We start from the raw sequence: 119361 nt of genomic DNA, 5'->3' as shown, positions 1-119361 counted from the left end.
ATAGACCGTTATAATGTGTACCGATGGTAGGGTGCTCATCTCCGGTGCGAGGATCACCAATTATCACATCAAATCCCTTTTAGGTACAAATTCATTGATACACAAAGGGAACAAGTGCACGACTGATGTAGGATTCGAATACGGGTCTCAGGCTTAATGTACTAGTGTGTTAACCACTACGCTCTTGAAGTAGGTGGTCAGACCACAAAGATTGCACTATATGTGGTCTGAGTGGCGTGGACAAATTCTGTTGTGTAGGCTATGCATTATCTATATTACAGAATATCTTTAATGGTTGAATTACACATATACAGAGTGAGCCTCAAAGATACGTACAAACTCCGGGAAGTGATTCGTAACATGAAAAGAAGACAAAAAGTCGTCTTGCTTGTTCTAGAATTCCGCGTCGTGTACAAGTGACAGGGCCGCGCAACTGCCTAATGTACCATTTTGCTGATGTTCATAGCCACATTTAACTAGTTTTGATGTCACAAATCACTTCCCGCAATTTCTACGTAACTTTCTGTTCCGTTCCAATTGTCAGGACTTTTTCTTTTGATGTCAAGAGTCACCTCCAGGAGTTTGTGCACATCTTTCAGGTTCATCCTGTATATAGTATATTGAGAAATGAAGGAAAACAGATCTTATATCACTCCAATTGCTCTTTAAGGCGCGGATTTAATGATAGTCTCTTGTAATGTAGACATTGAGTTATGAAGAACATCCATGTAGTTTGAATACTTCAAGATTGATAAAATGTATAACTGTTAAGAAAATGGACTGGATAGCGTGGTAGTTAATGTATCGGCACGGTAGAACGGAGACCCGGGTCTGAAATTCGAGCCAGTTCGTGCATTTTTCTTAATACTCTTTGTGTATCGTGTTGTGGGTTTTCTCGGGATTGTCTTTTTTTTTCGTTCTTTTTTTTCCTACATTCCTGCTAAGTACATCACTTTCGTTAATCATTTGTCTCATTTAGTCTAAAGGACATAAGCGCATGGCATTAAAGATAAATAAAACTAAACAATTACATTACAAAGTCTAAATTTTGACATTGTTCTTTCTCTGTTAATTTGAAAAGTGTGTAATCCACAAAGACCTCCTAATAGTTCTTTAGAAATTGAATTTTTAGTTATACTTTTTGATTAGCTCTTGCAGATTTAGATTCGCCACATTTCTTGGGGTTCTGTAGGGGGATCCAATCGGTAAACAACCTCAGCCACTGCGAAGTATCCAAGGTAATCGGCTATTTCCGGTTCTGTATCAATATGATAATGTCCTCCTTCGCCATGATGACTGAAACAGTGGAAGTGTCGTAGTCGAAGATCAAGACCCTAAAAATACATATAAGTTCCATTACAAATTAACTAATGAATAGTACAGTAGCTAGTACGAATGGCCTGCATAGGAAATCGAAAAAGTGGTGTTGAACAATCACAGCGATTGATGAAATATTCGCAGAGTAGCCATACCAATTTCTTATACTTGTTCTGAAGAAGTTACTCAGAGGAGTAAATTGTAATTTCTTGAAAATTTCAATTTCCCCGAAAAATTTAATTTAGGTGTTCGGTTGCGATTCTCAATTCTGAATACATATGGAAGCAGTCTAATATTAGAGACTATATGGAAAACAGAAACAATAATAAACTCTCAATATGAAATTTGAAAGAGAGAAAATGCGATTGACCAGAGTTGTCCATGCCGCTAATAGGCTAACCACTACACTACCAAACACTTGAAACATGTGCTTTGCGTCTTAGACGACGTGGATTGAACCACAATTAACATTAGTTACACAGACAACTAATAGAGAAGCCAGATTTATTTCAATACAAACTGCAAGTGTAGTTCAATTAAAAACAATTACCCAGAAAGCTTTTAACATCATTCTATATTTCGTAACTTGCAGTTTCAGTTGTATATTGTGTGTTTTAGAACAAACCGAATAAATATTATTATTATTGTTATGTACACACATGTCTTTCAATTATATACTGCTAGACTTAATCCATTAATTAATTAAATAGACTAACCTTTATGTGCGTTATTTCTTTTCCTTATACTCAATATTTCGCGTAACCTATAATGCACGAATTTTCCTAAGAAAACTTGAATGTCTTTTTACGTTTACATTGCAGTGTAAGATAATTTTGTAATTATTTTAGTGTTATTTTATAAGATTTTTCTAATCATTTATCTTCATACTCACAAGTTTAGGATTACGAATTGAATTCTTACGTACTGACAGAAAGAATAAAACTGCAAAGCAAACGCAAGATGACGTTAAAGATTTTTTTAAAACTAAATTCTTCCGTGGATAAAGCTTCCAGAAAAGCAAAAAAGAAAGCGAAATGTCAGTTTTTTTTTATCCCTTTCTATTCTTATCATCCTTGACCAAGACTCCAGGAGAGAGTCAAAAGCGTGGAAGATTGAAGAAAATTCAGGAATTACAGGAATTATTACTATAATTAGAATGAGTATGAAAGAATTGGTGGAATGAGGATGTAAGAAGAAACGTAAGACCCATAGGCACGATGCTATCCACTACACTCTCATGAATCAAAGCAGAGACTTCTAACACCAGAGGTGAGCGGTCTACCACTGAGCTAACAAAAAGAAAATTGTGACTATTTAGACGATAATTCAATCCCTCATATTTTGTTTTTTCTTTAAGAAAATACTTAGAAAAGAAAGTGCCATAGTTAACAAAATACTCTATAATATATTTACCGGATCTACTGATACCAAAGTTCCCATCGCAATCAATGGAGCTGACATATTGTAAAATTTAAGCCATTTATTCAAGTCATCTACCGAGTTAATAGGTTCTTCAGAAAAATCAGGCATTATATGAAGTTTTGCTTTGCCTTGCTGAATTAGGAATGTTCCTCCAAGTCCTGTGGAAACAGTTAAAAATAAATAATTAAAATACAAGATAATATTTTATTTTGTTCATTGTATTTGTTTTTATCTTAGTTCGTATTTAGTATTTGCATTCAGCTGGTATGTATTTACATTTATTCACCTTATACTCTAAGTAACGTGAATATACTTGGACTGAACCATTTTTCCAGTGTTTACACATAAATGTTTAAGTTGAAACGGAAGTCTGCAAATAAAGAAAAGTGAAAAAATCATGAATACTAATTATGTATAAGAGAAATATTTCAACTATATATAAATAGCAAAAAGTGAGTTTCATTTTTGGATAACAGGATCTAATATATTTCAATGAAATATTTTCTTGTAGGCCTTACATCTGGAAAACTACATATAGTGTAGCCAAACCCAAACTATCACTTATCTCAGTAAGATATGCTTATTCCGTAGAAAATACGAAAACTCGATTGAGGGACCGTTCAAAAATTTTGTGGCCTCTGATCCAAAAACTAATTGGCCAAGATCGCAGTCTTTTGATCCATTTTTAGTTTTCCTAAAATTCTTGTATCTAACTCCAATAATATGAACCTCCATGCATTAACTTTACTGTTAAGAATGTTATAGGTATACGGGTACTGTTGGAATTTCTTAAATTTAGCAATTTTTGGACAATGTAATGCATTTTGAAGAAGTTTCATGGAGAAAGGGTAAGGTAAGGAATCAATATATTCACAAAACATCATAGCATCAAAATGTACCTAAAGGCTGAAATTAACTTCACTATCCAGATGGAGGGCAAAAATGGATATGAGAAATTTCCCTTGAAAAAACCATCTTAATTATAAAATAGGAATTATGGTTGTTATTCTCCAATTTCCGATTATTCCCTATAGGTTTTGAATTACAATATGTGTTCACTGCATTCTACTTCTAATAACAAACCATAAAAATGAACACACAGTTTTAACATTCATTAAGTCTCTTTCCATTGTAGTGAATTATTTCACTGACTAGGAAATACCTACTGGATTATATGAAGCAATATGTGTGTGTGTCAAAATTGATGAACAGGTACTAAAAAAAGAATTATCAAATTGAAATTCAAGAACACAAAGATGTTTCGGCCTTAAACATAGAATTATTAATAAATAGTTTCCACAGATCCAAATCACAATAATAATAATAATAAAATACAGAAATTAAGACAATTGAATCATAGCTCAATAATTGGACAATTTCAAAATTAATAAATATAACAGTAAGTCCTTAAGAAAATGAATTGGTTCCAGAAATATTCTAGCTCTTGACAACATTTTAATATTTCCGCTCGTTTTTATGTAGCTCAGTTTTGCACATATGAGTTTGTTGTTTCGTCGAATATATATATATCGATTATAATAATAAACTGATTCTTTGATTGGCATAGATTATTACATTTCTTCACGAAGGGACACGAGAACCGATAATTAAAACATTCTCCGAATAACGCTGTATGGCACATTTTCGAATTTAGTGAGTTACCTGTCGAATCTCAGAATATGATCTATGTATACTGAAAGGCTAGTGTCTCCATTGTCTAAGATATGGCACTCGTATAATGACAAACTGCGCGGAGCATTGTTCTGTATGCAAGCAAATTACAGTTGTTTCTTTCCTTCGGTTTCCTCAATTTCACTATGATGTGCCATACAGCATTATTCGAGGGAATACTTCAGTTACTCAGAACTTTTTTACAAAAATATGGTGCTTCTAGCGGAGAAAAGATGAAACTAGGTTCCTTATACATGGATTAAGAGAAACAACGTCAGGGTGGGTCCAAATTTTTAGTGCGTTAGAGGATTTTGTGGGATTTTCGTAAACATTTGACCGATGTTGAATTGTTTTAGTATTTATATTTTCTTTTTGTGAAACACATCATTGTCATCTACGACAATCCTGGACATCTCGTAATTTCATGGTGAAGCCAGTTAACACCTAATGTAGTGAGAACTAGAAAAATTAATCGATATTGTAATATTACATCCTCTGTAGGTATAAATAGAAGAAAACTGTGACAGGGCCGGAGCCAGAACTTTTTCTCTCCGATGCGCTAATGACCGCACCACCCAGTCCCTTTCTCAATACCGACCTCAATAGTAAATATTCGTCTGGTCTGGGAAAGAACTGAGTGATGTAATAGTTTCCACATTGACATGATAAGTTTGAGGACTGTGTTTGATCTCCAGCCTAGGCGCATGTTTTAACTCTTCGAATTTCACTATAATTTATGTTAGTAAAGAATTTAGTAACTAAAAACTTATCACCTGATTACTGCATTTCTCAATAGGTGTATATGATGTAATCGGCATAATGGGTCACTAATATGTGAGCACTGAGTATCTAAAATTTCCTTAGCCATAAGTTCTCCGTAGAAGGTTGCAGCATAAGTAGGCGAAATTATAAGCTGGAACTGCAAAGTGAACACAATCAGATTTGCAGTTTCAATGAAAACATACCTTACAACTTTAAAATTATGTAATTGCGAGAACTTGTAATTACAAATACCAAAAGCTGTTGGTGTAGTGTTATAAAAGGAAAGGAAAGCAACAATCGTTATAAACATTTTCCACAAATAGCCATTTCAAGCAGTGTTGCAAACTTTATCAACGTTTATCACTTGGAATGGTTTGAGATTTCAAATTGATGTAAATATAAATAGCCACTATCACTAATGTACTTTGGATATGCATTGCCCCGTCCGCCTCCTATTGTGCCGGTAGTATAGTAGAGACTTCCAAAATTTGGATATTTTTGATACTGTAGCATTCTTACTTTGCAACATTGATTAATAAATGTACTATTATAAGTTTTCGTTTAACATGTTAATTTGAAATTTGTCATTGACGTAGTGCCATTTGAAAAAAAATATATATATAACTTTGGATTGGATTGGCAATACTGTTCATGTGTTGGAACTACGACGTCCCTATTGGTGTTTCCTTCTTACAAAATTTAAGCATTGTTTTATCTATTGGCTCAGAAGTTACACAATTGTAACAAGTTTAAAAAGTCATCCTGTATATAGATCGAGTCAAATAACTCCAAATCTGTGTTTCATAAACTAAAAATATGAATTAAATGTCGAAAAGAACGGTTCAAAACTGTTTCGACAAAAGGAATGGAAAATAAGAAAACTATAGGGAGATACCTCAGCAGCCCAATTCTTATACCGAGAAGTCGACCGTCCAACGACGTTGGTGTATCTGCATTTTATTGAGGATGGAAAATATCGGGTTAGCTCATGCATGGATACAGAAATAATCCCAGACTATTTACTGACAAGTCTGAGAGCTCAAAATTACAGTGGAAGATCGCTTCTTGAATGTTGATAAAACATTAGTATCATTTTGGCTTCTTATGTGTGATCCATTCCTCAGTTTAGTGACCTGTGACTCAGGCGAGCACTGGATCTAATTTCGACGTTTAAAACATTTGATATCCTTTTTACATACCGATAGGTTTATCCTTGTAGTGTTCCTGAAGAGCTTTTCGTATTCTACTTATAAAATCATCAGCTCCAATTCGTTTCTTGCATTTAATCTGAAGAACCTGGAAGAAAATTTCACATATAAATCATCAAGTGAAGTGGACTTTAAAATGTCATTACGAAATTCTAAAATGTGATTTGTAAGTAGCAATTCTATATATGGTAATAAGAAATGTATTTCTTTTCCATAAATCAAAGAATAATTTTCCCTGTAAGTATGAGAGGGTCGAAATATGCCAGATAAATTTAGGTTACGAAATAATTAATTTTTAATCAAATTCTCGTGGACTTACAAAACATATAAATAATTTAAACTTGAATTATGAAAAGAGAGTTTGAGTATTGTGTAGAATAAGCTGTCAAATCCAAGTCATATAAGAAACCAATACAATTCAAGGCACTATTGTATTGCTAATACAATACAAAGTTCTTCATTTGATTTTGATTTTACGTTTAACTTAGGAACTTAAGAATTCAGCCCTGCAACTTGAGGGAGGGAGAGGGGAAGCTACATAAAAATTATTTTTAAAAAATTACCAATATTAGTGTTGAGTCCATAGTTTTCGGGATCGCTGAGATGAACAGTGACACTTGCAATGCCGTGCCCTGCAACATGGGGGAGGGGGATGTATAAAATCGAAAATGACCGATATAAGAGAGCGCTTCAGTTAATAGTAAAAAGTGACTGACTAACGGAACATACTACTATTTTCTTTTTTAATTTAACCCAGCGAAGCGGGTAATTGATGCTAGTAATTAGTTAACAATCAATTTTGAAACAAACTTTATTAGGAAATTTCCCAAGCGGCAGCAACAATGCCCAGTACTGAAGTGTATCGCATAAAGATAACTAAAGATAGATAACTAAAGCGAACTTTTGGCATGTTCGGCATTTCTGTTGTCGTAAGTTGACAGTACTAAACATGATTTTTTAATCTGTTGTCTTAGTGGTTAGTAATCACAAAGCACCAAATAGCATATGATCGTTATCTGTTTTCTGTACAGGTAAGGAATGGAACGCGTCACGACGGAACAACGTATTGTTATAGCGAAAACTTATTACAAATGTGGTAAATGATATGTGAATTCCAACCCGTACAGAAAACAAATGACGATCATGTACTATTCGGTGCTCCGTAACTACTAACAGTTGGAAATTGTGAAACGTTCAGTGTTGCCAACTTACTCGAACAGAAATGGCGGGCATTTCAAAAGTTGCGCTCTTTAGGGGACACCCTTTACATAGTCATCACTTTATTATAACTTACAGTCTTATACTATTATAATTTATAATGTTATTAATTAAAAAAAAATCAAACAAGTGTGTTGTGATGTCTTAAACATTCAGTAAAATGTATTGTTAGTCAAAAAAGATTGGGGACCACTAGGTTGATGTAGAATAGTCAGGCACGTAGCCAGGATTTCGTGAAGAGAGGATCCGTGACATGAAATACTCTGGTCATCGCACCAGGGGCTCGATCATTCTAAACTATTTTACTGGCAACATATATTGGTTCGTTTAGCCAGGATTCCGCAACGGGGGGGGGGGGGGGCGTGACATGAAATTCTGAATGCCCAAGAGCTCGATCAATCTAAACTACTTTACAATCAACATATATTGGCTTGTTAGGACAATAAAATGAGGATATGTTGTTAAGAATTGTAAAGACAAACTACGAAGAAATTCCGAGTAAAATAATAAAATTAAAAAAAAAAAATATTGAAAAAGATTATACAATATTTACGTCCTTCCTCTGTTTTTTCAAATATAACAATTTTCTTTTCATTATGACCTCAATTATTATAAAAAGTATCTATCCACTATTATAAAAAGTGCATGCTCAATAATGTCTTGTAAAATATTTTACAATATCTGCGTTCCTTTCTCTGTTGAATCAAATGTTAACAGAACTTTCTTTCCACATAAACTATTGTTTTTATTATTCCGTCAACTACTATCTGTTCCAAATGACAGGTTAAAGGAGCAGTACATAACTGTTTTTGAAATAACATGTTTGATACTGCAAGGATGCGATGACGAAAAACTATGATAAAAAATGTCCACGCTGTTACGCAACGGTACTATGCTTTCGGAAGCTTGAAATCTCCCTGACTAGTAGTAGAAATTCTGAGTATTAAGTAACTTTTCTAGAAATTTAAAATTCCCTGACTCTTCCAGGATATCTCGCTCACCTTGCCACCATGTATTGCAAGTAATACAAATCTCCTCATAAGAAAGAAAATGAAATCTTTGAGTTTTACGTCCCACGGCTATGCCGGTTAGGCTAAAGGAGACTGTGATTATGAGAAATGAATGAAATGGTGGAATGAAGAAAGTTAGAGGAAACGGGAGAACCCCGAGAAAACCCACGCACACGGTGTTTGTCCACCACAAAGTTCACTTGGCGGGGGCTGGGATCGAACCCGGGACCCCAAGCACCAGAGGTGAACGCTCCTCATAAGAAAGAGTAATCAAAAGCTTCCTGTAGTTTTGTTTTTTCAATTTTTAACTCTGATCCTTTTTTTTTTTCCTCTCATTTCATTTTGTTTCATCCTTACTTAATTTTTTTCATTTCTGGTCTCGAAGGGGGGGTCCGGACCCCCCTTGGCTACGTGCTTGGGATAGTTCTAGCTATCTTAGGACGTACATACTGGAAGAATTACACTAGTTTTAATTTGTTTATAAAGCGAAACCTCCCTTAACGGACACCTCTATAATACGGACAGATTTTTTTGTACCGGCAAAAATATATGTTCTCTTATGGAACAAAACCCTCCCTTTAATGGACACTCTCAAATACGGACGCGGACAGTCCTTTCTTCCCCCAAACGTTTCAATAACCTCTTCAGAACGGACATGAATTATTCTTGGTTCTGAGATATATTACAGTATACAGAAAAAATCTTTTCCCCACAAGTGTATCTATCATGAGTCTAGACCTGGTGAACCATCAAACAGAACAGCTTCAAGCTGAACTTGAAATTATTCTTTCTTTCTGCCCGCAATAAACTGCTTTCTGGTAGAAATCCTAGAAAACCTTCAATAAGCAGTAACACTCATGCAAGATCAGTTGTATGGTCAAGAATTCTGTGTGAAAGATCTTCCCTTCCCTAAAAAATTTAGTCCTTTTTCCTCTGGGCCTTGCATCTTTCCCAGCAATTTCATAGATAATAAAACAAATGTTTGTTTTACAGTAACATTTTCAACGAGCAATGTTTATTCCTTTTTTAAAAAAATAAAAAAAGCAAAATTTTTCTTGTACTTATGATACTGGAACAAGTCCTGGGTTTGAGTTTTTCCGGCTTCCTTTTTCACTTTCTCTAAGAGGATATTCTTTGTGATTCGGGATGAGTCAATAAACATATGCGCTCTCAATAATTTGCCTTTTCATCCATTCCGCCAACGAAGATACGGCGGCAGTACACAAACATACATGTTTCTTCCGCAACCATACTAAGAATTCTCAGAGGACACTTGCTAATGAGTTTTATTACCCTTGTAGAGGAAAAAGCATGCCTTTTTCGGTAAACGAAAGAATTTAGCTTGTTGCAGTATACGAATATATTAACAGATACCCCAGCAATAATATTACTTAAGAAATGAATTTCCCCTTCATCCCTCCCAGTAATTCAAATACGTACTAAATGGAGTATTTTCATATTGAATTTTACGTACTTACTCTCATATATAATGTATTTACTGTATATTACTGCATGCAATTACCGTTGTGAGAAATTAATTTTTTTTAACTTCTCTGTAACGGACACCTCTCAGTAACAGACAAAAATTCATGTCCCATTGGTGTCCGGTATTTAGAGGTTTTACTGTACATGGAAGAAAATTCACCGACAATGTAATTCTTCAAGCAACTTTGTGCTCTCGAAGAATTTGTACTGATGAAGATGGTAAAGCGTCATCGAAACATCTACGATCAGGGGTGTCATTGTTACCTATGGGTGTTTGTGTGAGTGAAAGGTTTTCTTAATATTAAATATGCATCCTATCAATACAATAAATAATATCCAAAAACACTTTGACAACTCCATGGCCACAATTCCTAAGATGAAAAAATAAATAGAATAACAATAGCACGTTATAACTCAAAATCTCAAAAATTCAAATATGTATACCATACCTTGCCAGGTTTTCCTTCGCAGCAATATAAATTGGACTGTGCTGATTGGCTTGTTTCGTTGTTTGGAAGTGTTTCCAAAATACAACCTCCATTTTTCGTATTAAACTTTGCTATTCGTGATTGGTTATTAACTTTGTTTCCTTGTACGAAAAGATTGGGCATTAGCTGAAAATCAAGTGAGATTTTAAAAAAATACATATATTTAACATGCATATGTTAATATATGTTAAAGATTTTTTTATCATTTAGAATTCGAGAAATGAGGGTTAAAAATTTACAAGTTGTTATAATGTATAACATATAAGTGTCGTGATTGGTTATTTACTTTGTTTCCTTGTACAAAAAGATTAGGCATTAGCTGAAAATAAAGTGAGATTTAAAAAAAATAAATTAAAAAATACATATATTTAACATGCATATGCTAATGTATGTTAAAGACTTTTTATCATTTAGAATTCGAGATATGAGGACTAAAAATTTACAAGTTGTTATAAGAACTGATTGGTTTGTGTGTGTATACAAGTATCAGGGTATTTCAAGAAATTTAGAAATCAGGATAAAACGTATTAAATAGGTGTTAGAGTGAATGTACCCAATTATTAATAATATCTTAGGCTGCGCCAAAACCACGAATTTGCATTCTTGCGGAAGGAGAAGGGATTGGGGAGGATTTGGATCTGTCTGGAGTTTCTAGATAAATATCTACCTTTTTACTGTGGTGTAAATCACAGTCGAGAAAAAAAAAAGTTATATATTTTTAATTATTTTCTCATACAGGTTAAAGAACTAGAGATTTATTCCTTGATGTCCTTTGAGTTAGAAAAAAACAGAAGTTTTCAACTAACAGAATAATTCCAAACAACTACTCTATGCTACCTGACTTCTGTAGATGAGTGGGTCATAACAGAAATAGGTTAAGAGGAATTTAACCACAGTTACACGATACATATAAAAGACTGCCATAAATTTGCTTCGGGGCCAGTCAGTTCGGTGAAGAAGAAAGGCAGTTGTCTTTGGTGGAATCTGTACTGTACATCTTCCGAAGTTTCCGCCATTTGGAGGTTTGACATGCATCTCTCTTCTGCCAAGTATTAACATAAGTGAAAATCCTTCTCTTATCCTAGAATATGGATAAATGCCTACTTGTAACTTTTCAATGGGAAACTTTAGGATTCTTACCATGTAGTTAGAAATATCTCCCATTTAGATCTCACTTTTGTCATTTCAATTAATTAATATTTTATATTGAGTTATTTTTATAGTCAATAAATTATTATAATTATCTAGTATCCTTTCGTACATCATTTACATTTTTTTATTTAAATTTTCTATAATTAAAACTAAAGGTGTAAATTATGAAGTAGTGTCAGGTAAATTATGAAGTAGTGTCAGGCATTTTGGAATTCTTTCCGATAAAATTTGTTTACATTTATTTATTTATTAACAGCATTATGGCTAATAGAATTTTTAAATTACACGATTTTTAAAATAACATCACATTACATTGACCAGAAGGAATACAAAGCTAAAATTGTCCTATGTGATTCCTAACAACATTGTTGACACAAAAGATTAATTCTTTAAAGGCGATGTTTTCAAAACTAGTATTTTGAAGATCAGAGGTTCTGACCTAGTGTCGACGATATATAACGTGCAGCATTTCTATTTAAATTTATTGCATCCTTAGATCATTTAATAACATCGAATTTGTTAAGTTATAAACATAATTATATGTTACCACAGCCAAAGCTACAAAACTCAGCAATAGTTGAAAACAATTTTTCGAAAGATAACTTTTGAGTAATTCTTTTAAATTTAGGAATACTTTTTATTTTTAATACAAAAGATAACATGGCATTTCTTACAAGCTTTTGATACATGTTACTTCTACGTTGAACAATGAAACTATTCTCTTCTATACGCATTATAATGTCTATATTATAATACGTATATTATATTTATTCACAATTTTGTGTATACATAACATGATACAAATGTAAACTTTATAATTGTAAAATATTAAGATATTTAAATAATGTTGACCAGAAGTACTTCTGCTTTTCTGCTGTATAATCTTTATAACTGATTTTGTAGTTTAAATACAATGCTAATCTTGCAACTATTACTCGAATATGCCATAAGAACACCAACAATATTTATTTTATTTCTAAACTCCTATTGACATTTTAACGATGATTTGCAAGGTCACTAACACGACATCTTCACCATAACGGGCAGTGCTACAAATTTCAGATATGAATTATTCATTAAAATCAAGTAAGTAATTAAATTCTAGGGTTTTAAGCGTAGCTCACCTGAAATCTGTAACACAACTAAGTTAACACTTAAGTTATCATGCGCCTTTGGCGTGGGAGACCCGGGTTCCATTCCCAGTGGAAGCTCACGTGGTTCGGATTCCATGTTAAGCTGTAGATCCATATCTTATATAGCCTCGGTGCTGAACGGGATGCTAAATTCAAACCTAATCCAATCGTAAGTTATCATTGAAATCTTGATAGGAGTTTACAAATAAAATAGTTATTCTTGGTATTCTATAGAAACGTATACTCGTCACTCCTTATCTTTCTTGGAATCTGGTTAATTACAATTACTTTGGTTTATGTGAATGCAATAATACACGTACTTAACTATGGCTTTTTATCTACCAAAGCAAAGATAATGCAAAGTACTCACTTAATAGGAATATTTTCTATATTTGTGGGGTGATACCTAGGTTTCTGTTTTATTTTCTTAAAAAAAAGATACTATATAGAGCTTGAATTATAATATATTTGTTAAATAAATTTAGAAATAGTTATTCGTTTGTGCTATTGTTTTATTTTTAATAGAAAAAAAAACAAAATAAAATTTCAATGGTTGACATGGGCCGGTTAGAATATCTCATTACACTAATATTATCTGATACAAAATATTGTATGAAAATTTGTAAAGAAATGGCTTATAATTGCATTGAAAATATCTAGTTTTGTAAACAAAGCAAAACAAAAAAGAAAGAAAAAATGAGGAAGAAAGAAAGAAAGAAAGAAAGCTAACCAAAAATTGTTTATAAAACAGCATGGCAAGTCACAATTAAACCAACTAAGTTTAGTGAGCAATATTGACACAATATATGATAAATATTAACTCTGATGGTTTTACACATGATTTTACCGTAATATTTCCCATTATACACCTTAGCCTATTATATACTATAATTAAATAATAAACTTATCGCTAAGCAGAGCAAACCGACTTTTATTATAAAACTAATATTATGTAACACTTTCGCCAAATGAATAATTGGCTTCATCAGACATTATTGATAGCATCTGATCAAGCCACAATGTTTACTTGGCGAAACTGTTACACTATATTAGTTTTATAATAAAAGTCGGTTTGATTTGCTTGCCATATGAAAATGTAGAAAAATCACCTTATAATATGTTTTACTACGAGAAAGTACGTAGATGGAAAAGAGTGATTTTTTGTTGTATTTTTGTTCCGAATATTGTTCTTCATATTCACCAACAGAATTACTTGAGACTTCAAAATTGACGATGGTAATTATTATTATTATTATTATTATTATTATTATTATTATTATTATTATTATTATTATTATTATTATTATTATTATTATTATTATTATTATTATTATTATTGAAGACTATCAAATTATAAGAGCCTCAATTTTCTCTCACTGCTGCGGGCCCAAAAAGAAGCTGATTCGGTCCTGAGCACATTAGATAAAAAAAATTACCCACTCTCCATAGAACTTGCCTGATACAAAGTAACACCGTCTCTAGCCTGAATAACCGTCTGAGTATGTTTGGAAGTGACCTAACTAAATGTTACAGATGTACCACATCGTTCGCTAATATATTGACACCGTGGTTCAGTGAAGTAGGAGAATGCCTATTTCTGTTTCTCTGTTGGACGGAGCAGGTGCGGCAAAGTGTCCGAATGTTGTTCAAAGGTTGTAAAATCCCTTTGAACCCTATACAACCACTATAGCTATCTTGCAAGATGGAGTATCCATTTCATATTAATCATGAAGATGTTTAAGTGACACAATCTGATGACTGAGAATGTCCAAATAAACATGCTGGTTCGTATTCAAATTCGCACGGAAAATATTCTTACATCATCACAGAATTTCCTCTAGCTTGAACCACGCTCTCCACAGACTTCGGGCGAAATAACTTATTAGGCTTTCGCTGCACCAACACTGTATTGGAATACTATTTTTTAAAAAAAGCAACTTTTCAGACGACCCTACACGTTTCTAGTTCGCTACATTCCAGAATTTGTGTACAACTTTATGCGCCACAATGGGAAGTAGTCTCGACTCCAAATGCCCATTCGATGACGTTCTCTTCTCAGTATTCTTCCGAAATTGCTTGAGATAGACCTGAATTCACGGACTGTAAGATATCCTGTCGGGTTTGAAAAATGATTTTCCTTGACCAATCGTGAAAATCGCCGGGAGTCCTTTTGGATTGGGACCTTTTCTTTAATCAATTTTTGACATCGTGTGTTCACACTCGTGTTAGATCATTCCGTGTAGATTTTTGTTTGGTTTGATTCGAGTTTAGCGTCCTTTTCGGCAGCGAGGCTATGTGATACGTGAACCTACAGCTTAGCGTGGGATCCGAGCCACATGAAGTCCCACTGGGAATCCTTGTAGATATATTCGACTATGTACTTTGAGCACATTTAATACAACCACAACACGGACAACTTCAGTTACTGTGTGACCCTGGGAACATACAAATACAATGGCCCTTACTGTTATACTTTTACTCTCACCCAGCTGTTTCGATATAACTGACTGGCACACTAGCTCCAGTTCACTCTGTCAGCGGTGATGTGTCTTTTACCCAGACAGCACATAACATGTGCAATATATATGTGCACAACATGTTCAAATACACATCTACATAAGTGACGCACGTGTACTTTTCCTTACTTTCAAATGTGCACCACACTTGCACTTGTACATGTGCAAAGCGATGGATACCTGTAATATTGTACGAGTACTACACTTAAAACTGTACTCTACGTTTGCGGCGTCCATGTCGTACACGTATATCCTGTCAAGATAGTCAAGTGTTACCAACGAAACTCCATTTATCATGATAAAAACACCCTAATCGTAGTTGTAGAAAGGCATGACTAATTTTTATTATTATTATTATTATTATTATTATTATTATTATTATTATTATTATTATTATTATTATTATTATTATTATTATTATTATTATTATTATTATTATTATTCAGTTTCTTCAGAACATATGTAAACTGTAACTGTAGAAATTGTGTCAATTCTGTTGTAGTATCTCATCTTGTTATATCAAAATGCACCGTAAAAATAGTATTGAACGTATAACAAGTTCCTTATGAGACTAAGATGACGAATCATAAACAACACTCTCCTATCATTAACTTTATTAATCACATTATTATTGTAGTGCCTCTAAAGATTTACATTTTCGCGATAGCACAAGAAAAGTAAATCCAAGAAGGCTTTCATCACATCATAAGGAAGTAATTTAATCCTCTTAACTCACCTTAGGAAGGGGTATAAATTGAAGTTTATTTTTCTTTATTTATTTATTATTGTCATTATTTTGCCTTTGTATTGTGCTAATAATTCTGCTTTCTTAAACTTGTGTGGGAGACCCGGGTTCGATTCCCGGCGGAAGTTCAATGTGGTTTAGATTCCAGCTTAAGCTCTCATATAACCTCTGCTGAAAAGGACGCTAAGCGAAAAAAGAGTACCCTCAACTAGAATGTAGACATAGTACCTAAATGGAAATTCATGATCGTTTTCGTGAGAGCTTAGAGCAGATTCCATACGGAAACTTTTTTTTTTTTTTAATAATGATATTAAAGAATGTAGTTATGAACAAATATGGAAACTATTGATTTATAATGTGTTTGCCGACATTTTAAGTGGGATGAGGTCATTCTTATTCTGACATCTTCAAATCCTAAAGAAAAGGAGCATACGTATATGGTATACAGTGATAGGCAAGTAAAATTAAGACTAAAATGCAGTGATATCTCTATTCTTGTCTCGAGTAAGGTGAGTTCTATCGTAGAAAGAGGGGAAAACAAAGAAGTTTGTGTATAAAAATAGCTCGAAAACCGGTAAAGTGGTCCTGATCAGTTTCGAGGGAGACCATGTCTTCTTGATCTTATAATTGCAGTTAAGAATGTTTTACGCTATAGGGACTTTAGAGAAATTGTAGAAAACCATATGAGATTAGCATGTATTTTGGTCTTTTAAATGCTCAGCTATCAGACCTAGGGTTGTCAGATCGAACTGAAGGCAAGTTCAGAAACCACTAGCATTTATATAAGTGGGGGGGGGGGGGGAATTGAAACTGAATTTTTTTGCTTATTTACTGCATTGACACCATTACTTCTAACACTTATAACTACCTTTACTAACTACTAACGTTACTATTATTACTAACCAAATGTTTCCTGTATTGAATAAACTTACATAAATTAGTGATTATAGACACCTAATTATTATTTACATTATTTGGAGATCTCTTCAAGAAAAATCTTATTTTCCTTAACCGTTTTGTGGAAATTTTGACAGGTCATTTTGAAGTTTATCTGAACACAAATTTCTGCCACCATCACAAGTTCTGTTGACATTCTGTTTGTATCATCTGACCATAAAGCTTTTATTACATTAAACATTTCTTCGATGTGTGCATTACTGATTAGTATAGAGAGAGTATACTGCATTATTTTGAACAAGTTTGGTGCATCTGCAACTGCAATATCATAACTTACAGTAAAGTTGGTATTACATATTTCAAGACAGAATACTTATTTCGTAAGTTCGTTTCCACGGTAACAAAATTTAAGTTTTATCCTCACGTCTGTGTCACTAAGTTTTATCATTAAAATTGGCTTCACAATAATACACACGCAACAATGGAAAGAAGTTAAATCTAGTCCTTTATTACAATAAAAATATAATCTTTATCAATAACTAACAGCAACTTGTAATTATAACAAATAAGGCAGAAATAGCGTATTTATTATATATGTTAATTTAATATTTAAATTGTGATATTAGTTAGTTGGCCGTAGGGCACTCGAGGCTGCGCCCAGAGATCTGGGAATATTTTAAAGTTCATTTTGTCAAAATGATAACATGTCATTAAACTTTACTGCCGACTTGTTGAGTTTTAAATCTCAGCAAAATATTTATAATGTTTTCCATCCCGGGAAGTACCATTACTCGTTTTTTAGCCAAACATTTGAGCATTAATAAACAATTCGCTTTTATTATTCCATGCTTGAGAACGAAAGAGCAAGACACGCATACTATGTGTCTCCTGCTATATACTAGTGTGTATTACAAATATCTTTCCCCTTCATTAATATTTAACGAGTCTTATTTATACGTATTAGTGTAACATGTATCATTACAGCGGCGTAGTAAATTGGTTGATTGAATTTTAGCATCTGTAATTGTTTCTTTTTTTTAAATCTTAACTATCCTGACAAGAATTTCTGAGTGCATTGATATTGTAAGGCGAGTTGTTCAACCAAGGAACACTGTTTATATTTTGGTTGTCTGAAATGAGTTTATTCGTGTAAGGCTAATATACTGTATATCTAGTAACTAATATTTCAGTTTTATATTGTGAAAGTTGCAAGGATATTGCAGCAATTAGAAGAATGCTGGATCATTTTTTTTTCGATTACGTTATTTTGTCCCTTAGTATATACAAGGGATTGTTGTACCTAGTGACAATATTAAATTTGATTGTAATCGATTGTTTTCAAGGACTGATTTATTTGTTACAAAACAAACTATAAAATTACTGTACAGAAGTCATAGCCTACTTTCTGTTTCTCATTGAAATTGGAATTTCTGCTCCATAAAGTGACTAGAAGGACAGAACATGCTGTAAAAACTAATATATATTGCAGTTTTACCAGAACATAATTATTTGCTGAAAGACATCAATGATTTGATTTGGTTTGATTTTTCGTTTAGCGTCCTTTTCAGCAGAGGTTATATGAGAGTTTAAGGTAGAATCTGAACCACATTGAACTTCCACCGGGAATCGAACCCGGGTCTCCCATGCCAACGGAGCTAACGCTAACCGCTTAGCCACGAGGGAACTCAAGACTATCAATATACTAAACATCTTGGTTTCAAAACTAAATATATATTCATAAGTTCATTACAACAAATTGTGGTTATTACATCCCCTGATATATCAAAGTGCATGTCTTTAGATACAACTATCACCCTATTCAAAAATAAAACTCAATTCTAGAAAAGATGTGCATAATAAATTAAAATTATCTAAATGTAAAATACAATATATACAGACGTCTTAATTGCAGTGTTTGCTTGTCGTTTCCACATATGTGCAACAAGAGAAGTAGTTCCAAATATCGAAACCAAAATTTACTTTTATACACGAAAAACAGAAAGGCCTTATCGTTGACTTGTTTCGTCGCCATACATAATTACTTCATGGTAGGCAATTCATTCTTGGAAAAATGAGTCCACTGGAAAAAATCCTAGCAAATTCATTAGACGTGTAGGTGTCATGCCCCCTGGTATATACTGTTCCTTGGCTCAATTTCCTCTAACATACATTTTTTTCTTTACATATTACGAAGATATTGAAAAGTTAAAAATAAAAAAATAAAATAAATAATAAATACCTCGGAATTAACACCAACATATGGCCAAGGCCCACCTGAAGCTCCAATGATAAAAGCTTCTGGTAATTCTACAAGGGTTGCCACATCCTTCGCATCGTAGAGTTTTTCTCTCTTGATGAAAGGGAATATATAAGTAACTGCGCCAACATCAGCCAATCTAGGGCTACCACAAAGACCTTCAATTATAAATAAACCGGTTAATCACAGTAAAGAATGCGGATAAACTCCTGCTTTCAAGTTACAGATATTCATATAATATATATCGATTAATAATAATTATTTAGTTTATTTGATAAATTACTATTGTTTCGAGAAGGTTGTAAGTGTATAAGTGGAAAATCAAAATGTCGAGCAGATATAAGTGAACAGTTAATATTAACTCCCCATAACCGGAGGTCACAAGTTCGAATCCAAAGGTTTTTCCAAATCACACCTTAAGCTGTAACCAACTCTCTTAATAGAAAACCTATGAAACTTTGTTGTTGTTGTTTTCCTTGTACGATGATCATAACGACATTATAAAACTTTAGTAATAAATAAAATAAAATGTATCGTTTTTCAGGTTTTTTTTTTTTTTTTTTTTTTTTTTTTTTTTTTTTTTTTTTTTTAGTGTTCTATGGTATGCTCCGGGAGCTAAATGAAATAAAATTTATAGTTTTACATTCCTCGTGATATCCTTTAGGATAAAGGAGATGGGTAATTGACGAAACTGAATGATTATAATTAATGAAATGACAGTTTGGAAGGAAACGAGAGAACTCCGAGAAAACTTAGGAAATGATGTTATGCACTATAAACGCGCTTAGCCTGGGATGGAATGAGGGACTCCTCGCATTAGAGATAAACGCTGTACTATTGAGCTACCGTATCTCTGACCCCTTTCTGAAGGCAGAAAAAGTGATGAAAGAATTAGTGAAATGCTGCAATAGTAGGAGAAATTGTACAAGCCCATGAATATCCACGAATACGATTATGTCTACCACAGTCCCACATGACTTGGGTTCAGGCCTTTGTCCTTTCAGACCAATAGATCAGAGACGAACACTCTAGATTATTGAGCCACTTGCATGAATCAAAACATGTTGAACAATTGCCACTGATTGAAAAATTCTAATATTCAAAAATTAACTTTCGTAAACCGGTACTTGTTGGATGTCTCTTTGTAAATATTGGAAGAAATTATTAATAGTATCCAGAAATTAGTAGAAAGATAATAAACTAATCTAAGGGAAAATAAACCATCTTAATTTTACTAAATTGACAGTAATAAAAATAGAAATGGATATATAAATACATATGTAAAATAGATATAAACTAAAATCTTTTAACTAGATAAGTCTTTTTATATTCTTTTAAATATATCATTAATAGAATAACTAAAGAGACTTACCAGGACATACTAATGTGAAAGGTGGTTCTCTTAAATCTGGGCAATTAACAACTTGAACTTCAACCTCTGAGAAGTTATTTGTTAATCCTTTGTTTAAAACTGGAAATAGGAAAATTTCTAACAATTAGTAAATAAATATATAATTTAGCAAATAATCCATTTTATATTCTCATTCAATGAAGATAAACATCGAGGAGCTTGAAAGTACAAGTAAATTAAAATATTTATTAGCACACAGAGAATTATAAAACAAAAATATTCCATCAAATAATTTTATACATGCTTTCGTAAATTTAGTTATGATAATGTTATGTGAAAATCACAGAAAAAGGGGAACAAGAAGCAAAACAGAAAAAAAATATTTATGTTGCAAATTTTATTTGCTATGAGATGCATAGAACTTTAAAGTTATTGAAAGAAAGTACAAACGGACATCTAAATCTAAGAATTTCACTAATATGCCTGTTAAAAAATAAATATTTTGCTTAAAATTAAACAATCTTCTCCTGCTTTAATTTATTAATTACCTATGTTTCTGGGCTCAATCCTAGAGCAAATTCGGAGGAAGTTAGTAACAGACCTATTAATAATTAAACTGATGAAGTCAAGCAAAAGAACATTTACTAGGACAATTTCTTGGTTGAGAGAAGATGGTTCTTTAAAATGATGAATACAAGAAGAAGAATATTTTATTTTAAAATTCTTTGTGAATCATTAATAAGTGATTCTTGGTTTGATTTGGAATGGGGGAAGATGGCCAACCACTAAAAAGCAGAGATTTTTCACTCACCTTTAAAACATGTTTACTACTATAAAACATTTTTGTTTTAGATCTTTTGTGTTTTGATATAAATTTTGGTACTATGTTTTTTAAGTTAAAACAGTTTGGTGTCAACCTCAAGTTCCTTTTCGTAACAATTCAAGTATTCAGTCATACCATTTTGATACATGCAATGTCAAACTTACGTTCGTGCAGTTTGTCTTATAACTATTGAACTTTTTCTACAATTTGACACAATTGACTTTGATACAATTTAGAAACATTCACTATCGACATGGATTTATATCCGCGACATAAATACACCTTTTATAGATGTTCATAGAGAAGAATCATAAATGTAACAAAAGCGTAATATTAATCTGACTTTTTTTTTATGTAACAAAATTGAAAAGGAATTATTGCAAATATTAAACTAAAATACAAAATTGTAACAAAAACCTATCACCGACCTAAAGGAGGAAATTGTTTTGAGTGAGCCAGCCCTGTCCACTTTAACTACTCAAAAACTGTTCCCTCAGGTGTAATAGACATTTGATAAATTATTATTCTTTATGGAGTAATAGCACAACACACTGGTTTTCTTGGTAATTTCTCCTTCCCGCCGTGCTGAGTGGTCTCTGTACACTTCGGAAAGGGTTGCGTCAACAATTTGAAGAGGTTGCGGAAATCTAGCAAGATTGTCAAATTCCAGGAATAATACAATCTTTAATGACGCTAATTGAATTAAATTAACTACAAACAAATAATAACAATACAGTTGAGTTCAACATAATTCCGAATGTCTGAAAGTTCTAGTTATATTGACAAAATGTCATTGTTTGCCATAACAGCTGCGCATCTACGCTCGTACACTTATGCCTAGAGTTGTTGTACCTTTTTTAAAAGCAAGAATTTGTTTTAAAAATCCAGCGACGAAACCCACGTTGATTCAACATCTTGAATATCCATTTAGACGGTCCTTTACACAATAAAGCACTTTAAAAGTCTATAGCACTTATTAAAAGTCTAAGATTTCAAACAGCCATTCCTTTGAAACATGTTCACCAAACTACACGTTCTTTCTACGACGAACACTGCTCTTATTCTTTTCTTTTCTCTCGTTGCTAAAATAATAAGATGACTAAATTCAGCCAATCAGAAATTTTCTGCCGTTGCCTAGCAACGGTCTTGCGGTGCGCTTGAATCTCTGTGTGAGTGTATTGTTGAAATTTGAGCACCGCTTGTATACGAGTTGTGCGTTGTATACAGCCGCTATTTGTAACTACAGCCTGTGACAAACATCTTGACATTTCAGCTAAACGAATAAAACGCAAGCTATGGCGCGACGTTGCCAAGTAGTAAAGGGGTGTGGCTATGGCTAAGCAGACAAACTTCAGCGCGATCAGGTGACAGGGGATATACGTGGATGTGTACAAAATAAACGTGGCAATATCGCTGGCCTCTCATTTGCTAGCAGCATTTAAAGGGAACTTGGAGCACCGCCTTCAAATGCCGAGAAGTTTGTCACGCCGTTTAAATCGTTGCAATACCATTTAACATTGATACACATACAAATTCACATTTAAACCAACTTACAAATATAACTCTAAATACTTGAATATATGTGAAATAATATGAGGCAATTTAATAAGTGCAAACTAATTTTAAAAAATGTCACTAAATCCCATTTGTGACAAACCAACAGCGTCAATGTTAAAATTCAACAAGAAGACTGCTTAATTACAGGAACAGAGGAGTAAGTGATGAAGTGTAAATATTGTACAAACATTAATTTCATACATAAAAGTTACTCAATTGACATTTTTAGTGCTCTGAGTCCACAAAAAGTAAATGATGTTTATTCCATTATTTTCCAAGCCCATGAACAAGTTCAAGAAACAACATCAGTGGACACTAACAAGCTACAGAAGTTTAGGAAACAGCTTAGTTGCACCAAAAAAAAAAAAAAAAAAAAAAAAAAAAAGGTGACAGAGTTTACAGAAATGTATCAGGAATATTTGGTGCTCATTTTTCCATTTACAGGTTTTTGATGTAATCAAAATGTAGATTCCGGATAGCATCACATCTGCGCTTAAGGATGATTCCAGGAAGGATCGAAATGTTGTGAGGATAACTTAAACACAAATTAAAGTTAGGGGTACAAGATGATATTTTGAGATTTAAACTATGTACCCAAGAGCAGTTTAGTAATTTTATTATTTTTCTTTATTTTATGTTTTCCCACATTCAAGTAATATTATAGGGGGCGTGGTGGCTCAGTGGTAGAGCGTTCACCTCCGGTGCTTGGGGTCCCTGGTTCGATCCAGTTCGCGCCATAGACTTTGTGGTGGACAAACACCGCGCTCGTGGGTTTTCTCGAGGTTCTCCCGTTTCCTCCCACTTTCTTCATTCCACCATTTCATTCATTTCTCATCATCACCGTCTCCTTTAGCCTAACCGGCATAACCGTGGGACGTAAAACTAAAAAAAATTAATTTCATTTCATTTCATTTTCAAGTAATATTATAAGAAATTATATACTTCTAGTGGTTGATGTTCTTGTTAATGTTACCTATCGGTATTATATGATGTTATTGTAGCAAACGATATTATATCATTATTATCAATATTTTCACAATAAAGTACTTAACGAAACGATTACTTGACCAACTAAAAAGTGACAATCTATATACATAAAAGAGTAAATCCACTGACTCCCTGATCATAGATCTCCAGAGTATTAGGCGTAGAACCTTGAAATTTTGTACAAAATCTATCTTTGCATCTTAGGTTGCAAATAAAACGAGATTTTGAGAAATGCGAATCATAAGGCCCTAAACGCAGTGGCGGCGGTTGGACGTTAAAAGTGGGGGGCAAGACATGATCTGAATATTTGTATATCAATGTTAGTTTTCCTGGTTGCTTCTAACACTTTGTTTGACGAAATGTTGTATAACTATTAGGATACTGTCTTTTTCAGTTAAAATACCGTATATCGTGTTCCATATTTTATTAAGTAAATTGACAAGAGCAACGCAAGTAGATACTAGCCCTTTGTACTCTTAAACAACGAAGGTGTAAAAAGGTTTGATTCCTTGCTCATGAACATCTTAAAATTCTATCTGGAAAATTGTGTGATCAGATTAGGGGACTATTTAATAACAAATTTGCATAACAAATAAATAGAAAAGGTAATATTAATCAAATAATCATAGTAATGAATAATGAGGCTTGTTTTGCAAAAGTTATATTGAAACTGGGAATTAATGAACAACATATATTTTTAATTTCACGCATGCTATTATATGTGTTATTACTCTTAGAAAGACAGTAAATACAAAGTACTACAAGCATATGTTACGACATTTAAAGAAATACTTTTGGAGCTTCCCGAAACATGTTCGTTACCATTAGATACAGTTTTCTTAAAATACATCAAAAGTTAACAATACTTAGAATCACTCCACACTCCAGTTATACAAAATAATCCTAAAACCTGGAATTATGTTGAATTCACTAAATTTAATTATTTATACAAAATTATATGTACACCCCTAAACTCGTATATTACACTGCAAAAGAATGGAAAAGGTAGAAATTATTTCTTATTACTCACTTTTTAATTAATATTCCTTACTGAGCTCCTTCGTGGCTAAACGGTTAGCGTACGCGCCTTGGACGTGGGGGACTGGGGTTCGATTCCCGGCGGGAACTTATGTGGTTCGGATTCCACGTTAATCATAAGTCCACGTCTCATATAGACTCGCTGCTGAACGGGATATTAAACTCAAAAAAATCAAATCAAAATATTCCTTACTATTAGAAAGAAGAAAATACATTATAGGAACTGCCGATTTTTGTGCAATTAAAGAATAACTTATGACTTCTCTTTGCGAAACGTTTTCTCAATTAGTTCCAAAGGGCTGACACGTACATATCGAGCCCTTGTAAGAAGAAATGAAAGTAACTTGAATTGTGGTACTTCAATAGGTTAATATTTGGGCCATTTTTCATGGCAATTAAAACACAATTCCTGTAGCTTTCTTAATTCCACGGGGAGAAAACCAATACGTACTCACGGAACAGTAAATATTTTATGGCACCATTTTTATTCTATGATCCATTAACACATACAAAAACGTTATATTTCCAAATGAAACTATATACATTAATCAACTGCCTCCCTTTGCCTCCCTAATGGCCGCCCATTAGCCTAAAGGTGTAAATGGGAGCATGATTTTTTTCCTGTTCTCCATATCTCTGAAACTATTAATTGTAATATCTTGAAATTTTGTATAAATAATCTCCATGTGCGCAAGGCTGACGATAAAATGGGTGTTACGAAATGAAATCTCTTGGGGAAATTGAGGGTAACTGTTTGCATAATTTAAGTGAAATCAAACTTGCACCAACAAGTACAGGGTGCGGCACGTAAAACCGGCCCGTAAAGTGAACACATAAAATGAAATGTAATGTATTGAATATGATTAACTACAACACATAAATGAAATGCAATGTATTGAATATGACTACTCACCTTCACAGCAGCCTTCACAGCAGGTGCTGAAAGTGTCCTGCGCCCACTTCAACACAAGTGTGAGCACGATTGAGGAGATTCATATATACCCTTGTCAGTTCTTGTGTTGTAATGCTATTGGTGACATCCTGGATCCTGGTCTTGAGTTCTTCAATTGTGTGTGGATTTGTTTCGTATACTCTTCCCTTTAACAGTCCCCATAAGTAAAAGTCACACGTGGACAAGTCTGGTGACCGAGGAGACCACAAGCCTTTGCCATGAACAGAAATGCACCCTCTTCTGCAGGTCAGGCTCCTTCAATTCTTGCACAACACTTATCCGGTACGGTTTTAACTTCAGTCCCCTTAAAACACGTCTGCAACTTCTCTCACTCGCATGAACCTGTTGACTCAATCTCCTGGTTGACTTTCGAGGACTTCTTGTCATTATCTCCTCCACCTGCATCTTTAATTCAGGTGTGCAGACAGATGGTCGTCTGTTCCTGGGAGCATTTTGAACCGATCCTGTACGCCGCCATTTTTCAATCAATTCCTGAATGGTGCTTTTTGTTGGCATAGAACGTCCTGGAAATTTCTCCCGAAACAAATTCTTTGTTTTCACAAAAGATCCAGTGAGAATGAACCCTTCAACAATGGCAACACGCTCGAGTATCGAATACGGCATTATCACACACTGACACTCACCCGGCTTAACACAACGAGGCCTTTTCCTCAACTGGTTTCGACAAGTTTCACTGGCTGCGGCTGCACGTGACTGCTGCAGGTCACGTAAGTCGACCCGACCTCGACACGCCATCTCTTGGTAGGAAGGTAGATTATTTAAGTGTTGCCAAAAACACAATATACCAGAATATTACGACGGGCCGGTTTTACGTGCCGCACCCTGTACTTTGAAACAAGAAAAAAGACGTAGGAAACCGGTTCGATTCCCGGCGTAAGTTCATGTCCAAATTTCACATTAAGCTATAGGTTTACATTTGATATGGCCTTGCTGCTGAAATAGACGCTAAACTTTTAAAAAAGTCAAATTCAAAATCAAACTAGAAAGAAAATTGTATGGATCATTTAAAGTATTTTCCGTAAACTTCATTCTTCCCACGCGAAGAATGGATATTCTGCTAATATCTAATATAATATGATTTTTCTATGACGTTTCTCTGTTTCGATTATTAACTTTTGAAAATCAATTAAATTCGTAATTGAATAGTGGACATTCAATGCCACAGTCAGCAGTAAACCTAATAGTAGCTTTCTTTTTTTGTAAGGGAGAAAGTGAGTCATCGTATCTTACGTACCATTTATGATATAATTTACAGAGGAACAGAAAAAATAAGGAGAACCAAGCCTTTCTTCTTGCAGATCAGTGGTCATTCTCTGAAAGTGGTGAAATGTGTTCACAGTTGATTAGATATTGTTTCATAAATTTAAATTGCTCATTGTAACTTATATGCGAATTTTCCTTAAAATGATCTCCTGAAAATACTAGTAAAATTTGTTACTTGTTATCTGGAAATACGATGTATAATGATTGCGGAAAATTGACTTGTTTAATTACAAATAACATAATTGTGCTTAATATTACAGGTGATCTTAGAATATGGACATTCAACAGGCGACTCAATAACGAACATCCTGCAGCTCGCGGGACTGTGAGCATTAACAGCTTGTTCCATGATGAATAACAAATGAGTTTGGTTCCAGAATGTGAATTTCCGGATCTAAAGTTAAAACCGTAAGCAGTGGATGTAAAACTTCTGATTTTAACACAGGTATAAAGATAGAAAGGGAACTTACTCTTGGGATTCTGTAATTGATTTTAAAAAAATCTCATTATCTCTTACTATTTTTGCTGTAGGGAAACCAATAATGAAACCGGATGTGGTAAATTTCTAACACTTTCAGTTTGAATAGAGGGATAAAAGACGATATGAAATGAATTCTTGGGATGCTGAATCCATGTACAAGAAAAGGTACAGACTACAACTCTAAATTTACTCGTTCCTATTTCTTAAATTAAGTAACGCCAAGGTGCAGTTGTTACTGAAAGATTTATTTATGAAAAATGATCAAAAAATTATATTATTATTATTATTATTATTTTTAAACTTCAACCTAAGAAATCTTTCAGTTTAACGTCCCATTATTGTGCCTGTTAGGCTAAGGGAAAAGGATGATTTAGGCAAGTGAATGATTATGGAAAAAAAGTGATGGAATTAGAATGTGGGAGGAAACGGGAGTACCCTGAGAAAATCCACAGACAAGATGTTGTCCACCACAAACTTACTTGGCTGGGGATCGAGCGAGAGATCCCACGTACTAGAGGTAAGCACTCTACCACTGATCCCCCTTCAACCTAAGAAAATTGAACCCCAAGAAGAAACTCTCTCTCATGAAGAAATTTTTCATGAGTTTTGATTTATAACATATCTTAGAATTGTAATAGAACATTTGCCTATGAAATATGAACAAAATCACCTGAACAGTTTTAGAGCAATTACAAAACTCCCAAGCGTATACTAATTATCAGGAACAGATTCAGGACCGACTTCTGGGAGGGGGGACGCTGGGTTGTCATACTGCTACTTTTAAGGACTCCAAACTTTGGGATGGGTTTTATTTATATATATAAAATAAGAAAGTTTCCTCTTCTGGAAGGGGGACAATCGCCCCGATCTCCCCCTGGATCCGCCCCTGCTAATTATTGTGGATTTTAATGAGAAGAAACTTATTCCATATTATAATGTTATTAATGAAATATTTATTTATGAACATGAACAAAACTGCCTGCGCCATTTTTAAGAAAATCACAAAAAAGCTCACCTTTAGAAGTAAACTACTATTTCCAGATTTTTCATTAGAACTGAGTTCGCCATGTGATATAGTCGATAATGAAACGAAATGTGAATAAAATCGTCTGTGTCGATTTATTTTATTAAAAAATCTTCCAGAAAAAAAATCTCACCGCCAGGAATAAACTACCCCTTGTGAATGTTTTCATGAAAAATAACTTTTGATATATTGTAGATTTGATAATGAAATAAGTACTTATGAAATATGAACAAATTTTACTGAGTCATTTTTGAGAAAATCATTAAAAAAATCACCCTGAAGAGCAAACTATCCCTTGTGGAGTTTTCAGAATAATTCAGTTATGCAATGTTATAGAGTTGTTGATAAAGCACTTAATTATGAAACATATATAAAATATCGTCTGAGAAACTTTTGAGAAAATCATTCGAAAACAACTACTAGAGTAAACTACCTTCTTATGGATTTTTCCCCAGAAAAGTAGCCGTATAACTTATTATAGGGTTATTAATGGAACATTGATTTAAGAATACAAATAAAATCGTTAGAGCCATTTTCTAGAAGTTTGCAATTATTGATTTTCACCCTCTAAGAAACTATCCCTATTTTTAGAAGTAGAAGAAAATTAAAATAAATGAATAAATAAACTCTTCTAGAGAATCTTCTATAAACTTTAAGTTTAAAATTTGGTTCGGATACGTTGAATGGTATGATTTCAAGTGAAGTAGAAGAACAGACGAACGGACAAACGGGCAGAAATCCAAAACCAACTTTTTTTTTAAGCATCATATTGTCGTTCCGTAAGATTTCCCATATTTAAGCACAGCATACTTTTAAAGTCGAGAACAGGACATAATTTATAAGAATGGCTTGATCACCTGTACATGTATTTTATGTCAGAGTATCTTAAAAAGTAGACCAACTGGACAGTTGTGATCTGAAAAACTTTTAGAGATCTTAATAAAGCCTGCTCACAACAAAAAATGGATAACCTTGGCTGAAATCTACAATTTCAACATACAATATGCAGAAATCATTGTACAGAAAACATTCAAGCAGACATATGTAAACTAAGAGTACAAGGGTATAATATTTAAATTTAGTCGATTATTATGCGTTTACTGCTATATGAATAATATACCATATGATGAAATAAGTTGCTGTCTGAATTAGTTAAAGGACAATGATTAAAAATTAATATTTGGTTTCTTTGAATGAAATGAGCACTCCTTGCGATGTTACCATCTATCTATATGATTCCCAAACTAGGAACTTTCCAGCACAGTCATGTTTCAGAAAATAGAACACATTTTCGTATTGGTTAGTAAATGGCTTCACTTAAATAAATCGATTCGCTTGCCCTTCAGGCATTTTTCTTTCTTTTTTCCTTTCAGCTTAACATCCCACGATTTTGTCCTTTAGGCTAAGGGAGACGATGACTAAGGAAAGTGAATGATGATAGAAGAATTGGTGAACGAAAATGTGGGAGGAAATGGGAGTAACCGAAGAAAACCCACGGACACGATGTTGCCCACCACAAACTTACTTGGCCGGGGATCAAACCAGGGACTCAACGCACCAGAAGTAAGCGCTCTACCACTGAGCCACCGTGCTCCTATTCAAACATTTATCGTCACATGAGTAATGTGTGTGATTATATTTATGCAGCATGACACAAATTTCGAATGGTATAAGAAATTTAAGACGTGAAAGTAGTCCACAGAGGATTCTCACTGTTCGAGCAGGTCGGAAGTATAAAGCAATGACTGTAAGGACATTTGTAGAAAACGAATTCCAGACGAGTATTACATAACGCAGGATCCCAGCATCAGTTCTAGATCCATTTCCATAATCTCCGAATAAAACAGCTACCACATGAATCGACTATAATTTAATCCGGTACTCTGGTACTAGCGATAAACCTAACAACAACCAAAGGCTTGATAAGATGAGAGGTGCGTATCGTTTTGCATGTACTAGATCCTACGTCGTCAAGTAGGCCACAAACACTCTTTTGCAAATTCCAATGTGATATTCTTACACATCCTTCATACAGCCTTGATCTTGTGCCATGCGATTTTCACAACTTCAGTCAATTGAAGAAATGTTTGGTAGGAAGGAAATTCAACAAAAATGAGAAAATTTAGGTTACTGTAGACAACAAGTTTCTACAGTAACATCCATCATAATCCATGTGATATTTATCATGTGCTCATGGCACTTTAGGATACGCGTTATTGTAATCGAAAGTTCATGCAAACAAAGGACAATTTTCGTAATTGAAATCTTTTTGACAACCTGTATATTTCATATTATAAATAAACATTGTAATAAGCTGTGAGTACATTTGTTATTTGAACAACCCTTCACCCTCTGAATCTGTCAATAAACAAATAAACATAAGGATAAAAACATAAGGTATAAAATGTAAGGTTAAAAATAAAATTAAAGAAGTAGTATTAATATTCGTAAAGTACATTAAAACTTAAAATTACCTTCTGCTACTTCTTCCAAGGGTGGACTATATAACTCTTTCTTCTTTACTGGTATGTCACTTGCTTTCAAGGTAGTCATTGTTAACACTATTACACAAAATATAGGAACACAAACATAAATTGGAAAGAGAAGTAATAAAAGTACTCCATACGTTAACACACATTTACATTTTATTTGTTTTTAGTTGCTGATAATTTCATTTCTTGGCTCGTTGCCATATAGTAGCTGATAATTACTCCTCTCTCTCTCTCTCGTGGAAAATTTTGAGATTTCTAAAACAATGATATGCACAATTTGCTCATAAACACAAAACAATTACGTATTGTTTGACTAAAATATATCATGCAATTAGTAGATACGTGTTCCTATATAAATCTAATACTTAGCATGTTTCACTCTAGTGACTTCCACAAGGTCTCGGTTCGATTTCCAGTAGAAGAGCATGTTAATACATTAGGGTGGTTCGGATTACATTTTAAACTAAGTTCACGTTTCATACAGTTTCAGTGCCGAAAGGAGACCTTATACTTAAAAAAAAAGCATTTTTTTTTAAAACAAAGAACGTGGGTTTAAGGACGCGGGAGTACATCATCATCATTCAGGGCGCAAAATTTCAAAGCCAGACGCACTCGCCAATCCAAAAATGATGGTCGCCAGTATCTCTCATGTGCAAATTATGAGAGGTACCTCCCCCCTCCCACACAGCCTTTGGTTTGACAAATAGATTACATCAGGGCATAAAATTTCAAAACCAGACAACTAGATTCAGGATAATCTATTTTGAATTGGACAATTCATATACATGTTAAAAAATATATTACCTTAAGACTTCACGTTTGGGCAATGCTCTCTCTCTGCACTGAAGTACCAGTTGTCGATTGCAGTGATAACGGTATCCCATAAAAATATCTATTTTTAAAATATTTTATGTATTTACTTATTTTATCTATTAATTAATTAATTTATTTATTTATCACTGACATCGTGACGTGATTGGTTGATCTATTCCAGACACTGGACTGTCCCCCAGCTGTTCTACCTTCAAACAGCAGGTTGACACGCCGGGAGGCATACCATTTCGATTGAGGGTGGGAAAGGAATTATGAATTACAACGTTATGAAGACTTCACTTTCCATGTCCGTTGTGAAGACTTCACATTCCGTGTTTTCTCTCACTCAGTGACAATTATTTTCGTGCGAAACAGACACTACACAGCCCTGTGAGTTTAGGCAGAAACCATTCCTACTGAACACTGGTCGCCAGCTAATGGCGACCTGGCGACCGGAAATTTTGCGCCCTGATGTCATCATCATGTATTATACACCTTAGGTATTCTACCGTTATTGACAGGACACTTGCCGCAACCGAGAAGCTTTCATGGTCCACGGTCTTCCGCTAACCTCTTCGTCTTCATGTATGATTTTACTGTTTTGATATCGTCCACTAAATGCAGTCTCCTTCGCCCCCTCCCTCTCTTTTCTGCCACCCTACCCTCTAGCACGTCCCTCATGATACAGTTTCCTCTTAGCTAATGTCCGAACCAGTTTCTCTTTCTCTTCTTAATAATATATAAATTTGTTCTTTTCTCCTCGACCATTTCTAACACACTTCCATTCGTTTTCCGCTCGACTCAGCTAATTCTCTCCATTATTTTCCATATTCACCTTTCAAAAACATCCAGTCGTTTTTCATCATTTGTGCTTAATGTTCATACAGTACGTACAATTCGTGCAGTAATACAGTACAATACTTCACACGAAGCATTTTATGAGTCTTTTTCTCAACTCTTTATTCAACGTCCCACAAAATAGACTTTTCTTCCTCCTAAAGGCTTCTTTCGCCATTCCTATCCTTGTTTTCATATTTCATGTTCACATTTCATATCATCACTAATAATACTACCTAGGAATAGAAAACTTGTCACCTGTTCTATTTTCTCCCTTCCTTCTTTTACATTTGACAATGACCACTTCGTTACAAACACCATAACTTTTGTCGTTGTAACATTTATTCTCATCCCATATTCTTCACAGCCCTTCCTCAAGTTTTCTAACATGTTAATTATTATTATTATTATTATTATTTTTTTTTTCAGATTTCGCAACAAGCGCCATATCATCTGGAAACCGTACACACCTAATCATTCTACCTCCTACTCTGCCGTGTCGTGACAAAACGCTGTAACTTTCGCGAAGCAGTTTTGCGAAAAAGAGCCGTAAAGTTTTCATCCGAAAATGTGATCTGTATCGTGTAGAACCAGTGTAACAAGGCAATAATGGTCAACCAATCAATTTTCACCAAATTTAACCACACAACATGCATTTACGTAACATTACATGTAACCACGTGTTTCCAAAGTCAAGATACACTGGTTCTACATGATACAGATCACATTTTCGGGTGAAAACTTTACGGCTCTTTTTCGCAAAACTGCTCCGCGAAAGTTACAGCGTTTTGTCACGACACGGCAGTACTGAAATGCAGTTTCCATTTTGTAGGCTCTTTTTCACTATTTCTTCTAAATAGATACTAAATATTTAAAATATCGAGATTGAAGTATTGTGTGCGGAAAAAAAAAAGTTGTCGGCTACAGAAAAATTTTGGGGAGATCTATACTTGAAAAATGTTGATACCACAGAGCGAAAGAGTTTTCTCGTTTTGGTGCTACTGGTGCTAGAATGTACTGAGATTGCTGCTTATTGGCTGCCAGCGTTAATCCATTCACCTTGTTGCTAGTGGCTCCACGTAAACGGTCGCGGTCGTATGGTCTAGCTTCATCCTGAATACAAATAAATAAGAGGGGAGGTGTACACTTAAAAGGAAACTTTAAAAACACTTGGCGTAAGAACCCTTTGTAAGCCTGAGCCGCTCCAACGCCATCTGTTAGCGACCGGATGAACTACGTCCAAGTGGTCAGTACGCTGCGTCGCCCTGTTTCTAACCGGCGTATCAGGAACTTTCTAGACCTAGTGGACGTCGTCTTCTTATTTACGTGAATCCCCAGTTTGCCTCAGGACACTGGGTCGACGTCCAAAATTGGGATGCACTAACCGGGAATCGAATCCGGGACCACGCACACTTGAGTCCAACGCTCTAACCACTACACTATGGTGTCCTTAAAATACATAAGAACGTAAAATACCTAAATACGAACCTGCCTATGTCCCTAAGCTTTGTTGGTGATACAGTAGTACAGCACTCACCTTTGGTACATGGGGAACCTGGTTCGAACACAATCCATATTTGTAGTAGACAACATCTTGTCTGTGGGTTTTCTTCCGTTTACTTCCACATTATCATTCCACTCACATTATATTATTTCATAACCATTCACTTTCATTAATTACCCATCATATTCAGCCTAAAGGATATTACATAAACTAAAGATGTTATTGCATTCCCTAAGATGTTTTCTTCAAATAATTTCAGTTTTGCAGCTTCTTTATTGATATGCTGTGGGCAACTTAGGTGACCAAATGTCATAGCAGCGAATCACCTTAGAAACAAAGTGAAATCACCATTCACCACTTTTAGTCATACAAGTGTATGCTAATTAGCGCTTTTAGTTTCAGCATTATACCTTCAAAACTTCTTAGGAGTTGTTATGAAAAATCGTCTCGACTTAGTTTTCCTAATAACCTCCTGCAAAATAAATACGGTCAATTGAAATATGGTTAAATAAATACGTCTGGAAGTGAACAAATTCATAATCTCTTTCCAACCCCCTTAGGGTTGATATTTTAAAAAATAATCTTTCTGCAGTCACGTAGGACTGCAGAAACAAACAGTTTTTTTTTTTTTCATTCTGTAAATACTATGATCAGCTAATAATATTTTGCATTCATATGGATAACAGTCGTTCTTCAATTAGAACTCGTACACAAGGAACGCATGTTAAATCTTATCTGACTTATTGTTTGTGTTCCAGGTTTCCAAATCAGAATAATTTTAACTGCTTGTTAAGTTTTATATTATATAGTAATATCTTTTTTTAGAACTGGAAACACTGTTTTTAGTTTTTGTCCCCTGTTAGTAAATTTTATAACTAAATAATCTGGCACTGTCATAGAATAATATATGACTCATTAAGTGATAATATCCTACTTATATAACTACAAATTATAAACAATATTATTATTTCTTTTAATTTATGGAGCTGTTTGCAGTAGGGTATCAATTCTTATCGAAATTTAATCCAGTTCTTGTCAATGTTTAGTTTCGGATTTTTCTTTATGCTAATGTAGAATGATTCAGACATGTGTCTCTCTAATTATGAAGCTGATTTAACGCAAAATATGTATGTCGTTTATACAATATTTGTGCCAAAATATATTCTTAGATAAACTTGATATAGCTGAGTTTTCTTTGGAATCTCTGATGTGCTCCCTGATTTTGATTTTGATATTACGTTTAGTCATCCCAGTATAAGTGGCATCCCACTCACGTTTTATTTCATACAATCCAGAATAAGATTCCTGGCCTACAAAATATTATTTAAAACCAGTCAAATTCTTTTCCGTAATAATAGGATGTTTGACACTTGGTTTTACTTGAACTTTTGGACTATTTCTTTAGTTCATATGACAATCGGGAAATCGATCTCACTCCCTCTATTATCTCTATTTGATATAGGAAAGTAGGAAAAGTTTTTAACTGGTTTTAAACAGTACTTTGTAGGCCAAGAATCTCACTCTGAAGTGTATGAAATAAAATTTGAATGCGATCCACTCATCCTGGCATGACGAAACGTAACCCAGAATTAAAAAAACATATCATAAACATAAAAACCAGAATTAAAAAATATCATAAGTTCCAAAGAGGAAAACGGAGAAATATCAGGCGTATCTAAACATACTTTGGATTATGTTCTTAGTTTATTTGACAATTTGGGAAATGGATCTCATTTCTCCTATTTCATGTTGTGAGATGAAAATAGTCCGAAAGTACAACTTAAAACCAAGTTTCAAACTTCCTGTTCATACAGAAAAAAAATTTTAAAACTGATTTTAAAAATTTTGTAAGCCAAGAATCTTATACTGAAGAATATGAAATAAATATGAAATAATATATATGAGTACGATACCAGTTATACTGGCATGATTAAAAGGATTATAAAAACCAGAATTAAGAAATATATCAGGAATACCAAAGACGAAAATGCAACGATTAGGGTTTATATAAGAATTTATCTTGCCATAAACAAGCATAATGGACATGCATATTTTACATACATTAGCTTCATAAATATACAGAAACATACTTAAGTCTTTCTTTGGATTAAAAATCTGAAACTTAATACTAACAAAGGAAATTTGGATAAGCATTACGATACTGTTGTGAAGAGCTTCATTCAGACGGTGCCTCTTCGCTGAGTCGAGTTTTCCCCTACCTAATAATATTAGAACTTTTTTGAGTAATTTCTCAGTAAGCAATGAACAAATCTTTACAAATATTCGCACGGAGTCAGTTTGATAATAAAGGATTGGACTCACGGACTTATAATTTTACTACAAGCCTTCAATTAAGTTATTCATTTCCCCAATATGTTCCCCAATATATTTCCACATTTCCCCAGTTTCATTCAATATGTTAAAACTTGCAACAGCACATTGACAACATTTCGTTCTCTTTTTCTCTCATAGCAGGTTGCAGTGAGTAGCTTGTACCTTTATTTACAGCTAAGGAATGACTCTTTTCAACCGTGACATATTTATGACATTTTTATGAGGCTGCTTTAGAGGGTTTGGACTTTAAAGTGTGTGTTCGCTTTCTTTGCTGAAAGCATAAAAATTCGAGAAAAACTTCGTTCTGCTTTCGTATAACTTTTTTTTCGTCATGTACTCATATATACCTAGGTACCTTTGTAAGAAATCAGAAATAGAAACAAACTGTCTTTATTTGAATAAAGATATTTCTAGTGTAGATGAACGTGAACGTAACTTTATTAATATAACTTCTTCTTTCTCAAAACATGAATATACATAAATTTCTTGATCCGCAGAATTGTCTGCTTTTCTCTTGACTATATGGTTAGCGTATGCCTCCTCGGCGCGGGAATCCCGGGTTCGATTTCCTGCGAGAGTTCATGTGGTTCGGATCTCACGTTAAACTGTAGGTCCACTTTCGTAGAGGTTTGGTGCTGAAATGGACGATAAACATTAATCCAACAAGAACAATTCAAGAAATAGTCTGCTAATATCGTTGTAACTTAGTCATTATAACTGATAGCAGGAACACAAGGAAACCTGCTATCAGTTAAATCAGTTAGTTAGTTTTAAATCGAACACAATAACATAATACAATGTCAATATACAGCGTGGACACAAAGTCATGACCTAAAACAAGTATTTCTCCACATATTGAGGAAGGCGACTTTGTACCACCCGATATATTGTAGTTTACATTTATTTTTATAAACTGTTTAGCTAATACTTCTCCTTATATGAACAAATCACACATTCCCTCCAGTTTACCGTGATTTTGAGGTTTTTTTCAAATTCTAGGCTCACTCTTTACTTGGGAAAAAGCTGTAAACAACATTTGCACTTCTTTGAAGTCCTTTGTTTCTAATTGATAGTTTTGAATAATTGACATTCATTTTATTTGGTGTTACAAGATGAATATCAAGGAAGAAAGTATAGAAGAAAACAGAAGTCGAAATATTCTATTTTTCCAGTCAGGGGATTCCGCCAATTTAGACGCCTTTAGACGTACTGGAAAGAGAAAAGAGTTTGAATCCAGTCGGTAAGTATTTTAAATAAAAAAAAAAATTAAAAAAAAAATATGTGTGCAGTCTAAATTCTATAAACTAGGGGTAATCAACCCTCAATATTAGGGATGCATGTCGAGTCGAGAAAATGTCTTGTCTCGATATGATACAAAAATAAAATAGATAAAATACATAATAAATATTTTGTGAGAAATCAGCAACATTCTGATCAACATGCAACAAGTCTCACAACTTACTACGAAAGAACTGACAATCGTACACGAGAAGAACGATGAACGGAGAGTTGACGAGGAAATGTTTTTTTTCTATCTTTTCGGGTAGTTCGGTTTTGAGTTTTTTTTTTCTTTTGGAATTTTATTTTTTAATTACTTCTCCCTTTAGACTAGAATCCCTCTTGGATATTTCTTTACTCACTCAGGAAGTTTACATTTTTTTTTTTATTTGACTTAGATGAGATTCGTAAGTTGTGAGCAGAGTTTGATTATTTTTTCGCATTTTTTAAATTACTTTCTTTTTCTTATGGAACATGTATGTTTACAGGCGTTTGTAGTTTGATCTTACAATGCATAGCATAATATTACTGAAAATTAGTTTTCATGGGTATATTGTACATACTATAATTACAGTATAGTTTGTTATAATCTGTTTTTCTCTCTTTCTTCTCCTCTTCTTCTTCTTTACTTAAAAATTTCATTACAAACCAAACAAATTCTTTACAAATGATGCATAAAATGAAAATTGTGTAATAATTTTCTTTCTGATATACTCATTACATAAAAAGCAAACTTGAAAAGGTTGTTTTATTTCATTTACTAGTGTTAGTTATAATCAATTTTTTAAGTAAAATCAATGTAATTCTCAGGGATGTTATTTGGGGGAAAGCAGGGGTGCAATTCTCCCCTAAGTTTGAGCATATATTTTAATCAATTGTATACTAATGTACTAATAAAAAATTTGAAACTATTGTCCCTGCCGCCATTTCTTCCATTATTGCTAGCTCCACTGTAAAACATTTTGCATCTATCTCCAACTCTTTCGCTTTCTCTCCCTTTTATCTTGTTTCCTATACACATAGGATATCCATCTTCCTTTTCTTCATCATTTCTGCCTACTCCTTGCCCTTTCTAGGCATTGTTCCAACATTGATCGTGCCCACTCTTATCCCAGTCCTCAACTTAATTCATGTCTGTGCCCATGCTTCTGTTTGGACTTATTTCTTTAGACACGATCGTCCATCCCGCAGTGGCCCTAAATTGTTTTTCACAGCTGTAAAGCGATGTGGTTGTGAATGGCTTGGATTCCTATCCTTTAACCATGATTCACTTTGCGAACTTATTATATTTATTTTGACGTAATTTTTACGGCCGCATGTCCTTGCTGATGCCAGCTCTCACCATTTATCCAGGCTTGGGACCAGCATTTTTGTGATTGGATTGTCATTCCGACCAGTCTCGGACAGGAGGGTATAGGGGTCCGGCAGGAGCCTCACTTGGATTCCTGCCCTCCTGTCTTGGCCAGTCCGAGCCTGATTCCGACGACTGGTTTAAAGACAAAAGAACAACTTATATATACATTAAATCAAAACTATACTTTCATTAAAAGAATGTTTTTCAGATTTCTACAAAACTATGCAATAAGTTGCCAGCATACCTAAAAGAAATTCAAAAAGGAATTCTTTGGGATATAAGGCAAGATGTAACAATGCACCAAAGAGCACAGTTTAGTAACTAAAGTTCTTTTAAGATTATGTCTAATGAAAGATACTACGATGTTAAAAAATGTTTAAGTTATGTTAAGCAAAATTAATATAACATTAATGGTATTAAAATATCTTAACTTTTGTCTTTACATGAGAAACCCTATATACTTCTTTCTGACCGACTATGTACTAAAATGAATGAATAAAGTAATTTCTTCGATTGTCTATCCTTTTGCTCGTCCAGTTTATTCCACCAAAGTTGATATGCTCGACAGATTTGATTTTTTACCGATCCATAAAATTGAAATAAATCTGAAAGAAAATATCTATGCGGGTCAATGTGTGTGTGTGTGTATGTGTGTGTGTCAGGAATTGTTATATCATTTGCATATCTTGTTATCTGCAGGTAACATACAACTTAAAATTATTCAGACTGATAATATACAAATATTATTCGAAATTTGTTACTTCAAAAGCGGGTATTGGATAGTTAATTATTGGTGTATTTTGACCATTTAAAGTTGACGCGACTATTCAAAGTACACTTTTGAAGAAAATAAGAAAGTAGTGGGTCTAAACCTGCTCTAAGACTCTCATTTATTTTTAATACTTTATTAGAAATATGTACATTCATCATACTGTTTTTTAAATATGTTCTATATTTAGTCTCGCTCCATTTGCTGAGTTTCTTTGGGACGGTCGAATCGATAGACATGTTCTCCCAATGCAAAACATCCAAGATAATCTGTATTCTCCGGTTCACCTTCAATATGGTAATGTCCTTCCTCTCCATGATGACTAAAACAATGGAAATGTTGTACACAAAAATCCACACCCTAGGAAGGAAAAATATATCTTAGAGCTTCTATAATCTTCACAGAATTTAGCGGAAGTCAAGTCATTAATCCTTACAAATATTGAAAACTGGATAAACGAATTAAATTCTAATACAACAACATGTTTTAGATATACATAGTTGAAAAAATATTTTAAAATTTAACTGATTAAAGCTAAGGTTAAGTAAACAAAGAGGTTACTGATAACAACTAAAAATTACTATAAAAATGTTAAAACTAAAATCAATAATTAATAAGGATTAAAATTAGACCTAAAAATAAAAACGTATGTCAAAAGAACAATATTTCTATCGTGAGAGCCGTGTACGACATTAATGTCTTTCTTCCACTTTGTTTTACTCTCTTTAACTAGAGTTATCGTATTGTGAAATGCCAAAATACGGATATGCTTCCTTCCATTTGGCTAATCGTTACATAAACATGCATATACGAGGCTGCTGGAAAAGTTTCCGCAAACTACTACTTACAGTGGTGCCAGTGTTCTACTATTATAAAATTCAGAAGAATGGACCTTTCAATGTTAAATTATTGTTGATGGTTTGCTTAAATGATGATGACGGATGAAGTTTGTTGGATAGTGTTTGATTCGTTTAGTTTTTACATTAAGAGTTTAAAGAAACTTATTTCAGCAACCTTCGTAATAAGAAATAGTATCGCTGTTCCGAGATTTAACGATTTAAATATTTAGACATGATAATGTGGCACAAAACACTAGTGTGGCAAAGTTCAGCAGAAAAAAGCGAAAGTATAGATGCAGAAGGAATGAAAGAAGAACGACACGATGTGCTACGAGAACAATTATCATGCAAAGATATTCAATTCTTGCATTTCTCATTGAGCGCTGTCATCAATAAGATAGACCACTTAAGACAATATGCTTGAGCTTAGAGAATGCGAACAAAACAAACATTTTCAAAAATATATGCAGACGAAAATTTTTCAACTCTCAAAATGGGGACATATGGTCGCCCTATCTTTAATCATTCAATATTAGGTAACAGTAGTAAGTGTATTCGATAAAAGGATCAAGGAGTTTAACTGTCTATTAAAATATGTAATGTGTTCCGTTTTAGCGTGTGGCTAAAGTGCATAGTTGCAGCTGGAATTCCCGCTAGTGCACTTAATTTCCCGTGTTAATCTAACTTCTGAGCGAACAGCGTACTGTTTGAAGTAAGAGGTAACGAACACCAGCCTAAAAAGACAGAAATATTGGCTCTAGGAGCTGATTCGCTGTCCACGTATTATCTGGTTGAACATGTTCCATTTCGGCAGCAGTATCCTCTTATAGGGTATATCTCCAGGTAGTTTAGTTTAATTCAGATTATTAAAATACTAATTTTAAAAAAATGTAAAAAAAAAAAAAAAAAATGAGATTCGTTCTGATGCTTTTACCGACATCTACTCGTGTATTCAATGGGAAATAGTGAACGATGATCCTTATATATTTTTAACAACTGTGCACAACTAACAGAAAGCAATTCGCACTCTATTATTACATGTCATTGGAGGCTCCTAAATATTATTTCTTCATGGAGCCTTTATGTGCGCTTAACAACAACAAGTCTATGAGAAATTTTCAACAATGAGATCAAGTTAGCGAAGAGCTGCATATTTTACATTCTGCCACAGCACAGTATGTCTGCGTCGATTTAGCTCTGGCCAGCAGCTCCAATTCGTGTCATAAATGTTTGATATGATTCAGATTACACTCTGAGCAGATAATATAATTAACGAACGTTGTTGTTCATATACCATTGTGTATCAAGATATGTCCACCGCTGCAAGATGACGTTTAGGAAATAACAAAGACCCACATTTTAAAAACTATACCGTTGAAAGAAATTTACTCTTCAGTATGTTACAGAAGGTTATGCCTTTATTATCCCATTCAGGAATGATCCGATGTTATAGAAGGAAAGCAATCGCACACCGCTTCAGGCGTCTGCACATTCTAATTATTATTAAAGATCTTCCGGGTACACATATACATATCCTAAACTACTTTCATACTAAATAAAAAAAATGTACAGGTGCCACTATATACGTAAGAATTATGTCAATTATATCTGATAATTAGGTCAAAATTCAATAGCATGATAAAATTGTTACCAAGTTATAAAAATGTTTTTGATTACTTCTTGCATGTTAGATTCGCCACATATCTTGGCTTTCTTTGGGGGGATCCAATCGATAAATAACTTCAGCCACTGCAAAGTATCCAAGATAATCGGCATTTTCCGGCTCTGTGTCAATATGATAATGTCCACCTGCGCCATGATGACTGAAACAGTGGAAGTGACGCAGTCGAAGGTTGAGACCCTACAAAGGCATAAAAAGTTTCTTTAAAAATTAGTTTTAATGAAAAATAAAGTAGCTATTTCAAATACAGGGTGGCTCAAAAGTAGATATACATCTCTGCATTGATCAAGTATAACATTCTACTTTATGTGCTTATTTGCTTCGGCTCTTCCGAGCTTAAGATATAAGAAAAACACATTAAGAACAAATAATAAAGAAACTAAGTCTGCCTGATGGATAACAATAAGAAGGAATACAAAATGCAATGAGCTGATCAGTACGGTACTGTATACTTACTTTTGGACCACCTTGTATTTCCCGAGTAAATTATCGAAAAAGTCATACATACACACACACACACACACACTCACACACACACACACACACACACACATATATATATATATATATATATATATATACTGAATAGTCAATGAAAGGCTACATTTGCACGAAAATAGCTGATTTTCTGACAAAAGTCCCAAGCAAATTTTTCGAGATAGGTTGTTTAGTTTTTTGAAGATTTAATTTTTTTTTTGTAAAAATAAATAAATAAATAGTTAGGTGCTCCACACATTGTTATAATGAACGATGGATTTTTCATTGTGCGTATGTAAGCCATCCAAATAGAAAATTTCACGTTACCAAAAACTGAAAAATCGATACCCAGACATACTCTACTATATAATAAACTTCCAAATTCTGTTAAGTAATTCTTTTCTCATAACATATAAGACTAAGATTCCAACTTATTTTGAGTGTTGAGGAAGTATATTATATATTATAAGCTGGAAATAAAAATTACGAGTTACTGTTTTATCATTATTGTTATGTTGTATTCTCATTTGAAACTATAGTTTCTGTAAAATATTGTTTTAAAACATTTATATTTTCTGATGGACCGTAAACTTAGTTCCTAAGGCGAATAAATACATAAATATCAAAGACTATGGATGGAAAATACTTGTAATTAAAAGTAACCACATTTCCAACAATGTAGTTGCAAAAGCACTCGTATTCAGATACGTTAGCACTGCATTTTCCATTTCATTCTGAATTTTGTAATTACAGTTTCAATTTCTTAATTATTAGATAGACCGATATTCATTTATGCTAGGACAAAATGCGAGTCAATTTACTGTAATATCATGTTGTTTACACATATTTTAGAATTATGTGTTGCTAAGTTTCGTTTTCCAAATGTCTAATTTTAAGAAGGCATCTAAACGAAAGGTTTAGAAATCAGGAATTCGAATGCAACGACTGAAACTTACATTTGGAAGGTAAATCAATGGATGAAGAGTTTTCAAGGAAAGGATTGCTATACGGACAATCACAATTTTTAAATTTGAAAGGGATGTTATTTTTATATATCTATGTATGTTTACATTTTCTTTTTCAGTTCGGTTTGGTTTTTGTTTAATTTTGAATTTTTTCTGAACCTTTTCCAAACCAAATGGTCTTGAATGAATGCTGTAGGATAGAGAAATGTTGATTTTATTACAGACATTACAAGCATGAATTTTGGTAGAGCAAAAAGCTGAATTTTTGACTTTTGGTAATCGAAAGTGCTGAAGAAATGGGAAACTGAACAGACAGAAAAATATCTGGAATTTGCTTGAAGAGATTTGCTACACACCTTGTACTTCATATCTAAAGAAGCCTTCAATAAATGATATTAACAATAGCTGACCGCTTGAGACATTGTACAATGTCAAGGAGACTGTTTTGTTGAGGCAGTTTTGAATGGAATTAAGGTTTGAGATCTCGAAACAAACAATTGTATTTCTTCCTGGCAAAAGGTCAGAAACTTTTAAACACACATAGAGAAAGTAACGTATAAGTTGGGAAATAAATGTAAGAAATTTACCGGGTCTACTGTTACCAAAGTTCCCATTGTGATCAATGGAGCTGACATGTTGTAAAATTTAAGCCAATTTTTCAGGTCATCTTCTGAATTAATAGGAACCTCAGAGAAATCAGGCATTACATGGATTTTTGCTTTACCTTGCTGGATCAGGAATGCTCCACCAAGTCCTGAAAAAATAGAACAAAAAGATTTAACAATAGTCTTTCCCCTTTCTTCCTTGGGTTTATTGCTCTTCTGAATCATAACAATAATAAAAATGCTATGAAATATAACAACAAAAAAGATTTCCAATAAATAAAAGGAAGACATATTAGAGCCGAAAGTTTGGTACTTTAGGTGTGACAAACAGAAGTGAATTTAGCATTAGTAGGACAGGAAAAGTGTTACTTCAATGCGGTTAAGCTCTAATATACACAGGCTAACTTGTAAAGTAATAAGTAATTTAGGAGTGTTTCATGAGAAAGTGCAAGATCTGCGAAAATGAGGGCAATTAACAGGTGTTATTGTATTATCATTGAATTACCTGTAATGGTGTTTGCTTTTACGGAACCATGATATAGAGCTAAAAATTACTTGTACTCATAATTGAATATTTACTATAATAATAATAATAATAATAATAATAATAATAATAATAATAATAATAATAATAATAATAATAATAATAATAATAATAATAATAATAATAATAATAAAAATAATAATGACGATGACGATGATGATGATGATGATGATGATGATGATGAAAGGAAAATTTTCTTCCTTGGTCCCTATATAAATGGGAAACAGATGACAGACAACTGCAGAAACCTGATGAGTTGATATGATTTTAGACGTGGGAATTTCAGGCAAACATAACACATGAACAGTATAAAATGAAGAATAACAATGACAAAATGGTTGAAATATTTCTCTACTGTACATTCAAAACCCATTTTCAGTTCTATTCGCGGCATATTATCACAAGGAAGAAATTTCATGAATACAGCTACAGAAATTACTTATATAACGAAAATAGTAATTGATTTTCCTAAATCCATAGTTTTGTTCTATTCATTGATATGATTTCAACGGTGGATTGGGTCTAAGAAGCAACGGTGCAACAAATATTCCTCATAGTCACCAGAATTGAGACTCAGGTATGTATCCAATTGAAGTGAGTAAATACGCTTCGGAATCCTTGTTTAACTGTAGGCTCATGTCTTATAAATCTTAGTTATGAAAACAGATGTAAAATTCCAAGCATACAACAGAATGTTGAAAAATCTATGCAAGAAATTTTTGGTAGAATGAAAATTACAAAGAATATGCGACAAATCGACAGCAAGCAAAGAAAGATTGGTACTTAGAAGATGGGTTAGAACCTTTGCAGTAAAAGTTCTTGCATCGATTTCTCCGCCAAGCACTCAACTACATATAGAGTTCATTTCGAAAATTTGATAAGAGTGAAAATGAATATGATAGTGGATATGAATTTAGAAATGGATGTAGGTTACTGATGGATAATATTTAGTGGGATTGAAGTTTATCGCTCCTTTTCAGCACAGAGACTATGGGAGACATGTGTAATGCAATGGAAATTGTATTTTTGGAAACACTTGGCAATATTTTGTTTTGCGTTGTTTTTTATTATTTATAAATATATTAGCTAAGATGTAAAACATAATATATTTTAGCATGGGTTGCCACTTTTTATAAAAAGAAGAAAAACTTATTAAGGGATTAATTTTTTAAAATTATTTGTGTGTTTGGGTTTGTTGTTTTAAGATTTGTGTTATTATAATTTTGTTGCTATATGACACTTTATATTAAATTTGAACCATAGTTATTGTAAAAAGAAAATATTATAGAGGTTATTTTTGATGGACAATTAAATATTTAATTTATTTAACACTTACTGTACAGGTAAAACTGTATGCCTAAAATTTTACTGTAGTAACTAATACACATAATATTTTGTAGCTGTGCTGTAAATACTTTAAAAATGCAGATAAGTTTTTAGTATTTTTGATATTTTGATCAATACTATTAGTTACAGTGTATAAGTGCAAAAACCATATTTTAGCATAATAATTATATTAATATTTGTTTGCTATTTTTACTTTGCATTTGCAGTTAGTTTTTGTTTATAACTTTGAAGATTAAAATTTACAAAGGAATGTTGTATTGTAAATATTTTATTTTTTAAAAAGATATATTTATTTTGTTTATTAATTTGTTAATTTTAACATTAATTGTGAGATAAGTAATGTAGTTTAATTTTTATTTATTTATTTATTTTTTTTTTTGCTTTTTTTGGCGCATAGTTTTGGACGGTGAACAGTTTAATTTATTATTTTTTATGGAATTTTTTTAAAAGCACAGTATACAAATTATAAAGACTAACTTTGATAATTGTAAAGACACTAGTTAAACAATTTTAAAAACACATTAAACTAAAAGAGTGAACCATAATTAGAATTTATATAAATAAATGAAAATAGATAAAAATATTATAAATAGATTATTTAAAATATTCTAGGGGAAAAATTGAACGCTACACATGGACCTACAATTTGAGATGGAATTCGAATCACTGTAATGGGTTTAACTTCTAAATGAAAATCGAATATGGGAGACAAGTTAGTCTTCCAGATTCCAACCAAGAATTACTTTGCAAATGATGAAAAAGAAACTATCATAGCATTTTGTTCTTATAATCACAAGATTAATCTATTTAACTTTCTATTTAACTACCATTTAACTACTATTTAACTTAATAATTTATTATTATTATTATTATTATTATTATTATTATTATTATTATTATTATTATTATTATTATTATTATTATTATTATTATTATTATTATTATTATGATTATTCGTTCCGCTAAGTGTATTTTATATCGCTTTTACATACCGATAGGTTTATCCTTATAATGTCGCTGAAGGGTTTTCTGTATACTGGTTACAAAATCATCAGCTCCAATTCGTTTCTTGCATTTAATTTGAAGAACCTGGAATTTAAAAAGAAAAATGAAAATAAAAATCAGTACAAGAGATCAAGTTAGATATCGAATTTGGCAAACGCACATAGAAATTTTAGAGTTTTAAAAATGTGAATTGTAAATAACAACTCTATTAACCAGGAATAACAATTTTTCTTTCTTTCCGTTTCTCTTATCAATTTCATTTATCTTGTTTTTAACTAAATGCTCTTTTTTTTGAAAAATAAATAAAAGCTCCTACATGGTTAAGCGGTTAGCGTAAGCGTCTTTGGCGTGGGAGATTAGGGTTCCATTCCCGGCGGGAGCTCATGTGGTTCGGATTCCACGTTAATCAGTAAGTTCCGTCTCATATAGCCTCGCTGCTGAATGGAACATTACACTTAAAATCAACTCAACTCGAAAAATAAATAAAAATGTTTAGTTACACATTACAAGAAGAAAAACGATATGTTATTTAGAATAACACGAAAAATAGCATTAAAAATTAGAAAACAGAATTGGTATTTTTCTTAAATCCATTGTTGTTGCTAGTTTGGAGTTTAACATTCCTTTCCAGCTCAGGTTATACGAGACTTGAGCCTAAACTTTAACGTGGGAGCTATATTCAAATGAGCTATAGTATAAAAATAACCAAGACTGAAAGAAGAGCTTTAAAATTATTATATGTAACATTTCTTAACACCTAAATTTTGTTTATTGTTTCACATTATCTTTATATACTATCTATTTTTATACACTACCTTATTGATATCGCATATGTTTTATATTATTACAGAGAACATTTTAACTAACATATTACTTGTTTGAGATGATCCATATACGAGATCATCATAGCTTTAGATAAGAAAGTAATTAATTTTTCTGAACTAAATGATGATAGAATCAACTTTTAAATATAAATATGTGTCTGAATAGGAATTTTAAGAAGGGGTGACAAATTTCATGAAGTGAAAAAGGGGGTATCTTACAAAAACATACACTTACAAAATTCGAACAAGTATAAATAGCGTTTTATCTTTTAAATGACATTTTCTTTACTGCTTTACACAATTTTAAACAATGCACGTTAATTTCCGGTATACGAGTCCACTGATGCTATAGCTGAGCAAATTATAGCTGTGTCTTTCCTACGCACAGTTAGCAGGCGACGATTTTCCGATTTGTGCTCGATACTATATACTTCCTTTGGTTCGATAGATGCAATAAAGATGTGAATATTTGGAAGAATTGACATGAAATTATTTGTTACAACTTTCCACTTTTCTTGATACGCTCATTGTGCTCTTTACACAATGAACAAGAATTTAGAGAAACGCTGGAAGAGGGAACTGAAAACTTGATTTCATTCCTTCCATTCATAACATCTCTAGTGACATCAATATTAAACAGATACAAATAGAAATCATTTACACTTCACAACAAGAAAAAGATCAACGATGACTGGACATCCTATGCGTTTGTTCGACCCAACAAGTATCTTATATTTAAGTACATGGCTTTGTACAGGAGACACGGGTTCGATTACCGATGGGAGCTTATGTGGCTCGGATTCCACATGTCCATGTCTCGTATAGCCGCACTGCTGAAAGGAATGCTAAACTCCAACCAACTATCTTACACATATCGGACAAGCGGAATGTTCAAACCAGTCAAATATTTTACTGGCATAACGCATCGGAAAGAAATCAGAATTTTATTTCAGATATGTTCGTTACTCGAGAGTTGCTGGAAAAGTTTCTGCAAACTACTACTAACAGTGGTGTTAGAGTTCCGCTATTATAAAAGTCGGTAGAGTAAACTTTTCTATGTTTAAATTATCTTTGATTAAATGTATTCTTTTTATTTTTCAAAGCAGTTTGAAAAACTAATTTTGAGTGAGAAATGAAAACTTTTAGTGAACATTTTCGGGTAATGATTTTTTTATGATTTCAAATGTAGTTTTAACATCGAGTGATTACATTTGCTTTCAGGGATGAAAAGAGGATAGTGTACAGTTAGTTTTCTGAATTCCAGCGCAGTCGCATATTTCTCACTGATAAATTTCGTGAAGGTCGTTCTTCCACGTCCGTTGTTGCCAATAATGTTAATGCTGTAAGTGAAATGATTGAAAGAGATCGTGATATACCATGAGATTCAGACATCTTTGAACATTCAGCATGGTCACCTGAACGCCCGGAAACTTTCAAGCCTTGGATCCTACACAACTTCACCGAAGATCAAAAACAGGCTTGTGTCAATTGGTGCAAAGAAATGCTCAAACTTCAACCAAAGTGAGTCAAATTTGTTGTACCATATCGTTAGAGGGGACGAAACTTGGATCTATTCATACGAACCCGAAACTAAACAGCAATTCACTGTTTTGGTGTTTCAAAATAAGTCGAAACCAAAATGGTTGTTCGTTCGAAGAGTGTTGCCAAATAAATGATTGCTTGTTTCTTCGGTTATACCAGACATGTGACAATCATAGCTTTAGAAAATCAAAGGACTGTAAATGCTAAGTAATATACAACGTATTTGTCAGAGGTCATCAATGAATTGCGCAAAACCAACCCAAATCTTTGCATCATTCTTCACCACCACAGCGGCAGTTTCCATTCAGCACACCAAACTGTTGATTTTTTTCAGTAAAAATATCGAATCAATGCCTGATTGTCCGTACTTACCTCATTTAATATCTAATTCTTTTCCATACATGAAAATAAGATGAGTGATAAGCAATTTGTGTCGCCTGAAGCAGTTTTTGATGTATTTCAAATAGCGATTTCTGACATGAGGTAGCAGCCTCAGAGTGGAAAAAATGTTTTCAAAATTGGTTTGAGCGTATGCAAAAATGGATCGATCTCAGAGGTGAATACACTGAAAAACAGTTAAGTCGTTTCCACAATTTCACATATTGCAGAAACTTTTCCAGAAGCCCTCGTATTAAAAGAACCACTGATGCTAGCAAAAGAGGCTATAAAAATGTCGAATGTCAACAACGTGAATAGAGAGGAGGGATTTCAATTTAAGTATTGGAATATTGTATTACAATAATACTTGACACTAATCTGAAATAGTATCTTAAGAATTTATTCTGTCAGGAGAGCCTAATGGTGAAAACAATATTATAAACTAAACTATACTTCGCAACACAACATCCTTAGACGAGCCAAGGCCTTTTAATCGGATAGTAGCCCTCGTCCTTTTGGGTTAAAATCTGTCAGTATGCCACCTTTTCTCGCCGTTAATACTGCTTTCCTTGACCAGAATTTGTTACTTTTTTTTTTTAATTAAATTATCTCCCTAATTGCTTTTACGACGTGAGCAAATGCCATAAGAGCAACACCATCCGGAGAGTCTCAGCAGTGCAGTATGACCACTGAGCAGACTCAGCATTCCTTGAGTTGGGTGGTCTAGCGGGAAAAGGTGGACAAACACTGTTAGGGTGTTGGCTTTGGAAACAAAGACATAGAATTAAGAAGTACATTACCCAACTATGATACAGTTTCTGCATTACAACAACGTCATCATCAGACTTTGTGCTAAATTTGAAAATAATGTTCTAGCATCTAAAAGCTGATAAAACTACAATGTTTCATCTGTATTTTGATTTTAAATAGATTCTAATTTATATTAGCTAGGAATATTACAAATGACATGACGTTCTAATTGTTACACAACTAAATATTACAGCGCCTTACGGTTTGTTCAATGATGTTGAACTCTGAAAATAAAAACAATTATTTGTCGTCATACATCAAGCTTTGAAATGAAGTTAAACAAACAAATCGTCGATGGGATCAAATACATAAATATGTCAGTGGAAACCATATTGAATGTACCTAGGTATAATACTTATTCATAATATCTTATTAATATTATGAATATAATACGATATTATGAATATTATGAATATAATACTATGAATATATTAAATATAATACTATGAATATAATATTATGAATATAATACGATATTATCGTTTGTGTACATGAAAACATGCAATACTTCATCATAACAAGAAAATATATATGGATATAATGACAAGAGAACTTCGATTGCTCTTAGATGTATTACAGGGTATTAAATTCGATTTATATACCTAGGTATATATCTGCATATTATATACAAAATTATCACAGATACTATAGTTTTATTGTGTCACAGTTCTTGAAAAATGTTATAATATAAATATGATAAAGACAAAATAGAAAATCCAACACGGAGGATTATAATATATCATAAAATATAGATCATTACTTCTTCAGATTCACATTTCTGGACAAAAAACAATTTAAGTGTGAAGTTATCAAAGTTTTCTTTCTATTTGAATGAAAATGTTTGTATATATGATGTGCGTTTCAATCAATGTTATGAGTTTCACTGCAGATATATATATATATATATATATATATATATATATATATATATATATATATATATATATATATATATATATATATATATATATATATATATAAGATCGTAAGTGCCGAAAAACACTTTGCACATCTATTCAGCTCCATCCTTTTCCTACAACCATTGAGGAGGGGGGAAAAACGCTGCAGTTCGTTGTACACCTACAAACATCACTACATTCACACACTCCCCTGCCTCCCTTAATAAAGTTCATCTGCAAGTAGTAACACGAGAAAAAGACTACGTTTTCAAAACATTTATAACACAATCTTCGGCGTGACATCACCTCTCTACGTGTTCTTACTATATAAATGTCGCCTACTATAATTAAGCAAAAATAACTGAAAAATTAGGAATAAACTGTAGCAGAACAGATGTGGTAAAAGTGAAAGTAGTTTTGAGTTACCACGAATCCATATAGTTACCATACCTTGCCAGGTTTTCCTTCGCAGCAATACAAGTTGGACTGTGCTGCATGTCTTGTTTCATTGTCTGGGAGAGTTTCCAAAATACAACCTCCATCTTTAGTGTTAACCGTTGCAATTCGTGATTGGTTATTTACCTTGTTCCCATGAACTTCAAGATTTGGCATTAACTGATAAAAAGGAAATTTAACATAACGTTAAAGAAAGAAACCTATATCATGCATGTTAAAGAAAACTGACATATAAGACGTAAGACTGAAATAAGTATTATGTATGTTAATAAAATGATAAAATACGAGATACTAATACTAAATATACTACACATATGTAAGTACTAAATTATGCAACTTTTTCTATAAACATTTACTGTAAGTTAGCTTTTGTATCACCTAAAATTCAATATTGCTCATTGATATGGAATATGGTTTGTTCTTGTAATTTATCCCGCCTTGATTTCGTTCTTAACTTTCTTTTTTCTCGCCATTGTTAGATAAAGGGTTCATTTGGTGCATATACTTAATAGAACTTAACTCTTTAACTAACTAACTTTATGGCCTGTGGGACCTGGAGGTTCAATGCCGCATTCACAAAAGCTCTCCATTGACTTCTGTCTTTAGCCAACTGGTTCCAGTTTCTACTACGTACTCCTATTTCTGCGATATCCATCTTAATATTGTTCCGATTCGCGCCTAGTCTTCCTAATGGCCGTTTTCTGATTGAGTTCTCAGTTAAAATTTTGAAAGACCATCTAATTCCTTTCATTCTAGATACATACCCTACCCACTTGAGCCTCCTAAACTTGAAGAATGTTAGGTAAACCATATAAATTAAGCAGTTCCTCGTTATGAAGTTTCCGTCGCTCCCTATTACCGTCTCTCTCGGGTCCGAATATTCGCCTTAGGATTTTATTTTAAATACTTTCAATCTGTGTTCTCTCAAAGTAAGCGACCTTACTCAGTTCCTTAATGAACTTAGAATACAGACTCCACAGACATGACGCATGGTGGCATATTTGTCCACATGGTGGCATGGTTCTCCACAACATTAATAAACGATAAAAATAACTCTTGGTTTCTCTTCTCAATTCTCGTGCATCTCTGCGTTAGTCATTCGTTACTAACATATGTAACGAATGTATACTAAGTCCAGGCTTTAAATTATACAACGTTATTCGTACTTCGGGCTAGCACCATTTTACTTACCATTAGATATTGAAAATTTTGACTCTGAGAAATATTCCACAATAAAATTAACGTATCTGTAATTAAGGTACATATTTCTTATGTTTTTTCCTTGTAATTTTATTTGGTTTGTTATACTGTTCCTGATACTTGAGTTAAAGATGAATCCTTTCCTGTGAATTCTTGAAGGACATAGTTTCAAGATATATATATATATATATATTCGCTCGTTTCTATTGTGTATGGTACCACTAATGTCTAATAAGCAATTGCGGTCTGTGGATCGAAAATGTTATTGTTTACAAAAGTAAAATTATAATATATATGTAATATATACTTTTAGTAAGTATGCACAATAGTCTTTACTCACCCTGAAAGCATCTTGAGCACTTTAAGTGACAGAAACTACTGTAGAAATATACCGCATTACACAGGAAAAAGTATCGCAATTCCCACGAATAGAATATTATAGAATTTCTTCATTTGTCTTTCCTAAAGAGCGAAGTCAGAACAAATGAACAGAAGGTAGCATCAAGCATTATGCATTGGGCTATGTTGCTATATCTCTAACGGATATCAATCAAGGTAGCGAACTCCAACTAAAATAACTAAAACTTTTATTCTGTCTTTCCTCATTCGTATACAGCAATAAATGTCTACAATTCTTTTTTTTTTTTTTTTATTTATTTTTCTTCGTATTAATTGTGAAAGCACGTAACTTTATGACATTATAGAACCACCCCTGTTTATGTATAGATTATGTTATGGCAATCTTTAACATACATGAGTGAGACTAAACTTTAACCTTCAACTGATAAAAGACGTATACTGCGCGACAAATGACATACATGTCAGATTGTAGTTAGTTTCTGTGCTATTATCCACTTCGTAGAGATTTTCTGAACGCACTGTATATACATAAAATTTTACTTTCTATAATAGGGGTTTGTTTCTTCAACATAGCAGAACATGGAATAAGAATTCCTGGCATGTAAAGTTATAAGATGTAGTGCTTTTCCTGTTACACATTACAAAGGATGTTTGAAATAAAAATATTACCTCGCAATTAACACCGGCATATGACCAAGGTCCAACTGCAGCTCCAATGATAAAAGCTTCCGGTAACTCTACAAGCGATGCCACATCCTTCAAATCATAGTTTTTTTCTCTTTTAATAACAGGGAAAATATAAGGTACCCCGCCAACATCCGCCAATCTAGGGCGACCACAAAGACCTTGAAATATAAACAATTAGTTAACACATATTGTAGTTTTGGTTTTTCATATTTTTACTTTCAAGTTAATAATTGTTTGTTATACTACATTCAATAAATTATGACAATCTACTAGTAGTCGAGTACTGAAGTCCTAAGTGGAACATCGAAATTTCGAGCTGGTACAAATGAACAGTAACATTTGTTTTAAAATCGGAAAATTCAGAGTTTGAATCCTGCGGCTAACAATTCTGATTTTATAAAGTCACACTAAGCACATGCCAGAATTGTGACACCTTCAATACATAGACTCTGAGAGAATTCCTTATTAAAGATCTTCTTTTGTTGATATTTTCAGTAAAATGATCTCCACCAACTAGTTTTGTAGCTTTCTCAATAAATAAAATAAAGTATGGCTTTCGACAGTCTATTGTCATTTTTAAGTAAGAAATGAAATTAAGTTTTTAGTTTTGTTTATCATAATTATATCCTACAAGTTAGTAGAGGAGTGGCTATGAAAAAATTATGGAGAAAATGGAAGAATTTGACGAATAAAATGGTGCTTACTAATAACTCATAAGATCTGAGATCGAATTTTTTTACCCTTTTAAATAAAATAAAATAAAGTATGGCTTTCGACAGTCTATTGTCATTTTTAAGTAAGAAATGAAATTAAGTTTTTAGTTTTGTTTATCATAATTATATCCTACAAGTTAGTAGAGGAGTGGCTATGAAAAAATTATGGAGAAAATGGAAGAATTTGACGAATAAAATGGTGCTTACTAATAACTCATAAGATCTGAGATCGAATTTTTTTACCCTTTTCATCAGAGGCGTGCGTTCTGTTATTGAATCAGTGTACATCAATCAAAGCATCTTTAGCAATTGTTACTGATTGAAAGTTTTAACATTCAATGACTAACTTCCAGCTACTTACTGAATGCCTCTTTATAAGTAATAGAAAACATTATTACATGTTATCTGGAAGTTACCAAGATAGATAATAATTTATTTTAGGGAAAATAAAGCATATTACTTCTAATAAGTTGACAGAAATAACAACAGAGAGGACATATATAGAAATACTTACGTGAAATAATTACGAACTAAAATATTTTAAGTGATATTTCGATATGTTTTTGTAAAATAAACCATTGTTAGATTAATTACATTGACTTACCTGAACATGCTAGTGTGAAAGGTGGTTGTTTTAAATCTGGACAATCAACAACTTCAACTTCGACTTCTGAGAAGTTATTTGTCAGTCCTTTGTTTAAAACTGTAAAGAGAAAAATTTTCAATATTTAGTTAACATAAGTAATTCATGTAATTTCTTGTTCAATTCTATTGAATGAAGATAAAATTCGAACTTACGGAAAGTGTTAAATAAAATATTTATATATAAAATTATAAAATATATGTATTTAATTAAGTCTATAAATGTTTTGTAAGTTAAGGTCTGATAAATGCGTACCTGAACATTGCAAAAGAGAAAATAATACACTATTCATGCTGTTAATTTTGCGTTGATGTTACTTTATTATATATATATATATATTATAAAATTGAAAGTGACTATGTTTGTGACTCTTAATCTCTTAAACCGCCCGACCGATCTCGATCAAATTTTCAACGTAAATGCGGTTTTGGCCTGGGAGTGTTTTTTAGCTATTTACTTTGACGGTACAACTTAGGGATGGGGGAGGACGGGGACAGAAAAAATAAATAAAACTTAATAACTCTTGAACCATCAGACAGATCTTGATCAAATTTTGAATGTAGATGAGGTTTGGGACTGGGATGATTTTTATCATTTCACTTTGACGGAGCAATGTAGGGGAGGGGGTGGAGGGGAGATATGCGAAATCAATAAATATAAAAATAAAAGTGACTATATTCGTGAATTAATTATTTTTGAACCACCTGATCGATCTCAATCAAATTTTCAACATACATGAAGTTCAAACCTGGAAGTTTTTCATCATTTTAATTCGACAGTAGATTTTAGGGGTCGGGGAGGGGAGGAGGGGAAATAAATGAAAATGAATAAAACTTAATAACTCTTGAACCACCCGACCGATCTCAATCAAACTTTCAACATAAATGAGGTTCAGACCTGGGATGTTTTCTTCATTTCACTTTTACAGTGCAACGAAGGGGAGGGGGAGGAGGAGACATATATGTTTAAAAAAATAAATAAATAAATAAAAGTGACTTCTTTGTGACTTTATCACGTTTAACGACCCGACTGATCTTAAAAGAATTTCAACATAGATGAGGTTCGGACCTGGGATTGTTTTTATCATATCACTTTAACGGTAGAACTTAGGGGAAGGGAGGAATCTATAGAAATAAATCAAACTTAATAACTCTCGAGACACCAGACCTGTCTTGATCAAACTTTCAACATAGATAAGGTACGGGGCTGGGATGTTTTCGTTGTTTCACTTTTACGGTGCAACCTGGGGGAGGAGGAGGGGGAAGATATATGTAAAAATAATAAAAATAAAAGTGACAGTCTTTGTGACTTCATCACGCTTTAACCACAAGAGCGATCTTAATCAAATTTTGAACATGGATGAAGTTCTGACCTGGGGTGGTTTTTATCATATCACTTTGACAGTAGACCTTAGGGGACGGGGAGGGGAGGGTAGATATATAAAAATAAATAAAACTGAATAACTCTTGAACCGCCCAACCGATCTCGATCAAATTTTTAACATAGATGACGTTTCGGGCTTGGGATAAGTTTTATCATTTAAGTTTGACGGTACAACGTAGGGGAGCGGGAGGGGGAGCCGGAGATATATATGTAAAAAAATAAAAATAAAAGTGACTGTCTATGTGACTTCATTCTTGAACCACCTCACCGATCTCGATTAACATTTTCAACATAGATGAGGTTCGGTCATGGGATGGTATTTATCTATTCACTTTGACAATAGAACTTAGGGGAGGAGGTAGGAGGGGAGATATATAAAAATAAATAAAACTTAATAACTCTTGAACCACCGAACCGATCTCGATCAAATTTTCAACCTATATGAAGTTCGAACATGAGATATTTACAAATGATCGAAAATGACCGATATTAGTGTCGAATCTATAGTTTTTGAGGTCGCTGAGATGAACAGTGACAATTCTGATGCCATCTAAATCCAAAGTCAGCCCCGCAAAAATTATGGGAGGGGTATATATATGTCAGTCGTCGAATATCAGTGTCACTTTTAGCTTAAATTAGGAGTATCTTAAAAGAAATAGTTCTATACTGAACTAGGAAGTGAAAATACTCTATATAACTTTAGCTAAAGCTTCTTTATTTAATCCTTTTTCAATGACGTAAACGTGAAACAGATATTAGGTAATTTATTATTAAGTTCATTTATATTTTATGTTTCTTGAGTTGTTATTTGTAACTCGAGATCTTTGTCTATAAATTAAGATTTTTATTTATCTACATAGCTAGTAACTTATTTTTTTTTAAGTTAGCATCACTAAATTTATTATATATAGCGTAATATAGAATTTATCATGAGAAACATACATATAAAGAAAAATATACAATACAAAAACGGGATGTTTCGTAATTACCTCTAGAATTTATATGAGAAGTAGTTTAGAAACAAACAACAGTAAACGAAAGTATGCAATAGTAAAGAGCAAACAACCAAGTTTTCGGACTACCTTACGAATATGCGATATGTCTTCTTCCTTTGTTGATTACAAATTTTAATTTTGCTTTTGCCACACAGTTGCAACATATTAATGTTGATGATTCAAACTACACAACCGATCCTTTCTCAAAGATCTGGTAAATTTCTTGACAAGGCGTGTGGGGGTATGTAAACGCTACCTTTAACATAACCCCAGAGGAAAGAGTTACTTGGAGTGAGGTCAAGTGAACTGTGAGGCACAAAATTAGTGTTGAATCTTCGTTGGGCGTACATATAGTCCAACGTTGAAGCAAAATGATATTTAGATACTGACAAACTTGCAAATGAAAATACGGAGTTACACTAACGTTTACAATATAAAGTTTTTTGTGTGTGAGTGTCTTTTAAAATGTAGTGTCTCTTTTCAGCACCGACACTACATGAAACGTGGATTTACAGTTTAAAGCGAAATCTTGACTACCATAATTCATGCAATACTCTCCCATCGAGAATCGAACTCCGAACCAAGTGTATCACTATCTTTGTGTAACTGGTTCATTAGCCGTTCCTGTAAGACATCTAAATAAGTAATAACAGTAACAGTTTCCTTGTCAAAGAAACATGAGCCGTAGACTTCCCAGACACAGTAACCTTAGGGGAACCGAGGATGTATTGCACTCTTGCACGAGAATTTCCATTTGCTTTAAACACGAACATTCTGAAGTTTGCGCTCACCAGAAAGCTGAAAGCATGCGTTATTACTGAATACAAGCTTATTCGCATTCTCCTCCAAATATTATTCAAATTCTAAACGGAATTCATGACGGATATTGTGATTTTCAGGAACAATACCCTGAAGCATTTGCAACCGGTACAAACAAATCTTTTGTGTAGAATACTCCAAATGATCATTTGAAAAATTTGTAATTCTTGGCTTGCGGGACGTATTTATTTTTAAGGACATTTGGTAAAAAGATTTTCATACGTTATACATAGTGATGTGAGGTGGAAAATTTTTCGCTATATTTTTCCGGAAAATTTTCCGTTCTAAAAAAGTATCAGTAATCAAGTAATAATTGTTCAGCAATCATAAAATTGGTTGAATTCGTGTACAGAAATGTAAAAAAGTGAAAGATCGAAATGCCTTTTCAAAATCTATATATGTATATTACATCCACCTGACATCCAACATCTAATGAATTTGTTAATTTGTGTGGAATAAAGTCATATTAATATGATGAGATTACTGGTTGTATATATGGTCAATTACCCATCTGTATAGGATTTGTTCAAATACCTTTGCAAAAGTAAGTAAAATTGATAGGGAGGGACCGATAATTATTTGTTTTATTTTTATTATTGGTCTTTGGTATTGGGCTAACTATAGATGACTTGCATTTGTCTGGGAAAACGCGTGTTTTTAAAGAGGGGTTGAATGTAATCCATAGCGGATATGAAAATGTCTCACCTCTTTATAATTATTCTACCAGGCCTTGTTTCCATATTGTACTAAAACACAATAACACACTGAGCAAGGCTATGTGATAACATGTAAAAAAAAATCATGTAACAGTTTCAACACAATAACTGTGTCTTCATCAGACTCCCATTCCTTCTCTGATGAAGACACAGTTATTGTGTTGAAACTGTTACATGATTTTTTTACATATTAAAACATAGCCTTGCTCAGTGTGTTATTGCCCTTTATAATATATGGAGGTATTCCATCGGGTCCGACAACTGTTCTGGGATTTAATTTTTTGATTGCCACTTCTACTTCAATACAATATCTCATGTATAATAAAGAATAGTGGAGTAGTTCTTGGTTTTTAACATTTTTTCCTAAAATGTATGTTTTTGATTGCTAGGAGTTCTGTAAATTCATTCTGAATATTTCTTTCGAGATGATTTCTGAATGTTAAATAGTATGAAGCTAGAAACTGAACAATGGCTGATAAATAGCCTCTGTGAAATATATTTCCAGCGCTGTTCTGCTTGAATTTAAATTCTGGGATGTGCAGTCGATAGTTGTTCTACATTTCAGTCCTTTCTCGAGATCAAATCAACGTTTTTATGACTTGCTGGTTAGTGTGTGCACCTTTGATCCTGGATTCGATTCTCAGTAGGAGATCATTACAAATTTAAACGTATTACGGTGGTTCGGATTCAAACTTAAAACTGTAGTCCACGAGAGAGTACGCAAAGAAGGAGGAGGGAAATAAAATTCATCCGTCATTCTTCACTGATTATAATCCCATACATTGGAGATTATGGAAAAGACTCAAAGAACACATATATCATACTGTACAAAATCCAAATTTTTTCGGAACTTTTTAAAACATCGGCGAGAAGTAAATTTTATCCCTCATTTTTGATTGATTTCAGAAATATTTCAGTTTAGGAGACGATGACTAAAGTATGTGAATGATGATGGAAGAATTGGTGGAATGAGAAAGCGGGAAAAACCCACGGCCAGGATGTGGTCCACACAAATTTACTTGGCCGGGGAACGAACCAGGGACTTCACACACCAGAGGTAAAATCTCTACCACTGAGCCATCGTTTCCTTCTTGATTGACTTCAATCCCGTGTAGTGGGAATAATTTGGAAGTCTCAAAGAAATTAAACAGCATATTGCATCAAAAACGAAGCATTTAGGTGAAAGTTTTGGAAGTCAATTATTTTCTTATTCTATTTTTTTTTATTATATTATATTCGAAGTTTGAGTTTCCATACTTATTTTAGACCGATTTTAACCAGAAGCAATGAGGATAATTGGAATGCTCTAAGGAAAATATACAGGAAGTATGTTATGCCAAAATTCAATATTTTTTATAGTTTTTATCGGAAAATTGTTTATATATTTATATATATATATATATATATATATATATATATATATATATATATATATATATATATATATATATATATATATATATATATATATATGGGAGGAAATCTCAACATGGAGTAGCTTTACCCCTTTATTATTAATGGATTGCAACTCCAAACAATTCCTTTATTTCGGAAGTCTGTAGGAAGGTACACTCATGTCCAAAATTATTGTCGCATGTCTATAAATATGTTTTTTCTAGGAGTATGATTTGATAACGAATCCGACCGGTATTTCTTATAATGTTAGTATGTGTATAATCGACAAAGTCACCACGGCATGGCGCGTCCTCAGGTTGCGGATTGAGGAGAAGGCATCTAGATATCCAGCTTGGGGGTTTGGGTAGGGCTAACAACCTCATCCTGTAAAAAAAAAAAAAAAAAGCACTTGTTCAGAAATATTCACAAAAGCCTCGGACAAGGACTGATAACTTGGCACGACCTCAGCAAAAGAAAATGGACATGAGATTTGGAACATGGAATATTAGGAGTCTTTATAGGGCAGGCGCGTTAAAATCCGTAACGAGTGAGTTAGAGAAATACAGGATGGACGTAGTAGGAGTTCAGGAAGTTAGATGGGAAGGAAATGGATCTGAGAATTCCGGAAATTTTACGTTCTTTTACGGGGAAGGAAATAAAAATCACCAGTTAGGAACAGGGTTTTTCGTTCATAAACGTATATTACCAGCAATTAAACGGGTTGAATTTGTTACTGACAAACTTTCTTTTATTACTCTTAAGGGACGGTGGTGTGATATTATTGTTTTAAATGTACATGCCCCAACTGAAGATAAGGATGACGATATAAAAGATAGTTTTTACGAAGAAGTGGAACGGATATTTGACCAACTCCCGCGATATCATATAAAAATTCTATTAGGGGATTTCAATGCGAAGGTAGGACGATAGGATATTTTCAAACCGATTATAGGGAACGAAAGTCTGCATAAGGAAAGTAATGACAACGGTGTTAGACTCGTGAACTTTGCAACATCCAAAGACCTAATAGTGAAGAGTACAAAATTCCCACATCGCGACGTTCATAAATACACTTGGACATCACCAGACGGAAAAACACACAACCAAATTGATCACGTTTTAGTAGATAGAAGAAGGCAATCTAGCATAATTGATGTCCGGTCGTTTAGAGGGGCTGATTGTGACACTGACCACTACCTGGTAATAGCGACAATACGAGAGAGGTTATCGTTGAATAAAGGTAATATTCATTATCCGAAAACGGAGAGATTCAATTTAAAGAAATTAGAAGAGAGCCAGGTAAGAGAGAAATACCAGATTGAAGTTTCGAATAGATTCTCGGCTTTAGAAGATTCGGAGTGCACTAGCGTTGAGGATACCTGGATTGAAATTAGAGATAGCATTAAAATTTCAGCAAAAGAAAAATTGGGACACGCGGAAACACGTAGGAACAAACCATGGTTCGACCAGGAATGCATTAAATTAGCAGAGAAGAGAAAACAGGCAAAATTACGGTGGCTACAAAATCCTAATGAAATAACTACACAAAATTTCGCAGATATCAGGTGGGAAACTTCCAAAACTTTTAGAACAAAGAAACGCGATTTTCTGAAAGCTAAAATTAAGGAACTTGAAGATAATAGTAAAAATAAAAACATCCGGGACATGTATAAGGGAATCAACGAATTTAAGAAAGGCTATCAACCTCGTGCTTATATATTAAAGAAATCTGACGGTACAGTTCTCACTGACACGGATAGCATCTTAAATAGATGGAAAGATTTCTTTGACGATTTGCTTAACACGCAACCAAAAACTAGTGTGCGTGGAGAAAAGGTGATACACACTGCAGAACCGTATATTCCAGAACCCAACCGAATAGAAGTAGAAAGCGCTATAAAGAAATTAAGGAAACACAAATCTTCGGGTGTAGATGAAATTCTGGCTGAGTTAATTTTAGCTGGAGGCGAAAAATTGTGGAACAAGATACACAAACTCATTCTCCTTATCTGGAACAAGGAAGAATTGCCACAAGAGTGGAAAGAATCAATCATTGTTCCAATTCACAAGAAAGGCGACAAAACTGACTGTAATAACTATCGAGGCATTTCTCTTCTGTCAACATCCTATAAAATCCTTTCAAATATTCTGTTAGCAAGACTGACCCCATACGCAGATGAAATGATTGGAGATTATCAGTGCGGATTTAGACGAAATCGATCAACTATCGACCAAATATTTACCATTCGCCAAATACTCGAAAAGAAGTGGGAATACAATACTCCGGTACATCAACTATTTATTGATTTTAGAAAGGGGTACGACTCGGTTAGAAGAGAAACATTATACAACGTTCTTACAGAACTTGGAATACCGAGAAAGCTAATTAGATTAATTAAGATATGTTTAAATGAATCCCAAAGTAAAGTCCGGGTAGGAAAATTTTTGTCCACGAGCTTCCACGTCGAAAATGGCCTGAAACAAGGAGATGCGTTGTCGCCATTATTATTTAACTTCGTTCTGGAATACGCTATAAGGAAAATCAAAGATAGCAACCAGGACCTAGCGTTGAACGGTATTCACCAGGTTATGGCATATGCTGATGATGTAAATTTAATAGGGGATGATAGGTGAAATATAGAAAGAAATGCAGAGATCTTATTAAACGCTTGCAGGGACATGGATTTAGAAGTAAATGCAGAGAAAACTAAATACATGGAAGTGCGTCGGGACCGGAAGACAGCAAATTATGGATGCGTTAAAATATTAAATAATACTTTTGATAAAGTGGATAGTTTCAAATATCTAGGATCAATATTAACAGAGGAAAATCATATTCACGAAGAAATTAAATGTCGACTAAAAGCAGGGAATTCGTGTTACTATTCGGTTCAAAATCTCTTGCCGTCACGAATTCTGTCGAGGAATTTGAAGCTTAAAATATACAAAACGATAATTATTCCTGTTGTTCTGTATGGTTGCGAAACATGGTCACTTACTCTGAGGGAAGAACAGACTGAAAGTATTTGAGAACAAGATCCTGAGACGAATATTCGGACCCAAGAGGAACGGGAATGGGGAATGGCGGAAACTTCATAACGAGGAACTACATAATTTATATGGTCTACCCAACATTGTTAGGGTCTTCAAGTCTAGGAGGCTTAGGTGGGCGGGTCATGTAACTAGAATTGAAGAAAGTAGAAACGCTTTCAAAGTCTTGACTGGAAGACCAATCGGAAAACGACCATTAGGAAGACCTAGGCGCAGATGGGAGGACAATATTAAGGTGGATCTCGCAGAGATTGGAATACAAAGTAGAAACTGGATGCAATTAGCTAAGGATAGAAGTCAGTGGAGAGCTTTTGTGAACGCGGCATTGAACCTCCGGGTTCCATAGGCCATAGAGTTAGTTAATAATCGGCAAAAACATGTATGTAGCAAATTTCATGTCAAAGGAGCAGTAAATAAGAACAATAAAACGAAAATAAAACTTTCTTGTCCATTTAGCAACATTTTGTTTTACTCATTCTAATTTTCGTATTTATAATTCTTTTTCTATGAAATTTACCACAAATATACATTTCCCGATTATACACATAGTATTAGTATTAAAAGTGCCCTGCAAAATCATTATCAAATTATATTCTTACAAGAAGACAGTTATATATATGCGAAAATCATTTTGGACATGAGTGTACATACCAAAATTAATTAAAAACGTCTAAGTTTCAAGGGATTTTAGTAAAACAGACTCATAAATGCCTATTGAATCAAATGATAAAAGCTCGCTTCAACTTTATATAACTACTCCCAGGCACGTAGCCAGGATTTCGCAATAGGGGGGGGGGTCCGTGACAAAATACTGTGGTTATCACACCAGAGGCTCGATCATTCTAAACTATTTTACTGGCAACATATATTCGTTCGTTTAGCCAGGATTTCGTAACCAGGGGGTGCGTGATTCGAAATACTATGGTTACACACCAGGGGATAGATCAATCTAAACTATTTTACTGGCAACATACCCATATTGGTCTCTTAAGACAATAAAATGAGGATATGTTAGAAAGTATTTTAATAAGAAAAACTATGACGAAATCTTGAGTAAAAGATTTTTAAAAAAGCATTTAAAAAGATATAGTCTTCCGAGGTCATTCGAACTCTGTTCTTCTTGTATTCTTTCTTCTTCTTTCTCTTATCTTCGTTTAATGACTGTCAAGGATAGCAACGAGATCTCTTTCGGGAGTAAAGACATCCTATAAAATGACTAGTGTTACCGCGAAATTCAAAATGGCTCATATTATTGGTGATTCTGGGCATTTCTTAAGTTCTACGTGAGAGTCTATCTTATCGAACCGGTTTATTGATCGTCATTTGTAGTCCATAGGATTAGCATGGAGATAGATGGAATTCGGAATGCTTCGTTACAATAATATTCACCCCCACCCCTCCGGTTTCCTCCACACAAAGCTCATCATAAGAAAGAGTAACCAAACGCTTGCTGTAGCTTTATATTTTTGGCGCTGATTTATCTTTTCGTTTCATCCTTCCTTAATCATTTTCATTTCTGGATCCGAAGGGGGGTCCGGACCCCTCGGACCCACCCCTTGGCTACGTGTCTGCTACTCCCTAAATTTCGTATATGTACACATCTCATTAGAACAACCCAAAATATAAACATTTCTCCACCTACTTCTAGCCCAAAACGAATATATAAAATAAAGGGTTAAAATTGAACTTATAGAAGAGATATTAATATTCCTTAAACAATAATAAAACTTAAAATTACCTCCTGCTATTTCTTCCAAGGGTGGACTAAACAACTCTTTCTTTTTCACCGGTATGTCGCCTGCTTTCAGTGTAGCCATTATCAACACTATTTACATAAATATTGAATCTGGGAGAGAAGTAATAAAAAGTGCTTCATCTGTTATCTTACATCCACACTTTATTTGCTTTCAGTTGCTGATAATTATGTCTCAGTTGGCTCGTTGCCATACTTTCGGTGGAAAATTTTGATATCTCTACAACCATTGATAAGCTTCAAATTGTTCGCGAATACAGAACAATTATGTATTATTTAACTCAAATATATCATCCAACTTTGACAGATACCCGTGTAGCAGAACACTTGGTGTAAGACTCAAGTTCGGTACTCGGTGGGAGAGTACAATTTCACAATTAGATTTTTTTTTCTCCTCCACGTATCTAGTCTTGGTGCTAAAAGATGACGTTGAACTTCAATTGCTCTTTTTTATTTTATGTGTGTACTTATTACATTAATCATTCATACTAGCGCGCGCATCTTTGGTGCGCAGTGTACCGGATTCGATTCCCGGTGAAAGATCCTTGAAATTTGAAACCTTGCGGTGGTTTGGATTTCAGTTTTAAACTATTAGCCACCGTCTCCTATAGCTTCGGTGCTGAAAGAAACGATAAAGTCCAACACAATCAAGAAAATTTATTTGATTATTTTGAGCGTGTGGTCCTGGCTCTGAGAGCGAAATTTTTGATGTTGACCGAGTATAATGAGACAAATGAGTTAGTTTAATTAAGACGCAGCGGATTCCGTTTTAGAAAACACAAGAATACCTGTATTGCTTCCCAAACACAGGATATGTTTCCTTTTTATTTTTAATATATGTAGGCTATTGGTTATCGTTTCTTGCGTCTCAGTGAGGAAATTCTTGGTTTCAAATTCAGTGATTGACCATCCAGACTGAGATTCTTGCAATTTTACCTCAATTTTACCAGATGAATTCTGGAATAGTACCTTTAAGCACATATCCTGATTGATTTCCTTTCCATTCCTATTGTTTTCCAATTGTTCCAACGCAAATTAGTTTCGCAGACTGCATCTGAAGTTCCTTAAATAAATAAATGTTACTATTATTCTCTGTATGTCCTTAAGTTTTGTTCATCTACTTCTTCGCAAGGAACCTGTGACGTATTGTGGGTCAAAATGTTCAAACGCCACATCAACTCACGTACGAAATTAGTGAAATCATCACTGATCATCTTTCATTACGAGAAATTACGGTTCGATCTCTGAATGTTATTATTTTCGAAAAAGATGCCTCTTTAGTGTTAAACAAGGATCATGAAATGAATCATTTCATTTTTTAAAGAATGCTTTAATTTGTGACAATCAATTTCAAACGCGTGTTCCTTGACATCTCCCTAATTCTAAATTAAAATAAGAATTATACTTCTTCCATCTTCTATTCGTGACATATATATTAACATATGCCAATAATAACTATCATATTAAATTAAAAGTTAGATTTTGATATGATTGAAATTGGTAATGAAGTCGAATAATAGAAGTGTTATCAATTCGTAACCAGCTTGTACTCACCGTTTTGATCGGAAAAGAATTAAGAGGACGAATCTACTTCTATGATAGTCACTTAAAAACTCTCTCGAGTTCACTACTCTTTTTGTCTACCTACCTTTTCTTCCTAGTTTTTGGTAGCGTCATTTCTTCCGCTTACAATTTCATTTACAAGAATTTCCTCAGGACTCGGAAGTAGGAAGTGTTTGTTATTGAGTTAACACATTGCTGCATAACATAAGTTATATTTCCTACTAAAAAGAATGTTTTTATCCACACATAGTTTTGAGTTGTTACGAGACTTCTTTAATTGCTCTACACATGTGAACGACCTAACAGCACCAGATTAGGAATTGAGTTTTTATTTCCATTTAAAATATGAAAATTTACAATATTAATATCAAGATTAATAAAATATTATTTACCCTTTACCAATTAACTTCAGTCATATTACGATATTTACACTGCAAGAAGCCATTCTTGACTAATTTGATGAACTATTATGTGGTAGCAGTCGATATATTTTAGTATATCATGCAACAAGCTTCATTTGCAACAGTGCCATAAGGCTTGTGGAGCCCCAAACAGATACCTAGTTTACACATCAATCATACTTTTAGAATATTGTGAAATCTTAACAGAGCTCTTGGCAATGACTGACTAAGCATATACCTCTGATCTGTTATCCCGATTTATACCTTTAGTTTAATTGTTTTTGCTAAGTTGATCGATTTTAATAAATGTAGGTATTTCATGTATATATATAGTTAATTTAGTTATTTTTGCCAAGTTGATCGGTTTAATAAATGTGGGTATCTCAGGCATATATAGTTAATTTAGTTATTTTTGTTAAGTTAGTCGATTTAATAAATGTGGGTATCTCAGGCATATATAGTTAATTTACTTATTTTTGTTAAGTTGGTCGATTAAATAAATGTGGGTATCTCAGGCATATATAGTTAATTTACTTATTTTTGTTAAGTTGGTCGATTTAATAAATATGAGTATCTGGGGCATACAGGGTGTGATTGAAAAGTACCGTAACTTTTCCCGCCGCGCGGCTCCCTGGCGTTCGAAAAATGTGAGGGGTGGGGGAAAATGTGCGCGAGACCTCCCTCATTCAAGCGGAACTTGGCCCAGTGCGTTGCGAACAGCGGTTGAGAAAGCATCGCTGTCCGCGCGAACGTCGTTTTGGTCGTCGGTCACGTTTCTTGAGCGCCGAAAATGGAGTCAAAGATTGACCAACGCTACGGCAAAAGACGTTCACCGAGGGGTCGTACTCGTAGCACCATGTTTCATCACCACTGATCACACTGTCTAATAACTCTCCGTCGGCTTCCACACAATCCAGCACTTCACGACTCATTTTCACTCGCAGTTCTTTTTGCTCCTCGGTCAACACCTTGGGGACCAGTTTGGCGCACACCTTTCGCATGTTCAATTCTTCAGTCACAATTTTTTGCACTGCATAATATGTCAAATTAAGTTCTTCGCTGACCTCCCGGAGGGTTGTCCGACGGTCCAGGTTCAGGTATTCGCGAACTCAGTCGACGTTTTCATCGGTTTTCGACGTCGACGGACTCCCAGAGCGTGGTTCGTCATCGGCGTCCTCTCGGCCTTCCCTGAAGGCCTTGTGCCACTCAAAGATCCGAGTACGGGACATCACATCTTCCCCAAAGGCTTCCTTGAGCAGGTCCTGGGTCTCGGTGAACGTCTTTTTTAGATTGACACAAAACTTGATGGCGTAGCGTTGGTCAATCTTTGACTCCATTTTCGGCGCTCAAAAAACGTGACCGACGACCAAAACGACGTTCGCGCGGACAGCGATGCTTTCTCAACCGCTGCTCGCAGCGCACTGGGCCAAGTTCCGCTTGAAAGAGGAAGGTCCCGCGCACATTTCCCCCCACCCCTCACATTTTTCGAACGCCGGGGAGCCGCGCGGCGGGAAAAGTTCAGGTACTTTTCAATCACACCCTGTATATAGTTAATTTAGTTATTTTGCTAAGTTGATCGATTTAATAAATTTCTTGTTTATTATTGTTGTTAGACAATCATATTTGTGTATGTGTTGAGGAGGGAGAAGTCATCGTTGTTTCATTTTGGTTTATTGCGCCTTCAGACTTCTGTGTCCTGTTAATCCTCATTTAAATTCCCTCCCAAATTAATAACCCAATTCGAAAACTGGATCGTATATTAAACGAATGCAGGCAAGTACCTAGATATAATAATTAATACCTTTGCGTTAAGATTCTGTACTTTTTTAAAACATAATTAGTAATTGCTATAAGAAATGGTCTTTGTTCAGGTTTGCTAAGTTCTGAAAATTAAATATGGTGAATGTAAGCCTCTTAGTACATATGAAATGAAATTGGTAATCCATTTTCCAGTGGCGGATCTAGAAGGTAAAAACTGGGGGGCCAGCCATAACCCTATGAAGGTATATCATTAGTTTATCATAAACTTTTAAAAATATATAAATAATATGTTCAATTATTTTTGTCACTCGAAAAACTGGGAGGGCCGAGCCCCCCGGCCCCGGGCTAGATCCGCCACTGCCGTTTTCAACCTCCTTACGAGCTTTGATTTTAAAAATCTCTTCTTAACGAGCACTTACGAATTAAAAATAGAAATGAACTTTTATCAGATTTCTTCTGCTTATTCGATAAAGGGCTGTGGAAGATACAATAATCAGTTAGTTTATATAGTACTTTGCTTTTTATATACAGCGTATTTATAGATAACACCATTACCTAACATTTTTCTTTTCTTTTTCTTTTTTTTTTTGTTTGTTTGTAATATTATGGTCTATAAAATTGAAAAGGGTATAAAATTCTATCAAATACAAATCAAGGGAATCATTAATGTTATCAGTATCACAGAAGGTATGAGTGATACAATCAAATGATCTGCCCTTTTTCTAAAATTATTGTGTATTTATGAATCCAAGACGAGTTTCTTTTGCTGCAATTTTGTGCCCAAAAATATGAGATTGTCTTGCTTTTTTCGCGACATATGATGTGGAATTATTCTTTATTGATCAGAGTCACGAGCTTCCATTAAGCTCTAACTTTACCTTCTTCGTCGCCTTAAATGTTCGCAAATTCAATGGATACTTCCAGTAAGGACGACTAAAGGAGAGATACATCTAATTTGAGTTTATAGTAAGTCCGAGTATATGTACATTTTGTAATGCTTTTCTTTTTTTTCTAAAAATAAAAAATATAAAAAGAAATTAGGGGTCGTCTTGGTTTCAGAAATATACGGTATTTTTCAGATGAACTCTATCCATCATGACTATGGAACTCACTAAAGGAATAATTAACACTTCTGACCAGAGTATATACACACTTATTTATTAAAAAGTAAAATACAGAGTAACGGTTTCGACAACTTCATCAGAGTTAGTGTCTGATGAAGACAACGTTAAGTTGTCGAAACAGTTACACGGTATTTTAGTTTTTAATAAATAAGTGTGTATATACTCTGGTCAGAAGTGTTTATTATTTTTCAGAATAGTTTTGACATATTTTTATAATTTATTACCATTTTACAGAGAAATACACATATGTGAAAGGAAACAAAACTATAATTATACGAACTGAAAAGTGGAATCTTTCACTTCTATGTCCCACAATTATATCGTGTACGCTAAAGGAGACGGTGATGGTAAAAATGAATAGAATGATGGAATGAAGAAAGTGGGAAGAAACCGGAGAGCCACGAGAAAATTCACGCGCACAGTGTTTGTCTATCACAAACCCCACTTGGCCGGAGTGTGATACAACGAGGGATCCCACGGACCAGAAGTGAACGAAATATAAATATAGTTCTAAGAGTGATCGATTTGAAGTTTAGCGCCTCTTTTTTATCGCATCGAGACTATTTGAGATGTGAACCTACAGCTTAATGTGGGATCCGAACCACATGAGCTCCCGCCGGGAATCGAACCTGTCTCTCCTACGTTAAAGACGCGTACACTAACGATATATACACGAAGGAGTTCTATAGTTTTATGAATAGACATAAGGTCATTTCTGTTCAATTATAAGAAGTTTCATTTCTGGCTATACCTTAGGTAAATTTACAATGAAAATCATGGTATGATACATAGAAACTTTTATTCGTATTAATCAATATATAATCAAAGCTCCAGTATTTACAAAAATATGCTCTAACAAATATACTGTACATTCTCAAGGAACATTTTTAAAAGTATCCATCTTTTATAAATCATCATAAAAATAAACAATCTATTATAATTAATAGTATTCATTTCACTCAAATACTATGAACGTCACAAACCCCCAACAATGCAAGAAAAAAGCGTATATAAAATTGAGCAAGGAGCACAGTGAGTAGGAATAATTATACTTGATTTATACTCGACTTACTCTCCCTCTTGCTGTTCCTTCTAATCGAGTATAGCAGACGATTCCAAATGTTGCCAAGTTTTACTCACGAAAGAACATGACAATTTTAATATATTTATATCTTAATAAACTGTCCAGGGGAAAAAATGAAAAAAGCATAAAGATATTAAAACTAGGGATCATTTGAAGCCTGAAGTAACAGGGAAATCGTTTTCTTTTGCGAGAAGGTTGCAGTAGCCCACGTAAAGTTCGCAGTAAATATAATGGCGAGACCCAGCAAGAGTTACAATGAGTCGAGTTGAGTCTTTTACAAAAGTACGATGAATGTAGTACAGCAAACACAACGAAACCACGCACAAAGGTGTTCTGTTCTTAACTCTGTTTTTGCTTCACAAATGTACCTTATCTATTATTGTGCTCGCTTAATTTAACCTGCGAAAACTGCTTTAGTTAATACGACCTGATTTCTTACGTAAATGTGAAAGAAAATACATATACAGTAAATATGCGTGAAGTATTGTTGTATCATTTGGTTGTTTTATTATTATGATTTTACTTTAATCTAGTGCCGATTTAAAATTATCTCGATAGATAATATCCGCATATTATTCGAATTCATTCTTTCGAAAATCGATACCTCGTTTATTAGAAAATTTGGCCATCAGCAGTTGATGTAGCTATTCAGTGAAACTGCTGTACAGGCAAAGAAGCAAGTATTGGCCTCACAATATATCTTCAGACAGGCAACTCAGACAAAATTCAGTCTTTTTTCTTTAAATACTTTATTAGAAATATGAACATCCATCGTACTTTTTTTTTTAAAGTAATGTTGTACATTTAGTCTCGTCCCATCTGGTGAGTTTCTTTGGGACGGTCGAATCGATAGACATGTTCTGCCAATGCAAAATATCCAAGGTAGTCTGCATTCTCCGGTTCAGTGTCGATATGGTAATGTCCTCCCTCTCCATGATGGCTAAAACAATGGAAATGCTGTACACGAAGATCCAGACCCTATCAGGAAAAAGAAAAAAAATCTTGGAATTCAATTCAATTTTATTTCGTCTCTAATTGTAATCAAAACAGCTAGGATTTTTATGGCCTTAAACCTATGCATGCATTTATGTCCTTAAAAAAATGCCAAAATATAACCTAAAAACAAAGGCGGACTGCAAGAGTGAGGGCATATCCTGCCTGAGTTATATATACAGGGTGTTTTAAAACACCGACAACGTTTGAGAGATGATTCCTGATACCAAGATAAGAGAAAAAGTATAGACCAATGTGGGTGCAGAAATCTGTCATTTCGGAATTATAGGCTGCCGAAAACATGAACTTTAAAGGTCCATAGCTCCACAACTATGGGACCTATCGTAGTCGGGTCAAGATTGCATTTAGGAACTAATATGTGCGCTATACAAAAATACATGTTTTAGAATCCTGTGGTACTCACGCAATATTTTTTATAATGGGAGTTTGGCTACGGACATATAATTTGAAGTACTCACCAACTGCCTCTTTTTATAAACAGAAGTTGTATTTACATGTATTTAAACAAATTAGTTTGAAACATAATTTTAATCTACTCTATTAATTTATAAGCACCTACGAAATGAAAATACCCATTTCAAAATATTCCGACATACGTGTTACGTGAAACAGTTACTTCGTGTGCTATATATATATTCATAAGTGTCTGAGATGGCAGCAGCGGGACATCACCACACGTGTATTGTCTCCCAGGTATCGAGAAGCCATTTATAATTTTCTCTTTCTGCTCCAGATGCAACGTGGTGATCTGTGACTGAACAATCGTCACCATGAAAGAATAGTGGGGTATGATACGCTTTCTTTACGTTTAAAGTTAGGAAGTGGTAACCATTCTGCTTATACAGAGGTTGATTTATTTATATTGAGTCCAATTTGAATATGCCACTTACCTAAGAAATTCTCAGTTTCCGCCATCGGCTGTATTTGGTCTGTAGCCCACCTACTGAGTATTGTTCGGCATTGGAGTTTCCATTGCAGGAGACTACTCTTTACAGGCTTTCCACAGGCCAGAGACGGTGCGGACTCAACGAGTGACAGGCGCCGCTTGAGGAGTCCGAAAGCACAACAGTTTATTGGGTTGATATCTGGACTCTTGACAGGGATGTCAGAGAAGGAAACTGCCGAAATTCCAGTTTCTTGTTTCCCATATGGCGATAGGATTCCAGCGATGTTTTCACCGTGTGGCTGGATGCCTTGTTTTGGTGCAGTTCAACCTGGTTCACGTCTTGTCCGTACAATACTGGGATTTCATGTTGGTATATTTCAGTCAGGAGATGTAATTTGCTCCTGTACAAAAAGCCGGCCACAATCATGAACTTATTTTGTAAAATCTCTGCGCACTGGCAGAAGAATGTGCTTCGGTCCTTGACGTCAGCAGGTCTGTATCTAATGGCACAAACTTTACCACAGTCTGTGAGGTAAATCCACGCCTCATACAGGGTAACAACAAACTTCCACCGATCATCCTCGAGATGACGTTCATACGGCCTCCTGCAATTTCTTTTTTGCTCAGCTACGTAACACAGTTTCAGAGCGTGCACACTGCTCTCGCAAACGACCGTGACCGTAAATGCCTGTGAATGGAGCGGTTGATTGACGCCTGCGATGTGCAGCATTTGCTGACTATTTGACGCTGTGTAGTAATTTTTCGGAGGTTATTTACGCCGAACCACACGCAAATAGCGGCGAGGTCCTCTTCACGGGAGGCTGGTTTCTAGCTGTTCGTGCCAGTGTAGTGGATCCAGGATTCTGTGCCGCATATTTCCGTATAATGATTCACAGTGGGACGACCTGCACAAAAAGTACGCACCTGACACATTTCTACGATGCAAGACGCTTGAACTTAGCGTCGGAAAAAGCCACAATGAACTTCTCTCAGAATCCAGTTTCGGCGGCATCAGACTACAATAGATCATACTGCTCTACTGCGTGATTAACGAGATACTGTTGCTTGCCTAGTGGCAATCTTCCTCGTGGTAAAGATTGCGCAAGCGCGGCATAGTTTCACACTGAGTTCGGCTCAATATAAATGTATTCATCTCTGTTGTTCTGACTTGAATCCGTGTGATATTCACATTTTCGGTAAGATGAAGAAACACCTCAGAGGACGCCACTATGCCTCGGGTGCAGATCAGTTGGCTGCTGTGACGGAATGGTTTGCTTCCTAGTCTAAGGACTTCTTCTACCAAGGTATTCATTAACTAGTATCCAAGTGGAATAAGTTAAAGTACATACGCAAAGCTTAACGCAAATGACGTTTGTGTAACCAACTTCTGTAATCAAGTCTTTCCATGAACCTTGTAGTACACTATGTATTCTTGTGCAAAATCAATCATCAAAAAGGGAGGGCAAGAAGTAGGGATCAAGGAAAAAAAAAAAAAATACAAGGGAAAAACCTGAAAAGTGTTCACACGGTATAATCCAAAATCTTCACAATTTTTTCTCTTCTCTAATTTTTTCTTTTTTCCTATTTTCCCCTCTTCGTATCTGATGAATCGTTTTCTCTAATTTTTCTTTTCCTTTTCTCTGTTTCCTCTTCTCCATATCTGATGAATCCTTTTTTCTAATTTTTCATTTCCTTTTCTATTTCTTTTTCATGTTATCTGAGGAATCGTTTTCTCTCATTTTCTTTTCCCCCTATTTACTCCTGTTCCTATCTAATGAATCGTTTTCTCTAATTTCCCACCTATTTTCTCCTCTTTCAATCTGATGAATAGTTTTCTCTAATTTTTATTTTCCTTTTCGCTATTTTCTCCTCTTCCTACCTAATGAATAGTTTTCTCTAATTCTTTATTTCCTTTTCCTCCTCTTCCTCTCTGATGAATCATTTTCTGTGATTTTTTGTTTCCTTTTTTCCCTATTTCGTCCTCTTCCTACCTGATGAATTGTTTGAGCAAACCTGCTCATGGTGTATATTTTTAGTGAAGAGCATGTTTTTACCACTTTTTGGTTCACGCTTTTACTATTTTTGGGTAAGTCATATTTCACTTATTATCCCCCAAATCCGAATTCCGTTGTTGAAATTACGTGCTTATTAATCTAGTATAAACATTATGTAATATATACTGTAGCGCCCCGAGTAGTTTGGGCTGCTTCTCTTCTTCTGGCGTCGGCTGGTGATTGCTAATTCGACTCCCGGACGGAGTACAACAATATCCCAAAGTAATGGAAACATATGTATAAATTTGATAGAAGTCGGAATTTATTGGTCGAAGAATATATACAGTTCAGATAGTGAAGTTTCACTGAGAGGTAAACGTCGAATGATATCTTGGTTAACAGACCAAGTCCAACTTGACACAACCGCAGGTGACAGACCGGACCTCTTCTTAAGGAGTAAAAATGCGGAGCTGACGAGCTCGAGAATGATCAAGATGGTTCCTTGTGGAGGTTTTGCACTCTCCTATTTTGGGTATCATTGACGTAAGCCTCTTGTCAGAGCCTGGCATTCGTACATCACATGATTACAATACCATTTAATTACCATATTTCTACGATAAAACTTTTAAAAAGAGATTTTAGGACATTGCACCTCTTTTCTCCAAATACTTCACAATTATCTTTACATGCATCCAGGGTGCGAATTACGGCCAGGGATGGTGGGGAAAATCTCCCTCTAGAAAGCTTTTACCCCTGGTTGGAAGGCAGAAAAAATTGCCAAAGAGGATCCTATTTTCCCCTCCTACCCTCAGCTATATTTCTTACATTATTCAAATTCTTCAATTCAAGGTGTTAAATGTAAATCCAGAAAATATGCTAAACTGTGGTTAAAAAAAGGACGTCATAGTGGTCTTGCTAATCCGAGAGCACGTAAAAGGTGTACTGCGAATGAAGGAGAGAGAACAAAATTGTTTTACTGGGGAACTATTTCATAAGGATTGTGTTTCATTATGCTTCAATGACCAAATGTTATACATGTACTTATACGTAGTGTAAGTGCTGTAGGAAATGAGGAGGAAAGATTAAGATTCTTTCACCAAGGAACTGTTCATCTTAATTAGACGTGAACCTGTACTGAGGATTGTGAAGCAAGGGTGAGGAAAGAATTTATTTTCAGCACGTTAACATGTATCTATGTTATATGCCATATGGTAGTTTGAATATATATGAATACTCTGTACAGGACCTTTCTTTTTATTTTACCTGCCATATTGTGTACATGTAACAGCAGAAGGAGATTGGTTAAATAGGTTAATCAAATACTTGTGTAGAAGCTAGCAGAAGGGAAGGTTAGGTTAGTTTTTTTGAAAAAGAAATGTTAGTGAGATCTGCTGCTGTTGTAGGTTAGGATAAAAATTATATAATACTGCTATACTTTTCCCCCAAACCTAAATCAAGTATGTTAAGTTTTATCGTTGTTGTCAGCAGGGTTGACACGATTACATAAAGTTGGTTTAAACGGAGTGTTTTTTCTCCTTTATTCCCCCCTGGAAAAATCGTCTAATTCGCACCCTGCATGCATAGGTCGTTAGTCTTAATTATACATACATCTCTAGTGTCGTGGCTACTGAATAATCCGTTTAATGCTCTATGATGTAACATTTCCTTATCAATTAATAAGTTTATTATAATCTCCGATGCTTGTGCTACGACAGTTATTGACATTAGTTGACCTTATTTACATATAAAGTACATAACACTAAACAGAGAAGAAAGAAAACAACAAAATGAAAGAAAAACAAGAGTAAAATGATACGCACAAAGGTAGATAATGGTGCCAAGATACGACACCTCTCCCCTTAAGAAAAAAAGTGTTATATTAACTAATTTTTATTATATGCCACACGTTACATAAACCTTTTTTTATTAATGTTACATAATTATTAAATACACATACACCTGTATATAATACATACATCATACTTTATTTTATACAGCAAAAGCATATTGATTGAGACTGACTTAAGGGATGGCTGAGCTGGACTGGATCAGCGACTCTTTGTTCTCCGCCTTTCTATTTGATAGCCTAGACATCGTTCCCGTTGGAGGGCTTGTTTGTGTCACCAGCTTCTCTTAATTCTAATAATTCTGATTCGCTCTTACTTAGGTTTGAGAATGCAATAGGGGTTACTGTTGCCTTATGTGGATCGGTTTGAATTTTATTTATTATGCTTGGTTTAAAACAACACAATGCTTTATAACAACTATCATCCTTATTTCATCTAGTATGCAGCTTGTAATATTTGCGGTATTTACAACAACATATAATAATAAGCACTATAATAGATACCTACCTAGGTATAAGCAAAAATTGATATTTTAGACATTTTAGAGGAATATTCAAGTATCCATTCCTGTTCATTTATAGCTTGTTCAATATCATCAATCTTATGAGAAATATATCGTAAATTATTAAAGTTGTTAATCGCATGCTTAATTGTATCTCGTCCAAACTTATTGCCTGCCCGTGAACGTCACAATAATCATAGGTGAGATTCAGTTTTGGTATTAAATCTTTAGATGTAGTATTGGATTCATAAATGATATGCGCTTGGATAATTATCTTTTTTGCATAACACTTATAATTTGGTTCTAATACTAGCTTAGATTAGTAATAATAATATAAGGTCCTTCATACACAAAATTGTTATTTTCTCTTTATCGGGACTAACAAACAACCATTAGTTTATGTCTAATTGTGTCCACAATGTTTGTTTGAGGTGAACAATTCTTCGGTTACAATTTTCAGGTAATACTGTATTCTAGTATACTGTACTAATTTTACCTCACATTCTTCATGTAAATGAGTTGACATAATTAGAAAATTTTATTTACATACATATTGGTTTGTTTACAATATTGTACACCTCGAGAATTCTACTTCACTTAGCTTGACATACTACTTACTGCTGGGTGTTACCAAGTAACAAAAATTCCTTAGTGGGTTCTCCATAAATATGTTTATTGGTGGTATTTTGTATTCTAATAGGTAAAGATACAATGTGATATATATCGTATTGTAAGTGTTCGGTTAAAGGTAAACTCATTACATAACCCACTATATTATCATGAATGAAAACATCTGAAGACATGACCTTAAGGAGCAAGTATCCATATACCAAATTAGTTCGAAAAGGTAAAGTTAGTCTAATAGGTAGACTAGTGGCACTCGCTTTAAATAGGCGGAATATCTCTGCATGAGTTATTATACGGGGTTGAAGGATTAACTTTTGAGCGTTTATGGTTGCTTGCAGTATTAGTTAGAAATCTTGTAGCAGATCGTTTAGAAGATGGTCAATTTTTTCAATGTGCTCATTACAAGTGATCCTTATTTCTAAGGTAATTAAGTTTTGAGAAATTTGTTTGGTCCTTTTATTAATTTCGATAGTTAGTTTATCTAAACTTTCTTTTACAGGGTGTAAAATTCCTGTAAAAATGAAATTTCGTGACTTTTTCATGACCTTTTCTTTACTAAATCATAAAATTTCATAACACACTGAAGAGCGAATTTGGGTGCGAATTAGACCGAATTTTCATCCATGCGATAGAAGCGTGGTTTGCTTGCAATTTGATAGCGTCTAAAGTCAACCATAAACATTGCTGGTGAATTTTGACGTTTTATAGAACAAAATTTTCCAATCTGTACTTACATTTTCACAGTTTAAAAAATCGTGACCCAAAAGCTAAATTTCGTGACTTTTTCTTGACTTTCATGACCGTTTTCTGATTTCGTGACTTTCGTGACCAATAGACACCCTGTTTTAAGTTATTTTCATTTTCTTAAATAGTAGAAATTGTTCCATTTAATGTTAATAAGGTATTCTTCACAATCATCACTTGTTCTTTACTTAATTTGATAAAATCATTTTGTTGTTGCTCTAATTTATTTATCTGCTGAGTGTACCACGCCGCATCGCTAGCATCCATTATACCAAACAATGTTTTACTAATTGTACCCACACAGTCAAAGAGACCTCGTTTTACCCTATCTTGGCAGGTTTCAGTTACCTGGTTAATTAATAGACGCATATCTTTGAACTTCATCTTTAAGGTCACGCCATTGTCGAACGTAGTATTACAATTTGTTTTACTTGACTGAAACAACTCATCATTACAAATATTTATGGTTGCCCGTACATAGCGAGATATAATAGCGAAGTTTTCATCTAACCTAGTAAGATTAACATATGTGACAAGCCTCCGTTTGGTATTATATAGCTTTGTACTCATAGTATAACACTGGGCCACACAAGTTGTTAACATTAGTTGACTTTATTTACAAATAAAGTACAGAGAAAAGAGAAAGAAAGTAAAAAACAAAATGAAAGAAAAACGAGAATAAAATGATACACACAAAGGCAGGTAAAGGTGCCAGGATACAACAATACTTACAGGATCTGCAGATACCAACGTTCCCACTACAATCAATGGAGCTGACATATTATAAAATTTAAGCCAGTTATTCAAATCATCTTCTGAATTAAGAGGGACCTCAGAGAATGCAGGCATTATGTGAAGCTTTGCTTTGCCTTTCTGGACTAGGAAAGTCCCTCCAAGTCCTGTTGAAAAGTAGAACAAATATTTACCAACACTTAGCATTCAAATGCACAATTGTCATTTTAAACTCGAAGACCAATAAAAGGTCAAAATATATAATACAAACTAAAAATGGAAACTACAGCCGAACACAAATAAACAACAACTACTTATAAATTTTACAACTTGGTTTAGCTAATAAAAATGAAACAAAAAAACTTTTAACCGTTCTTTATGCGTGGAGTTTTATTATTTCCGATAATTCCCTCACCGTCCTTGCTCATCCATGCAACAAAAAATATTTAACAAAAAAAAAAAAAAAAACTTTTTGTTTAATTATATTCACAAGTTGCGTAAAAAAATAAATATACCCTTCGGATTACACTATTTCAATTTATTATCAGATTAAGAAGGCACATTGCTGTATTTGGGTTAAGACTTTTATATCAATAAAAATTATACAAATGGTATTGTCTATTGACAGAAAATAGATGCTTTTCTTATGGATGGAGTGGATCTAGACTTGAAAATTTTGTAATGAATTTCAACGTGTCACAGCGTAGTTCATCACGTACTATCCCTGTGTATATAAACAAAACCTACTACTTTGTCCTTCTTTTTGTTTCTGTTTTCCCTTATTTTCACTGATCTTCATGTTTTGTTCCCATTTTTCAGCTGGATCCGTTACTTTCCTGGATCCTGGATCTTCTGTTCTCATTTCTACTTTATTATTGTCTTAATTTTTGTTCGCTACTTAAATTTTTATTTTTATTTATTTATTGTCTTCTTCTTATTATTATATTGTTTGCTCATTAAATACATGCAATCTTCCTTTGCACTAACCTTAAATACAGGTACAGCTACAACATGAATTCGACTTCACCGTTTCTATTCAAATATTCTTAAATTTAGCTACACTTTTTTTCCCATGTTCACTTTTTACAATCTTATTTTAAGTCTTAGGTTGACTTCGAGAGGATTAACTCAACGACCCCACTTGCGGTTTTTCTTTCAAGATTTGTCCTGCCATCTGTCCTTTTTGCCGATCCAATGCTGTTCAAGCTTATAGCATTAAATCTGCAAACCCACATATTCATGCTAAATCTCTTTCTAGCGAAATCCAATCCCTCCTGGAAACTCCCTACCCTCCCATCATCCCTGTTGTTAATTTACGAAGTTCATGGTCGGAAGTCTCTCGCCTCCGCACACCGCTAGTGAAAAAGCGCCTGAAACTCTTTCGGCTTTGTTTCACCATCTTTGTCCTCGAACTCGACTCAAAATAACACAAGAGTTCTTTCGTGGCTAAGCGGCTAGCGTACTCGCCTTTGGCATGGGAGACGCGGGTTCGATTCCCGGCGGGAGCTCATGTGTTTCGAATTCCATGTTAATCAGTAGGTCCCGTCTCATCTAGCCTCGCTGCTGAAAGAGACGTTAAACTCCAAATCAAATCAAATCAACTCGAAATAACACAAAATCCAACCGGAGATTCGCAATAATCCTACGCATTCACTTTAACAACAAAACAACTTCGACCAGTTCTCAACCTCTTTTTATCCCCCCTCACCTCCAACGGACAGAAACTCTTATCCTACGGACTAGCTTCTCTTTCTTATGTCCAATCAATCAACAGAATGCCATACCGATTTTCTTTCCTTTACCCGCAATCTTCGTTCGTCAACGAAACCAAATAGACCTAATAATGTTTCTCACAGACATCCATTATAGTATCCACAAATTCTTCATGTGTTCCTCTTAACAACCCACCCATTCCCCCTTCCTTCCTACCAGCCACGTCTGGCAATTTGTGTATCCTTTATTTCCAAGCAAATAGCAGATCTTCATTTCCCAAGCACACTATAATATTACACGTATTTCAACATGGCGCCCATCTGGACACTTTTCAGCTCTGTCTCTTATCTTTAGTTTTTTTCTTTTCTCCCTAATTTTTTACTCTCCCTGTGCTATCAAGCATTCTAGCCTTCATAGTATAGAGCGAGAGAAAGAGGTACAAAGTATAAAAGCTTATCACGTAACACTACAGAAGTAAATTACAAGCGCTTTATCATTAAGTAGTTGATCAGATAGAGAGGTGAGGAACTAAGAACAAAAGAAAAGCTTCTAAGTCGCTAAGTAATGAAAAAAAGGTGAAAAAAGTAAGAAGAAAAGTTGTGAAATGTTTATTCATTAAGAGTTCATCAGTTATGAAGGTGAAGAAATAGAAAGAAAAGTTGTAAAGTATCAATTCGCTAAGTAGATTATCAGATACAGGGGTGAGGGAAAAAAAAAATGTGAAGTGGTCATTCGTTAAGTAGTTTATCAGATACGAAGGTGAAGAAGTAGGAAAAAAAAATATGAAGAGTCCATTCACTAAATAATTCATCAGATACCGAGACGAAGAAGTAGCAACATAGAAAAATTGTGAGGTGTCTATTCATCAAGTAATCCCAGCAGATACAGAGGTGAAGAAATTGGAAGAAAAGTTGTGAAGTTGATACCCAATTGAAAGTGAAACATTTAGTGAATCAAGGTAAAACCAAGTGAATGGGCAGATTGATAACAATATCTATCAAGTATAAAACATGTTGAACTTTGGCGAAAATTCTAAAGTTTTTAGATCTTTACTAGCAAGTAAAAAACAATAACCAGTAAGCGATCTAGAACCAATTAACTCTGCTGAAATTAGTGGAACATGCTAATGACCACACAGAAGCACATTATTCAAGAACAGGAAAATGAAAGAGTTGTAAACGATAATTGATAAAAGACTTCACATATATATTCTGTCCATCAAGCGCACTCATATGGTAATCTCTTGATAGTTTCTGGAAATTTTAATATATTTGAAACAGTAAATCAAAGAACATACCAACAGGTTTATCCTTGTAATGTTCCTGAAGAGTTTTTCTTATGCTAGCTGCAAAATCGTCACTTCCGATACGCTTCTTGGATTTAACCTGAAGAACCTGAAATCGAATAAAGCAAGAAATAACGATAATACAGTCATATGGAAGAATACAGTTGTATGTTTTCTTTCATTAAATAAACGAAAGCCCGAACTACAAAATAGTACAATGCGGAAACATGCATATACAGATATCCTCATTGAAGCTCTTATAAAATACTTGAAAAATATGGAAGAAAATTATAACAACAAAATCAACACATAGTAAATAACTTGTGAACGTATAGTGTACCTTGCCAGGCTTTCCTTGACTGCAATACAAATTGGCCAGTAATGCACTTCTTGTTTCAGTATTTGGAAGTGTTTCTAAAATACAGCTACCATCTTTAGTGTTAACTTTTGCTATTCTGGTCTGATTATTCACTTTGTCTCCCTCAACTTCAAGATTTGCCATGAGCTAAAAATAGATCAAAAGAAAAAACATCTTAAATAAATGTAGACTTTTGGTACGTATTATCTTAATCACTATCTCTAGCTGATTTACTTTTTAGATACATAAATAAACATTTTTTTTAAATAAAATAACATATAACATACAACTACCGCACAACGAACATTTTGAGAATAATAGTTTCATTTACTCATTTCCCTACATAGCAAATTACATTTGACACTTACAAGTGCCTTTTTTGTCAAATTTATGAAAGTAGTTTCCTTTTTGGAAAAGAATACAAAAGCCGATCCTTTTCCATCCGAGCAAATTGAAGTTGTTGTTTACCTAAGATATTCCAGTCCGCCTCCATCAATCATACTCGATGTTATGACCGCATGTATGAACCACTGCACGACACCGCAGTTTCCACTGAAGCAGACTTCGCTGTATCTATACCACGGTATATTATTCCACTCGTGTTTGAAGACTTTCCAAAGACCATTTACCGTGCGAACTCTTTAAGTGATGAAGCGTGAAGTCCAAGGATAGAGCAATCCAAGGGACAAGCATCTGGACTCTAAATGGGAATATCCTAAAACGGAATAGCACGGATACCAGTTTATACTGTCACATGTCAGTAAAGGTCCAACAATGTTTTGGTCATATGACTTGAAGCCTTTTGATTGAAACCTGGCTCAGTTCTACACAAGTGAGTGTCATTTTCATGTAATACTAATATTTCGTCTGTGTAAACTGGAGATAAGACGTTCTTGGTAATAAGCTGCATTGATTTTAACATTCTTTTCAACCTTCGAGTAGCAAAGACCAGTAACAAACGAAATCTTTCGAGAGTTTCTAGTAACTTATGCACAATATTACAGCGATCTTTTTCAAAACACCTTTGTAGGTGATGGCCCGAACTTTTCCAGCAAGGTGTAGATCCATGCTTCATCCATTATCACAACAAATTTCCATCACACACCAGCTAGCTGGCGCTCGTAAAATCTTCTGCTCTTACTCTTCCGCTCTTCAATATGTCGTGGTGTTAATACACGTACACATGTGTTGGGGACAGTTTGCAGCCTTGATTTTGTTTTAGTGCACGATTCACTGTGGACTGGGCCGCATGTATTCATTTGACCATAAAACGGTGTGGTAATGCATTCTCATAGGCCGCTATATAACGGATTTTCTTAAGCACAGGTACATGAGTTTTCACTGACCTTCTCTTTGGATGTGATTTCGTTTGTAATGTAAGTTGTGGAGGACGGTGCTATTCATAACATTCAATTATAACACTAACAGCGGCTCGTTCTATCACAAAGCCATTGCTCCAATATTGTTCTACTACCTGGGAAATCCTGAAGTTTGAATGGGAAAGAGCCATGACGTACTCTTGCCAAATGCGATTTTTTTGGCGGTATTTTGCCCACTACATTCTCACTTTACTATACAACAGCTGAGAGATTCACTTTACTATACACCAGCTGAGAGAGACTCACTTTGCTATACAACAGCCGAGAGACTTACTTTACTATACAACAGCTGAAAGACTCATTTTACTATACAACAGCTGAGAGACTCACTTTACTATACAACAGCTGAGAGACTCACTTTACTATACAACAGCTGAGAGACTCACTTTACTATACAACAGCTGAGAGACTTACTTTACTATACAACAGCTGAGAGACTCACTTTACTATACAACAGCTGAGAGACTCACTTTACTATACAACAGCTGAGAGACTCACTTTACTATACAACAGCTGAGAGACTTACTTTACTATACAACAGCTGAGAGACTCATTTTACTATACAACAGCTGAGAGACTCACTTTACTATACAACAGCTGAGAGACTCACTTTACTATACAACAGCTGAGAGACTTACTTTACTATACAACAGCTGAGAGACTCATTTTACTATACAACAGCTGAGAGACTCATTTTACTATACAACAGCTGAGAGACTCACTTTACTATACAACGGCTGAGAGACTCACTTTACTATACAACAGCTGAGAGACTCATTTTACTATACAACAGCTGAGAGACTCACTTTACTATACAACAGCTGAGAGACTCACTTTACTATACAACAGCTGAGAGACTCACTTTACTATACAACAGCTGAGAGACTCACTTTACTATACAACAGCTGAAAGACTTACTTTACTATACAACAGCTGAGAGACTCACTTTACTATACAACAGCTGAGAGACTCACTTTACTATACAACAGCTGAGAGACTCACTTTACTATACAACAGCTGAGAGACTTACTTTACTATACAACAGCTGAGAGACTCATTTTACTATACAACAGCTGAGAGACTCATTTTACTATACAACAGCTGAGAGACTCACTTTACTATACAACAGCTGAGAGACTCACTTTACTATACAACAGCTGAGAGACTCATTTTACTATACAACAGCTGAGAGACTCACTTTACTATACAACAGCTGAGAGACTCACTTTACTATACAACAGCTGAGAGACTCACTTTACTATACAACAGCTGAAAGACTTACTTTACTATACAACAGCTGAGAGACTTACTTTACTATACAACAGCTGAGAGACTCACTTTACTATACAACAGCTGAGAGACTTACTTTACTATACAACAGCTGAGAGACTCATTTTACTATACAACAGCTGAGAGACTCACTTTACTATACAACAGCTGAGAGACTCACTTTACTATACAACAGCTGAGAGACTCATTTTACTATACAACAGCTGAGAGACTCACTTTACTATACAGCAGCTGAGAGACTCATTTTACTATACAACAGCTGAGAGACTCACTTTGCTATACAACAGCTGAGAGACTTACTTGACTATACAACAGCTAAGAGACTTACTTTACTATACAACAGCTGAGAGATTTACTTTACTATACAACAGCTGAGAGACTCACTTTACTATACAGCAGCTGAGAGACTCATTTTACTATACAACAGCTGAGAGACTCACTTTGCTATACAACAGCTGAGAGACTTACTTGACTATACAACAGCTAAGAGACTTACTTTACTATACAACAGCTGAGAGATTTACTTTACTATACAACAGCTGAGAGACTCACTTTACTATACAACAGCTGAGAGACTCACTTTACTATACAACAGCTGAGAGACTCACTTTACTATACAACAGCTGAGAGACTCACTTTACTATACAACAGCTGAGAGACTCACTTTACTATACAACAGCTGAGAGACTCACTTTGCTATACAACAGCTGAGAGACTCACTTTACTATACAACAGCTAAGAGACTTACTTTACTATACAACAGCTGAGAGACTCACTTTACTATACAACAGCTGAGAGACTCACTTTACTATACAACAGCTGAGAGACTCACTTTACTATACAGCAGCGGAGAGACTCATTTTACTATACAACAGCTGAAAGACTCACTTTGCTATACAACAGCTGAGAGACTAATATACGTATGCGTACACTTTTGTTGCTTTCTCAAACCGGTTTAACAGGTGGTGTTGTCTGCAAGGTGGTCAGATGGAAACGGATCTGTCTCTCTCGAATATGTTTAAGTTCCGCAACTCTGGGTTAGTCTGACCTCAACCCGTGAGTGTTCCACTGCCTGTTGCCCACATATAGCGTAAACATCGCTCACACAAAATAATTCCAGACTCACATATGTATTTTCTTATACTCGTAGAGAAACTCAGCCACTTTAGTCTTCATATGGCATCCAGTAGTCTTTATATGGCTTCCTATGTCCAAATCGTTCAGATGGACGGATCAGCCATTGTGTTCAGTGTTTTCACATTTCCTGTTACAAAACAAGAACTCCATATATGAAAGAAAATCGAAGTCGACTTTGTTCCCGAGTTATGGGCTTTGCAATATGTAAGAAAATGAATTTCGAAACCACACAGCGCAAAACTTTCTAGCTTTCAGGATGCGGCGTGGAAAAATTTTAGAAGAAAACACACTTGAAGAAGTCAATAATATATAACACGAAACGTTAAGAATGCTGCGAGAGGAATTTTTTATACTGATGTATCTTTGCTTGAGAGGTAATTCCAGATTCTCTACCTCCTATGAGAACACCTTCTGCAGTATCCTCATGGAGCAGGACGTTTGGGCGCGAGACGTTTGCGCGCAAAGCAGTCCACGATGAGCTGCTTCGGCGTGGTTGTACGTTCTTAACTGTTCAATGAGAATTCTGTCATACTGTCGTACAGATTCCATATCCTTATTGGAAATAATGCTTTTCTTATTTTGCCGCCCAATCGTATCGTTCTTTTACGTTAGATATATTATAAAGGACAAAAATTTGTTCAGGGGTGTCACAGACTGCCTACAGTTTTATTTGGCCTATTCTCCCTATTTCACTGTATAGCTAATACCTGTTTTTATGAAATCTGAAATAACTTTTTATTAATACAATAGAGTATCAACTATTCGACTTAATGGGCAGATCAAATAATAAAAAAGTATTCAATAAATACTTACTGAATCACCCATATCATTAAAAATACCATTTTTAATCCAAAAACAGCTCTTATTCGTTTCTTCTGACCTCTTGATAATTATTATATTGGTATAATTTATTATAGAAAATGAAAATATGGACAGTATTGTACACATTTTAAGGTAAATTTAATAATGTCTGACTCAAAAAATCAAGTACACAGTGCAGTATGAATATATAGTCACATCTTTAAAATAACTAAACATTAACAAAAACCATGCGTTTTTTTTATTTACAAATTACATTATTACATATGACTTATTTTATTAAAAGTAAATACTCTTTTAAAATTAAGCCGCATAGTACGGAGACCGGACAGTCAATAGTTTGCTAAGGTTTCTTCCCATTTCTTTTCAACTGGTAGAGACAAGTTGTGCATGATATGCAAAAACTTCGCTGTGTTCAGGATGTTATTTTTAGTTTTGCAAAATTATTTGCGGAAGTTTTTCGAAATTTCCAGTGCTTAAATATTTGGGCTCGAAATACATTATAACATATGTAGACAGGTAAAACCTATTTGGATAAAAGGTTTTGCGCCCAAACGGCCGCGTCCAAATGTCATAAACCCTATCCTTATGGCTTAAATTTATTATTATTGAATGGTTCTCTATGATTTTATATATACACATAGGGTGTCTCAAAAGTCCCCTGACATAGGGTAATTCAGTTATTATCAGAGTTACAACAAAATGTAAGAGGGAATACTGTTTCCCAATATGATGTTTTCAATCTAAAGTGAAGGATATTTTTTTTTATATACATCGGACGAGCCGTTTGGGCTGTACACTCTTTATGCGCTCAATGTTAAGTGAAAATGCAACGTTGCCATTTACCTGAATTCACAACATAAATAAATGAAGTTACTGTCTTTTACACTAATATGTCGACGGCCAGCCCCCATTCACCATACTCTTACAAAATGTATCCACCTCCCGCCCCGCTCCTCCCCTCCCCCGGCCCTTCTATTAATGGGAACGTTGCATTTTCATTTAACATTGGGCGCATAAAGAGTGTACAGCCCAAGCGGCTCGTCCGATTTAAAAAATTGCTTAACTTTAGATTGGAAACATTTGAAGACGGTTTCCCCTCTTACATTCTGTTCTAACACTGATAATAATAGAGTTACCCTATGTCAGGGGTCTTTTGAGACACCCTGTATATTACACTGCTGAAAGTTTTTGTGTTATGTAATCTCAAAGTTCATTTTCTCATATATTCCGAAACCCATAACTCAAAAACGAAGCTGATTTCAACTTCTGGTTGCATAGGTTTTTGGTTTATCTTCCTTCATTTGACTTTTTAAAAAATCACAATAACAGTATATATCATACGTGATCGATGAAAATCATCTGATCTAAGCCGAACTTGCATACCGGTAGATCTTAACGACTAGCTTAATACGCATATAAAATATTCTGGTGTGGAGGCCTTTGGTTAATTAAGAGTATAGCGTCCCGCTCAGCACAGAAAAGAAAATGTGTTTGCTGCCTCATTTGCTCTATACAACATGAAAAAAAGAAAAGACCGAAAAAACTTCAACAAACTATTTCACTTATAAAGGAAAACAGGACTACGTCATTTAGAAATAGAAACCACATCCCAAATAAAATGATATAGTTTTATTGGGACAAATTTTTCGAATAAAATTTTACCTCGCAATTGACTCCTGCGTATGGCCAAGGTCCAGCCCCTGCTCCAATAATAAAAGCGCCTGGTAGTTCTGCGAGTGTGGCCACATCTTTTAAATTGTAGAGCTTCTCTTTCTTTACAAGTGGTAGAAGATAAGGAACTCCACCAATTTCAACCAACCTATTACCACCGTTAAGACCTGAAATTGACCAAAAATTATAAGAAAGTTCAGTAAAAGAGGTTTAATATTTCAGAAAAGTAATGAGCTTCCCTTCAAGCAGTAAATGCTCTTAACAAAATTATTATTTCTAGTAAATGTTTTCACAGGTAAAAATTACGAATATCTGATGAAAGTTAGGAAGCAAATATTTATGATTTAAAACAAAACTGAGCAGTCCTTAGGAATGGGGGGAGGGGTGGTTAGAGTCACCAACCAGCTTGTGGCGTTCATGTCTTTGGCGTGATGTGTGTTCAGCACAACGACTCCCGTCGCCGTTATGCTTGCTTTCTAAACCGGAGTTCACTACTTCTTTCTTTCAGGTAGCTCCTCACGATGTTAGGTGGATGTCACAATAACAGCGACATATGACGAGTACGAACGGTCACCAATCTTTCCACTGACCACATCCGCCACTGCTTGACTTCATTGATCTCACGAAAAGTGTTATTCTAGTGCGGATAGTGCGTTAGCAAATACTTTTGATCATGACATTAAAATCAACTTCATACAAAAAAGGACTCTAGCAAGATAAAACCACTAAAAATACATATACGATATTTTACTGCATTTTAAGAAGGATATTTTTTCCTTTCTCTGTTACGAAACCAGAGGAGACGATGAAACGACCATAAGACAAATTGTTCATTGGACATCGCCCATCTCCCACACTAGAAGACAGATTTTGTCGTTCAACTGTGGAGTAGGGAACGTGAAAACATCAAGTGCAATCAATGCGCCCGCCAAGTGTGTACTACGTAATGTAATTCCTTTCCTCTAGACGGAAGGGCATAAGACAGATGCAATTAATTGTCGCATGAGTAAGGTTTATTGTGGGAATTTTTAAATGATGGCTGTGCACGACTGCTGCAGATAGTTTAAAGAAGGGAACTCTATATGTGATGACTGTGTGCACGAGTGCTGGGGAGTTTAAAGAGGAACTTACCAACGTACAAGAGAGTAGGTAATGTTGCAGCTTTGTGGCAGCACAAAATGCGTGACAAACGTGTGAATCACGTGGTTCGTGAAAGGCGTTGGTGAGGATTTCTGAGCTACCTGATCTTGGAATTTCAGGAAACTCAGCAGCCGCTTAGAGAAATCGAACTGCATCACGTAGTACATACTTAGCAAGCACTTTAATTCCACTGGGTATGTTTTCACACTCGCTAATCCACAATGACGAACAACAGAATCTGTCTTTTTGTGTGGATGGTGAGTGATGTCCAATGAAAAATTTACTTCATTCCCCTTTAGTCATCTCACGTGCTTCTTCTCTTGTGGCTTAACGGAAGCTGAAAAAATCTTTCTCGTATATCTGAAGATATCCGTTTTTCTCTCTTAAAGAAATTATACAGTAGGATAAAATAAATATAATTTACCAAGATATATATATATAAACTTAAATAAGTGATTAAAAAGCATGGAAACAAGATCTAAAAACTACGTTCCATCAATTTTTCTCGCAACAGAATGTAATCGTTTGAATTTACCACTAGTGTATTTAAATTTGAAACAAACTTACCAGAACAAGCTAATGTGAAAGGCGGTTTTGTTAAATCCGGGCAATCAACGACCTGAACTTCTACTTCTGAGAAATTTTTCTTTAGTCCTTTATTTAAAACTGAAAGAGAGAGAAAAATACACAGTTACCACAAAAACATACAGTAAATGAATTTAAATTAATTTTGTATTTATTTATTTATTGCGTATCAAATATGTGTGCAAATTGCACCTTCATATATATGTACGGTATAATATGTAAGCAAGCATTAACGTGATTAGTATTCGTCATGATTAGAGATAGTTGATTGACTACAATACACAAATGTACTATAATACTACATAAATGGGATCAAGTAGAACAAAATATTAATTGTAACAGTTGTATCTCAGAACTATTACTTGTACTTTTCATTAAGAAAATCATCAACAGAATAAAATACACCATTTAATAATAATAATAATAATAATATACACACACTTCTGCTTTAAATATAGTAACATTTTGATCCAGTTTAATGATTTGTGGTGTAGATGAACTATTTTACGAATGCTCAATTTTCTTTAGCTCATGTGTATTGAATGAAAAAATCAACAACTTAAAGGATATTAATGCTCTGATAAATCTAAACCTCAAATATTGATTATTTTCTTAAATCCACGCCTATGTGGCTATGTCCTGTAGGTAATACACTGAGGTTCTACCAAGTGTCAAATTCGTTAATTCGTGCTTAATATTTGAGTAGCAGAAAGAACATGTCATTGTTTCCATAAAACTGCGTGTTTCTTCACCATTTAGTTTTTAAAATTTTTATTTTAAGGAATTGGTGCACTCATATTTGTAATTATTGTTATTCATTTGGGAATTTTACACTATTACGTCCGCAAAAAGTGTAATGAAGTTGATCTTATACAGCGGTTGACATTTGCGGGTGGTTAGCACATTTGCCCTTAATATAAGTGGTTGCTGACTTGATTGATTAGAAAAATCCTTTTCTTTACTGTCAAATGAAATGCAAATCTATAGTTGAACAAGAGTTAGAATTCATATTTTCGACAATATTATCATAAAATCACTACTGTGAATAACGAACTTTGCAGCTAACAGCAAAAATACAAAGGTTGATTCAATTATATTGAGTCGAAGTCAATGTGCAACGATACCGCGCAGAAGATTGCATGTGCAACCCATCGCCGTGAGATTGCCACGAGGCAAGCAACCGTATCTCGTTAGTCACGTAGCAGTCCAGTGTGGTTGAGCTTAGTTTGATGCCACCCAAACTGAACAGATTTTGAGTGGAGTTAATGGCGTAGCGCGTCACACAAATATGTCAAGTGCGTAATTTTCGTGTAACTCGTGTCATTGTGAATCGTATTATACGGAAATATACGGCACAGACTCCTGGACCCACCACAATGACGTGAGCAGCTAGAATCTCTTCTTGAAAGAGTTCATGATTGTGATTGATTTCCTGTATAAAGGCACACTGCATCTGTGAAAGGTGGAGCGAAACGTCAAAATCAATGCTGCATACTACCAAACTTATGTAACTTAAATGTACCCGCATGAAATCCCAGTACCGTATGGACAAGACGTGAAGTAGGTTGAACTACACCAAGACAATGAGGCATCCAGTCAAACACGTTGAAAACATCGCTGGAATTATATTGCTGTATGGAACAGGGACCTGATATTTCGGCAATCCCCTTTTCTAACATCCCTGCCAAGAGTCCAGATGCCAGCCCAATGGACTATTGTGCTTTCGGATTCCTCAAACGGCGTCTGTCCCATCGCCGAGATCGGACCGTCATCGGCCCGTAAAGAGGAGTGGACTGCACTATCTACGGTTCAGCTGCAACCTTGTTTTCTGCAATGGAAATTTTATGCTGGGCAATAGTCAGTAGTGGTACGCTGCAGATCGAACACAGCTGGTGGTAGAACCACATTCAAATTCGGTTGAATGTAAATGAATCAACCTATATACTTCCAAATAAATGTTTTGGTGTCTCTGTTTCATAACATTTTACAACTTGTAAAAAGGATACCTATAAACTTAGAAGCTTTGAGAAACGGGTTCCGGGAATCGAAACTGGGTCTCCCATACTAAATACTGCCACTTAACCCCGAGCTCGATTTTAGCACTTTGAGAGAGAACTTTGAATTAAGAAGTAAATTAGTAAGCCATAAATACGGATGTAAAAGCAAAAATGCCGAACACATATCACCTAATAAAACTAATATATTTCTGGAACGGTAGCTCCTTGGGTTTTGTGTGTATATATAGCATGACCGCACGAGTTGATACCCGAAGTGAAATGAAATCTTTTAAGTTTAAGGTCCCACAGTTATGCCGGCTAGGATAAAGGAGAGGGTGATGATAAGAAAGTGGGAGGAAATGGGAGAACCCCGAGAAAACCCATGCACATGGTGTTTGTTCACCACAAAGTTCACTTGGCGCGAGCTGGGATCGAACCAAGGACCCCACGCATCAGAGGTGAACGCTCTACCTCTGAGCCACCGCGGCCCGATACCCGAAGTGGTTAATTACAACTCTTATTACAAACTGACATATTTTACTGACATTAATTTATAACATCTGATTGAGAATATATAATTTCTAGCTATTACTTTCTCGGTTTTCATTATGTAATGGCTTCTTCTGATGCTTCTAGCTAAAGACCTTATCAGGAGGTGACTTTCTTCCCCAAGGGCTTGGATGCAATCAACCGAAATTTACCATTCTTCCCCACATTTCTATATATTTTGCTCCCAAAATTTACCATTCTGCTTCCCAAATGTTTCTTCCCTCCGAAATATGCCATTTTCCAGTTTGATTATACCACTTTTATGTCCCTCCTTCCCAAATATTCTCATGGAAGCAACCTGCGCCTTAAAATCCGTCTGTGGGCACTCCTAAATCCTACTCTTTAGCGATCAAGTCATTAGCTGGGCTATAATAATAGACAATTTAAAAATATTATAGTACGGTCGTTACATCTCTGGCTCTGACAGTTCTGCATGTGGACAAAACAATGTTGCCAATTTGTCCTTTATACACTATTTTCTTTGGCTTCGGTTCTGAAGAACTAGCCCTTGTTACCAAATAATAACAACACTTCTTAACAGCACAGCCAAACACACATAAAGAAAAGGAAAAAAAAGCTGCAATAACCAAACACGACCTCAAAGCAATTTTCACTGTACTATGCACAAACAAAAGGAAGAATACAGAGCGGCAAGAACGTCTGGTTTCCATGCCAGCACGGTGACAGTTCGGTCACTCATTGGGCCTTATGGGGGGCTGGGGTCAATGTAGTATGAACCCTCGCTTTCTTTCTCGCATAGCTGTCACAGCCAGAGATACAGCAGCGATACTATATACATTGAACTTAAAAGTACCCCAGCTGACCTGACAAATCAGAAAAAAATGCAAAGAATTACTCAACCAACCAGTGACATAGGGTGAAAACAAAATTATAAGTTTCTTTCGTGTATTCAGCAAACACGACAGAAAGGTTTAAGGAACGATCTCTCACCTTCTGTATCCACATAACATCATTCACACATTAATTCTAGTTGGTGTAATGGAACAAACAGTAACTGGATCTTTAGTAGTTCAACAAAATGGCAAATGCACACATGAATATGTAAAAAGATTTGGAAACGAAAGATGTAGTTAAACAAATTTACAATATCGCAAGACAACAAGCGACACCACCCAAGTGGGAAAGAAAAACCTAAGAGAACAAGTGGAGATTCACTGCGAAAGGAAGAAAAATTCATGATAGAAGAAGGGATCGCTTTGGAAACTTACTGTACTCAGAAAAATAGAAGAAAGTACACTGAAGACTGAAAGTCGAATGAAGGAATGATTCGGAGTAACTCCAAATTAGTGGTTTCAAAAATTTTGAAGCGAAATTAGAAATAATAAAGCCACTAGAAAAGAATGGAATTACAGTGAAAACATGGACGGCCATTGGTGAAGACACTATAAGACTTGATGAAGAATGTATCGTATATACAGAGAAGAAAATTAGGAAGAAAAGGAGACGCACAAGATTAAAGGAACTACAAAATATAAAACTAATTTTCCATGTCACCAGCGTATTGAAAAAAAAAAGAAAAAAGAAAAAAAGAAAAAGAAAGAAAAAAGTAGAAGGATGGCTCAAGAATAAGATCACGATAGAATAATGTCATCTAAAGGACAATAGATTCTACCTTTAAATTGAAGTGAAAAACGAGATATTCGCAGAAAACTCCATCTGTTTATTTCAGAAACCTGAAAACGCCTTCGATAAGAGTCATCACGGCAAACAGTATGGAAGAAAGAATGGTCCGCACGAAGTATACAGAGTCCATGCTTAAAGAAATGTTGGGGGGCCACATGATTTTGAAAGTAAAAGTAGAGTTCAACCAAGATTCAACTCTTTTATTTAAATATTGTAATAGAACACGAATGAGATGAAGTGTCATTCTGCATACTCTATGCAGATAATACTGTACTCTGTGTTCAGTCAAGAATGAAATAAATAAATAAATGAAAAGTTAAAACAATGGACTAGAATGCTAAATAAAATCGGATTAAAGTGTACAGAAGAAAAGCAGAATGTATCTATGGTATTGTATTGCGATAATGCGAGAAAGTGACCTGATTTTAGATGTATGTGACCTGATTTTGGATGAAAAGAACATAAGCAGTTCTTAGTTATAAGATGATCCTAATGTATCGAAGAATATGCATGACCCGCTATTATGTATATCCTAGAACTATAGCCCATAATATAGTTTCAATATTTCTTAATATTTCAAAACACAATTTCGGTATAACTTTAACAGAAGGCTGCTACTTTTAGAGGCATGCTCATTCAAAATTTTGGCACTAAATAAATGATTACATGCATTCCTGAGTTTAAGTTAATAATTATAAGAATGCATCAGTTTAGTTACTTTAGTCACAATAAACCTACATAAATAAAATGCAGCTTCGTAACTTGTGTTTCTGTGAACATTGGCTTGTCTATATATTTCAACCACTTCCTTAACTGTGGCCGTCCTCAAGGTAGCATCATCTATTTACAGTGTAGTGCAACTCTTCTTAAATTTTATCCTCTTTTCCTTGTGTACCTAATTTATATATTTTAATTTATATGAAAGTAGTGAACTTCTCATGAATTTGCAATTATACAGCGTTTTTCCCATAAACTAAAATATAAACTGCGTACACAAGGAAAAAGAAGATGAAATTTAATAAGATGAGTTACAAGACTCGCACTTACCTTTAAGTAGAAGATACTACTTTGAGAACGGCAACAGTAAAGGAAGTAATTGAAATATTCAATCTCATTTTATATATTGAAAACCTTTTTATATTTTCAAGTCCTTTACTACGGATAAAATAAATATGAAAGATGATTGTATTAAATACGATTGTCTACCGGTAGTGTATTTCTGGATCGTATACTGAAGCGGTATTTTATATTTACAAGTGGACTGTTACAAGTGTGAAAACATGACAAGTTCTACTGAAACTCGTATCATTGCCAAAACACGGTCCATGTTCAGTTAAGGGTGTCCAAAACTACACTGGACCCCCTTAAGCTAAGTTAACCTAACTTGACCTAAGCTAACCTAACCTAATATAACGTTATATTATGTAATCAAACGAAAATCAATAGAAAGAAGTGGTGTCAAAGACACTGGACCCCCTTTACGGAACATTGACCAAAACCACTCGTTTTGACTATCCTCAATTACGCATATACGCACCATCGCTGAAGCGCCTGCTCCCTTCGGACGCACACCCGAGCTTCGCCCTGATCTGATTCGGTTAGAGCATTTGTGTTTTTTATTGGCTACCTAGCACACGTTGGTTTGTTTTTAACTGTATTTTTTATGCCATACATCCGATCCAAAACTTACTTGCGATTGCCCCTTGAATTTTATCTATACTAAACGAGGTAATGTCATATCGCCCAGCACAAATCTTTTGGAGAACAATAAGAAATAAATTCGTGAAACAATTTTAATTTTTCAACAATTACTTCGAGAGGTGTGCCAAAAGTAAACCTGTACAAAAATTAGTGAGTGCATATGAAAGTGTACAAAAGCTGTATTTTATGTTTACAACTGTAACGTTACTAGTGTGAAACCGTTAAACCATTAGAAGTGCTATAGGAACTCGTATCGTTGCGAGGAACCATATGTTTTCACTAAGTTTGCTTACGCGCATACGCAATATCGCGGACGCACCGCACTCTAAGCGGGGACCTACCAGCTTCGCCCTACTTGAACCCGGTTAGATATCATTCGTCCTATTTAGCGTCACCTAGCACAGGTTGATTAGTTTTTGAACTGGTTTTCATATTATATATCTGGATAGTGTGTTTATACGCAAGTCGTGAAAGAATTATAATTTTTAACAATTACTTCTGGTGATTATCTTAAAAATAATCTGTACTAAATGGTGCATTGTCATGGTCCCAACATAAACCTTTTGGATGACAATAAAATGGAAATTAATGAAGGAATTTATAATTTTTCAACAATTACTTTGAGCGACGTGCCTAAACTTGACCTATACGAAAAGGTACAAATACAAAATACAAAGTGTGCTCTTTACCTTGTAATATTCCATAAGGAAGACATGATGAAGTGCGCAAAGCTCTCCCACTCGTAAAGCATGTGTTTTATACCATATGTAGTATTCTTCCACCATTTTCATTTATGATTATACCGACCGTAGCTTACGCGCCTGCTCCCAAGGACGCTCTGCTACGCCGGTCCCGCGCTGCGCTCCTGCCCTAACGCGATTACACAATGTTCGTGCTTTTTAGTGGGCATTTAACAGAATTTGGTTTGTGTTCTATGTACTGTAGTTTTAATGCTGTATCTTCACCCGCTGTAGTTATATTCAGCCTTTCTAAAGTAAATCTGCATCCATTAATCCAACTCCTCTTTTAAGAAACACTTTCAAGGCAGTAAGACTGTATTTCCTGCTAAGAGAAGTCAATATTTCATGAATGGAAATATCTCCCCCCCCCCAAAAAAAAAAAAAAAAAAACAGGAGAGTACGCAATCTTATAGGATTGTTTCTACTTCGGCTCCCATTTCCAATCACATTTCACTGTCCAGGTCCACTCCTCCTGACAATTCGTTCTGGTACTACTGTTAAAATTTAAGGCATAGAGTCTACATAGAACGAGAAATATGTATTTTTTATTTTAAAAATTAATGAACAAGCGATAAAAACACAAAGTATGTTCTTAAGACTACACTTTAACAAACCAACGTAACAATTACCTCCTGCTATTTCCTCCAAGGGTGGACAAAATAGTGGTTTCTTTTCCACCGGAATTTCAGCCGCTTTCAATGTAGTCATTGTTGACGCAGTAACAAAATTCCTTCGTGCGAGAACAGAAGCAATAAAAGTACTTCTCCGTTATCACGTATGAAGACTTTTATTTGCTTTCAGTTGCTGATAAACCAGTTTCTCCGCTCGGCCCGTTGCCAGCTCATCCGTGCGATATTATGGAAAGCCATTTCTGTCATCACCGACCGACACGGCATTATTTTTCTTCCACTTACAGCGGAATCAATATTTGCCGCAGAATTATGTGTAATCGCTGAAAATTGTTGTTAGCAAGACCAAAGGAATATGTATAAGGTGACCAGATGTCCCTCTTTAGCCAGGGCATACCCTTTTTCAAAGATTGTCCCGTTTTTGAGCAAATATGAACAGTGTTCCGTGTTATTCAAAATATCAATGATGAGAGCAAATTCTACACTTTTTCGTTAAAAATTTTGTGTAGAGCTGTTTTGGTATGAATGCAGTGGTGCCCACCCCCCTTATATACATGACGCACCCCCCTCAATTGTCTATCCATAGGTGTTCTTCCATGGAAAAAAATCTTTTCGATTACTTTTTACACACCCTCAAGCATATTTATATAGATTTTTAACCCCCCAAATATTTCAATGACGCAGTTTGCGTCATAGCCCCCCCTTGTGGGCACCCCTGCCTATTGGAATCGTTAGTTTGTTCCTGGAACTGGCAATTCGTTGGGTATTACCACGGGTACCACCTTTACTTATTTTGTAACTTTAAAAACTGCTGGCGCCCAAAATGTAATCTGCGAATTTTAAACTTCTTGCCCCTCCTGTTCCCTCGCGATTCATGCGCGTCCTGTTCTTGCAAGTTAAAATGCTATGTGTTGAGAGGTTAGGAATTAAAGATCCCTCAGAATAAATGCAAATATAGCTGTAAGAACACTTCGCAAAAGGATTATTATTATTATTATTATTATTATTATTATTATTATTATTATTATTATTTATTATTATTATTATTATTATTATTATTATTATTATTATTATTATTATTATTATTATTATTATTATACTTGTAAAAATATGCCTCATTCAAATGTAATTTTAACTTCCGAAAATAAGAAATAACAGGGATCATTGGCGGTGTTAGAATTCCTGAACAAAGGTGCGATGAACAAAACAGCACCCACCCAATATTTACACAACGAACATCGATTTCTTTTCTTTTCTCGTCTTTTTCTTTTTTTCGTTTTTCTTTGTGAGGGTTTTGCTCTCATTTTGCTCTCTATCAGTACAGAAATTATGCGCGGGCTTAGTGAATACACATGGGCTAAGACTAGTTTTAGACGGAAACATTTATCGCAGCATTCCTCGTAGCGAAAAACATATCATCATCGATATCCTACCGTGTAAAGTAGCAAATGCTATAGCCAGTGATTTATTTGTGGATTTTGTAGAAGGGGGGAATATTTATGAAAGATTGTGTTCCGTATAATAGAACAGCTATAAAGTCAGGTTGGGACAACGTTATTTTTAAACCTATCTACTTTGAAATTATGATACTAGTTTCAGGGAGTCCCCAAGTTCATATTTTTTTAATTTTTTTTTTTTAATAATTTTATGATAAATATTGTGGGGACGTTAGATAAAATTTGGTTAGATAGATGATATCACATTTGTTACTTGCCTTCTACTTTTCGTCCTACTGCTGAAGACAAGTGGGCAGCATCCAGCAAAAGCCCTATAGTTTCATTGCGACCTGCATAACTTGTCATAACAAGTATCACACTCCTACGTAAAACTGTTTTGTTATGACAAGTAATTCTTTAGTCCATTCTTATTAAATGAAGACGAAATTCATCGCCCGAACAATAAATACTAAAATAGTTAAGAGTTTACTTTTTGCAGAACAGTGATAGGTGCACATACACTTGAATCTAATTTTATTAAATAGAAGGGAAAAGACGGTACTAAATGTCATTCTTCATATCATAAATAAGTTTTAGTAGCCTACCAGTCGAATTAATAGTACTGTCACACTGTACCTCACTTTAGAATAGTGAAGCAATAGGAGATTGGTTTAAATCGGATACCGGCTTTTTCCCAGTTGATTTGTCGGTAGCAGCATGATGTCCACTTTTTAGCTGATAACATACTTTTCTGCATTGAAAGAAGTCTCGTAATGTCTGGTAGATTCTTTTCTTTTCTTTTTTTCTTTTCAGATAAACGGTTTCTAGCGTCAGTGTGCTGTAAGTTTAAGCTGGAATAGCCTCTCTCACAGTATGCAGAAGAAACTAGAACAACAATGATTTCATGTTAAGATTTTGTAGATTTTGTCCAATATTAGGAGTTCTCTCGGAATACTGCAGAATTTTGGCTATATTATCAGAGGAAAATTTTATTTTATTTTTTAAATTTCCATTAGTTCTTTGTCGCCGTATAACATTCTTTCAGACAATTCTTCTGGCCACTTGCATTGTAGCAAAACCTCGACCCTACTGAACGTTTAATTAGGAAAGCAAGACCGTATGTTATCTGCTAGACCCTGACAGAATTGCAATCTTATTTGCTGGTATTTCTCAAGAGAACCGTCTAAGGGTTTTACAAGTGGTACTCCACAAAACTGACCAGTTTCTTCAAACTGACGTAATTTTTCCATGAGCATGCCATCCTTATCTTGAAACGCTTCCAGTACACGTACAGTTGTTTCAATTTTGCTTATTGCCTGTACAGTACAAGGGATGCTGACCTTTCTTGTAGAAACAGGCTAAGGACATCTAGAGGTTCCAGCATATCTCGGATCATGGACATTTCATAAACAAAATTCCACTTAGTGAAATTTTGCAGGCCCGCAAATATTACACGCTGCTCAAAACTTCTGTGCCAATTTGTAGAACCTTCTCGAAAGTGTTCCACCAGCGCAGGGTAGGATTTCCACAATGCTTCTACTGAACGGTAAGAAGAGCGTAATCACCGTATATCAAAAACTGTATTAATATTATAGAAGAGAATACCTAGTTCTTCTGATATTAATTCGATTTCTCGTGTTCTACGGGGACAATGGGTAAACACCGTGTAATCGCTCTTGTAGCGTAGCCAGGATGTGTGTTTGGGGGGGGGGCTAATGCTGTTATAGGTATATATAGAAAAATTACAAACAAAAAATATATAAACATAAAAATATATAAAAAAATTAAAAACATCAAAGTACGAAAGTACATTGTCGGACCTCTTTGGGGGGCCCGGCCTCTCTGCCCCCCTTCCCTACGTCACTGCGCTCTACAAAGTTTTGAAAATGAACCATATCTGAAACCGTATTAACAACGTTGTGAACAACCAGTTCCATCTTCTGACTCATGTAGTAAAACACGAGTAAATTGGTTTCTAATTTTCACTGCAGTAAAGAGACAGTATCATTTATTTCGCGTTGCATGTTACTGGCGCTCTCAGACAAACTGCCATAAGTCTTTCCCGTAATATCGTTTTGGAAAGATTCATACGTTCACATAATCACGGAGTCACAAACCTCTCTGCCTGTTATTGCCTGTAACTCAAATAATCCTAAAATTGTATTGATACATACGCGATTAACTACAGTACGGAAATACACAATGAGAACAGATTTATGAGACACAGTGGAGGATTCATCCACCATTAGCTCGAAGGGTTCAACGGAACGCGCAAGGTACTCGGCCAGTTTGCTTTCATTTGTGTAGCTAAAAGTCAATAATATTTGCACATGTAACATACGAGTAAAGAACTTGTCCGAGGTCCATTAAATTTATTTCTTGCAATTTAATAAGACGTGGGAGCACCGTAAACGATAGACGATTTTGGTAGGTAGTCCTAAATATCGTAGTTGTCTTTTTAACACGAATTTAATTCACAATTTTCCACCTGTCTTCTGCATTTGCCATTGAAACCTATATTTCTTCCGTATCCCTTTGTTCACACATCGACATGTGAACATTTCTTGTGTGTAATAGACTTTTCGTGGTCAAAGATTTTATAAAAACAGATTGCATAGCCTAAGAAAGGGGGAAAATATCTTCCCAGGCTGGGAAGACTGAATTAAATCTAGAGACAGGGAAGTCAAAACTTAGAAGGGGGGAAACTCCCAGGCTTCCCTGGCTACAAATAAATCCCTGGCTATAGCATTTTCCAAGCCAGGGCATATCCTACGGCATTTCTTGTCGATAGAACCTGCTCTATTTCGTAGCATTTCTGGTCCGATTACAGCGCCGTGGTGTGTTAAAAGGAAGCGAAAGATTTTGATTTTGTGTCAAATATCCATGCTCTGTTTTGTGTGGGAAATTGAATTCTAGTAAAGAAAAATAAGTTAGAGTAGGGATGCTCTTTGCCCACTTACTTCTTTGTGGTTCTCGTTTTTTAATATAACCGTCGAGAATTGTTATTACAACCACTACAGGTTTAGCTACCTCACGCTTTATTTTCAGACAAGGATGTTATAAAATAGAGGATCTGCCCATACAACAAAATTGTGAAGCCATACGTCACAGCTTCGCCACACCCAGTCTGCCCACTCCGCGCCACTAAGATCGCAATGTTTCGAGCCAACAATCATGGCGGAAACGAGAGTAGCCAATCAGACGTGACGGCTCAGACGATGCTCGGTTGTTTTGTGGCTTCATTGAGTTCATATGATGAAGATACGTATGGGCAGATCCTCTTTTTATAACATCCTTGGTTTTGGTTTCAGAGCCATAATTGCGCTCTACTCCAGTCAGTGTTCGAAGTAGAAAAATAGCAGAGGCGGTATGTTTTATTACGATTTTGACTCGACATACCGCTTATCTAAATGTTGAAATGCAGTGAGGATATGTTGCCTAAAATATTGCATTTCTATTTACACAGTGACTGAAAACCATTGGACAGCTTCTCTCTAGTAACGGGGGAGGAGGGATATGCAGATACTTTGATCCCCGCCAACAACTTTCTGAAAAAAATATTTTAAAAAATATCTCCTTATTCTATATTATAGAGAATTATACAGGAAATTTTTAAAAACCGAATGAGGATAGTAACAATTTCCTGCTGAAAAACTTAAAGTCCCCCCACTTGACTGTGGGGTATTCCAAACCCCCGGATGTCCGCTCCCCATAGCAGACGACCCCTAAATCCGCCCATGCTCAAAACATGGCATTTGTATGCATTAAGGCAAGAAGACACATACGTACCTAACAAAGAAACAGTTCAGTATTACACATCAAAATATAAACTAGGTGATCTTTGAAGACACCTAATTTGAAAACAAAAAGTAGGAAAAAGATAACAAAAATTTGGTGTTGTCAATTTAGAAATTATTTCTACATAATAAATAAAATATTTTTACGTGCAAAGCTATTCGTCAATTCTGTACCTGAGAGCATGAACTGCGTAAGTCACAAAAGCTTGTTTTCCAGAAAACAACAAAAAACACTTGCTTAAGAACTAAATACATATTGGGCATACTGCAATATATACGATACTCGGTTAATTATGTCATTAACCCGTATAGAACAAAATACAACCAGCAATTCGTTGCAGACCTCTGAAAGATATACAAAACTGGTTTTAACTCATTTTCGCAGAAATTGAACTTACGCACTTCATGCTCTCAGATACATAATTACTGTGTATAAGGCTAGTTTTAGACGGAAGCATTTATCGTAGCATTTCTCATAGCAAAAATCGCATCATCAATATCCTACCGTGTAAAGTAGCAAATGCTATAGCATTTCCCATGCCATGGCATATCCTATGGCATTTCTTGTCGATAGAACCTGCTCTATTTCGTAGCATTTTCCCCAGCATTTCTGGTCCGATTGCAGCGCCGTGGTGTGTTAAAAAGAAGCGAAAGATTTTGTGCCAAATATCCATGCTCTTTGTTTTGTATGGGAAATTGAATTGTAGTAAAGAAAAATGAGTTGGAGTAGGAATGCTCTTTGTCCACATATTTCTTTGTGATTTTCGTTTTTTAATATGACCGGCGAGAACTGCTGTTACAATTAGATACTATAGCTTTAGCTACCTCACGCTTAATTTCGGAGCCATAATTGCGCTCTTCTCCAGTGATTTGTTTTTACGTCACGACAGATACTTATCAAAATGCTACCGTTTCAAAGCACCATATACTTTTTATGCCATAGAATATTATATGAAATTTTTGGTAGCACATCTGCTACGAGAAATGCTACGATAAATGCTTCGGGCTAAAACTAGCCTAACAATGAATTTATTAAAGATATTTAGCATCTACTTCCCAGTGACGGTATGTTTTAATCATTGAAAAACCAGAGACGGCATGCCTTTATCACTGAAAAACCAGAGGCGGTATGGCATACCACCGCATACCGTCTCACTTCGACCACTGTCACCAATGATTTATTTGCTACGTCACGACAAGATGCTTATCAAAATGCTACCGTGTATAAGCACTGTATACTCTTGATGCCATAGAATATTATACGAGATTTTTGGCAGCACATTTGCTATGATAAATGCTTCCGTCTAAAACTAGCCTAAGAGACGTAGTAAAATATTTCCATGGTTAGCCAGGGTACCTGGATTGGACGGTGAGATCATTATTATAGTTAGTATAGGCAGAAGAGACGTAGAATACCAAAGTGCATGCGACTAGATGAACTAGGCAAATGAGGTTTTTCTTGTGTCCAATGGCTCTTATGAACAGAATTGAAATCACTGTTGAATTCAGGCATGTTCAGGGGGAGGACTGAGCCCTCCCAAAATATATATGCGCTCTTTCCCCTAGAATATCCCATGCCGTAAACGTCTCCAACACCTAGAGGCTCACTTGGCGGTAAATGTCGATCGTCCATATAGCGACGCGTCGAAGGACTGCCGCTAGTGTGCCACTAGTAGTAAGGTTTCGTCGAGTCGAAACATATATCTAGAGTCGGGGTGTTGAAGTTACCACCGCGTAGCAGAGAGGACTTCATTTTGGTCCCCGCTCCTTCGATTCGTCGCGGAGAATCGCAAAGGGGCCAACACGATCTATCGCCAGTCAGGTGCATGCCGTTATTATGGTATATTATTTTTTCCTGGCGTATTGTTCCTAAAGTGAGCTCCGGGGGTCAAGAGTAACTCCTGCTTTTACATCATGAAGTAAAAAATGTTGAAATGAGTGCATATAATTGTATGAATTTAGATGGCAACTGTCACCGATCATTGGAAAGTGAATATGGGAGAACTATGAAATAAATAGACACATGTCGTTTTCTTATAAAATTACATGGCGAATGCAGTTTATCTGAACACAAACGATTATCATATAATATACACGGTTAAAGGAGCAATTTGATTATTCAAATTAGAAAAACTTCAACGATTTATTACTCTACAAGTGCTGGTTTCTTCGTCGCCTCCGTGGCGAAGTCGGTAGAAGACGAGGCTAGTAATCATGAAGTTGGTGTTTCTCTCTCAGCCCAGGTTATTGTTATTATTATTATTATTATTATTATTATTATTATTATTATTATTATTATTATTATTATTATTATTATTATTATTATTATTACTTTTTTAAAGAATCTTTCTTAGACTCACGTTAATTTAAACAAATCACGCATATAGGCGATTTAACGTATTTTAGGAGAACAATTTTGTGGTTCATTGGCGTTACGTCGCGCCTCTGCCGCAGATGGGCCGCTGATGGTATAATTTTCAAAACGGAAGTGGGCCACCACGGATCGTCGCTGCAGGGCCGCCAATTTTTGGCGAGATATCCCTAGTTGCCCATCGGTGGTACATCGACACTTACGGCATAGGGTATCTATACACATGCATTAAAACGTTTGCCTTTTCTGTTTATTTTTTCTTTTCGAAAATAAAAGTCTTAAATCGAAAGATTTTTGTTTTTTAAAGAAAGTTAATTTCTTTTTTTGCCCAACCTAATTGTTCTAATTAACAAACCGTGTTCTCATGTAACCCCGCGTTAGCGTTCATCCTCCTGACTCATTCTTCGCATATGTTTGCGTAGGTTTCGAGACGTGCTGTTTCAGAAGCCTTCTTGCACTATTGGTAGGGTTGCCATATTTCAAAAATGAAAATCCGAGACGCTACAAAATTACGAGAATCTTTGAAATGCTTAAAATGAAAAGAAGTGTTATATTTTAATTTACTTTCGTCCATAGATAGAGTTGTTAAAGTATTACGTAATTTCATTTTTAGTCATTTTAGCAGACCTTCTCCTCCCTAGTTACGCAAACGTAAGCTGATGCGTTACTCCCTCCCCCTCGTAAGAATTTTTTGTTTAATTTCTCACGATCTGTTATGTTTTGTGGCTTTCAGAGTCTGTTTTTAGCTCACTCAAGGGATGATGTTTCCTTTCACACGTTTGGTCTGTTCGTTATTTTTTTTTTTTTTTAAGAACGGTTAATTGATTTGCAGTGTGTTCTGGCGGCGTTTGTTATCTTCAAAGAACTTGTTTCGTTGAATTTTTACTTTATTTCTGTTATTTCCAGAAGCAAGATCAGTGTTGCCACACTTGGTACAATTGTACCAAATTCAGCCCTTTTTGTCATTCATCGGCCCGTTGGTACCACGCTGGCATTTTAAGCCCCTTTTGTGAAAAAGTTGGTACGATTCTACCCAATTCAGCACCATTTAACAAATACTTGTTACATTTGGTGACAAGTTTGCTTACAATATATATGAGGTTTGATTTCCTTACAATACATACCGAACATGATAACTGTTTTCCCTTTCAATTTGCGACCTCTGTTATACTTCCTACGTGCGAGAAAAGTTTCATCTCCTTCCACGGTTATTCGGGATCCGTTTATTTGGATATTTTAGAAAGTAATTTTTAAAAAGAGTAGTTTATTGATTTTGATTCTTGGAAGAGCGGGGGAGTGTTCTAGAACTTTACCTCTTTTAGTTTCGTGTTATAGATCCATGTATTACACTAGTATAAAATAATGAATTCAGCCCTTTTTGTTTCAATTTGGTACTATTTTTCAGCCCACTTCAGAGCTAGGACTGTGGCAACACTGACCAAGATGCAGATTGAAACAGAGAACTAAACACAACAATAAGATTGGGCAGTAAAACCTTTTGTCCTTGCCCCAATGAAACGAATGCTTCATTCAATGTCAAAGTACTTAAATCGTAAATTTTATTACATCCATGTTTTATGTATTCAAGTTCCCCCCCCCCACTTTTGCCATTCTCAGTTGCCATATTCAGAAGTTGAATATATGCCTAATTCTGTAAAAAAAAAAAAAAAAAAAAAAAGCAAACTTTAATGTTACCTTGCTTTTTTCTTCGCTGAAACCCGGGACATTTAAGCGTCCCAAGAAATATTTTCGGGACGCCGTTACATACATCTCGATTCCGGGACGACCCTACCTTAACTATTAGAAGAAAGATAGGGTTGCCAACTGGCCATTTTTACACCGGCCTGTCCGGAAATATTGCTGTTATTTTGATTAAAGCCCGTGACCGGTACAAACTTCTTACCAGCTCCTTTATCACTGTTTTTTTTAAATTTATATTTAGTTCCAAGTAGATTTGGAAAGTAACTTTCATCCTGTAACTCCAAAATTGTCACCTTCACTATCTATCAACGATTAATATATTTTGTTCATCTGTTTAGATAATTTTAAAGAGATGACAGGAACTATATCAGGGAAAATTTGAAATTTACTTGCAAGGAATTTTATACATTTATTGAGAGTGAAAAAGGACTTAAAGAAATTTCCTGTATTTAAAGTATAAAAAGAATAAATTTAATTTTCCCAATCCAAAATTGTCATTTAAGGATTAATATATTTTTGTTCATCTGTTTCGATAATTTTAAAGAAGTAGCAGTTACTATTAAACACAATAAAATTATCACTAACGATTTCAGTTTCTCATTTATAGCACAATGTAGGCCTATCTATTAAGCTTATTAGTGAATGTACTAATGATATGTAGACTACAGGCGCTAATGCAATTTTTTTCACAATAGTACATTTCCTTGACATAGAACAGAGATACTACTAGTCTTGGGGCCATACATAGAACCTGTTGGAAAAGTTGCGTATACGGCATTTCTCTTTTGGAATAGTTTGTATGGTAGTAGTGGACTATTTATGGGTTGGTCACGTGATCGGGATAGTGCGCAATTTCTCCCAATATGGCCGCCAATATGGCCGACCAGGCAAAGTGCAACGTTTGTGAAAAAATCACATATCTCCTAAACTAATAATCCAATCTTCATGATTTAAAAACTAAATGACGCAGAAGGTAACAGACTATAATAAATTATCTAAAGTGTTTGACTAATCATTGAAATAAACACCTATTAAAATAATTGTATATTAAAATTTGCATTTTTATGATGGGTATAACTCATATTTTTAAACATAACAAGTAACCAACTGAAATGATCGAAAAACACATTTTTTAACTTAAAAGGGTATTAAAATATCTTTCATTTGACACGTAAATCATTAAGATCGGTTAAGAAACAAAGAAGACACAGCGAATTAGTTGGTAGCATACATAGGATCTGTTGGAGAAAGTTGCGTATACGGCATTTTTCTTTTCGGATAATTTATGTAGTGTTGATGGACTAATTATGGGTTGGTGACGTGATCGAGATGATATGTGTTCTCTTTTAGTTTTGTTTCAAACTTTAACCCTTTGCGGACAGTAGTATATATAGATTTTATTTAGAGTTACGTCACTTGCTTGCATATGTATTATTGAATTACAGTGAATTGGTTGCTTATAATACCTTCTTCTGTTTTGTATCGTTTCTGATAATTTTTTCTACATCATTTGAAATGGAATGAACAATTGTAGTGCGATCTCCTATCAAAAAGATATCGAAAACAGAAAACAATGCGAATCCAGTATGTATTTTGTGCAAGATCCAGACAAGGGAAAAGAGTTTATGGGACCGACAGTGGTAGAGAAAACATTTCACATTCTTCGCGGAAGCTCCAGGATGTCCTGTTAGATAAAGTGGAGTTGAGTGAAATTTACTATCACATTGAGTGTTATAGACCCTACGTATTAAAAGCGAACGAATAGAAGAACGAATAGGATTTGTGGAAAATGTTTGTGTTGTTGGTGACAGTGGTAACTACGATAAAGATCGAGTTTTGCGCAATCAGAAGAATACTTCCATAAGGGAACGTTGCGTTGTGTGTGATCAGGTATCAAACAAAACTGACAAAAAAAAATGTACAGGATTTGTGAAAGAGACAGAGCTGCTCAATTTCTCGCAGCATCTCGATACTTTCAAGAAGATGTGTTCTCAAGGACAAGGACTTTAACAGACGAAGATAGTGTCTTTGCCAGTGATATCGTGTACCATCGCCAATGCATGAGCACGTATTTGTTAAAATACACTAGGCCTACCAACAACCAGGAAAAAGATGTGAATCCTGTTGTTTCAGAAGCATTTAAGAAACTTCTTGAGACGATTTCGTTTCCCGCCAAAGGATTTGAACTTTCTCAGCTGTGCTCCTTCATGAATGAAGAATGCAAATCTACTGAATATGTGACAAACAAGATGCTTAAAAAGCTATTGATAAATCATTTTGGTGAAGAAATAATGTTTGTCTATCCTAAGGAAAAAAAAAAACAAATCGCAGTTAGTTTACTCATCACAAGTACGTATTCCAGATGTTGCTGATAAAGTGAGGAATGTAGAAACTTCTTTACATAGTTTTATAGTAGGAAAGTTGAAAAGAGTGTTCAAAGATTATGATTTTCAACTTGAAAATTCCGACTAGCGACATGGAAGGTAATTGGGAACTGCATGTGTCCGCTTTCCGCAGAGGCTGCCATTATTATTTTTTTTTTTTTTTTGCTTTGGAAAGATACATTACATGAGGTGGGGAAGTACTCACTTTGAAGACTGTCTTAAACTAGCTGAAGAGCATCCAAATTTGTATGAAGACTTTTTAGGAGGGCATTTCGTTGTGCAGCAAACTAAGACATTTCAGTAGTGTCGCTATGGATCAGGCATTAGAGCAGGTGTACAACAAGCATGCAAAATGCCCCAGTGGAATCATTGCAATAACCCGGAGAAAAGAATTTGTAGAGCTAAGAAATCTCGTTCAACATGAAAAGACTGCAATGAAATATTTTTCGTACTTTATGTCGGATGCAATTCTATGATGAATGCGTGACGCACCACGAGTTTTCAAAAACACAAACAGCTCATGATGAATAACTAGTGACAAGATCTGTGAATTTCATCGCCGCTGAAAGGGGCAACCCGTTTGCCTTATCCGATGATGGAATTCAGAGCATCATCACAGGTCGTCGTTTCACTGAAGAAGAAAAGAAATTTAAGCTAGAATGTGTTGATATAGGAGAGAAGCAATACCAGGAATTTAGGAAATATGTTTTTGTTGAGAAAACAAAGATACTGCTTTCACCCTTACACCGGATGAAGAACAATGTTTCATTCAGATCCAAAGAAGTCAGTTGATGTTCAGAAGGAAACCATTGACGCCTTGCAGCTTGTAGATATAGCACGTGAAAGAGGCTATTCAATCGATCGTCTGCTATGTTGGGAACTCACATCTAGATCTTTTTACTTGATGAGAAATGGATTCCTCCGTAAATCCCAAAAGTCAGAAATGGTTTGTGAGCTTGAGAAAGATTTACCTGATGGAACGGTACTGAAGCAACTTCCCGAGTCCACTCTTCCAACCGCCACCATGATTGACTTCATGCTCCATGTAGCAGCCGCCGGTGGAGTCATTGCAGACCTTTGGAGATCTAGTAAAAAGCGTGTTTCAAAGAATACTTCATTTATCAGAAGGATCTGTGAGGCTAGATATTGTTATGGATGTTTACTTGGAAGGAAGCATTAAGTTGTCAGAGAGAAGAAGAAGAATGGCTTTTGATCCTATTGAAATTACTACATCTAACATGGAAACACCTCTACCAAAGGACATGAATTCGTTTTGGGCGTCTACACGCAAGTACAATTTTCAACAATTCTTTGCTCAATACATTATGAAACATGGTTCCCGGCACAATATTTCCATCTACATAGGCGGTCTTGGAATCAACGAGGAAAAGAGTGTACGCATTTCGAATGGCGAGTATACTGAAATAGAGGATTTAACATCACATCTTGAAGAAGCAAATGAAAGACTTGTTTTACATGTGAATCACGTTATCAGGACATCAGAAATGACAAGCATTGTACTTGCTTCATCCGATGCTGATTCATTTGTATGTGCAACGTACTTTTTTGCCTTGGAATTCAAGAAGAGAGGACTTCTTGAAATGTAGGTTCTGTGTGGCTCAGGGTCAACAACCAGATATTTACCAGTTCACACACTTATTGACTACATTCCAGAACCTTTTATCAGCATTTTGCCAGCTGTCCATGCGTTGTCTGGATGCAATACCACAAGCAAATTTTCGACAAAACACGCTGCTGTTAAACGTGCGAAGGAATCACCCCAACTTTTGGAACATTTTTGGAAGAATGAGTTAAACAATGTAATGGTTCAACAAGCTGAGCCATATCTTGCAAGTACCATAAAAGCAAACTATACAACATTGGATGAACTCAGAGTTACGGAATATCACAGAATGAAAGGTATTGATTTCACAAAGTTCCCACCAACATCATCATCAACACACTTACACATAAAAAGAGCGTATCTTTAAAGTCATCTTTGGTACAATATACTTCAGAATTACACACCACTTAATCCAGCGGACTATGGTTTCGCAGAAGAAGATGGTGATTGGTTACCATCTGTAGTAGAAGAAAGACTTCCACCGAATTTACCTGTACCGTGCACCTGCAAGAAATGTGCCAAAAGCACTGTCTGCAAGTGTCGTTTAGCAGTGATTTCGTGCTCGAAATTCTGTGAATGCGATCTAAATGGTTGTAATAATCCATACAACTAGCATGCAAGCTATAGTGCCGAATAACAAAGTTCATATAATAACATTGTATTGTGTCATTCTTTTGTAACATCCAAAATAATGTCTATTTTTTTGTTGTTTTTGTTGACTATGTTACTATGATATCATCATTTGTACTAGGTACACTACGTATTATTTCTGAGACTAACAATTGTTACTACATACTTAATTAAAAATATAAGTATTGAGAGGAAAGATTGCCATTAAAAGCTTGGATTTATCAAAGAAAACTTATTAAAAGATTGAACTTATCAAATTCTTCTAACTCCAAAGATTGTAACTTTTAGTTTTAAATATTTACCAACATCTTGGAAAAATCTGTTCATATCAAATCTTTTAATCAAACTGGAAATAATCCCATGCAGCAGTAACGAGAATGGTGCTCTATAAGTGTGTATTCCAATATACGTAATGACGTCATCAACCCCTCCTCTGTGGACGCAAAAACCTAAGGAGCCTATTTATTCTTTAATACAAACGTGCACTATCCCGACCATGTGATCAACCCATAATTAGTCCATCAACACTACATAAATTATCCGAAAAGAAAAATGCCGTATATGCAACTTTCTCCAACAGATCCTATGTATGCTACCAACTAATTCGCTGTATCTTCTTTGTTTCTTAACCGATCTTAATGATTTACGTGTCAAATGAAAGATATTTTAATACCCTTTTAAGTTAAAAAATGTGTTTTTCGATCATTCCAGTTGGTTACTTGTTATGTTTAAAAATATGAGTTATACCCATCATAAAAAATGCAAATTTTAATATACAATTATTTTAATAGGTGTTTATTTCAATGATTAGTCAAACACTTTAGATAATTTATTATAGTCTGTTACCTTCTGCGTCATTTAGTTTTTAAATCATGAAGATTGGATTATTAGTTTAGGAGATATGTGATTTTTTCACAAACGTTGCACTTTGCCTGGTCGGCCATATTGGGAGAAATTGCGCACTATCCCGATCACGTGACCAACCCATAAATAGTCCACTACTACCATACAAACTATTCCAAAAGAGAAATGCCGTATACGCAACTTTTCCAACAGGCATGGTCTGGCCCCAAGACTATACACAATCAGGCCTATATCATAGGGAATTTTGAGGAGGTGCCGGTTATTTTATTTTCGAGAGTTGGGAGCCCTAGAGAAAGGAAGGAAGGCAAATAGTCGAAAAAGAGAGTCTCTCACATGGAGGTGTAAATGTGAGTTTTCCACACTGTTTTTAAAGAAAGTTTTTATTTTTTATATTTTGTACTTTTTATGCATTCCGGCATTCGCCTGGTGGGACTAATAAAATTCTTTGGAAGAATTTGAGTTAAAATGGCCTTGCCGGGCCAATCCAGAAGTGTTTTTTTTTATGTACCCCTTAAATTTTTATTGCCCACCCTTATACAAAAGCCTGAATTCGACACTGATTAAAATCAGTAGAATCCACTATGCATAAGGACTACTTTCCGTGAAATGAAGGCGCTGAACCGACAGAAGACGTTCAAACATGACGGTCATTGTTTCAAGCGCAGGAATGTCTGACCGAAATTCAATCACAAATTTCGATTAGTTAGAACTAACGCATGAGCGAAAGGAAGTGTTTCCCGTAATCGGCTAGCTCTATAGCATTTTATATTGCAATAAAAAAAGCAAGATGTTCATTGCTGATATTTTATTTACGTATAACAGAACATCTCAGTTTGTCAGTCACTAGAGATGCGCACGACACAAGATTTGTGGCTGCCTCGTCTCGAAAATGTGCTGCAAAAGTGATGTCTCGACTTGAAAAATGTATATTTCTCTATTGGAAGAGCCGTATCTCGACTCGAATTTTGTCAGGAAAATCCTATCTCGACTCGTCTCGTGCGCATCCCTATCAGTCACGCTCCTAATAGTTCAATCAGTTGTCACTAGCTGAGCTGTCTCCTATCCGACGCCAAGAGATATCACAAGTGTGCAGGTAATTTTCAGACTAGCCGAAGGCTTGGAGAAGCAACTAGTTATTGTTTGATTTTTTAAAATGAATATTTCGTAGTACACTCAGGACAAAATTCTGGCGCCGCCGCTGGTCCTTTTTCTCATATATTAAAATTGTATGCAATTTATACATATTGTGGATATTTTTCTACTAGTTAAAGAAAAAAATATTATTTTGATACACTACAAATACTTTCATTTATTCTGGGCAGATTCTAACCTGGTTAACTTCATGTTTTGACTTTCGAGCGACCAAAGGAAATAAGGAAGTTTGGTGATCGTGAAACAAATCGAATTCAAGATTTCAACGGATTTACAAGTGTCATGCTTGATATACAGGGGTAAAAGTTGGTTTAAAATAATAGAAAGACACATGACGTCACGCCTTACTCCGTGCTTATCTTTGCCCATTGTATTTTTTAGGAAGTAGAGAGACTTCATAAATATTTTTGGAAGTGGAGGAACGACGTCCACCTGCGTTCCTCCTATTTTAGCTCAGCCCATACATACCGAAAAAGCTTCGACATCTGTCCGTCTGTTCGTCCTGACCTAGAGACAATACCGTTCAACACATGTCAACGAAATTGTAAAGTTAGGTTTTATGTAACCCTTTAGGTCTTTTTTTTTTTCGTCCTACCTCTGAAAATAAGGGTAGTTATTTAAGAGTAAAAGTAAAAAATTGCGATTTTCTCAAAAAGGCTCTAAAATTATTTACATTTCATAAATCAATTTTTCAGGAGCAACTCTATAATACGGTATAAGTCAAGGATATAGAATGGAGGGTATGCCCATACGCATCTTCAACATATGAACTCAATGAAGCCACAAAACAACCGAGCATCGTCTGATTCTGCACTTTTGATTGGCTACTTTCCTTTCTGCCATGATTGTTCGCTTGAAACATTGCGTTGTTAGTGGCGTGGAGTGGGCAGAGTAGGTGTGGCGAAGCTATGACGTATGGCTTCACGATTTTGTTGTATGGGCAGATCCTCTGTTTTATAATATCCTTGGTATATGTCACTTCTCTGATACAAATCGAGGAGTAATAGTTTATTTTTGTAGCTAAGTATTTTTACAATTTTCTCAAAAACGACTCATGCGATTTTCTTCATATTTCCTAAATAAATATTTCATTAGTAACCTGAGAATGTAGTATAGTTTATCCGTGCTGAAAAATCTACAAGGGTTAGTTTATTTCTTTTGGTGTTTTTATTGACATTTTTTCAAGAAGGTTCCAGTGATTTTGGACATGTTTCAGAAATAAATATTCATTATTATTCTTATAATATTGCATAAATCAATTCCGCGAGGATATCCACACGGGATAGTTTCTGGAAGATGATTTTATTTTATTTTCTTTATCTTTTTTTTTACACTTTTGTAAAACAACACTCGTGCAATTTTATTATTATTTTATAAACAAATACTTCATTAAAAATCCTTATGACATAAGTTATTTCTTATGGAAGAATCTTAAACGGATAGTTCACTTTTGAGAATGAGTTTTCTTTCCGAAAACGACCTAGAATTTTGTTCGTATTTCACAAGAAAATGTTTCATTAATAACTGCTGCAGAACATGCTTTATTTTAAGAAATTGGAATGACAAAGTTCTGTGCAGCGACCGGTACATTTTATTCATTTTTTCATCTTCCTAGAAACACACAAATTTCCAGTGGACCAAATGACAAATATTAAATTGATTCTAACAGGAGAATAGAGACTAATGCTCATGACGTTTTGTTCAAGTCTCGAATGTAAACATATAAATATTTGTTAAATATATCGGTTTCATTGTATAAAGAGTAGACCTCATAATATATTTCTCTTAGATTATATAACTACAGACAGCTTGTAATTTGTTTAATATACAAGTGTTAAGATAGAGCGTTATCTCATTTGCTTAGTAACAAGGAGATGAGGAAACCTTACGCAACAGATAAGCTTCTTTCAAGAACAAAGTAAGAGGAGTGTCACGTTTGAATATATGACGTAATATCGATCATGCCAGAATTATTATAGCCAATCACGTGTTGAACACACCTTCGAGTGGAAAACCAACAAACCATCTTTAAAATGTGGTCGTTAAAAAGTTCAGTCTCCCATAATACAGAGTTTGTTCAAATTTAGACTTACCTAAAAATTTAGAAGAATCCACGGCGCCAGGTCCACGGGTAAGTGCTCGATGTGTTTCCCTTGGTTCCTAAAAATAGCCCGACAGCGTAATTTCCACTGTAATAGGCTTCTCTGAAGAACTGGGAGGGGAATCTTGTCCCATTCCCTTTGCACAGCTTGCAAAAGTCCTTCCACAATTGTCACACTCCGTTTTCCCAAAGCCCGCTTCAGCAATCCAAATCCACAATAGTCCATAGGACTTGCATCTGGAGATTTAACAGGTACTTCATTGAAAGGTATCACCTGTATACCACTTGCCTCCTCCATCTCCCTGTAGAATGCGACGGACAATCGTGAGGCATGTGATGAGGCCTTGTCCATGTAAATACGCACCAAATTGGCATCATTTCCGTACATTGTTGGAATCTCATGCTCGTAGAGCGGCCGCATGATCTGCCCGTGAAAATACTGCGAATTTATTTTGCAGTTCTTCGCCACCCTACGAATCTTCAGTTTACCTCGGTAACAGTAGCCAGTAACGACCATGAACCCTTTTGGGAAGGATTCTTTACAGACACGGACTCACCTTCTGTAGTTCTTGGCGTCTTTTTCTCGGTACATGATGGCTCTCGGTTTGCCGCAGTCGGAAAGGTAAATCCATGCTTCATCTAGCGTTACGACGTACATCCACCTTTATTTTTCCCTTTCCTTCCTTTTGGTGGGCATCCGTGAGAAGATGGCCGCGAGCTTTCATGACTTATTCCAGCTTGAGTTGATGGTGTAACGTCCGGCTCACAGTCCCCAAAGACACGTCAAGACGATTAGCCATACACCTTTGTCTTGGCGGATTTTCTTGCATTGCCATTTTGCGAAGTTTCCTCTGCATGGTGGAGGTGGCCTTGGTGCATTCCCGCTTCCTAGGAAACTTCATTGGTGGAGCTTTTTAATAACATTTTTTTTTATTCCACTTAAACTGATGTTGCAACCATTCTTCTTGCACTGTTTTCTAATGACAGAAACACTAAAGTGGGCGTCATAAAGAGCCGCAACATAGCCTTCCCAAAACCGGCTTAGTTTGGGCGGCATTTTGGTCACAGAGCAGAAACCCACACACTTGGAAACAAATTTAACACAACACTCATAACAATGGTCCTGTTTTGTGCGTTATTGTCGTCCGCGCGGAAAAACAACTCCGTTTCCAGGAAGCCACTGTACAACACTGCAGGACGTCACGAGCCAGGTCGGGTGAGTCCATTCTGCCCGGGAGGGGGAAGGAACGAAATCGGCCAAACGTAGGCTGAACAACCTCTGTACCTACTCACTGTGTCTGTGTGACCGAGAAAAAAAAATTCAAGATCTCCTTGATGGATCACCATCAATTTTGGACAGTAGATACGTAGATGATCAAAAGCTTAGGAACCGAGTTCGTTGACTGAAATGAGCCATCCAATTAATGAGAAGATTTGCCCTATGTATTCCCATAGGGGATTACTATAGATGAACTGTCTCTTAGTAGAGAAGCCACGGTAGCTCAGTAGTAGAACGTTCACCTCTGGTGCATAGTCTTTGGTTCGATCCCAGCTCGCGCCACATGAGCTTTGTGGCGGACAAGCACCGTGTGCGTGGGTTTTCTCGGGGTTTTCCCGTTTCCTCCCACTTTCTTCATTCCAACATTTCATTCATTATCATCACCGTCTCCTTTAGCCTATATAACATAACAATAGAACGTAAAACTTAAAGATTTCATTTCATTTGCCCCTTCGTAGTATGCAACTCAACGGAACTAAAAGTCAGATTGGTTGCATACCATTTAGTTACTTTCAATATTCTAAGCAAACTTCTTCACATGGTACACATGACACTGCTACTTTTTAAATAAATGAGACGTCAAGTTCCAGTGCTTGTATCTATTGTCAAGAAGTTAGAAGAGTTTCGGAGTAAAGCGAGAAACCGATTAGAAAGTACATTGAAACCTCTCTAAAGCGGACAGCCGTGGGGAATCAATAATTGTCCGCTATAGAGAGGTGTCTGCCTTAGAGAGGTTTTGATATTTTCTTACGTAAATTAGTAAAGAAGGTAATATGCAATTAGTAACAATATTTTTGGATGAATCATGTATTCACGAATATTACCAAAATGTTACTGTAACTGTGTTGTTCTCTGCT

General features: G+C 34.9%; 3 protein-coding genes across 4 annotated transcripts; all 3 read right to left on the bottom strand.

Moving 5' to 3' along the window:
* Positions 1 to 1027: 1027 nt before the first annotated feature.
* LOC145694612 (beta-keto L-gulonate decarboxylase-like) lies at positions 1028 to 31438 on the bottom strand. Its single transcript, XM_081771005.1, has 7 exons — positions 31253 to 31438; positions 20654 to 20752; positions 19264 to 19439; positions 10543 to 10707; positions 6372 to 6468; positions 2731 to 2897; positions 1028 to 1334 (listed from the first exon to the last, which is right to left on the bottom strand). Exons 1-7 carry the CDS (start codon positions 31329 to 31331, stop codon positions 1161 to 1163), a joined length of 957 nt encoding a protein of 318 aa, XP_081627131.1. The 5' UTR covers positions 31332 to 31438; the 3' UTR covers positions 1028 to 1160.
* Positions 31439 to 40257: 8819 nt separating this feature from the next.
* Positions 40258 to 66388, bottom strand: LOC145694609 (beta-keto L-gulonate decarboxylase-like). Of its 2 annotated transcripts, none has more exons than XM_081770998.1 (8): positions 66232 to 66388; positions 56096 to 56194; positions 54761 to 54936; positions 52526 to 52690; positions 47610 to 47706; positions 44709 to 44875; positions 42650 to 42859; positions 40258 to 40519 (listed from the first exon to the last, which is right to left on the bottom strand). In XM_081770998.1, exons 1-7 carry the CDS (start codon positions 66308 to 66310, stop codon positions 42686 to 42688), a joined length of 957 nt encoding a protein of 318 aa, XP_081627124.1. In that variant the 5' UTR covers positions 66311 to 66388; the 3' UTR covers positions 40258 to 40519; positions 42650 to 42685. The 2 variants fall into 2 exon arrangements, with proteins under 2 accessions (XP_081627124.1, XP_081627125.1); XM_081770999.1 differs by having other exon boundaries at positions 42676 to 42859.
* A 5487-nt stretch (positions 66389 to 71875) lies between these two features.
* On the bottom strand, positions 71876 to 99417 carry LOC145694608 (beta-keto L-gulonate decarboxylase-like). Its single transcript, XM_081770997.1, has 7 exons — positions 99166 to 99417; positions 91888 to 91986; positions 90172 to 90347; positions 83864 to 84028; positions 83536 to 83632; positions 80526 to 80692; positions 71876 to 73157 (listed from the first exon to the last, which is right to left on the bottom strand). The coding sequence occupies exons 1-7, from the start codon at positions 99242 to 99244 to the stop codon at positions 72984 to 72986; spliced, it is 957 nt and encodes a 318-aa protein (XP_081627123.1). The 5' UTR covers positions 99245 to 99417; the 3' UTR covers positions 71876 to 72983.
* Positions 99418 to 119361: the final 19944 nt, after the last annotated feature.

Source organism: Thermobia domestica, chromosome 9, assembly GCF_964235325.1.
Source record: "Thermobia domestica chromosome 9, izTheDome1.hap1.1, whole genome shotgun sequence".
Classification (NCBI taxonomy): Eukaryota; Metazoa; Arthropoda; class Insecta; order Zygentoma; family Lepismatidae; genus Thermobia; species Thermobia domestica.
This window is presented reverse-complemented; position numbering and strand designations above follow the sequence as displayed.

What these genes read in the sequence shown, in the direction of transcription:
- LOC145694612 (XM_081771005.1), bottom strand. Translation starts at nt 31,331, where the DNA reads ATGACTACCTTGAAAGCAAGTGACATACCAGTAAAGAAGAAAGAGTTA. An exon ending in GCGAAGGAAAACCTGGCAAG is followed by an intron (nt 6,469 to 10,542) that starts GTATGGTATACA and finishes ATTTTCTTCCAG; the next exon opens with GTTCTTCAGATTAAATGCAA. An exon ending in CTTTGGTATCAGTAGATCCG is followed by an intron (nt 1,335 to 2,730) that starts GTAAATATATTA and finishes ATGTATTTTTAG; the next exon opens with GGTCTTGATCTTCGACTACG.
- LOC145694609 (XM_081770998.1), bottom strand. Translation starts at nt 66,310, where the DNA reads ATGGCTACACTGAAAGCAGGCGACATACCGGTGAAAAAGAAAGAGTTG. An exon ending in ATGCCGGTGTTAATTGCGAG is followed by an intron (nt 52,691 to 54,760) that starts GTAATATTTTTA and finishes CCTTTTTATCAG; the next exon opens with TTAATGCCAAATCTTGAAGT. An exon ending in CTTTGGTAACAGTAGACCCG is followed by an intron (nt 42,860 to 44,708) that starts GTAAATTTCTTA and finishes ATGCCTTTGTAG; the next exon opens with GGTCTCAACCTTCGACTGCG.
- LOC145694608 (XM_081770997.1), bottom strand. Translation starts at nt 99,244, where the DNA reads ATGACTACATTGAAAGCGGCTGAAATTCCGGTGGAAAAGAAACCACTA. An exon ending in TTTCACATTAGCTTGTTCTG is followed by an intron (nt 90,348 to 91,887) that starts GTAAGTTTGTTT and finishes GGTCAATTTCAG; the next exon opens with GTCTTAACGGTGGTAATAGG. An exon ending in CGTTGGTATCTGCAGATCCT is followed by an intron (nt 73,158 to 80,525) that starts GTAAGTATTGTT and finishes TTTTCCTGATAG; the next exon opens with GGTCTGGATCTTCGTGTACA.